Source organism: Cnephaeus nilssonii (genome assembly GCF_951640355.1).
Source record: "Cnephaeus nilssonii genome assembly, chromosome: 4".
Taxonomy (NCBI): domain Eukaryota; kingdom Metazoa; phylum Chordata; class Mammalia; order Chiroptera; family Vespertilionidae; genus Cnephaeus; species Cnephaeus nilssonii.
In genome coordinates this window covers 33,007,642-33,146,793 of record NC_137075.1, presented here as the reverse complement: position 1 = coordinate 33,146,793, position 139,152 = coordinate 33,007,642, and the positions used below count along the sequence as shown (strand labels likewise).

Genomic DNA, 139,152 nt, shown 5'->3' with positions numbered 1-139,152 from the left:
GACTTCCTCCATGGGCTTGACCTCAAGTTGGCTATGGACTTTGACCAAAGGTTATTGTTCTTCTTAAGTCCCCCCCCCACCCCCGCTCTTTGTCTTAAACCCCATCACTGTCTTCTTTTCAAAGTTGAGTGAAATCTGTTATAGGTAAATTATTTCAAAAATAATATTTTATACTAAGTAAATTGCACCAGGGTTATCAAATCTCTTGCATCAGAGGAGAAACTGGTAGTATGGCTGGTAGGGAAGGAATCGCAGGCTAAGTGTGCTGGGTGGTAGTTTAACCTTTTATTTTATTATTTTATTTTTTTAAGGCATTGTTTTATTTATTTTTAAATATATATATATTTTATTGATTTTTTTACAGAGAGGAAGGGAGAGGGATAGAGTTAGAAACATTGATGAGAGAGAAACATCGATCAGCTGCCTCCTGCACACCCCCTACTGGGGATGTGCCCGCAACCAAGGTACATGCCCTTGACCGGAATCGAACCTGGGACCTTTCAGTCTGCAGCCCGACGCTCTATCCACTGAGCCAAACCGGCTAGGGCTAACCTTTTCTTTTAGTACCAACTAGGGAATCATTCTAGCAATACATAGGAGAATAGTGTGATCCAGGGCAGAAATCTTAGATCCCTGGTCATCTTGTCAGCTGCCACCCTTCATGCTTAATATTAAAGTGCTGTTGTTTTCTAAAGCTTTTAAAAATTATTTATGCTTCCTCAGCTCTGTAGTGCAGCATCATTCAACATCAGGCATAATGCCCCTAACAAATGGCACTTGGAAAAAATAGCAGGCATGTTTTGGTGACTCAGAGCTGATCAGGAATCTACTGAAATTTCATGTCTTATATTTGTCAAGTTTTCTAATATGGTACCACAAAGCTTTGGCTAAGGAGCGCTAAGTATTTGGGGCATGAGATGGTGAGGGGTACAATGGCCGGTCTTCAGGTCGGAGGGCAGAGTGGAGAGCCCTGGGAAACCTTGAATAGGATCAAACCTTCATATGCAATCATCTGTTCCGTCTCTGTCTCTGACAAACTGGGTGACCTTGGGCTCCAGTTTCCTGATGTGTCAAGTGGAGGAAATAACATATTTTTTTAGCTTCTCCAATCTCCCAGTGTTGATGTAATGATCAAATGAGATAATGGCTGAGAAAGTACTTTGGAAAGACTATCAAAGTGAGATGATTTAAAACTGACATATATTCAGCACTTACTAAGTGCCTTGGGAGAGACACAAAGAATAATATATGACCCAGTCCCAGACCTGAAGACATTCAGAATGTAGTTGAGAAGATAAGACATGCACATGGAAAGCAAATAATATAAAGCAGCAAAGGTGTCAAAAGAGCTGTTGAGATTACACGTTCTAGAGAAGCTCAAATAAAGTACATTTTTCCCCTGCAGGAATGAATGGGAAAGGCTATGAAATAAATTTTTATTTTACCTGGGCCTGAAAGGAGAGAAAATGCGGATCGTTTACAATGGAGGCAACATCCCAGCAAGTGGAGGTAGAGCTAAGGAGTTCAAGCTGTATTCTGGGTCCAAGAGGAGACTGGACCAGTGAAGTGCTGGATTTCACAGGCCAGCTCCACATAAGACTAGAAAGTTGAGTGGATAGACTACCCTGGTAGTTAAAACTGAAGCAAAATACTGAAAAAGGATCTTATAATCAGACACCATCTGATGTCCATGAGCAAGAAAGTTGCAAGAGGCCATAGAATTCATTCTCTTTCTTCCTATTCCTACTGCCCTCCTTCGTGTGTGTGTGTGTGTGTGTGTGTTTAACACAGATTTATTGACATAGTTTGGCATGCAAGTGTACAGTTTATTATGTTCTGACATAACTATACATCTGTGAGACCATCACCACAATCCAGCCAGTGAACATACGCACCATCCCTTCAGTCCCTAAGTGTTTGCTCTGCCCCATTGCCATTCCTCTCTGGCACTTCCCAGCCACCAATCTGCTTTCTGTTACTATAGATTTGTTTCTATTTTCTGGAATTTTATATAAATGGAATAAAAAAGGTACTCTTGCCCTAGCCAATTTGGCTCAGTGGATAGAGCATCGTTCTGGACTGAAGGGTCCCAGTCAAGGGCACAGGCTTGATCCTGGCCATGGTCAGGGCACATGTGGGAGGCAGCCAATCGATGTGTCTCTCTTTCATATCGATGTTTCTCTCTGTCTCTCCCCCTCTCTTCCACTGTCTCTAAAAATCAATGGAAAAAATATCCTCGGGTGAGGATTAAAAAAAAAAAAACAAAACAAAAAAAGTACTCTTTTTTTTAAAAACAAAACAAAACATATTTTATTGATTTTTTACAGAGAGGAAGGGAGAGGGATAGAGAGTTAGAAACATCGATCAGCTGCCTCCTGCACACCCCCCACCGGGGACGTGCCCGCAACTAAGGTACCGAACCCGGGACCCTTCAGTCCGCAGGCTGTCACTCTATCCACTGAGCCAAACTGGTCAGGGCAAAGGTACTCTTTTTTGGCTTCTTTCACAGCATAATTAATTTTGAGCTCCATATATGTTATTACTAGTATCAATAATTCATTCTTTTTTTTTTTAGTTCATGTCTTTTTATTGCTGAGAAGTAGTATGAAATCCTCTTTAGAAACCTTAATTTGTTTGGGTTTGTATTTAAGGAGGTGCTTTCTCCAAGACCCCAGGTGCCTATCTCAGTGCTTGGCGTACGGAGACACTTATTTATTTGTTGAAACTCCCACAGAGCTAATATCTTATATAGTTTTATTTGTTCTGGGGAATGCTTGGCCTTTATAGGCCTATCTCTTCATCAGCGTTGTTCCTCTCACCTTCTGCTATGTCATATGCAAAATTACAATAATTCCCTTTTTTTTTTTTTTTTTGCTAATCCTCATGGGAGGATATTTTTTCCATTGATTTTTAGAGAGGCTGGAAAGAGGCAGGAGGGAGTGAGGGGAGAGAGAGATGTGAGAGAGACATACCGATTGGTTGCCTTCCACACGCACCCAGACCTGGGTTGGGGATCGAACCTGCAACCCAGGTACATGCCCTTGACTGGGAATCGACCCCTCATCCCTCTGGTATGCAGGCTGATGCTCTAACCACTGAGAGCAATGCTGGCCAGGGCCAATCACCTGATTCTTAAATGTTCTTTAAGGATAAAGCCAAGAACATGCTCAAGTATTCCTGAGCTAGACTCTGGTGGGGGACGGGGGCGTAGAGAGATAAATTAGGTACAATAGCTGCCCACAATCTAGCTCTACCTTCTTGAAGCGGTTGCTCTTGATCAAGCATTCAAAAACTATTCATGTGTATGTTTTTAACTTGAAAAATGTAAATGGGAATCTGAGAAAAAGTCTACTTAACCTTTCAGACTTGTTCATTCCTTCGCTGCGTTGTTTAGAATTACAGAGAAGACTGGAGGCTTGCTGTGACATTGCAGGGACTCTGCGTCCCACATTCTAGCCAAGAAACAAAATTATGCTCCAAAGATAAAGATTTCAGGTGAGTATTTAATATTTGATAAGTATTTTACTTATCAAACTAATGGAAACTTTTAAGTAGAATATGTCTCACACTGAAAATGTGGGCTTAAATACTTAAATAACCAGTTTCAAAGGTAGGATGACATTAAAATAGCCATTGGACTCTGGAACCACACTTAAAAATAATGCCATACCACTTTGAAACTATCTGAAGACAAGTAGCAGGAATATATTATGGTATTTTGGGCCCATAAACTAGTTTCAGGAATTAAAAATTTTACAGGCAGTCAAGAGATTTTAGAATTATTTTCAAGGATGTTCACTAGAAAATGAAGGTATTCAGAGCCACAACTATTGATGATTAAGCTTGAAAATTTCATGCCCATTGTAAGTACATGATTTAAGGAGAAAACAAGTGGGTAAGAAATATGTAATCAACCTATGACATCAAATGAAAATTTTAGAACAAATGTTCATAATGTGCTATTTTTGCAATTGCCTAACCCTTCTAAGGGATTTCAAACCCAGCCCCTGTGGCTGCAAGGGTTGCCTGTCTTGTTCATGGAAACTTGTTGTACAATCGGGAATCAGCCTGATTTTACTTTAAAACATTATTGTGAACTAGAATATAAACAAGGCTCCTTGGGGAATTTTAGATCTCAAAGAAAAAGCTGAGAAATTTGGCTCCAAAAATGGAACAGATTGAAACAATTTTTACCAAAGGAATATGAGACAGTAAAGGAAATTGATTCAGAAGAAGACAACTAGTATCATTTTGAAAAGCTGGCTATGAAGCACAAGGTGTGCGGTTCCTGTTATAACGATTGAGTGTGCTGCTGTCATGCTAAAACATGTACCAGGCTGATAAAAGTATTTCCCTGGCTTTTAAACTGTTGGTGACACCGTCTTATACTGAGTTACAGGTGAAAGAGATTTTCTCCTGTAAAAATTGTATCAGAACCAGTGAGAGAAACAGGCCGACCAAAGGGCATTTGGAGTTTCATGCTTGGGAAAAACACATACTGTAAATTTTGAAACCCCTCCTATGATTAAAGTGCTAGGACAAAAAAGCAAAAACCTTAAGGAAGGTAGCAATTTAGTATACTTCCTAGATTCCATTTACCAAAGAGAAATTTTGCTAAACTAATTTACAGTATGCAACCATGGTAGCTAAGTAGATGAAGTATTAAATCTGTGTTTCCCATGATTGGGTTGCTTTATTAAAAAAAAAAACAAAAAACAACCACACAGACCCAGCCCAGCCGGTAAGGCTCAGTGATTGAGTGTCGACCCATGAATCAAGATGTCTTGGTTCGATTCTTGGTCAGGGCATATGGCCGGGTTTCGGGCTCAATCCCCACTAGGGGGCATGCAGGAGGCTTTCTCTCTTATCGATGTTTCTATTTCTCCTCTCTCTCCCTACCTCTCTCTCTAAAAATTAATAAAAACATATTTAAAAACACACACACAGGCACAGGTAATTCTGAAATGGATGCTTTTCTTGGTCAGTTAATTTATTGGTACCTTCCAATGATTAATAATGAGAGGCTCTATGGATGGGAGGACATTAAGTTCATCCAAATCAAGGGTTACTGTCTCAGATGTCTGCGGGAATCAGGCAGGTAAGCAATTTGTGAAGCATACAGAAGAGGGAGTGGTAAGGAGTGTGACAAACTAGGAGAGAATAAAGGAGCAGCCATCACCTGGTTCCAACCGATTGTTGCCATGTGGGAATGGAAGACATATTTGATTATTGAAAAAAAAAAAACAGCAATCCAGCTCTTCATATACAATACCCAGATTTTTATGTGAAATTTCCTGAATGATCAATGCTGACAACCAGTTATTTTATGTGTAATAATTATTACAGATGCAATACACATGTATTGTATAAAACTAGGAAATGTAGACTAACAGCAATAAAACATTTTCACCAGAGATCACCTTAGTGCATATCCTTTCAGATCTTTTTTAATAAATATATAGACATATTATAAATAAAATATGGTTATTCTGTATATATGGCTTTGGAACTGGCATTTTGTTAATGATTTTGAACTTTTTATTTTAGTAAATTTGCACCTCATCTAATCCCATCCATACTAAAAATTTCCCAATTGACCCCAGTTACCTTTTATAGCAACTTGTTTACACCAACAGGGAATCCAGGACCATGCATTATGTTGTTATCATATACCTTAAGTATCTTTTTTTTTGTTTTGTTTTTAAATATATTTTATTGATTTTTTACAGAGAGGAAGGGAGAGGGATAGAGAGCTAGAAACATCGATGAGAGAGAAACATCAATCAGCTGCCTCCCGCACACGCCCCACTCGGGATGCGCCGCAACCAAGGTACATGCCCTTGACCGGAATCAAACCTGGGACCCTCCAGTCCGCAGGCCGACACTCTATCCACTGAGCCAAACCGGTTTTGGCATTAACTAGTAGTTTTGACTTTCATACAGCCCAGCCAGTGTGGCTCCGGGTTGAGCGTCGACCAGGAGGTCACAGTTCAATTCCCAGTCAGGGCACTTGCCTGGGCTGCGGGCTTGTTCCCCCATGTGGGGCATGCAGGAGGCAACCAATCAACGATGCTCTCATCATGGATGTTTCTATCTCTCTCTCTCTCTTCCTTCCTCTCTCTGAAATCAGTAAAAACATATTTTTTAAAAATTGTACCGACTTGCTGAAGAGAGCCAGCCAGGTGCCCTGCAGAAAGCCTCACCTTTTAGATCTGTCCAGTTGGTCCCTCCTAGTGTCCTTTAGTTTGTTTCTCTGTCCCCAGTATTTCCTGTAAACTGCAAGTTACATCTAATAATTAATTCTCTTTGGGAGCGGGGAATGGCTAGAATATGTACTAGGTTGGGTTATGCATTTGCCTCACACCAGAATCGGTCTACTGGCGAGTGTTACTAAGACCCATTCCAGAACACAAGTGATGACAGTCTGATCCCTCCAACATACATTTTTGGCCTCAAGACTGTAAACTGATAGTGTTACTTGGCACCATATGAATGTCCAGTTGTCCCCAACCATTTTACCTATGGTTTTAACATCAATTAATAATCTTTGCCAAATCAATACTTTTATTAAGTTCACCAAATGCTGTTTTTCAAATTCTATCACTCTTTCTATACTTATTAGCTGGCATTTTCCTCCCAACAAGGGTACAAATTAGTTTTATAAAAAAATAACTGCCAATAGGCCAAACTCAGTTAATTTGGGGGCAGGATCTGGTTTATGGGCCTCCACTTTCTGACCTACAGTTAAGCCAGATAAAATCTCACCCCTGTCATCTGTACCCTGGAGCATTAGGTCTTCTGTTTCTCACACTCAATCACTTTGCACTTGTCGAAATATTGCTTGTAATCCTCTCAAGGCATTTTATGTATTTTTCTCCCTGGCTAGACTGTGACCTCCTCAAAGGCAGGGACTCTCTTGCAATATATTTCCTTTGCTTCTCCTAATGTGTGTGTGTGTCTGTGTGTGTGTGTGTGTTTTAATGGTTTTTAGAGGGAGGGAGAGAGAGAGGGAGGGAGGGAGAGGAGAGGAGAGGAGAGGAGAGGAGAGGAGAGGAGAGGAGAGGAGAGGAGAGGAGAGGAGAGGAGAGGAGAGGAGAGGAGAGGAGAGGAGAGGAGAGGAGAGAGACATTGATTTGTTGTTCCACTTATTTATGCATTGATTCTTGTATGTTCCCAGACTGGGGATAGAAGATAGAACCCAGCTTGGCCTATTGGGACAACGCTCTAACTAACTGAGCTACCTAGCGAGATCCTTTCCTACTGTGCTTTAAAGTTACTTTGGCTACTGCTAATTCTAATTAACAACAAAAAAACACCAGTAAGAACCAATGCTTTCATTATTGTTCCCTGGCTTTCCCACTAAAACGTTCCCTAAATATCTATCATAATAAAGTCCTTATCACATTTACAGTTTACCTGTGCTGTGGAAATGAATACCTGTGATGGAGTGAGGGAAAGTAAGTCTTTGTTGGTCTTCAAAAGTTAGAAGTCATTTTCTAGATGTGACACTGGGTAAGCCCCATCATCGCTCAGAGTTTCTATTTTTCCATTCAGTAAAATGAGGTGACTGGGATATCTTTAAACTCACACCCAGATTGGCTCTAGGTCTCCAGGATACATGCATAAGCAGTGCCTTTTACTGTATTCCTCCTAACCCATTTCTCCCTGCTTGGAGAGCACCTTTGCTTCCTTCACAGTCAGCAGTACCCTATCCAAACTTAGGTGCGATAATACCCACAGCGGACAGAATTTTGCCTCTGATGACTCTCCTACCATCCGTCAGACTGGTCTAATCTACACATCCCAGGGAGTTTGCTTATATTTCCACGGTCAAACCTTAGTCTTTTACAACTAGAGCCAAGTGTTGATATTCCAAGGGCCCTATCCAAGCAACTGTCACAGCAGAGGCCGCGTCTTAGATCTTCTTGCTGCAAGGGAGGAGAGGATGGAGAGGGCTGAGATTGGCGGGACCCTCATCCTTGCAGTGGAACCTCACCATTAGGGTTCTGAATGACCCCAGGCCAGATCTGGGGTATGGGTCTTTCTAAAAAAAAAAATGGAATAAAGATGTTCCCCCCAATCCTTTTACTTCAGGTCTAATAGTGTCCTTATTCCCTCTGTATAGGTATAATATCAAGGACCAACCAATTGGCTTTATGTGCCTGGAATTAGCTCTTTCCCTAGAAATAAGTCAGACAGAGAAAGACAAATACCATATTTCACTTGTATGTGGAATCTTCAGAACAAAATAAACGAACAAACAAAATAGAAACAAAGTGTCCTCCTCGTTGGCTGAGGACTGTCTCCGGCCTGACTATAAATTTCCTAGTCTTGAGAGCTCCAGATGGTGAAAGGGGAAACATGTCTGAGGAGTAAGGCGGAGAGAGCAGCCCGTAACAAACAGGCCTAGCCAAAGCGAACACCCAGCGTCTCCTGCGAAAGCCTGCATGAACCCTGTCCTGTGACTCTAAAGAGACACAAAATGGATCCATAATCCTTCCATTTTCTCCCTTACCCCGCTTTAGGCTTAGTGGCTGTTGATGAAAATCAGGTGGTGAGTTGCCACAGTCTACCTGATGATGTATCCTTGGCAGCACCCTATGAACCTCACTTCCAACTGTAAATGTTAAACAGAACTATTAAGGATGAGCAGCCTCCCAGTACGTAGAAAGAAGGGAAACTCTTGCGATGCAGGGTACACTTTGGAGCCTGCCGGTAATGCAGGGTGGCTGGGCCTGCTGTTCCCTGGGCCTGTCCTCATCAAATGTTAGCACTGTTTTCCCTCAGGAAGGAGAGAGTAGCCACAGTGGCAAGAAGAGTCTTGGTGAGCAGAGACCTAGATACGAATCAGCCAGTCAGCAGCAGATGGAGCTCGAAATCAGAGTAAAGCACAAGGATCAGAATGACGGAGTAGACAAGACTCCTAAGAGTAAAGACAGAACCGAAGAGATGGATATAAAGCTGCACACACTTATCTGATTTCCCAGGCTTGGAGCACCCTGCTGAGAAAATTTCCCAGTCACAGTCTTTGTATTCACTTATCTATAATAATAAAAGCATAACGTACTAATTAGACCGGACGACCTTCTGGACAAAGCTGGGGGAAGCCCGGGTCCCGGGTGCCAGAGGGAAGCTGGTGCTGGCAGCGGGGGGGGGGGGGGGGGGGGGGGGGGGGGGAGGAAGGCCTACTCTTGCACGAATTTCGTGCACCAGGCCTCTAGTCCTCGCTAATAAAAGAGTAATATGCAAATTAACCATCACTCTGCTACATAAGCCACGCCCGCCAGCCAATCAGGGCAGGTATGCAAATTAACCCCAACCAAGATGGCTACCAGAAGGGAGGCTTGGGTTTCCCCAGCAACAGAGGAAGCCAAGCTTTCCACACACTCTGGCGGGCCCAGGCCTCCACTCAAGGATACAGAGTTTCAATTATAGAAGGTAAACAAATCCAAACAGAAATGGTGGCAGCCACGGATGGAGCAGGAGGCTTGGCTCCACTCCAGGCTACAAAGTTTCAATTGTAGAAGGTAAATAAATTCCAGATACCAGGGCCTCTGCTTGGGTCACCAGGGGCGTGGCTGGCCTGCAAACCACCACAGGCCCTTCACCCAGGCCTCTCCATGCCCCAAGGGAACCCCACCCTGATCCCGGACACCCTTCAGGGCAAACCAGCTGGTCCCCACCCGTGCACCAGGCCTCTATCCTATCTAATAAAAGAGTAATATGCAGATTAACCATCACTCCAACACACAAGATCAAGATAGCTGCTCCTATGTGGTCAAAGATCCTGCCCCCATGTGGACACAAGATGGCCACCACAAGATGGCCAGCAGGGGAGGGCATTTGGGAGGGACCAGGCCTGCAAGGGAAGGCAGTTGAGAGGGACCAGGCCTGCAAGGGAGGGCAGTTGGAGGCAATCAACCCTGCAGAGGAGGGCAGTTAGGGGTGACCAGGCCGGCAGAGGAGGGAAGTTGGGGGCAAACAGGCTGGCAGGGGAGCAGTTAGACATCAATCAGGCTGGCATGGGAGTGGTTAGGGGGTGATCAGGCTGGCAGGCAGAAGCGGTTAGGGGAAATCAGGAAGGCAGGCAGGCGAGCAGTTGGAAGCCAGCAGTCCTGGATTGTCAGAGGGATGTCCGGTGGGATCGGGCCTAAACGGGCAGTCGGACATCCCTCGAGGGGTCCCAGATTGGAGAGGGTGCAAGCTGGACTGAGGGACACCCCCCCACCCCCGTGCACGAATTTCATGCACCGGGCCTCTAGTTTAATAATAATAGTTCAGAATCCCAGTTGTAGAACAAGTAATCTAGTATCAGAACATTTATCCCTCCAAAAAAGTGCATTCCCCCACCCCTCCTCAGGCAGTCAGTGGTATGAATTTGAACTCTCTCACTCACATTCACATGGAGGTCTCTTTGCATTTCCCTGGATGGCTGGCACAGTCATCTTAGAATAACCCCTAAGTGTGAAATGTCTGTTCTCAGGAGTCATCATTTCCACTGTGAAATTCTAAGTGATAGAGAATGAAGACTAAAGATCCAAGATTAATTATCGGATTAATTTGCCTAAAACCAATTTACCTAGAGACAATTAGTCTAAAATAAATATTTATCAAATCTGCAGCATTTTCAAAAGGATCTAGCAGATTCACCCTTTCACTTTTTAATGATGCTATCTGTATAACCTTGAATTGTTAGTCAACTGAATAAGCCACATGCCTGTTCATTTGCTTCGGATATATTGGCATTTTAACAGCATGGATGTAGAAGTTAGACCAAAGCATAAAATCATATTGAGCTTCATTTTTTTTTTCAAGGCATCTAATTTGTAAAGGAATATTGGATTAAGAAACACACACAAAAAAAGATACACAAAATGTCTGTACCAATTATATTTATTGCTAGAAACTTTAAGCTTTTTTAAAAAAAGTGTTTGAACAGTAAATAACATAAAGGTAGGAGGAAGCAATCTTATCATTTACAAAGTGCTGCAAATTTGATAAATTTATGTTACTGATAATTCAGAAGTACTCTTGGATGAATAGATATAAATCCTTGAAATACCCAAAGCATGACAAAAAAGAATAGAATACCTAAATGGCTAATAAAAATAAAAATAAAAAAATACCCAAAAGGGATTTGAGCTTTTGGCAGTGGTAGTAACTTTAAACACACAGGTTTTCAGTGAAACGGTTTTAAGAGATCTAGCTTTAGGTAAACGAATTTCAGCAAAAGTGAACTAGAACCGAGTCAAAGTGTTTTGCCCCTCTGGCGCCCCAGAACCTCAGAGTTTGGGAGTTACAGTAGATGTAATCCTGGATCCCTCTGAAAGGCGGCAGCTCTGGAGAAGTGAGCTGCTGCAAGGGAACCAGGTGCAAGAGTGACCTGAGAGAAGGGAGTGAGTATGTGTGTGTGAGAATACGCCCGTGGGTGCATATACTGGGCAGGAGGGCTCGATGCACTTACACCTGGGGAGTGTGAATAGCTTGAAGCTTCAAAAATGTCTCCCCCAGCAATTCCATACCCCGAGACCCACTCATTACCACCTCCACCAGCTGAGGAGAAGTACAGGCACCCCGTTAGGTTTCCCGGGCTCACGTGAGTCCCTGAGAATCAGGCAATACCGGCAGCAGGCCCACCTAGAGCTGGTCTCTATTCCCAGCCTGGAGGTGAGCAGCTCTCTTAGTCCTTAGAGAGAAGGTGGCCAAGAAGTAACACATTTATAAGGTCCACCTCTTCATCTAGATACAGAAATAAGATACTGTGGTGTGGTAAGAACCTGGTTGCCCTCCTATCTGACCCCATGTATGGGGTACAAAATAGTCAGGAGCTTCCATGATGTCTTCCCTTCCTATAATCCAGGACAACGTTGCCTGATTTACGCACAGGCTTATCCTGGAGATACAGACTGGAATCAGGCCTTTACAGTGTATTGGAGCCGCCTGTGTGTGCTGAAGCACATGCTACAGCACAGGCTGCACATGTGGAAAGGAGGCCGGTCACCCCCACCATGGTAACTGGAAGGTCCCTCCTCCACCATCCATTTGGAATGTCATGATCTTTGGGTCTCTGGCCCTTGGGGCCCTCCCCAAAGGACTCTTCTGCCAGGCCTGCAAAGTACATCCTTTGCCTCAGCTGGCCTCAGGGGCCCACTGGCCAGAGGACTTTGTCAGTGGTGGTGATGCAGCGGCAGTGACTGCAGCTCAGAGATAGTTGGCAGGGGGCTGTCGAGCGCTGAGCCGCTGCATGTGACAGCTGTGGCAGAGCAAGTGCCCGTCCAGAGGGAAACAGCAGCAGCCTTCTTCATCACTCAGCTGCATCCGGCAGTCCTAGGGGAAAGGGACGCCTAGTTCACCTCGGCCCAGGCACCGTGGACATTTAGGAGTCTGCCCTTCTCAACCCCAGACTTCTAACGACCAGGAGAAAAAAGGGTGGGTCGGAAGGGATGGACTCCCAGAAGAGAAACCTGAGAAAATACCTCAGCTGGACACCAGGTGTCGCTGCTATAGCAAAAATAATAAGAAAGGCTCCCATCTCCAGTGGATACCAGGAGACCCTTTTCAGAAAGGACAAAACAACTGGGACCAGAGAGAGTGGCTGGAGGATGAGCTGGAGACTGGAGATAGGTCAGAGCACTTTCCTAGAGTTCATGGTCTGCACTTTCCTACAGTCAGGTCTAGGGCTTGACTCTTCCCGGGGCCCCATTCCAATTTCCCAGGAGTCCGGGCCCCCAACACTCACCTCACAGTGGTAGCACTCAAAGTGATAATCTCGGTCCATGGATATCACCCTCACAATGTCCTCACAGCCCTGAAATAATGCAGACCCCCATGGAGATGAGAGCAGTTTGACAGCCCCAACTTCACCCTCCCCTGTACAGGCCCCTCCCACCCAACGGGAAGATCATACAAAGGCCTCCAGAGCCTCTCTGCAATCATCTGTAGCTTTCCGATGGGCTTTGCAAATCCTGCTGGAACTTCCCCCTCCCTTTCCCTGTCTCCAGGGGCTTGGCTTTGCCTATCTCTACCAGCTGTAGGGGAAGCAGAGGGGAGGGAAAGGGGCAGGCGGCATAAATAAAGGAGGTTAAGCTGGGGACAAGGAGGTCCAATAGGGTCTGGTTCCTCCTTGTCTTTGGCTAAGCATAACCTCAGCACACACAGGATAAATCATTTCCAACCTTTTCCTACAGGCCCTGAGGATTTCCCCCTACCTTTTTCCAGCCCCTACTCTGGCCTCTGGTGACCTTGACCTCAAAGAAAGTCTGCCTCCCTGGACTGGGAGAGAAGAGACAGAGCCTGGGCCCAGTGAGGCTGTCAGACATGTCCAGGCCCGGATGTTAGGGTCAGGGTGGTAACCCTGAGAGCAGAGTCACACGGGAATCTTCACAGAGTACATTCCTCAGCACCACAGCATCCCAAGGGAGTCCGGGCCGCACGTTCCCATCCCTTCCCCAGAGGCAGCAGCACTGGCTGCCCTGCAGGAGAACCCAGACATACTGACCTCCGAGGGGAGGATGGGTTGGCAGCACGCCGCACATTTAGGAGCATAATTTCTGAAAGAGAGAGGGCAGAGGTGAGCTGAGATTCGGAAATCCTGAGCCCAGTTCCGCACCATACCGCGAGGGGTGGACTCACTTGTGGTAGTCGGTGACACAGTACACCTGGTTGGAGAAGTCTACTGTGAAGGGGATGCCATCCAGGCACTTGTTGCACACGATGCATCGGAAGCAGCCTGGGTGATAGGACTTGCCCATTGCCTGTAGGATCTGGCTCAGGGGGTGGGAGGAGAATCAGTCTCCCTCCAGTCCCACCTTCCCAGCTACTCATGTTCCCTGCTGCTCTCACAAAACTCACCCAACCCCCTGCTATCCTTCCAGAAAATGCTATGGAATCTGAGGGGACCAAAGAGCCTTAAAGGGGAGGCAGAGCCCTGGCCGGTGTGGCTCAGTTGGCTGGGCATTGTCCCATGCACTGAAAGGTTGCCTGTTTGACTCCCAGTTAGGGCACATGCCTGGGTTGTAGGCTTGATCCCTCGTGGAGGGAGTGCAGGAGGCAGTAGGTTGATGCTTTTCTCTCCTCCTCTCCCTTCCTCTCTCTCTAGAAATCAATGTTTTAAAAAGTGGAGGCAGAAACCCTGAAAAAGGTTTTAGAGAGCAAACAGGCTAGTGGTTCTCAGCCCTTGCTGCATAAGGATCATCCAGGGAGCTTTTAATATTTTTATCTTTAAAATCCTCACCTGAAGACATGCTTTTATTGATTTTAAAGTGAGAGGAAGGGAAAGAGAGAAAAACACCTACCAGTTGTCTCCTGCTCACACTTTGTCTGGCCGGGGATTGAACCTGAAACCTAGGTATGTGCCCTGACTGGGAATCGAACTAGTCACATATTGGTGTATGGGATGATGCTCCAACCAACTGAGCCACACCGGCCGGGACACCCAGGGAGCATTTATTTATTTATTTATTTATTTATTTATTTATTTATATTTATATATATATTTTTTTAACCCAGGGAGCTTTTAAAGACCAGCAAAGCCTGGGTGCCACCCCAGAATTTTATCCAGGCGGATTCATCACAGGGTCTGGTGAGGACCCAGGCTTTGGCATTTTTCTTTGCTTCTTCTCAGGTGATCTGCTAGGCTGCCAGGGCTGAAAACCACTGATCTAATCCAATCCCTCTTTCTTATAGAAAAGAAACCTGAGTTCCAGCTGACCCTAGCTAGTAGCAGAGGGGGATTCAAACCCAGAACCCCACACTCCCAGCTCAGGTGGAGGGCCAGGCCGTGCCTGCAGGATTAGGGAGGGGCCCGATCACACAGGTCTAGGGGTGGCAGGGTTAGGGGTCAGGACTTGATGTCAGAGGCAGAGAAGCCACTCTCAACAGCTCCTCTGGGAAGGAATGGATGAAAGTGATTCATCTGCTCAAAGTGTCCCCTTCCGCCCCCGCCCCCTCTCAGTATCCATTTAGGCCCTGATTCCACCCCTCAGTCTCACTCACAGTCTCTGCTAAAGCCATTTGCTTACCTTTTCCAAAATCAAATGACCACAAACACAGCATTTCTCAGCTGCCTCCTGAAACCCTGAAAACTAGAGACCAAGGGTGGATGTTATAAACTGAGAATGACCTGATGGATGGAACCCCAATGGGCCACCAAAAAGGGGGTCCTAGTGTGGGAGCCAATTCTAAGCCCAGGGGTCCCTCTCACTCACCAGATAATCTTCCTCACAGTACACAGAGCCGTTGACGCTGTAGAAAGCCTTGCAGCGCAGAGTTCGCCCTGGAAGCAGCAGAGAAGGGGCTGGAGCCTAAGCTGGTGCCCAGGAACAGGGCTCCCCGGCTTCATGCTCTCCACGGCGGTGTCGTGTATTTAAATCTGGGCTTGGGTGCTTATCCCCCTCCCTCCCCTCACAAAAATCCCCTCTGACACAATTCCAATTTGCTTTAGTCTCATTCCTGCCAATCTCCCCTCTTCTCTGCTCACTGCTCCTCCAGCTGCTGCCTCAACAGTTTTCTGTAACTCTGTCTCAAATGAGTGCCTTCCTCCCCAGTGCGTGGGGGTGGGTGGGGGGGGGAGCCACCTGGGGAAGCAAAGCCAACCATAGGCTGGAGTACCCGGTCAAAGGAACTCCGAAGCCCCAGCTGGTTAGAGAGTCAGCTCTCAGACTGAAGGGTCATGGGTGCAATTCCAGTCAAGGGCATGTACCTCAGCTGCAGGCTCAATCCCCAGCCCCGGTCTGGGTGTGCAGGAGGCAGCCAATTGATGTGCCTCTCCCACAGCCACGTTCCTCTCTCTTTGTCTCTCCCCCTCCCTCCCACTCTTTCTAAAAATCAATGGAAAAAAAATATCCTCAGGTGAGGATTAACAACAACAGCAAAAAAAGGAGCTCTGAAAAAGGTGGTGTACAATGTGCACAGAGATGCTCACACTGTCACAGGCTTTGCCCTCTGGGACCTTTCAACCTAGGAGCCTCCTTGCATGAGCATAGCTCTCCTGTTCGCCTAGCCCTGACGGTCTCCCTCCCGGACAGGCTCTGCGGAGGCCGGGACTTATTGGAGTTACTGCTGAGGACAAAGTGCTTTGTTTGGGGCAAAGTTGGTCCTCTTTTCTGCGGCACTAGGCTCTTCCCCAAGCTTAGAGGGACCCAGTCTCCAGGGTCAGAGGCAGCTCAGGATGTCCTATGAGCAGCCAAGGCAGGACCGTTCCCCACGTAACTAACACCTAGGAACTTCTCCAGGGCATCTAAATTGTCAGGAATGGGGGAGAAGTGAGACCATGGCGGAGAATGAGCAATTTTCCCACCTTTGCCCTCTTCTCACCAAAATCTCCACTTCTAGCTCTGCCCAGAGGTTTAGAAAAGCTGACTTAGAAACTCCTGAGACACAGGGGAGTACAGAGGAAAAGAGACATACCCGGAAGGGGTCCTATAAACAGAAGGACAGACAGATAGATGAACCTAAAGAGAACCAGGCAGAGGCTGAGGTGTGGAGGAGTGAGAAAAACTGAGTGCTGGAGTCAGACAGGCAGAGATAGGAGATTAAAGGGTTAGCAAAGGAATCAGAGTGGGTAAGCAGTGGGGAGGAGGTAATGAGGGACGTGAGGGCAGGGCTGGGGAGTTAAGGCCACGGGGAGCAGGTCCCCTCCCCCCTTGCCTTGGGCCTCCTGAGCTAACAGCGGGCATTCCTGGAGCATGATGTCATCAGCTTGGCATGGCCCGGTGGCCTGCACTCTGGCGAGGTGGCTGAACTCTGACCAGCCAGGAGAAAACCCCCCTCTCTGCCCCGCACAGTTCCCCACTCCCTCAGCCCACCCCCGCCGTTCCTACATTCCAGTCTTTCACTGTCGCCCTAGGCAACTTGGCTGCCCAAAACCAAACCCTAGGGAGGAGAGGCTGGAGGGTCAGGCAGGAGTCCAGGCTGGGCAAGCAGGGAGGCAGAAAAGGAAGGAAGAGAGGGGAGGAAAGAGGCTGAACAGAGGGAAGATGACTCCAGAAAGCAGACCCCGCATGGGAGCGAGAGAGCCAGGTAGGGCACAGAGAAGGGAAGCAAGAGAGAAGGTGGGGCAGCAATGGCGGTCCAGACACATGGTGGGGACAGCTGCTCCGTGAGCGGATGAAGAGGCACAAGTTCTGCTCCTGCTTCCCTAGGCGCTTGTGACTGTATGTGTGTGGGGAGTGCTGGAGGCCTTGGGCCCCGGTCCAGATCTGGGGGCAGCACTCACCACAGGAGCAGCAGACAAAGCACTGGGTGTGGTAGAGGCTGTCCAGGGCCTGGCAGGCGTTGCTTTGCCCATAGATGCCTTTGTTGCACTTGATACAGGTGCCTGAGGGGAGAGATGTTGTCAGCATCACATCCTACTCCCCCTGCTCAAAACCTGGGATTCCCGGTCTTTCCTGATTGTGCCAAGTACCACCCGTCAGAGCCTCCCTTTGCTGGGCTCCCTTCTGGGAAAAGAGGGTAATAAGAAATGGAATGAAGCAAGGTCTTGGCTGAGTGGATCCATTCTTATTTATTGATTAACCAACAGATATTTATTTTATGGACATCTATTTTGTGCCTAACAAAAATACTGTGCTCAATACTGTGGAAAACTGGAGGTATGTCAAAGATATGGTCCCTGGCCTTCAAATGCTTACTTTCTACTGGGGAGAAAAGACCAAGCAGGTGAAGTATGATCCTTGCTGCACTGTGTGGGGCAATAGAGATGCCAGTCCATCCGGGCCCGGTAGTAGGCTCAGCTCAAAAACACTCCCTAGGGGAAGGAGGCCAGGCCTAGAAAGCCTCTCTGGGACCTGTTTCTCCTTCTGTAAAACGAGCTGGTGTTCAGCCACAGAACGGCTTCTCACTGCTCCAGACCTCCAGGCTTCCAAGGGTGGAAAAGAAGGATCTGGCTCAGCAGTGGGAGCTGTGCAGGGGGGACCATGTGAGCATGACTCCTGTGGGGAGGTGGCTGCTGAGAATGCAGGGTGTGTTCCCAGGAGGGTGGCATAGGAAGTGGGGGATGGGTGATAGAACCCCTAAGGTCTCTCAGTCATCTCCCATCATGGGAGGGTCAGAGCTGAACTACTTCCCTCCACCCCCCACCCCCCTCCAGCCCCTCCCCCCCCTCGCCACCCCACCAATGCATACACCTGGCTCTGGCACCCGCCTTTCCTGGGTGTGTTCTTTCCTCCCTCCACTCCCCAATTCCAGGCCCATGAGTGAAGGTGAGGGCCTGTCTTTGGGGAGCAGATCCCAACGGGCCTGCCTCACCCCGCCCCACCTCTCCCCCTCGGCACTCTGCCACACTCCTTGCCTGTTGGGGCCCATCCCAGTTTTTGCCCAGAGGCTTGGGAGCCCGTGCAGCAGCTGCAGCAACTGATGGGCCCAGGCCTGTCCCGCTCCCACCCTCTGGCAGCTGGGCAAGGCTGTAGCCAAGGAAGAGGGCCCCTCCTGAGGACAGGAGCAGGAGGGTACAGTTAGGCTGGGGGTTCTTACAGAGGAGCCTACCTGACCCACAGGGAGAAGAGGCCCCTCCCTCTGGGGTCAACATGTGGCCCCCCCCATAGGAGTGAAGATCTGCCCCAAGATTGCCATGCCAGGAGGCCCGGGCAGAGCCATTTCTTTGGGACATTATGGGAAGATAAGAGCAAACTGCTCAGGCATGTCCGCCTCACCTCCTCTAACCCAGAAATCCAAGTCTAGGTTCTTCTTGTCATTTTATTGCACTTTATCTGAATTCATTTTTCCTTTTGGCTCTGATGGTTTAGCCAACGAGACCTCTTTCCATCCAACACCCCTTTCTCCTGGGCCTCAAAAGAAAATTTGCAAGAAGCATCCGGTTACTTAGTCTCCCTCGACCAAAGCTTCTGCTGTGGGCTTTCCTCTCTGAGGGCGGAGGGAAAAGGGTGGGGGCGATTGAATTGGGCCAGGCAGGCCCCTTCCAGTCTGCAGCCCTACGACCTCTGTTCCTCCTCTGCAACGCCCCCTCCCTGGCTGGGGTCCTCTCCTTACTCACATTTCTAGCCATAGAGCCTAGAGCAGGACATGGATGGTGAGAAAGGTGAGGAGATGCTTGGAAAACTGAAGAGGCCCATAGCCCTGGGGGTGAGCCCTCCACTTCTTCCTGTTCTTCCTATCATCACAGTCAGATCAGTATTTACACAGTGAAGGGGTGCCTGTAGGTCTTGGCTAAAAGATATTTCAAGACCCCAATATCCCCCCCATAGCTGAGACATAAAATCAATACTCTTAAAGAGAACTACGTGGGGGCAGGGGGAGACAACGATCAGGTTTCCTTTAACAGCAACAGAAAAAGAAGAGGCGACTTATAGCTGAATTCTGAGCAGGTTATGGCCAAGCGGAAGGCCAGGTTATTCCGGCAGTTACACTGGGTTAGCCATCGGGGTGATGGTGACCCGGCGGTCATGCCTTCTGCCCTGACTTCCGGATGGGGAAACAGAAGCTGCCACCGCCAGGTCTCGGTTTAAATGCCCACGCACGCACCGAGCCAGCGGGGCTGGGGCGGGCAGCAGTAGGGTCCCTGCTTTCCGCCCCAGAGCGCCCCCTCCTCCCTCCCAGGCTCCATGTCCTCCTCGGCGGCCCAGCTCCGCGCGTGTTCGGAAGCCGTCCCCCGCCCCCCGCCCTCCTCGCCCCACGCCTCCGCCCTGCGCGGCGCGGCCAGCCCCGCCCGCGGGCACCTGGAGCTCGGGGACAGGAGCCGGCACGCACGCGGCCCGCCCGCCCTGTCCTCCCCCCGCGAATTCCCCAAATTCCTGCGGGCGGAGCCTGGGCCCGCGTGGGGGCTCAGCGCGCAGAAGCCTGCAGGGGCAGCGCCACCGCGGGGGGAGCCGGAGGGGGATGCTCGCACTGTCCACCGGTCCACTCCCCAAGAGGCCTGCTACCGCGGAAAACACCGAGATCCCAGAGCTTGGGGGACTGGGGCTCACGAGAGAATCCGGGGGGGATTAGAATTCAGCAGGAGAGGTGTCCCCAGTCCATTCGAAACCCATTAGGAAGGGGAAGACCCTCTAGCCTCTTTTCTAGCCCCGCGTCTCCGCCTCCAACCACCCGGGGCCGGCGACTTGGGCCGTCGGGTGGGTGAGGAGCAGATGCGGTGCGGGGTCCCGTCCTTTCCCTAACCACTCAGCTCACTCACCGAAGTAGTCCTCTCTGGCCTCGGGCTCCCGCAGGCGGGGTCGGGCGGTCTCCGGGACGAACGGACCCGGTGGCTCCTCGAGACCAGACGGCTCCATCCCCGAGGGATCCCCACGGGCACCGACCTCACGGCCACCTGTGCCCGCCGTCAAGCGCAGCAACGCCGTGAGCTCCTCCTGGTATCGGGCGGCCGCAGCGCAGTCCCCGTAGCCGGTCACCGAATGTCGTCCGGGTTGCGCCCCTCGTCTCTCCAAGGGCCCCGCCGCTCCCACTCCGGACCCGGCGAGAGACCCAGGGCTGCCCAGGGCCGGGGGATACGAGTGGCGGCTTTCCTGGCAGCCGAACCCCGGGGGCCGGTGAGCGCAAAGTCGGTCTAGGGCAGCGTGGAGCTCCGGATAAGTGGACGGCACCCCTCCAGGGGAGTAGCCCGCCGGAGCCCCAGCCAGAGGGGGGCCGAACAGGCACGGCCCGACGGGCAGGGGGCTGCCGTGGCGCTGGTCGTAGCCCATGCTGATGCCGCTGGTGCGATTGCTGCAGGGTCGGCTCCCCCCGGCGCCGCCAGCCCCCGCCCCGTCCAGCAGCAGGCTGCCTCGGGGGCTGGACGGCTTGCTCGCGTCGCTGGCAGAGCTGCTGGCAAAGCTGGAGCGGGGGCTTAGGGCTGGGGCCGTGGTCTCCAACCGAAAGTCTGGGTTCAAGGACTGAGGTAGAGGCAAGGCCCGGGTGGGAGGCGGCCCCCCGGAAAAGGAGCCCTCGTAGCGCGGCGCCTCAAAGGAGCCGCGCGGGTTCCGCTCAGCGTCCAGGGGTCCTTGCTCCCGGGCTGGTTCCAGCGGCTCATCCCCAGGTCCCCCGGTAGCTCCACGGGGCCCTGATTTTCTAGGTCCCCCCGACCCACTCAGGCGCCCTTTGCCCGGCCCGGGGGTCCCATCAGACCGGCTAGATTCACCCTTTCTGCGGCCGAACTTAGCGCTGCCGGAGTCCGAGAGTCTTAACTTCTCCAGCAGGCGACTGGCTTTCTCTCCTAACCGCTCCATGCCCTCGGGCCTGGGGCCTCCAGCCCCCTCCCTGCCCCGCACCCTGCAGCGTCTCGGCCACCGCTTCTCTTTGCCTGCGGCCGGGCTCCGGTTCCCCAGGGGCACAGGGTAGGCACAAGGATTTAGCGGGCGGCCCAGATGCCCGGCGCCAGGAATCCCCCAGCATCCCCCAGCAAGAGGGGCTGCGAACCCCCGCGCATCAGGGGTGAAGCAGGGCTTGAAGGGCCTACGGCTGTCCCGTCCGCAGGTCTATCTGTCCACGCGTCGATTTGCCCAGCCGCCCCACTGCTCCCGGCCCCCGCCCCCCTCGCTCTCACACTCAGCACGGACGGAACTTCTCTCCCAAACTTTTGTCTGCCTGGCCGGATCTACTTTCCGGGAGGGGCGGAGCACCGAGTGAAGGAGAAACGGGGGTGTCTGCGCAGGGATCTCTGGTGCGCGGAATGGGGCGGTGGGAGCTGGTGCTCACTGTCCTGGAGGTGGAGATTCGCCGCCAGCAGAGGAGAGGAGGGCAAGTTTGGGCAGTTGCTACTACATCACTCGATAATTGGGGCAGGGAAAAGTTAGGGTGGGACTCTTTGTTTGCAGTTGGAATGCGCGGAGGGGCACGGTGGAATGTCGTGGTCTAGAACGGGGCGACGCGAGGCATGCTCTGTGCAAACACCACTTTGTTCCTAGTGTGGGGACTGGGAGAGATGGAGAGAGACTGATTGAGACGGGGAGGGGTCCATAAAGAGGAAGACAGGGAAAAAGAAGAAAGGTAGGTACATAAAGAGTTTCAGAGACGCCGACGTAGTGTCCAAAAAGGCGAGGAAGCCCCTGTAGAGAGGTGGTGGAAGACAGGTAGCGAAAGGAAAGGGAGCAAAGGAGGTTGAGGGTGGTGCAGAGACCGAAGGATGAATAGACTAGGAAAAAAGACAAATTTGTGCAAGTCCAGAAACAATGAGAGATAGAGATAAACTGTAATAAAAAGACACCCCTTCCTGAACCCAAAGCTCTGTTTAAGGAGGGAAGGAACTTTAGTGTCTGTGTAAAAGGAGGAAAAGGTTTGGAACTAATCTCTAACTTCAGATTAGGACAGATAGACAGACACCCCCTGGTGTTGGGAAATGAAACTTTTTAGCAAATATTTCAGGTGACTATGGAATAGAAGGTCTGGTGTTAGAGCTAGCGAATGCCTCCCCCCCCACCCCCCCACTTGGGTTGGCCCACAGGAGATTGACGATAAAGAGTAAGAATTAAGAAGAAGAAAAGTAATGTCATTTAAAGGAGTTAGCAAGTGAAAATGATCAGGGTGGAAAAGAAAAGGGCTGATATTGGCCATACTAGAAGGGTCAAGAACAAGGAAAAGAAGAAACCGTGGTTGAAGCTAAACATATCCAATTAAATACTCATCAACTGATTTTGCCCAGACTAACACATCAGGGGCAAGGGATGGAGGAAGTAGAATGGAGAAGGAAAATGACTCCTTTGTATTTAGATAGAAAATGAATAGGAAAGTCACATGCAAACAAATCATGCATATTATTTTTGTCTCAACATTTTGAACACCTTTTATAATCTTAGTGTAGCCTTAGGGAGTGGGAAAGGAAAGGGGGTTAATATCTTTGGGAAAATTAATTTGGTACAAACTATTTGGCTTCTTTGTCCTAGCTGCATTGTTTCCCTGACCTCATCTCTCCTGAGAATCAGCTTCTCTGTTTGCCTGGTCAGGCTTACAGCTTTTCTCTGATCCAGAAGAGAGTTTACTATCAGACTGGAAGCAAGGAGGACTGAAAGCATTAGTAATAGAGGGGAGCTATCAGATTGCATCCAGAACTTGCTGTGAGCAACATCTTCAGAATTAACCGTAGGGCTCTCCCTCCTTTCCTGTCTCCAAATGGGGAAGGAGAACCTGAATTCTTCCTCCCAATTATTTACATCCAAAATATCCGAACAGCCTCTAATATTTGGGAGCTTTGCTCCGTTGGGGTGAGGATGAGAGAGTAAATCTTATGGAAAGTTGAAAAGCCATTAAAGGAGGCCCACCCAGGAGTTGGTGGTGGCAGCAGTGAGCACAGTTGGAATCAACGACCTGCATTTTCAGGGGGTCACAGGAAGGGGGAGAGGGGTACACTGAGATGGCATGCTCCAATAGGGCTCACAACCTCAGGGTAACCAGTCATTAGTTTAAACTGGAGTCAGGAGCTCCACAGGCCCTGTTTTCCATCCCAAAGACTTTAATTAAGGTCTATATATACAAATGACTGCCAAATCCATATCTCTAGCCCAGACTTTCTTGGATTTAAAAAATTTGAGTACGAGTATCTACTTGGTTGTCTCAAAGGCATACAACACCCTAAACTGACCTCACCTTCCCTGCCTCCTGAAACTGGCTCCTCCAGCATTCCCTGAGTAAATGGCATCCTTAACCACGTAGCTGCTTAAGCCAGAAACCTAAACATCAATCTTATGTCCTCCTCCCTTAATCTCAAATCCATCTAAGTCCTATCACCAAGTTCGATCAATTCTGCTTCCTAAATATCTTTCACATCTGCCCTCCCTTAATCACCACTGTGTCTCTCGGGCCGCCATCTTTTCTCCCCAGAACCACGGCCAGAGTCTCACTGCCAAGGCTTTCCCCTTCCAAGCCACCTCATAACCTAAGGTCAAGTAATTCTTCTAAAACACAGAGCTGGGGGCGGTGGGGGAGGGGGGCTGGGCTAAAACACTGAACTGATCAATTCATTTCCCTCCTTAAAACCTTACAAGGATTTATCATTGCCCTTGAACTGAAGTCTAAACTCTTTAAGATATTTTACAAGGTCTTTCTACCTCTCCAGCCTCTTCTCCTCAGCATCATCCCCTCCCCAAAATGTTCTGTAGAATTGTATCTTGTCTGTGCTCTCTAGTACCCGTTATTCCTTATGTTGGGCACACTCTCCTGGCCTCCCTTCCCATCTGGTTAACTCCTCCCCATCTTTCAGGTATCAGGTTAAACACCGCTCTGAGAAGCCTTTCCAGACCATCAGCATAGGTTAGCTACCCCTCCTGTATACTGCAGGGCACCCTACAGTCCCTCATCACTCTTAGCACTATGTATTCCACTGCCTACCTACTGCCTGGTTTTCTGACTAGATAATAAAACCTTAGATCAGCATCTGCTTTGATCAACATTGTATCTATAGCACAGTATCTGACACCTAGTAAGCAATCAATGTTTGTTATATGGATGACTGACTAGAAAGCCATTTTTACTTCTCAGTCTATTCAAAATGCATACATTTTGTGTGCTGGTGTGTGCGTGCACATGCGCGCGCACACACACACACACACACACACACACACACACACACACCTGCCTCAAAATACTGCTAGGCTGACAAAACTAGGAAAGAGCTCCAGAGCCCTATATGTGCACACAGTGGTAGAGCGGGTGCCAGTGAGACATGGGAACTCTTTTAGCCTTAATTTCCTCATGTGTAAGATGAGAATAATAAAATCTGCTTTATATAATTCAATAAAGCTATTACATCTAAATCCTAATTCCCAAAAAGGGATGGAGCCCCAGTTCTGCTCAAAAGAATCAAAGACTGAAACTGCCCACCAGGTGGCAGTATTACCCTGGACTGGTTCTGTGCGGCTTCCACTGCAGCGCAAGACCCGCGGTCCTGGGGAAGCAGAAGGTGCAACCAGGACTGCTTCCCCAGAGCTTGGAGTGAAACCCAAAAAATAACAAGACAAAACAAAAAACTCAGAGACCCGGGCATATGTTGAGAAGGCCTCATGTTTCTTAGACCCATCCTCCTCCTCCTCTCATCCCAGGCTCTTCTGAGGCATTGTTTATGCTTGGGAATAAGCATTTTCCGGCTTGCCATTCACAATGGGGGGAATTTCCCCCTTTCAGATAAGTCTGTTATCCCCCAGAGCTGCCAGCTTTCGTTTCCAGTGGGGCCTGTGCTAAGAACAGAGGCAGACTTGCTTTCTCAGACTGCAGAGGACATCTCCTTCTTCTGGGAAGCCCCATAGCCCTGACTCTGGGACATGGGGAGTGGCAGAAGCCAGAGCTACTCTTGGTTATAGGTTTCACTCATCCTTTTCCACCTTGACTTCAATAAATGAATTCAAGTCCGGACAGCAGGTTTTATGGGACTGGTCAAAAGATAGGGAGACAGGTCCATTTTCATCACCTCCCTCATCTTCCTCTTCTTGGAAATTAGGATTATAAAGTTCTGGTGGAAGGAGCTGGGCCTCAGCAGAAGGTAATCGGTCTGAGGGAGGCCCATATATACGGTTGGCTTTAGTGCCATGCTTAGAGTTGGCATCCAGATGGTAGCAGAGCTCTGTGAGGCGCTGGGCCCGGAAACGGGGAGGCCTGGCTACCCAGACACCTGGCTCGTTAAGACTGTCCTCTTCATCTGACATCAGCTCTTCTGTCACATCCTTCCACAGGTGTTGTTCCTCAGGTCCAAAATGCCTCATGATACTGGATCGGTTGGCAAAAAGCTATAGTAGGAGCCCAGGACAGAGATTAGGGAGAGAGAAAAAACTATGGATTAGGTTTGGGGAGAGGGTTTGTGTAGGAGGAAGTCTGTGTAAAATGTGCCTGAGAGAACCCAGCCCCCAAGTCAAATCTTAGAACTGACTCACCCTCCTCCTCCTCTATCTGCCTACATTCTTGGCTCTCAACTCTATTCTTAGATGCCATGACCTCTGGCCCTTCCCACTGGTGCTTACTAGGGTTTAGAGTTTAGCATCTTGAAAGGAAGGCCTAGAAACCTACCCGGTATCTGCGACTTCGCAGTTTCTTCTCCTCTTTTTCCTTCAGTCCTTTAAAGGGGTTCAGGGAGTTGCGGTACTCACGCCTCTTAGTAAGGAAGTAGGCTACACAGGCTCCTGGCAGGGAGAGAGAAGGGAGGGAGCAAAGAGCAGTGGTTCTCAGCCCTTTGTTCTCCCCTAACACTACTGGGAGGGGGAGTATCACTATTTATTTATTTATTAAATATACTTTTATTGATTTTAGAGAGGGAGAGAGAGAGAGATAGAAACGTCAATGATGAGAGAGAATCACTGATCGGCCACCTCCTGCACGCCCCCCACTGGGGAACGAGCCCGCAACCCTGGGCATGTGCCCTTGACCGGAATCGAAACCGGGACCCTTTGGTCCACAGGCCGACGCTCTATCCACTGAGCCAAACCAGCCAGGGCAAGTATCACTATTTAGACGATGGGTTTTCTTGGAGTAATCACCCATCAGTAAACAAATTTTTTAAAAATCCATCATTTTTTATATTTTCTCTAGTATAATTGATGAAAATTGCTTAATTATTCATAATTTAGACTCGGTATTAATGAAAACTAAATCACCCACCTATAATTTTATACACTGTATATTTGGAATAATTTCCAGAGACTAGCTTCTGTCTCCATGCATTTCAAACCTTGCTTGTCCTCAACTACTCATGTATTTCCAGTGTTGTTCCCCATCGTACACATTCATATTGTGATACGAGCTTTGTTCCTGCACCGTTCTGGAGGCTGGGAAGTTCAAGGTCATGGTACTGGCAGATTTCATGTCTGGCAAGAGCCCACTTCCTGGTTCATATATTTTTTTTGTCTTCTCACTATGTCCTCACATGACAGAAGGGCACCACTATTCTCAAAACCTCCTCTTAGGGTTACTCTCCCTGCCCACATCGTTCTCTAACACTAACTCCTCTGGAGAGTTAAGTACTGGAAAAAGAAAACGCCAATGTTTTTGTAACTCCTTTCCCCCTTCCCCAATTAAACTAACCCCCATCCTACTCTGCTGATAGTGGATTACAAGTGCTTTCTTTTTTTTATCCTTGCCCAAGGATATTTTTTCCATTGATTTTTAGAGAGCATGGAAGAGAGAGGGAAAGACAGAGAGAAACATCGATGTGAGAGAAGAGCCCCAACCAGGCCGGGGAGGAACCTGCAACCAAGGTATGTGCCCCCGACCAAAATCGAACCCAGGATCTCTGGTCTGCAGGCCGACGCTCTATCCACTGAGCAAATTGGCTTGGGTTCAATGCTTTCTTTTTTTTTTTTTTTTTGTAAAAAGGTGGCTTTATTTGTCACTTGTTCACCTTATCTCAGTTATGCCATTTTGGCATATACAGTGACAGTCCCTGGAAGCTGGGGTCAGTCCCACCCACCATGGTCATTAACAGACCACAGGCCACGTGCCTGAGTGTCAGGGTCCCACTGATGGTTAGAGGCTGCAGGCCGGGGCTGGAGGGGGGTGAGGGGGTGCGGGGCTTGAGCCCAGGAGCCTGCCCACTGCTGCCCTGGTGTCAGAGGCCATAGCATTCCCATGGATGGGGCCAAGCAGACCAGAGGAGGTGTCAGGTCTGCTCAGGACTGGGTCTGACAAAGCCACATGTGATGTGGTATGCCCTGGACTGGAGCGGACAGAGCCACCAGGCCCATCCTGGTTCTGCGGCTGATTTGCGGGGTAGTTTTAAGCAAGTTGCTTCTCATCTCTTGGTCTGTCTGTATTCTGGTTAGCACTGCCCATTCTGGGGATCAAGCCCGCAAGTGAGAACTCTGAGGAGTCCTCCAGACTCAGACAGGTGTCAAGTTTCCAACTCTACTGAATTATGACATTGGCTTTCTTCAGCAGAAGTGTTCTTAATGCTTCAGGGTTAGCTACAGACAAATAACAAGAGCAAGGAAAATAGAAAGCCCAGGACATAGAACTCAGGGACAAAAGGGCTGGCCTGTATTCTGATCTCCTTTTCAGAACACTGTAGATTCAGGCCCCATATAAACATCATGCATAATGGTGTTCTAGCCCTTCCCTTCTCCCATTTTCGTTTTAGACTGAGTAGGGGAATAAAAAGGCTGTTAGAGGCAATCCTGTGAATATTGTAGATGAGAAGAAACCAAAAATAATCTTTTTTAAATCCACTCTTTTCAAATCACCTAAATCATCTCCACTATGCCTCTTCCCCTTTGCCCAGGAACAGGGAGAAAGGATGAAATGGGAGTTAACTTGGTTTTTCTCACCTTTCAGCTCCTTATCAGTGTAATTGTGGGGACTGGTCACCAGCTCCTGCTTGAGCTTTTCCAGAAGGAACTTCACTACTGAAATATTCCAAGAGGATTTGATGCTGCCACAAAGAGAAGAGAGTGAATAAAGCAATCAGCATTTTTGAAACTAGACAAATAGAGATTCCCAGCATTAATCAACTTTGTGATAAATTCCTCCATGGCAGAAGACAGGATATAAGAGGCAATTGTGTATCCAAAGCCTTAGCCTCATTGTTATATTAGAGCGGCCCCCTCAACTTCCCTTCCTCGGCAAAGTATGCTGTGACTCCTTTCCCTCAAGTGGATCATACCTTTCAGACCCATTGAATCTCTTGTCATTGGTGATGTGGTTATGCACATTGTGGACCAATTTCTAGGGGAAACAAACAAATAAACAAACACAGAATCAAACCAGGGGTGGATATGATGAAACCCTCCTCTGGTTCCTATGCATTGTCCCCATACAGTTCTCTACCTTTCGGAATCCTTTCTGTCAATGTCCTTTCTCAGCCAGAGAACCTAAACAAGTTATATATCTAATGCCCTCCCGTTCAATTAATTTGTGGGAAGACTCCAAAATCATCCCTGGCCTTGCTTCTGCTCCTAAGGAATATGATCACTAGAGCAGAGGGTCTCAGACATTTCCACAAACATACTCCCAGTAGCAAGGAGAGAACAGATATACATCAGGGCTATTATAAGTGGCAATTTCTTGAAGCCACCTACTCCTGCAATTTTTTAAAATTTCTTCACAACATATCTGTATTTTTTTTTTGCATTTTAATTTCTTTATTGATTAAGGTATTACATATTGGTCCTCATCCCCCCATTACCTTATCTGTATTTCTTTTAATATAAAAATATCTGTCTGGCTGGTGTAGCTCAGTGGTTGAGCATCAACCTATGAACCAGGAGGTCATGGTTTGATTCCCAGTCAAGGTACATGCCTGGTTGTGGACTCAATCCCCAGTAAGGGGGTGTGCAGGAAGCAGCCGATCAATGATTCTCTCGCCTCATTGATGTTTCTCTCTCCCTCTCAATAAAAATATGCTTTAAAAAATATCTTCCAAATTTTTCTAGTAAAATTGATGACCCAGGAAAATGTTCCAGGTATATCCCTTTGTACATCACCACAAATCTCAGGGGTACACACACCATGGTCTGAAAAACAGAAACCTAAAATAATAGAAATGTAAAGCGGAAAGGTCCTTGGAGACTCTGTCACCCAACTTTCCTTTCACATCATTAAACAGGCTGTCTTTCAGCTTTGCTTACACACCTTTAATGACAGGTCCCCACTAGTTTTTGAATCGGCTTATTCTACTGTTGAACATTTCTGTTAAAAAATTCTGCCTTAGATGCTCCAAAATCTGACCTGTTTTAACCATAATAGCACCTGAAATATTTGAAGACAGCTTTCATGCACTCACAAAGTCTTCTCTTACCCAGTCTAAACACTCCCACATCCTTTAGCCATTCCTCGTGACAGAGTTTCCCGACAGACATGTCATGAAACTATGAGGATCTTTGGTTTGCTAGTGTCTCTCTTACAACGTGGCACCTGGAATCAAATCTAACTCATCAGTTGAGGTCTGGCCAAAGGGAGCATTACTTCCCCAAGTGGAACTCTACACTTCTAGGAACGAAACCCAAGATGGTGTTACCTTTCTTAGCAACCCCATCCCTACGCACAGTGTCATAGGGTTCATTCATAGTGAACCTGTAGTCAAGCTCATTTTTCACATGGATTAACTATCTCTACCATTCTGCAGATTTTTAAAAAAATTTTTAATGTAGGATTTTAAATTTCTTCCTATTAAATTTAGTTCTGTTGTTTCTGATTATATTTTCATCCGAAGCTCCCACAGTTAATGGATGTGAGTGGTGAGCTCTACCCAGTTCTGAGTTGATGGACTCATATCCTGACCTCAAAACTTCAATTTCAGCCCTAGCTGGCTTGGCTCAGTGGATAGAGTGTCAGCCTGTGGACTGAAAGGTCCCGGGTTCGATTCCTGGTCAAGGGCACATGCCTGGGTTGCAGGCTTGATCCCCGGTGTGGGGCGTGCAGGAGGCAGCCAATCAATGATCCTCTCTCATTATTGATGTTCCTATCTCTCTCACCATCTCCCTTCCTCTTTGAAATCAATAAAAATTATATTTAAAAAAAACACTTCAATTTCATATTCAGAAATGCCCAATTTACCCTTCTACCTCTATGGCTGACTGACCATATCAAGTTAGGAAATTACTGTTCATTTTTTGTGGCTATGATCTCCACTCTATGAAAAAGACTATTATACTAGCTTCATATTTGATAGAGGTATTTTACCTCTTAGAAGTCCAAACTTAAGGAATCACAGGGAGATGTGAGAATGCTTCAGAAAGAATTTGAAAGAATTGCAAAAGAAGAAAGAAAGGGGGGAAAAAAAAGGAGTTACATAGTTTCCAATTCAAGTGGCTTGGAAGAGATGAGCTGATAAAAATCAAACCAGGCTTGAAGTGGAAAGAGACAATATTCTAGACAATAGAATTAAAACTTGTGTAAAGGCTGCTGGCTAAAAGTAAATGGATTTCCACAAGGGGTGGCTGGGATGCACAGCATTCCAAGAAACTAAGAGTTCTGGTTTGGTCCTTTTGGGTCCCTAGAAGCAATCCACAGACTAGTGAAGATCTGCAACTATCTCTCTCCCTCTAAACCCAGTCTGGCACAAGAACATTTTAAATTTTCTTCTGCGATGGGCAGCAAAGTTCCCTGACTGGCCCTCTAGATCAGTACTTTGCAAGTACTATAATGAGTGAACATACTGCACACTCCCCAGGTCTGCTGTTCCACCGGACTCTCCAAAGGGCAGGAAGAAACCAGGCCTCAACACTGAACCTCTTACTGGAGGCAGTAGGCAGGAGAGGAATGGAAGTGACAGGGGGAAAAAAAAATCCTCATTTTATGCAAATTAGAATTATCATACATTTACTCATAAATTATAAACACTATGAAGTTTGGGGAAATCCCTCAATTTCTATCACTGGCAGCAAAAGAGGACCTCTTGGGTCAGAAATCCATGACAAAGAAATTACACCCATTCCCTGTTCTTGATAAGTGAGGAGATATCCCGGAACATAACCAAAATTTGAAATGAAGGTTAGAAACCAGTTAAAACTGATTATGGTGTCTTCCTTCCTAAGGAAAATCCCTCAATGTAAAAACAAATCAAATGAAAGGGAGAATAAGGTAGGGTCCCTTAGGAAAAGGAAGAAAGAAGTAATGTAAATAAAGGAGGTATAAATGTTTTCAATCTTTGCTAAGACTGTAACAAGAAGAAATGGGCAATACTATATATTGTGATAAGATTTTGGTTGGATGTGAGTGGTGATCTCACTCCTAACCAGAACTCTGAAGTTACTCCATTAGCCATTATCCAGGGCATGGAAACCCATTGTAGTCAATCTGAACATTACAGTATATGGCTAAAGCACACCCCCAGAAAGATGTTTCGGGGCACAGATCCAAAGGACTATGGTCACCCTAGAACAGGTTTCTCAACCTTGGCCCTATTGACATTTAGGCCCAATAGCTGCAGGGGGCTGTCCTGTGCTCTGTAGGATGCTGGACAATGTTCCATACCACGGCTTTAGACAGAACTAGATCAGGTCAGTACCTTTTCTGCCAAGAGCCCTTGGACTCACTAAAATCCCCAAACTTTTACAACTGAGCTTAGTGTCTAATGGGCCTTGGCACCTTCGGGTTTTGGGACCACCTCAGGACACTCGGACTTGCTGCCCAAAGGGCCCCTTGCTGCTTCCCCTGAACACGGGTAATTTTCAGGCCGTTTCCAGTGCCTTCAGAGGTCAAACTGCTCAATCCCTTAAAGATCTTCCCATTAGGATTATTAGATCCCTGGGAGATGTGATATAATGCTCCCCTTTTTGTTTCTTTTATTTAAAATATATATATATTTTTATTGATTTCATAGAGGAAGGGAGAATGAAAGATAGAAACATCAATGATGAGAGAATCATTGATTGGCTGCCTCCTACATGCCCTACACTGGGGGTTGATCCCACAACCCGAGTATGTGCCCTGACCGGGAGTCAAACTGTGACCTATTTCATAGTCGAGGCTCAACCACTGAGCCACGCCGGCCAGGATGCCCCCACTTTTAAATGGAAGATATAAATTTATCTGGAAAAGCCTAAAAAAAGTTCCATTGAGCCCAGCTGGCATGGTTCAATGGTTGAGTGTCGACCTATGAACCACGGGTTACATGCAGGAGGCAGCCAATCAATGATCCTCTCTCATCATTGATGTTTCTCTCTCTCCCTCCCTCTCCTTCCTCTCTGAAATCAATAAAAATATATATATATATTTAAAGTTCCATTGATAGGTGGGGACTGCCTAACCCTAGAGCTCTGGAACAATCTCCTTCTTACCTCTCCCACTCCAGTAAGATTCAGGATACCATGCATTCAATATGGGAAGTTTAAAATCAACCCACACTTTACTCCTCATTTATCTTTCCAGACTGAAGAAAAATGCATAGAAATTGAGCTCACTCACAGAGAGTACCAGATCCCGCTTGCGCCTGGCGTTCTTCTGCCCACTCCCTCTGGTCCTGCACGGGGAAGCAGTAAACCCTAGAGAGTGTCTCAGCTCCCCAGCTCCCCCTGGGCCTGACTCTTCCAAGGCACCTTCCAGCGCAGCAGCAGCACTGAGCATGTCCTCGGGGCGAGGCAGTGGCAGCTTGATTCCATTTTCTGGCCCTGTCTCTGAAGTTGCCCGCTGGATAGCCAGTTGTGTGGCCGGTGAGAGCTGCTTGGCATAAGCAGAGACCAGCACCCGCTGTACTGCACCCTCAGAGGCCACATAATCATCCACCAGCTAAGAACATAAAAAAGAATAGCCTATTAGCCAGCCAGGCTTAGGGGAACCTTGTTAACCATCAATCTTTGGCCAAGGATAATGAACAGAGAGTGGAAAGCAGGGGGGAATCTAGCACAGTCTTTAATGGTCAATGGCTTGTTTCTGTGGGACTCCAATAAGAGTGTTGGGCAAATATTTCTGTGTGTACAGGGCTTCTCGTGTTGGATCATTACCATAGGACTGATTACGAGGATAAGGCATGTTGCTGATGCTCTATTTGTGAGGGGTCATTTATGATTTGCTCTTGGGTATAAGAACTGTAGCTAGGTAAGTGTTTTGTCTAAAAGGGATTGGGGGAGGAAGTGATGACAAGAAAGGAAAACCAAGAGAAGGAACAGAAAATAAAATGGTAATAATAATAGAGAGGAAAACGGGAGAAAAAATGGGAACAAAGGAAGAGATACAGAGTCAGAAATCTCTAGAGAAGCTGGCACCAACTCCCCCCCCACACACTCCCATTCCCTTTGTGGGGCCAGTCTGTGCCCTCACCTTGATCCTGCCTTGGTCACATCCAACTGGCACTGTCTTGACATCTACTTACCTGCCTGTGCCCTCACTCAAGGACATACCGGGCAGGGAAAGGAAGGAGGGAGGAAGGGAAAGAGGGAAGAAGGAGGGGGATTTCTGCAGCTAAGAAAACGAAACAGTGAAAGTGGGGGTGGGGGACACAGAAAGAAGTGGGGGAGAAGGCTGAGATTGATAGACCTGTGAGGTGCTTTTTGCGCTGGGAAATGTAATTCCATCCTGTCGGCTTGAAGGAAGCACAGCTCAGGGTACTGCCTGGCCTGGTACCCTCCTGCTTCCTACCACCTTCCCAATTCCTCCTCCTGCGCCCCCAACCACGGACAGTCCTGGCCAGGCACAGCCTGAGGACAGCAGTAGTAGCTGTCACCCACCCACATAGCTAGGCCTTTGGGGAGCGGTGACCAGCTGCAGTGTGCACTGGAGGGGCACAGGGGAGTTGATACATTCCTTTCTCAGACCCACAATGGACTGGGCATTGCATCCCTTCCATCCACCTGTGTGTTCTCCTCAACTCTTGACTGGGTGTCTGGCCTTGTCTTGGCAGGGAGAGGAAAAGGGAAAGGGGAGAGGAAGAACCTGGTGGGGGAGAGCTGACAGACCTCCCACGGTCTCTCAAGTGGCTGCACATCTGATATTTTCCCATCTCTGTGATCTCTATAGTTGCTCCATCTCCCTCTCATACTTCCATGTGTGACATTCTGCAGTTTTTACTCTCCTCAGCCAGGATTTGCCTGCTCATATGGCCTTGAGCAATAAAGAAACTGAAATAGCACAAAGTACTTCAATGTCTTTTCCTGCTCACAAATATGCGGGCTTGCCTCCCTCCTTCTCCTTACCTTATTCTCTTACTGTTAACTCTTAGTGGCCCACTTCTTTCCCTCATTTTATTTCCTTTCCTCTACATTCTTCCCACCTTACCTCATATTCTCTCTAGCATAAATTCTCTTTCCATTTAGACTCACCTTTCTTTCCTGTGCTCTTTTTTCACTTTTTCTCCTTCCTCAGCCCTTCATTTCCACCTTCCTCTTTCCCTCATCTTCTCTTCTATTATCTTTGTCCTTCCCCTCTCACTTTTTCCTTCTGTCTCTCTTACCACTTCTGCCTCTCTCCCCTCTCATTCCCATCTCTCTGTACTGAATTCCTCTTGGCAAGCAGAGGGCCCGTGATAAAATATAAATGAGCCGTCTGTGCATGGCAGGCATTCTCGCCAGGAGAGGCAGAGAGCATGGAGCAGCTGAGACGGCCGTGGAGAAGGTGCCGCACAGCTACTGAGAGGGAGGGAAGGGCACCCCACACCACACACACCAGAAATGACCGACTGCCAAAGAGACTATGGTTCAGGGAGAAACAGGAGTGCTGATTGCCCTGAAGACAAAGGAAACTTGGTACTGTCTCTATTTTATCACACGTACAAACAAAAGAAAGGTTTAAGGAGGGGGAAATACAGAAAGAGAGAAAAAAGGAAAAGGCCAGGAAAAGCACTAAGAAGCAACAACACTCGTGTTCTGCTCTGCAGCAATATACTCACGGGATTGAGCACTGGGGCCCCCTCACTGGCAGCCGGGGTGCATCCCGGGAGCCGCCCATCTCTCTGAGCGGCGGGGAAGCCCAAAGGGCCAGGCCCTACAGCCAAGGCTGCTCCCAGCTGCTGCTCGAGCACCACCTGCACACCGCTGCCCACGCCGTCACACTCCTCTTCCGTGGCAGACACAGTCCTGCAGGCTCCCCCGGGACTCTCCTTGAGAGACCCAGGCTCCTCAAGTGGTGAACCATGTGCCTGGCTGTCCCCATCTTCATCAGGGGTGGACACCTGGCCTTGCCTCAGCTCACCCACTTCCTCCTGGAGACGTTTTAGCAATTCATTGTTGGCCCTGGCAAGACCCAGAGCAGCCTCAGCCAGACCCACTGCCTTATCCACCCGCTGGTAGATAACATGCAGGAGCTGCTCCGAACTGTGAACCGCCAGGCCATGTCCGGTCACTGTGATAGGGGTGCTGGGAGGGGGATTCCCACTCTGAGCGCCTGTGGTGCCCCCACCAGTCTCGCTCTTACAGGCACAGCAGCAGCATCTGGCCTCGCTGCCACTGGGAGGGGAGAAGAGGATGGTGGCGCTGAAGGACATGCTGATGGAACAAGGGGCCACCACTCTCACACTGCGGGGCCGCTCCCAAAGCTGTCCCCGGGCGACTGGACTTCACGAGTTTGTAGGAAACACTGGCCTCTGGATTCACTTTTCTTTCTCGTGGAGGAAGATCAGAGGAGCCTGGGCACCAGGCTGTGTGTTCTGCGAAGGAGTAGGCAAGCCGCGAAGGAGCACACAGTTCATGGCTGCTTCTCCTCGTCCTTCAGAGAGAGGGGCCTTCTGTCCGCAGATCCTGTGCTCCCCTCGCACCACACACCGCGTGTCACCTGCATCCGTTACCGACAGGGTGGTGCCTACAGAGGCTTTCCTGATGAACACAGTTCAGAGGGCAGAAGGCATTTTTCCTGCACCCAAGCAGGGAACCCCTACCACTCCAGCCTAAGGAGCAGGGAGGGGACTGGAGAGAACCCACCAGGATCTGAAAAGATTAGAAGATTAAGGAAGAAAATGTAGATCTGTAATAACACTAATGCATTTCATTGCTTTGACATCATGCCTTACGGAGTTCAGAACATTTCACATAGGTTATCTCATCCATCGGGCAGCTCTAGCAAGCACGTTACGCCAGGCCCAGAGAAGAGACAATGTGAAGAAGTCACATATTCTTTTCAAGGTCAGAGGAAGACAGCAGAATCCAGTTATCTATTTTCAACCTAGTGTTTATTTTTCTGAACTGATACCACTTTTTGTTGACATAAAGAATCATAATTCTGTCCTCTCCGTAATTTTCATAAAGATGCATTCAGAGGAAGACTCCCACTAGTAAATAAGAAATATGCTGTCCTGGCTGGTTTTGCTCAGTGGTCAGAGCACCAGACCATGAACTGAAGGGTCTTGGGTTCGATTCCCAGTCAAGGACATGTACCTTGGTGGCAGGCTCGATCCCAGACCCTGGTTGGGGCACATGTGGGAGGTAATCAATCCATGTGTCTCCCTCACATTGATGTTTCTCTCCCCCCTCCCCCCCGCCTCCGCCCTCTCCTCCATGATCTCTAAAAACAAAAAGTCAATGGAAAAAAATCCTCGAGTGAGGATTAAAATGAAAAATAAATATGCTGATCACTGCAGCCCTCAATATGTCACTGACCTCACACTATCATATTATGAATGCTTTGGGGGCGGGGGGACGGGGAATAAAAGGAAACGCTGGATCAGAGAACTGAGCTGCGGTAAACCAGGGCGCAGCGCCCCTTGCTGTGTTGTATACCTGGGCCTCCACCTCTGCAATCCTTCAGCCTATAGCCCCGAGAGATCCCTCCTGGGATCCTTCATCCCCACTTCACATGCTCCTTAAGGGAGAGGCAAAGCTCAGCTGGAATGTCTAAGTAGCTAAGTGCTGCCACTGCCCACATGACCTGTCCCTATAAAAGGAGAAACCAGAATAACAATGATAAACCAAACTGCCTCTCTTCTGAATCACTGTAGTTAAGCAACTAAACTACTCCAGAAGAGAGAGGGGGAAAAAGGTGTGGGAGGGTTGGTTTGTACCACTGAGAACACTCAAAGGAATTTCATACTGTCATCTTCTAAATGATACTTGATTATAGAAAAAAAAAATCCTTCTGCCTGAAGCTCCCCAAGTGACAAAATCTTAAGTATGTTTACAATTTCCTCAAGACATACATTTCTATCTTACCCTGTAAATTATAACATCACAATTAAAAGGAGAGGAGGAGGTTAGGAAAAATTTCTGCATATTGAGATTTTTTGTTTAGTTTAGTTTGGGATTTTTTTTGAATCAGCAATCTCATTTCAGAAACAGGTAATATCAATGCCTCTGAGGTACTAAAGTGTAAACCTGACAATACATTTTCATTACATTTAGTTATTATTAAAGAACTAGAGGCCCAGTGCATGAAATTCGTGCACGGTGGAGGGGGGCGGTATCCCTCAGCCTGGCCCACACCCCCTCCAATTCGGGACCCCTTGGGGGATGTCCGACTGCCAGTTTAGGCCCAAGTCAGACATCCCTCTCGCAATCCAGGACCGCTGGCTCCTAACCACTCACCTGTCTGCCTGCCTAATACCCTCAACTGCCCTTCCCTGCTGGCCTGATCGCCCCTAACTGCCTCTGCCTCAGCCCCCACCATCATGGCTTTCTCCGGAAGGAAGTCAGACATCTGGAAGATGGCTGGTTGACCCGGTCTAATTAGCATATTACCCTTTTATTAGTATAGATAATAATTAAAAAATATTTTTTAATAGATTTCAGAGAGGAAGGGAGAGATAGAAATATCAATGATGAGAATCATTGATAGCTGCCTCCTGCATGCCCCCCACGGGGGATCGAGCCCACAACCCAGGCATGTGCTCTGATTGGGAATCGAATCATGACCTCCTTCATGGTTCATAGGTTGATGCTCAACCACTGAGTAACAGCAGCTAGGCAAGAATAGTCTTTAATTTGTTCTTTCCACCCTTTATATCAAGAAATGCTTTCCTGCCCTGGCCGGTGTGTCTCAGTAGGTTGGAGCATTGTCCACTAAAAGGTGGCAGGTTTGATTCCTGGTCAGGGCACATACCTGTGGGTTCGATACCCGGTTGGAGTGCGTACAGAAGGCAACTGATCAATGTTTCTCTCACACATCAATGTTTCTCTCCCTCCCTCCCTCTCTCCCTCCTCTTCCTCACTCTAAAATCAATAAAAATTGAAATAAAACTGTTATTCTCTGGAGCATTTGAAATATTAAAAAAGAAAGAAAGAAAGAAAGAAAGAAATGCTTTTCTGTGCCAGATATTCACTTGCAAGAGCTGAACTCAAATCCATTATAGCCTCTCTGTCATTAGTCACTGGAAGGCACAACTAAGCCTCAAATGAAAGGTTAAAGCCAAATTAAAACTAAAGGTTAAAGGAAAGCACTAAGTGATTCCTATGTCAATTCATGGATAAATCATTTCTATCTCCTTTTCCTTCTAAATAAGGGCAAACACTGCTCCTGTAGGGTTTTTCATTTTTTTAACCAACATCATGCAAGGAGTTTAGTCTGAAACATGGGCATTATAAGAAAAAGAAAGTTGTTATGTAGATGGCAACATACTAATGCTTGTCAGTTGGGTTCAGTATTTATAAAATCAGAAATTAAGATGCATCTGCCCTAGCCAATTTGGCTCCGTGGATAGAGCATCGGCCTGCGGACTAAAGGGTCCGGGTTGGATTCCGGTCAAGGGCACATGCCTAGGTTGTGGGCTATATTCCCAGTAGGGGGCATGCAGGAGGCAGCCAATCAATGATTCTCTCTCATCATTGATGTTTCTCTCCCGCCCCCTTCCTCTCTGAAATAAATTAAATATATATATATATATATATATATATATATATATATTTTTTTTTTTTTTTTTTTTTTTTTTTTTAAAAGATGCATCAAATTGGGACACTGGGTGGGGACAAACTGATGACTGCTATACTCTTGCACCAAACACTCTTTCTTGCAAGAGGCCTTTATCCCACCTGCATGAGGTCCTTACCTTGCCTACATGCTGTCTGCCTTGAGCCTTCCCTCCCCTTTAAACCATCTTTCCCAGGTCATCTTTCCCAAACAGCACTAAACTGGAAATTGAAAAAAAAAAAGGAGGGGAGCGGGGTCCTTATCCTGCTGCTTCACTTAAGAGCTGTGTGAATTTGGGCAAATTATCACTTTTTTTCTGAGCCCGGAGTTCTCATCCCTGCCTACTTTGAGTGCTTTTGTTAAGATTATCCACAGAGCCAAAACCGGTTTGGCTCAGTGGATAGAGCCTCGGCCTGCGGACTGAAGGGTCCCAGGTTCGATTCTGATCAAGGGCATGTACCTTGGTTGCGGGCACATCCCCGGTAGGGGGTGTGCAAGAGGCAGCTGGTCGATGTTTCTCTCTCATTGATGTTTCTAGCTCTCTATCCCTCTCCCTTCCTCTCTGTAAGAAATCAATAAAATATATTTTAAAAAAAAAAGATTATCCACAGAGTAAGGCATCCACAGAGTAAGGCATCCACAGAATAAGGCACTCACAGAGTAAGGCATCCACAGAGTAAGGCACCCACAGAGTAAGGCATCCACAGAGTAAGGCACCCACAGAGTAAGGCACCCACAGAGTAAGGCACCCACAGAGTAAGGCATCCACAGAGTAAGGCACCCACAGAGTAAGGCACCCACAGAGTAAGGCACCCACAGAGTAAGGCACCCACAGAGTAAGGCATCCACAGAGTAAGGCACCCACAGAGTGCTGGTACACGGTCAGTGCTCCACAACAGCAGCTGGATGATATTATGACTATTCCTGAAACATTTGTGTCCCACCCTGGACACCCATCCTGATTTCCTAATCTTAAAAACACACACAAAACAATGCAATGGCTTGAAATGGAATTTGAGTGATTTCCCTTAAATTTAGTCTCAAATTTCTAAGAATAAATTCAAGTCTACAAAGATGCATTTATAGGTACAAAACCTTCTATTGTGCAAATCAGAAAGATAATTAAGAAAACAGAGTACTTGCAATTTATTTACTATATCTGGCTTTCGACCTAGAATAATATTCAACTTTTCTTGCATATTATTAAACTGCGTTTTTAATAATAAATATATTTTCCTATTGTGAATTCTCTTTGTTCCTCAAATTTTTTCTGCTTTTCTATTTTGTGTATTAATATACTTTGTCCATTTTAGAATGTCAGATTCAGGACAACAAATGGGTGTTTTCTTGAATTAAGTATAGTGCACTGTAGCACAATGGGAATTCAAATAACTCTTTTTTGATTTCCATAAATATTATTGCTGACTTAATTTCCCTGCTTCCTGCAATAGTCTCCCACATAAACTCTAAGACATTGAAATGAAAGGACAAGGAAAGAAACTGGGTCAGCAGGGAATAAAGGAATATTTCACATTATAACATTTACTAGCTAGATAAATGCTGGATAGTGATTAAAAACAAACCACTAGCCCTAGCTGGTTTGGCTAGGTGGATAGAGCATCAGCTTGCAGACTGAGGGGTCCCGGGTTCAAGTTCGGTCAAGGGCACATGCCCAGGTTGCTGGCTGGATCCCCAGTAGGGAGCGTGCAGGAGGCAGCCCATCAATGATTCTCTCTCATCATTGATGTTTCTATCTCCCTCTCCCTCTCTGAAATCAATAAAAAATATATTTTAAAAAACACTAATTTCACTAGCTACATATGTTTCCATTACAGAAAATGAACATTATTTTAAAAAAGAGGTTTTTCTAAAAATCCTTTATATGAAGTAAAACGCTAAAGAATGAGTCACCAAAATGGATTACCACTTCTAAGAACTCAAAGGGAAGACAAAAATCCCTCTATGCAAGGAACTAACAGTGTATGTGAGAATGGGAATGTCTAAAGAACAAAGCAGCCCAGCCCGTGTGGCTCAGTGGTAGAGCATTGATCTATGGACCAGGAGGGGCAGTTCGATTCTAGTCAGGGCACATGTCCAGGTTGTGGGCTCAATCCCCAGTGTGGGAGGTGTAGGAGGCAGCCAATCAATGATTCTCTCTCATCTCTCTCTTCCTCTCTATCTGAAATCAATAAAAAATATATTTAAAAAAGAATGTACATTTCAATAATTTTGATATTTTCCTCACAAATATTTGGATAAAAACAAGAAAGAAAACTCATCTTCTTTAGACAGTTCAGGGTGAGACTATCCATAATCTTAACTATTCCTTTCTTCCCAAGTCACATGTATTTTTGTTAGAACTAAATATATCACACTCTTGGCAGCTCCCTTGCTTGCTTTCTACCCATTTTGAGTTTGAATTTTCTGCATGACTGAGTTCACCTCCAAACTATGAAAAATAAAAGTTTTTTCACTACTAGATGTGTATGATATGGTATCATTCAGATGATATATGTTTTATAATGGGCCCTTGACTCATTCAGGGTCATGCTAGCAAAGGACTTCCTTAAATGTGATTACTAAAAGCATAGCAATTCATGCCATAATTTTCATTTTAAGAAATAAAAAAGGAAAATGCCACTTAAAGCTGCTGCTGTGCTGGTCAGCCCAGCTCCTCCATTTGAAGGTGCAAAATGGCTCACTTGTTAAAAGGTCCTCTGGAAACCTCCTTCTATGAAATGAGCTCTTGCCCTAGCTGGTTTGGCTCAGTGGATAGAGCATAGGCTTGCAGACTGAGGGGTCCCAGGTTCAAGGCTGGTCAAGGGCACACTCCTGGGTTGCGGCTCAATCCCCAGTGGGGGGGGGGGGGGCGTGCAGGAGGCAGCCAATCAATGATTCTCTCTCATTAATGTTTCTATCTCTCTCCCTCTCCCTTCCTCTCTGAAATCAATAAAAAAAATTTTTTTAAAAAGAAATGATCTCTTATCACACAAGAGTAGGTAAGCAAATACCATAAAATACTACTGTCCTGCAAAAAAAATGTAAGACCTCATTTTTAGGGGTTAAAGAGAGATGTAGACCTAGAAGGCAGAATCAGGTAAAATGAAAAGGATTTCACCTAATCAAAAAAGTTCCAAGAATAATTGTAGAGTGGTATGAGTTTTTAACTCAGTATAGCAGTTTTTATTTACATTTGCTAATATGCAACTTGGTAAAATTAAATTTTCTGGCTTAAGCTTTTTATATAAATATGCCTGATAGTAAGGATTCAGCCTGCATTTCTGGAGAAACTGAAAAACAAAAAACTAAAGCTATATCATGTGCCCAGAAAGCCCTCAGCAAACGTTAGTTGATCAAATATTAGTCAAGGTGGGCACCAGGGACAGAACTATTTCCGAAGAGACAGTGTGATTCAGCTACAGGCAGGGTGGCCGCAGCGATGAAGGGGGAACAGAGCTCAGAGCTCAGGCGCTGCCTCCGAAGCCACAGGGAACAGGGCGACCCGCCCGGGGCCCAATCCTGGGAGTCCCGGAAAGGCGTGATTCCCGGGGAGGTGGCGGCCAGCAGAGCGGCCCGAGCCGCTCGGGATCTAGCTGGGATACCGGGGGTAGACAACGTGGCCACGAAAGCTCTGCGGACCCCAGTTGAGGGAGGCCCCGGAATTCCCGCTGTGGCCCCGCTAGGCAGCCCTGCGCGGTCCCACCACGTGCGCCCCGCACCACCGCGCCAGCTGACTCAGCGCCGCCAGACCCGCACGCCTGCGGCTGAGGGAGACCGCGGCGCCCGTGTACCCGGCCTGCGCGCGCACGCGGGGAGGCCCCGCCCCGCCTGCCCTCTGGCTCCCTATGATTGGCAGTTAAAAGTGTGAGGGGAGCAGAGCCAGGGACGCTACTGGCTCCAATCCACAGTCACTCAACGAGCAGGGAAGGGAGGGGCCTCCTCAGGGAGGGACACGACTGCAGGCTTTTTCAAGGCCGGTCAGGCGCCATCTTTAACTTTTTTTTTTTTTTTAATTTCCTCGCTTTTGTTTCTCTTACAAAGCTGCGTGTACAACATTACAAACACAGTGGCCACAAACCGGTCCCCCCCCTCCCCCTACACACAAATCAGTTTCACACCTTTGGTGGTGGAAGGCTTTTCGGTCCTGCCGGCCTTGGTCACAAACCTTCCCATCACTACAAAGTGGCAGTTCCCTGGAGTTTAAAGGCGTTTTCACCTCGAGGGGCCTCGCGGATTCCCCAACAAAATCAACTAAGTTCAGCTTTGCTTTGCTCTGGTAGGAAGAACAAGCCACGATATATTCGTGAGAGGAACTACCTTTCTGACAAAGAAAGAAACTCAAAGCAAGGCTACCGGCCGGGAGCCTCGGGCCCTGGTTAAACCACGTCGCCTCCAGGTCGGGGCTGGCTGCGCCCCGCGCCCGGCGGAGGCCGCCCTTTCCCGGGAATGAACCTGAGAAGTGATGGTGAGGACTGCAGAGCTGCGGAGAGGAATGGAAAAGGGCGAGACTCCATTCGAAATTCCCAGCGCTGCCATCACTACGAGAGTCACTAGAATGGACTAGATTTCCAAGTTCTGCAGGTCTCAACTTGTAGAATGATCCACGTTAGAGAAGAGCTATTAAGCACTGGTCTGGCTTGCACTGTGAGGGAATAAAAAGGCATTCAGTTCAGGTACGAAGTGCAGAGAGCCCACACAGGGCCACTTGCAGGATAATGGGATTTCAAGATCTGTACGAATAATTTCTTCGCCGTGGTTACCTGGGTGTCTCAATTATTGCGTGAAACTAGGGCAGCAGGGGCGGGATGGAAAGGTACTGCCGTCCTCACACTGTAGTGACGACACTTGACCTTTGCGGTAGATCCTAACCGTCTCTTGGTGCTGCCACACTTGGACCTTCCAGTTCCTCCCTCGCCACCCCGTCGACTGCAGTGCTTTCACTCCAATCTGCAAACCCGGGGCTGACTATAAATACAGTTCGTGTGACTCCTAGTAGGAGACAGTGGTTCTGTAACAGAATGGAATGAGAATGCAGCTCAAATAACTGGAGGTTCTGCTCTCTAAGCTTGTTGTCCTTCAATTCATCTACTTTTCTCCGTATCTGAGACTTGAGCAGACGTTTTATTCCAGAAATGTGACAGGATAAAAAAAAAGCATTTCTCATCCCTCCTATTTATTATTTGCCTCTGCCTCCTCTGACCCCTTCCCCTCCCCAACTACCACCAGGAACACTTTTTGAGAACTGGATTTGACTGGATTATTTTCCTGATACTTGGCCAGCTGTGGGGCTTTTCAAACAAATCCCAACCTATAAACGACAATTTTGTCAAAAAGCCAAGAGAGAACTTCCCTCCTTGAACACACCAACCAAACCACACATAGAGGCCAAAACATACACAGCTGTACACTTAAGAACAGAGACAATAAAAAGCAAAACCACTTGAGCAAAATAGTCACTAAAAAAGGCTTTGAACCACAGATTCAATAAATTGCCTACCCTCATTTGCCAAACGGACTGTATACTTCCTGGCAATTATTTAATTATTCACCAATCTGATCCTTTAGAAGAGGAGCAGGAAAATACAGTAAATGCACACAGAATGAGGTGTTTGAGTATATGCTACATAGTGTAGAAATTCTTCTAAACTCTAATTTGCACACAAAACCCTGTTTTGATCACATTTGGGAACACAACAGGAAAAAAAAATTCACAGTCTAGGGGCTACTTTGCACACACAAAACCAAAGGCAATCACTGTTGAAAACAAAACCTAATATGGCATGTATACACACTGTACACATACACAAAGCACAAGATAAACCTTTACGATATTATTCGCTTCATGAAATACACACGTACTCATGAACATGTAAGACACGCTGTAAAAGGGGCTTTGGCCCACTCCCCAGGGAAATGATAATATCCAGACATTTTTAACCTATTGGCCTTGGACAACTGCCACATTCGAGCCACTTGTTTTTGGTCCTGCGTGAGAGAGTGTGTAAAACGCACGCCAGCAGCTTTGTGGAGTCGTAAATCTCCGCTTCCTTCGGCATTGCCAGTGGCAGAAATTCACATTATCCCTTCAGCCCGCTTAAAAAAACGAAATCTATACTTCCCGAGCAGCTACATTTTTTTAAATCCCTCGACCATAAAAATTTACCAGTTCTTAAAATGTGATAGCAAAAAGAAAAAAAAAAACACTCTATAAATTTGACTGGAAACAGTTGTACACGATCATCCTGCTTCTCAACTTCTTGGTATATTTAAAACCTTGCCGAGGAAAAAGAAAGAGGAAGAGAGACAGAAAAAGAAACGGGGGAGAGCGCAAATTCCCCTTAGCAACAGTTTCCTCACCCCAGCACTGCCACAGATCTCTATTTTCAAAAAATTTGAACACACACACCGAGTAGAGAGGGGGAGGAAAATGGAAAAAGGATACCCGAAGGTCGTATGGCTCTTTGTATTCGTGTGTGTGCAAAAAGGAGGACTCGCGGAGCCCGAGCCGGCAAGCCCCGCCCTCCCCCGGACGCCCGCCCGGATTGGCCGCCGGCGGCCGCGGGGCGCCCCGCCCGCGAGCACACGCGCGCCGGAGGCGCGGGCCCAGTGGGGCCCCCTGAGGGCCGCCCGACCCCCGACCCCCGACCCCCGACCCCAACGCCCTCCCCCCGGGGCCCGGGGCCCGCTCTCACTACCCACTTCACCTCTTTTTACTTCCCAGCCCTCCTCTCCCCCGTCCCCATCCGGCTCCTCAGTGCCGGGCGGCCCTGGGGCAGGAGGAATGGCCCCGGGAGCGAGCTCCTTCCGGCAATTGGCTAAACTTGGCCAACCGGTCGGTGAAGTTCCGACGGGGGTTTAGCGACGGGGACTCGGTCCGCGGGGCCGAGCTCAAGGTTTCCAGGTGGAATGTCTCCGGCCACGTCTGCGGCTTAACGCTCCCGCCTTAAGTGAACATTCCTACAACATGCACCTTTCTTCAGGAGAAAGCAATCTCACTCTTTTGGGGGTGTTGTTGCTCATCCTGACTCCCCAGTTTTCTCTGTTGGACTGACTACTTTCTTAGGAACCTAAATAAAATGGCTTCTCTTGACCTCCTGCCTGAAGACCTGGTTGCTTGTACCTGGATTTTTTTTTTTTTTAGTCCTCACCTGAGAATATGTTTGTTTTGTAAATATGTTTTCATTGATTTTAGAAAGAGAGTAAGGGATAGAGAAACAGTGACCGGCTGCCTCCTGCTCGCCCCTCCTGGGGAGCCCGCAGCCCAGACTGGGAAGCAGCGGTGGCCTCTGGTTCCCGGGTGGAGGCCACACCCCTGAGCGCCCCGCGGGCGGGGGACGTGGTTTACGGATTTGAGGGGAGAGACGGGAGAGAGAGAATCTGCTGCCTCCCGTGTGCGCCCAGACCAGGGATCAAACCTACGACCTAGGTGTGTGCCCTGCCTGGGACGCGGACCCACCGCCTTTTGGTGCCCCGGGCAGTGCCCCCACCACCCGGCCAGGGCTGGGCCTGCGTTCGCGCCCCCATATTCTGATCCCATGCCCTGCTTGTTCTGAGTTCCCACGGCTCTCACCTTTCACCCCTGATTTTTATTCCTTTGCCCAGGTGGTCTCCTGCGCCTGGAATAATGGCTGCCTCTTCTCTGACCAGTCAGTTTGTATCCATTCTTCACCTGTTTCAGTCAACACGGACCGCTTCCTTCTCTGTCCTCGCCGCGTGAGCTTCATGCTTACTCAGGGAAGCTGCACTTCATTGTTTTACATACTTCAGTAATTTCACACTAGTGAGCGGCTGGAAATCAGGGATCATATCTTTTAAACTTCGTTTTCCATTCAGAATCTTTTTATTTTTTCATTCTTACTGCACCAGCTGGCATAATTGTAGACATTTAGTAAACACTGAAAAAAAAAGTAATTTATAATTAAATGAGTGATTTTTTTTTTCCTGGCTAAGACATGAATTTGGAAATTCAGATCCCATGACAAGAATTTACCGTCTATAGCAACTAACAGTTGATAAATACTTACTGCGCAGGGACTGTTGTGAACACTTTACATATATTTACTTATTTAATCTCCACAGTAGTGAGTAGGTACTGTTACCCTCATTTTATAGATGAGATGAAAGAACAGAGAGTCATAATTTTACTAAAGTTATACAGTTAATAAGAGAGACCTGGGATTTGAACTCAGAAAAATCTATCTCCATAGCCCAAGTTCTTAACCACTATTCCTCACTGGCTGAAGAGCACAGCTCTTAAAAATATTGTTACCTGATTGCATCCTCACAACACTCCACGAGATAGATGGCCTGAATACTTCCAAAATATCAATGTAAGGAAATCACACACCAAGGTGACTGTTCCAAATTAAAGGACAATAAAGAGACATTACTAAATTCAAAATATGATTCTTGATGGAATCTGGGTCAGAAAAAAAACCCTATAATGGACTTTACCAGGATAATTGGGCAAAATTGAATATGATAAATAAAATATATGAAATTAGATGATCGGACTGTATCAGTGTTAAACAGGCGGATTATTGGCATCTCCATTTACAAGAGACAGAATCAGAAAGAGTTTACTACAAGTTCTCATAGCTAACAGGTGGCAGACTTGAAACCCCAAGCCAGCTGTCTTTTCCAGCCCCCACATTTCAGCACTGGTGGTCAGTCAGTCCTCCTCCATACACTTGTTGGTTCTCAAAGTCTAGAATGTTCTGATAGGATCTGGTTCTCAGCAGAAAGACCTTTAGTGTTATTTTCACTCTAGCAGCACACTAACTTATATCTTAGGCAACCCAGGCAACAGATTTCCCTGTTACATGAAAAATGAGGTGGCAGTATTTATATCCTTTGTTAAAAAAAATGTTTTGTTGTTTTTTTTTTAATTGATTTCAGAGAGGAAGGGAGAGGAAGAGAGAGAGATAAGAAACATCAAGAATGAGAGAGAATCATTGATCGGCTGCCTTCTGCACACCCCCTACTGGGGATTGAGCCTGCAAACTGGGCATGTACCCTTGACCAGAATTGAACCTGAGGCCCTTCAGTCCGCAGGCCAATGCTCTATCCAGTGAGCCAAACCGGCTAGGGCTAGTATTTATATTCTTAAGGGTTATACATTCTGTGTTTCCCTTCCCATGACTCCCATTAATTTTTTTGTTATTGTTAATCCTTACCCAAGGATATTTTTCCCATTGATTTTTAGAGTGAGTGGAAGGGAATGGGGGGGGGGGGGGGCGGGGAGAAGAGAGAGAGAGAGAGAGAGAGAGAGAGAGAGAGAGAGAGAGAGAGAGAAACATCGATGAGAGAAACACATTGATTGGTTGCCTCCCACACAGCCCCAATTGGGGCCAGGGATCGAACCTACAACCCAGATGCCCTTGACCGGGAATTGAACCCGCAACCCTTCAGTGTGTGGACCAATACTAACCACTGAGCAATACAAGCCAGGGCTCCATTAATTTTTTTTAATACAAACAGGAAATCACTAGGAAAATAGTAACTTTTTTAAAATATATTTTATTGTTTTTTTACAGAGAGGAAGGAAGAGGGATAGAGAGTTAGAAACATCGATCAGCTGCCTCCTGCACACCTCCCACTGGGGATGTGCCCGCAACCAAGGCACATGCCCTTGACCGGAATCGAACCTGGGACCCTTGAGTCCGCAGGCCGACGCTCTATCCACTGAGCCACACCGTTCAGGGCGGAAAATAGTAACTTTTGATAGTAATATACTAGGACAGCTCATGTTCTCAAGTGTACAAGTGATTATTTTCATAAATTTTAGGGGATAAAGGATAAACAGAATTGTTAACAACAATTATTATAATCAACATTTATTGAGGGTTTATTTGATGTCAGGCACTATATTTAATCAATTCTATGAGATAAGTATTATTATACTGTCTCTTTTATTGATGAGAAAACTGAAACTCAGAGAGGGAAGGTGACTTACCTTAAAATAATCGAACTCATTAAATGGTGGAGTCAGAACTTGAATCTAGGTCCACTGACTCCAGAATAGTCTCTGCCTAAATTGAAATCTGCTCTGTCTTGCTGTCTTACCTTCTTTTGCTCTCTTGTTCTGAGTCCATGAAAGTCAAGCTGTTTTTCTCCTGATGATCAATAGAATGTTCATAACCCCCATACATCTCCTGCAATATATTTTTAATTATGAGTCCATTTCTACAAAGGTCAGAGTTAAGTTGGAAAAGCCATTTCTTTTAAAGTTTCTTTTATTTCCCAAATGATCACTGGGGAATCTTTGGTAGAAAGTTTGAGTAAAGCATTTTTGTGCTATTAGGTAATGAGAATAGGGAGAAGATGCACCTTAATCACCTAAAAAGTTACAATTTTGAACTCTAAAACATTTGAGTTTCAAATATTAAGTTTTACAGGTGACTTGATTAGGAAAAGCTGCTTATTTGGCTTTGAATAAAGCAGATCTCTTTATTTTAAGCTGTTTCTGTTCAGTGATATCCAAGGGACCTCCACAGAGTGAAATCTAACTTCCCCTGGAGTGAGGCCAGGAAGTTGTTTTGGACAATCATTCATTAACACATCAGTGAGCACTTTAGAACAGTAGTGGAGGGAAATCCCAGAGCCCAGAGCCAGTTGAGAATATGTTCTCAGAGACAAGGAGAAGAAAGAGTCTGAGAAAGCTGAGATTTGGAGTTGAAAAAGGTTACATGTTGTATACCTGAAACCAACACAAAATAATATTGAATGTAAACTATAATTGAAAAATTAAATAAATATTTAAAAACCCAAAGAAATTTTAAGAAGAAAGGTTACAGAAAGATGGAAGATCATACAAAGGAAAAGAGAAGGAAGACAGCAGGCAGCCCAGAAGAGTGCTTACAGAAGAGTAAAGAAGGCACTCATGTTGTAGCTGGAATGAGGGCAGATTAGATTTTAAAGAAAAAAAGTTCCAAATTTGGCTGATTATTAAGTGCAAAAGAAATTATATTAACAGCTGGGAAGTTTTTCTTTAAAAACCAGTAAAATACAATGAGTACAAAAACATTAAAATGCAATAAAATTTAAAAAATTAAAGAGATAAATGCAAAAAAAGTTGGAGGAGGAGGAAGACAAAAAAGAAGAGGAAGAAAGATAAATTGCCAGCCAATATATGTAGATGAAACGATAGAATTTGAAAAACCAACATTTGACAACAACTAATGTAAAAAGTTGATTCAGAAAGGAGCATCAATATAGATGCTAAAACCAATGGGTGAAAAATTGTGGGAGAACAGGATAGTCATATGATCTCAAATAATCGACTTATTATTAGTTTACTAATTAATTACAAAGGGCAAGCATACCTTTACAATTGAGAAACCTAGCAGGCAAACTTTGCATCACCAATAATGTAATGAACTGACACTACGTGCATCCTGATGTGGTGCATTTAAAAGGTTGAATATCACCTAGGTAATATTCTTTTTAAATTTTATTTATTTATTTTTAATATATTTTTATTTATTTTAGAGAGGAAGGGAGAGGGGGAGAGAGATAGATACATCAATGATGATAGAGAATCATTAATCGGCTGCCTCCTGCACACCCTGCACTGGGGATCGAGCCCGCAACCTGGGCATGTGCCCTGCCGACCTGGAATCAAACCGTGACCTCCTGGCTCATAGGTCGAGGCTGAACCACTGAGCCACGGTGGCCGGCTAGACTCACCTAGGTAATATTCTTGCTAAAAATCTCACCTGAATCTCATCATGAAGAAAGAATCAGACTAATCCAGATTGCACAAGATGAATGATGGCCTGAACTCTACAAAGCATAAATGTCATAAAAGACTCACACACAAATATGAGGGCCAGTTCTAAATTAAAGGAAACTAAAAAGACATGACAAGTTCTTGGTGTAATAATGGTATTGTGGTTTTGAAAGAGAATATCTTAGTTTTTAGGAGACACATTAAGAAGTAAAATGTCATGATCTCTGTAACTTATTTCCAAAAGATTCAGTAAAAATAAATATCTATCCTATCTAATAAAAGAGTAATATGCAAATTGACCATCACTCCAACACACAAGATGGCTGCCCCCATGTGGTCAAAGATGGCTGCCCCCATGTGGACACAAGATGGCTGCCACAAGATGACCAGCAGGGGAGGGCAGTTGGGAGGGATCAGGCCAGCAGGGGAGGGCAGTTGGGAGGGACCAGGCCTGCAAGGGAGGGCAGTTGGGAGCAATCAAGCCTGCAGGGAAGGGCAGTTGGGGGGGAGGGACCCAGGCCTGCAGGGGAGGGCAGTTAGGGGTGACCAGGCCTGCAACGGAGGGCAGTTAGAGGTGACCAGGCCTGCAGGGGAGGGCAGTTAGAGGTGACCAGGCCTGCAGGGGAGGGCAGTTAGGGGCAATCAGGCTGGCAAGGGAGCAGTTAGGCATCAATCAGGCTGGCAGGGGAGTGGTTAGGGGGTGATCAGGCTGGCAGGCAGAAGCGGTTAGGGGCAATCAGGAAGGCAGGCAGGTGAGCGGTTGGGAGCCAGCAGTTCTGGATTGTGAGAGGGATGTCCGACAGCCCGTTTGGGCCTGATCCTACTGGGATCAGGCCTAAACAGGCAGTCAGACATCCCTCGAGGGGTCCCAGTTTGGAGAGGGTGCAGGCTGGGCTGAGGGACAGCCCCCCACCCCCGTGCACGAATTTCGTGCACTGGGCCTCTAGTATAGTATATAAAAGGCCAAGCAACCGGCCAACCTGCCAGCCGGTAGCTATGATGCACACTGACCGCCAGGGGGCAGATGTTCAACACAGGAGCTGCCGAGCGACAGCAACTTTGCAGAGTGCCCTCTCGCACTCCGGGACCCCTTGGGGGATGTTGGACTGCCGGTTTTGGCCCAATTCCCTGCAGTCCAGGCCTGCTCACTCTGTAGACGCCCTTTGAGCCCTGGTGCTGCCCCAGGTGCGGCTGGCCATGGAGGGACCATGCAAGGTTGGCTCCAGGGCATGTCCAGCCCATCCTGCCCAGTCCCGCCCCGCCAGCCACCTTCTAATTAATTTACTTTCAATGTGCATGAATATGTGCACCGACCATCTAGTAAAAATAAATATCTATGTATAAAAGGCTAATATGCTAAGTGTCCAACCGTTTGACCTGTTGCTATGATGTGCACTGACCACCAAGGGGCAGACACTCAATGCAGGAGCTGCCGAGCTGCAGTGACTTGGCAGCAGTGGTTCTTGGGTGACGCACCCCAAAACCAGAGAGGAGGGAGCCCGATTCCTCACAGGGCCACATGATTCCACCTTCAGCTGTGGGTTATGTTGTTGCTGGGGCACTGTCAGCCCAGAATCTGGTTTACTGTACTCACCCTGTATGACAGCAACTTTGCAGAGTGCCCTCTTGTACTCCGGGACCTCTCGGGGGATGTGAGAGAGCTGGTTTCGGCCCCATCCCCGCAGGCCAGGCTGAGGGACCACACCTGTCAGAGGGACCCTGCAGACACTGGAGAGGGACCGTGGGAGGTTGGCTCCAGGGCGTGTCCATCCCATCTCACCCAGTCCCACCCCACCGGCCACCTTCTTTTTTTTTTTTAATTAAATTAAATTTTATTTATTTATTTTATTTTATTATTTTCAATTTTTTTTATTAAGGTATTATATGTGTACATATCTTACCATTGCCCCCCCTCCCCGGCCACCTTCTAATTAATTTCCTTTCAATGTGCACAAATCTGTGCACTGGGTCACTAGTTAATAAATAAATGGCTATATAGAGAGATAAAGCAAATGTAGCAAAATGACATGTTAGTGAACCTATATGAAGGGTATATGGGTATTTGTTATACTATTTTTAAACTTTTCTGAAGTTTGAAACATTTCAAAATTAAAATATAAATAAATAACATGTTTTGCTTTAGCTATTTAGATTCAGCCCATTTTTGAGACAAGGAAATGGTCTCGTGGACTCTGAGTTTCCTTAACTGATTTTAGGACTCCATTATAATGCTTCAGAAAATTCCCAAGTGCATGTTAATAAACACCACCTAGGATATCAAAGCATTTCCAGGGGCCAGACTTGGGTAGTGGCTAAGCCTCTGTCCAAGGATCTAAGACAAAACAAACAAAATATGCTAGGGGAGATAACCTACAGAGCTACACCTAGAGTCAGTTTTTCAGGGGCTGACCATATTTTGTATGGGACTAATCCTGCCATTTGAAGAGAAAGATACCAGGAATGGGTAGGACTTCTTAAAACCACTTTCTATGATACGTAATTGTCTTCACTTATAAGGAGGGATGGCATAACATTTAAAAAATTACTTCCTTAAAGCAAGTAATTTTAATTTGTCCTAATTTTAAAAATTAATGTTTCATAGTATGTTTAAGAACAGCAAATGGCATCTTGAACTTCAACGGTAATATGGAGTCAGCCCTAGCCGGTTTGGCTCAGTGGATAGAGCAGACTGAAGGGTCCTGGGTTTGATTCTGGTCAAGGGCATGTACCTTGGTTGCAGGCTCCTCCCTTGTCTGGGACCTGGTCAGGGCTCATGCAGGAGGCAACCAATCAATGTGTTTCACTCACATCAATGTTTCTCTCTCTGTCTTTCCTTCTCTCTCCCACTCTCCCTAAAAATCAATGGAAAAATATTCTCGGGTGAGGATTAACAAAAATAAAAAATAAATAAAAAATAAAGATACAACTCAGAAACAATCAAATAGAAGAAATGAGCGGGGCAAGGTATGGGAGAAAGAGGGGTCACCCCTGCCCTCTCTGGGGTCACCACCCTAGCACCCCAGAGTGTTCCCCATCCCCCCAAAATAATACGGAGTCACAATACTGAGAAAGGTAAGTAAGAATCACTGGCATAAGGACACCATAGTGAAATCATTCATTCATTCATTTGTTCTTTAAAGTACATCTATTATATTATTTCTACTGAGTAGCCTGGACCATGCCAGACATTGGGGAACAAAGTACAATATAGTAAGTGTTTAACTGAAAATAAGACAGACATATCATGAAACAACCAGAGACCCTACATTGATGCTCTTTAAATATACATGCTTAAGGCTGTTCAAATGAGATGTGGAACACTGCTACCCTAGTCAAGGACACTTGGGCTCTGTTGACTTAGGCTGACCCAACTTTATGCATATTGTTTCTCTTAGGGAGGTACTTAGAGATATGGGACTATGCTGAATCTGTTGTTCTAGTTTAAAATGCTCTATTACTCTCTTTTCTAAAGATTAAGCTCGAGTATTCCATTGTGTAAATGTACCACAGCTTTTTTATCCACTCATCTGCTCATGAACAAAATAGATCCAGATACATAGAACCATGGAACAGACTGATGAATTTCAGAGGGAAGGCAGGGGTGGGGGTGGGTGGGTGGGTAGAGATTCACCGGAATTTATATGCATACTAGAGGCCCAGTGCACGACATTCGTGCACTGGCGGGGGAGGGAGTCCCTCAGCCTGGCCTGCACCCTCTTGCGGGGAGTGGGCCTAAGCCAGCAGTTGGACATCCCCCGAGGGGTCCTTAGCACTGCTACAGAGGTGGGAGAGGCTCCCGCCACTGCTACTACGCTCGGCAGCCGTAAGCCCAGCTTCTGGCTGAGTGGTGCTCCCTGTGGGAGTGCACTGACCACCAGGGGGCAGCTCCTGCATTGAGCATCTGCCCCCTGGTGGTCAGTGCGAGTCATAGCGACCAGTCGTTCCACCGTTTGGTTGATTTGCATATTAGGGTTTTATTATATAGGAGGACTAGAGGCACGATGCATGAAGATTCATGCAAGAATAGGCCTTTCTTCCCCTGGCTGCCGGCACCGCCTTTGCTCTGGCCCAGAGCCGCCTTTCCGCCTTCCCACACTGCCCAGAGGCCCAGAGTGGCTGGGGCAGTGCGGAACGCCTGCGTTGTCACCATGGTGATGATGCAGCGTCCTGCCCTGGTGGCTCTGCGACTGTGTATGCAAATTAACCCACCAGCTTTGTTGTGTTAATTTGCATACTCACTCCTGATTGGCTGGTGGGCGTCACGAAGATACGGACAATTTGCATCTTTCTCTTTTATTATTGTAGATATGCATACCCATGGACACAAACAAGTGTGGTGAAGGCTTGGAAGGTGCAGGGTGAAGGGAGTCAAGGGGGGGGGGGGGAACGGGGTGATATCTGTAATATTTTCAACAATAAAGATAAATTTTTAAAAAGATTAAGCTGTGAGTGCAGCCAAGAGACATAGGGTGATTATGAACCTTCCACAGAACCCTGGTGCTTAGTGGATTCCCTCTAATCAGACAACACTGTATGTCAGCACTTGAGATGAGCTGCTATAGTAATACACAATGGCCTATGTGCTGCTCTGTGTGCATGGGGAAGCTTAGAATGTACAATGTCCTGGGATAGTGATGGTGTTGAGGCTAGGCTGGGAGAAGAGCTGCAATAGTTGCAAAAATATCCCCTTGACTTTGGTCCCTTGTGGTGTACCCACATTCCTACTTGGACCTACTTATTTCTTTCTTACCCGAAGCACCTGCTATTCTTGTCTTTTTGGGAGTTTGTGGCCCCCCTCTCTTTATTTGAACAGCCTTGGCCCTGAGCATGTATAGAAAAAAGGGGATGTGTTAGCGATGTGTGAGGTGCATAGCCAGGGAGTATGTGGGTGAGGGGAGAGAGGATCTCTTCACAAATTTAAAAATGAAATGTTAAAAGGTACTGAATCTATGATCCTGACTCAGTTAGCCTGCTCCTCTTCTGAGAGAGGTTTCTACTTATCTGGTTTTGGCCTGGCTGGATTGAGGTTATTCTGAGAGAGCTCAAATCTCTCCAACCTTGCACAAGCAGTGTAGACACGGAGAGATTCTTGCAGAATCTAAGTGACTGTGACAGTCCAGGGGCAACACACAGAGGCACGTGCTCATTATGTACAGCCAGAGAAATTATCTGTCTCCAGGGGGACATGTTTCATTGTGCATTAGCTTCCAGCCGCTCCTTCCTCCCTATTCCTCTGCCCACTCTCTCTATCACTGTCCTTCTGAGTCTTCTTTCTCACTCCCTGACCCCCCTTCACAGTCCACCTCTGCCCATCAGTGTCTCCATCCATCTTCTCTGCCATGTCCAACTCTCCCTCTCCACTTTGCTCAATCTTCTTTTTGCTGGCCATGAGTCGCTTTTCTGTTTGTCTCTCATTTGTCTCTTGTTCTCTCACTTTCTCGAAGTCTATCTGTGTTTCCCTCTGTAACACCAGCTTTTTTGGGTTCCCAGCAGCTAGTGATAACCTTTTCTTAATACATTAAAGTGTATAAGCAGCACTTGGTTTATTGATTGACTGGTTTTTATTTAAATTCTACGGAGGAAAGAAAAGGGGATTTTTATAAAGTGAGAGAATTTTTTTATAAAGAAATCAAACAAAGGGAGATTAGAAAGAAGAGTCAGCGTGAGAGGATGGTAGGGGTGAGTAGGGGGAGGCATCAGAAAAGATTGGATTCACGATGTCTGATGTCCTATCAAATAACCTAGTCAGATATTCATGGCTGATGACAGCTAAATATGGACTATAAAGTGTTAAGATCAGTGAGGCTTGGCACCTAACTCAGACAAAAGCTTCAGGGAGAAATGAGCTGGGTTAAATAAACCCAAGAAGCTGATATGGGTAGGATTTCTTCTGCCTGACCCACTAACAGCTGTGAATGGGACATTTTAGAAATGTTTTTTATTTAAATGCTTCAGTGGGGCATAGCCCCTGGAAGCAAGAACTTGGCTCTGAGGCCCAGCCTGGGGAGCACTGCAGGAATGCAGGCGGTCAGCTGCCACGTGGGAGCGGGACCGAGGGGGTGGCCTGGGTCAGGCGGGAGGTGGCAGCAGCTGCTGATCAGGGCAGTTCCCATTGCTGTGTTTGCTCTCCTCTTGCTCACTATAATTAAAACTTTCCCAATATGATTCTGGCTTCCTAAAGGGAAACTAGAATTAAAAAACAAACAAACCAGCAGAGATGCTTGGTTGCAATTTATGTATATTTTAAACCATAAAGCACTTGGTCATGTCTTGAGGTCACTGCTGTTGGTCAGTTTCAAGATAACTCATTTTCTGCTGTAGCCCTGGCAAACAAACAAAAATAACAGAAAATAAAAAACCTAACTGTATTCACCAAATGAGATAGGCTCATGTCTCATGTAAATTCTTCATTGACCCAATCACCCTCTTTACTTCTGAGACAAGGGACACGCTCCCCCGTTTCTCTCCACCTTTTTTCACCTTCCTCCCTTTTCATCCCACCTCCTTCCTGACAGACAGACCACATAGAATCCGTGGACCAGAATAAATCTGTTGTTTTATTCCCCCTTGAAGGATATAACCTTCCACTCCCCACAAAGCTTTGACAGTTTTCTCATTTGCTAGCTGAGGAGGATATCAAGAGACGTTGACCTTCTGGTTTTGCCTAAAGAGGGAACAATCAGCGACTATTATGCTTCAGTCCCTGATTTGCTTTCACTGTGCCCTTCCTCCCCACTCCCCACGTCCTCACCTACCTGTCACCTTCCCTCATGAGCATTCTACTCACCCCATAGTGCACTGCTGCTCCCCACAGCCCCCCTTCCCTGGTGTGGAGATGCTTCAACCCCACAGCATTCCCTGCTAGCAAGAGAAAGCACGGGGCCTCTAGGAGTGTTTGCTCCCTATTTAATTAGATTAGTGCCATCAGTAGAAAGAATTAGATTTTGGTGTTACTGTGCTATCTGTGGAAAGAGGAGATATTGTCAGACATCGCTTAAAGAACCCTGTCCCTTGGATGCCTGGGAACTGCCGAGAGAAATTAATCTTCCAGCTATTTAAGGCAATTTCTTTTCCATCATCCTTTGTCAAGAGGATTGCATTGGGAAATTGAATCTGATGGGAGTCCCTGAACTGGTACACTCCACTCAACAGCATCTCTCCAACCCTATGTGGCATCCATCATCCCACACAAGCGGAGACATACATTGCTGCAAAGCCAACTTTCCACCAGTCCCCAGCAACAAGAAACCACACTGCACACGGGAGATAGGATTGGGCCTAGAGTCTTGCAGTTTTCCTCTACCTCTTCTCTACTCTCTTTCCAAAAAACCTACCACAAATTGATCTCTTCCATTAAGTGAGTTTTCCTTTTATCTAAGATCCAGGAGAGGACAGAAGCAGGGATATATGGCAGAACAGAACATGGGACTGTTGCTTATGCTTTTTCTTAAAAGCATAAGACTCAGCTAGTGAAGGTGTTTAGATTAAACACCCAAACCACTGCCAAAGCCAAGGGAGAGACAGAAACAGGGCAAGGGCAACATTGCTTTAAGACCATCTTTCCAAAGACTGATTTTTCAATCATGGGCTAAGAGCCTAGGGCCGTGGTCGGCAAACTGCGGCTCTTTGGCCCCTTGAGTGTGGCTCTTCCACAAAATACCACGGCCTGGGCGAGTCTATTTTGAAGAAGTGGCGTTAGAAGAAGTTTAAGTTTAAAAAATTTGGCTCTCAAAAGAAATTTCAATCATTGTACTGTTGATACTTGGCTCTGTTGACTAATAAGTTTGCCGCCACTGGCCTAGGGAGTTTTATGCTCTCTGGGGTCATAAAGAATTACAATCTTCAACTTTCTTTCCACCCTTTAGATTATTTCCAGGGCAGGTATATTCAGACTGTGTTCCTTGGGCCCTGGTTGGTGTAACCCACTGGTTATAGCATAGTCCCGTGCACTGAAGGGTTGCAGGTTCGATTCCTGGGCAGGGCACATAACCAGGTTGTGGGTTTGATACCCTGGGGCACATGTGTAAGGCAACCAATCGATGTTTCTCTCTCTCTGGAATCAATGAAAAACTTATCCTCGGCTAAGTATTAAAAAAAATATTTGTGTTCCTTGGGGCTTTAAGAAGTGCCAGGGAGCCGAAACCGGTTTGGCTCAGTGGATAGAGAATCGGCCTGCGGACTGAGGGGTCCTGGGTTCGATTCTGGTCAGGGGCATGTACATTGGTTGCAGGCACATCCCCAGTGGGGAGAGTGCAGGAGGCAGCTAATCAATGTTTCTCTCACATCAATGTTTCTAACTCTCTATCCCTCTCCCTTCCTCTTTGTAAAAAATCAATAAAATATATTAAAAAAAAAAAAAAAAAAAAAGAAGTGCCAGGGAGTATGTGTAAGTATGGCGGGTGGAGGTGGAAAGGGAGTATTGTAGCTCCAGGGGCGGGGAAGTTCAATGGTTGAGGCTCTGGACCCCTCAGTTCTATTTCAACCTGATTTAATTTCTTTCAGATGTTGGGATTTCTCATAAGAATTTTTTTAAAGAAAGGTTCTAATTTTTTAAAAGATCTGCATCCCAGCCAGTGTGGCTCAGTGGTTGAGCACTGACCCATGTACTAAGAGGTCACCTGTTCAATTTTCGGTCAGGCACATGCCTGGTTTCAGGGTTGACCCCAGGTGGGAGGTGTACAAAAGGTAGCTGATCGATGATATTTCTCTCACAAATGTTTCTCTTTCTCCCTCTCCCTTCCTCTCTCTAAAACCAATAAAAACATATTTTAAAAATAAAAAGATCTGCAAAAACAGTGTCCTAAGTGAGAGGATGACTGTACCTCTGCCTCTCACACAGTTCACCATTGGCCAATGGCTCCTCCCTGCTTTGCCCGCAGAGCAGGTCCAGGTCCATGCTGGCAGCTCCCCGACTCCAGGGAATCCTGAGGCCCTCTTCAGCAAAATGAATCTCCTTAGGCACCAGAGTCATTTGTTTTCCAAACTCCCTTCTCCAATCTCACTAATTCCCAATTTCCATGCATTTGACAAATGGAATTAACAAGCCTCGATCAGTTCCTGGCGGACAGCCCTCATTAATCAATAAGTCGACTGCATAGGCTGAGGGGAAGGGAAGGCGCAGGAAGGAGAGGGAGCCACAGCACGGGGAGGAGGCTCTACCCCTCTATTTCTATGAATGACCCCTCCCAAAACATGACACCCAGTTGTCATCAACCACTTTCTTCACTTTTGCTAAATACAAAGCAGTATTGTTTATGCCTTCCTCTCCCGTCAACCTCCACCTTTCCTGTCTATGCCTTCTCTTTAACAGAAGGCCTTGCCATCTGCTGCCACCACTAGCCTGGGAACCCCCTCTCAGTGCTGGGTGTGATGAATCAGCCATCTCTCTGCTTCTTCTCCACCCACATGTTCCAGTGCCAGTTCTGTGCTGCTTCCTGCCCAGGAGTATATAAGCCACCATCATCCCTCTCTGTCCCAACACATACGCACTGTAGGGCTACCAAGCTTGTGGTCACTACTGCTTTCGCATTCACCTTTTTGTCTTCTCTTTTCCTGGGGTCTAAGCTTTCCCTTCTCAATTGGTTTAAAATTCAAGATTTACCTTCTTCGCCTTTCTGCTTTGCATGTAACACTAGTCTACCCTCTGCAGCTCTGCCTGGTACAGCCCTGTGCATCTTTCTACCTCATCAACTTTTCATCTTTGCAAACGGAATCAGGAAGTCTCTCCCTCCTCCCTGCCCCTCTCCTTCTCCTTTGCTATTAAGTGGGGACATTAATGCATTCACTAGACAATGTTTTCACACCACTGTTTCCGGTAATTACAGTCACTTCCCTCCCACTGTCCTGGCTTATTTGACTGTAAAGTGCTTAGAGGAGGGACAGGGTGGAAAAAAGACACAACACAGGCTGAGGTCCAGTAGTGTAATGTTAACATCCAAGAAAGGAAAACCAATCTTCACCTCCGCAACAGCTCATTAACAACTCTTAACAACAGAGGTCAAAAAACATTGATTGTTTTTTTAAGCACCAGAGCTTAAAAAAACAATCAATACAATTGGGGACCCCTCCACTATAGAATGGGGAGTTGCACCCATATTACCAACAACAGTCACCCCAAACACAAGTAGCTATATCCACCCTCCTTCAGGGGGTAGATGCAGTGTACTTGTCATGTAAATCAGCTACATTATCACTGGAGACTCGGATCCAGCCATCCTCACGGACATGGTAGAGGTTGACCGAACCTCCTGAGTAGGCATCTCTATAGGTGGCTTGGTAGATGGCTCGACGGGCCAGATCATAGGCCTCTTCCACCTCTAGGTCATAGGAGTAACCCCGATCCATGACCCCATATGCATACACAGAGCCAGAACCTACAGAGAAGGTGACCCCCGAGATCCGGTTTCCTTCACTGTCCACGTAGTAGAGGCCTGGAAAGAGAGATGAGGTTAGCAGGAAAACAAATGACCACCCCTTTTGACATCTAATTCACCCTCCAAGGCAACAGATCTCCATCACTCTTGAAACCCAAGGGAGACCAGCAGAAATACAAGAAAAAAGCACTACTATAAAATTGCTTTAAAAAAAAAGGCCGGAAGAATCAAATTAAATATTAAGACTCCGGGATTTTACAACATACCAACCCATCTCACCTCACATTGTAGTAACCACCTTCTGTCCTCTCTGTATAATCAAAAAGCAAGTATAATTCAAATGACTTAGGTTTCAAGCACAGAACTTCTGTGTGAGATAGTATTTAAAACAATCCTAGCCCTCAAAGTTTAGACTATCTGGGGCACAAGACCTACATCCTACAGTAGAGAATAAAGCCCAGAGTTCCAAATCACTTCCCACTGTGGTAGCCACTAGCCACATGTGACTACTGAGCATTTGAAATGAAGCTAGAACCACGTCATGCAATGATATTTTGGATCTATTGGGTTAAATAAAATATTCTATGAAAATTTGTTTATTTTTAACTTTTTAAATGTGGCTACTATAAAGTTTAAAATTACATATATGGCTCACATTTTATTTCTACTGGGCAGTGCTGGTATAGACCAGGGTTTGGCCAGGCCAACCGCCTGTTTTTATAAATAAAGTTTTATTGGAATACAGCCACAATCACTTGTCTATGACTGCTTTTGCTCTAAAGAAGGACAGTTAAGTAGTTGAGACAAAGACCATATTGACTGCAAACCTAAAATACTTATTACTTGGCCCTTATGGAAAAATTAGCTGACCTCTCGTATAGATAAAAACTTAAGACAAAGATTTAATAAAATTTTTTATCAATTCCAGCTGCTTTTGTCACCATGTTCAGATTCAAACATCTTGTCCTCAAATACTATCAACGTTCTCCATTATCTACCAAACTCATCTCTTATGTCCCACCAAGACACAATTTCTGTTGTATTTTCAAGTTCTGTAATAGTTTCATTAATCTTTTTCCTATTTCAATGGTTCTCAACTCTTACTATGCACTAGAATAATCTAAGGAAACTTTAAAAAAATGTCTAGTAGTTACTCAAGGTATTCTTTTCCAATTGGTCTGGGGATGAGGATAAGCACAGGGCTTGTTTTTTAAGTTCTTTGGGTGATCTAATGCAAGCCAGGTTGAGAATCACTGCTCTCATTGGTTTTCAGGTTCAGATGGTTCTAATGTCCACCCCAATTTATCTCCTCCTCAGTCCCACTGCCTCTACCTTGCTTAGCGGGCTCACCATTTGGTTCCAGTTTACCTTCCTGGCTTTATGGATCTCCTCTTCACATTCCTTTAGTTCCGATTAAATTGGATTTCCAAATACTTCCCCCCAGCCCTCATGCTTCTCCCTTCCTTTGTTCATTGTTTCCATCCTCTCATTTCCACATCTTAGAAAATTGCAATCTGTCCATGAAATCTCCCCCAATTCCTCCCATCAGAAGTAATCATCTCCTCCTCAAAACATCACCATTTAAAAAATGGTATTCAGCCACAGCCGGTGTGGCTCAGTGGATAGAGCGTCGAGCCGAAGACTGAAGGGTCCCAGGTTCGATTCTGTCAAGGGCATATACCTAATTTGCAGGCTCAATCCCTGGCCTTGGTCGGGTGTGTGTGGGAGGCAACCAATCAATGTGTCTCTCTCACATTGATGTTTCCTACTGTCTCTCCCTCTCCCTTCCACTCTCTAAAAATCAATGGAAAAAAAAAATCAATGGAAAAATATCCTCAGGTGAGGAAAACAAAAAAGAAAAAATGGTATTCATCTCATTCAGCCTTATATTAAGTAATCTATGATCCTTTCTCATTCTTGCTTCTTTTTAAATATATATATATATATATATATATATATATATATATATATATATATACTTTTATTGATTCCAGAGAAGAAGGGAGATGGAAAGATAGATAAAAACATGATGAGAAAGAATCCTCAGTTGGCTGCCTCCTGCACACCCCACACTGGGGATCGAGCCTGCAACTCATGCATGTGCCCGGACTGGGAATTGAACCTCCACCTTCTGGTTCATAGGTCAATGCTTAACCACTGAGCCATGCCAGCTGGGCTCAGTCTGCTTCTTGAAGCAAGGAGTTGACTTATCCTGAATGGGACAGGCTGTCAGGAGGGCTTTGAGAAGGTACAATTTAAGTTATGCTCTAGCTTCCTAGATTTTTCTTGCTAGTCAGCTTCTGTACACTGTTACACTATTTCCATCAGTTGTAACAAACCAAATAGTTAAGGGTTCAAAGCAGCATTTCCAAGGTGCTTCCCTAGATCATGCAAAATAAATTAACTGTTCTTGCACAACTTTCAAAGAGAAAAGTGTCTCAATTTCCAAAGTAACAAACTGAGCTTCTCTTTCACATCCACTTTTTAATCTCCTCATTCGTCTCCATTGATATTCTCGAAAGCAAGTGAAAAAGTGGTGGATATCCCATAGTTGTTGGACAAAGGAAAACTAGGCAGTTAGTAAGCAGGTGAACGAATGAAGCAAAAACAATAGGAGAAAAGAATAACTATTTTTTAAAAATATATTTTTATTGATTTCAGAGAGGAAGGGAGAGGGAGAGAGATTGAAACATCAATGATGAGAGAAAAATCATTGATTGGCTGCCTCCTGCACGGCCCCTAGTGGGGGTTGAGCCCACAACCTGGGCATGTGCTCTTGACCGGAATCAAACCCAGGACCCTTCAGTCCGCAGGCGGATGGCTCTATCCACTGAGCCAAACCAGCAAGGGCAAGAATAACTATTTTTAAGCATTGAGGAGGAAAATTACACAGAAGGTGACTAGCTGTATTCCAATTTGACTAAAGGAACATTCAAAACTGGCTGAGCGTGGCTGGTGTGGCTTAGTGGTTGAGCATCGATTTATGAACCAGGAGGTCACAGTTCGATTCCAAATCAGGACACATGCCTGGGTTGCGGTCTCTATCCCGTGTGTGGCATGCAGGAGGCAGCCGATCAATGATTCTTTCTCATCACTGATATGTTTCTCTTTCTCTCTCTCTCTCTCTCCCTTCCTCTCTGAAATCAATAAAAATATATATTTTTAAAAATTGGCTGAAAAGAAGTTGACATCAGATACAAGGTTGAACTTCCTGGCCAAGTTTTTATGTACTGGAAAGGAAACTAGGCCAAGGAATTTCTTTTCAGAGATGACAGAACAAGACCTAGGGTGAGTATATTAAGCAAGGAAAGAAGATAGATGTACATGAAGGCCCCTTCTAGGCCAAAGAGTCCTAAAGGAAAAAACGAAAGAGAAATGACTAACTTTTGAGCAGCTACTTCCTATATATTCGGGGTCCAATACAGTAACCCTAGCCACATATGTCTATTTAGCACGTGAAATGGGGCTAATCACTTGTGGAAATATGATAATTTAGGCATTTTTGGATTAAATAAATTGTTAATTTAAAATTAGGTGTGGCTCACATTATATTTCTATTAGATCACACTGACTAGACTTTTTATGTCTATTATTATGCACTTCAATTCTCAAATATACTCTTAGAAGGTCTTATTACTTTATGGGAGACAGAATAGAAGCAAAAATATTATGTGCCAGAAACTACATGCTTTATGTGTATTACTTCATGTAACAGATGATGAAACAGATACTGAGAAAATAAGCAACCTGCCTAAGGTCACATGGGTAGGCAAAGACACAGCTAGTCTAACGCCATGCCCTTTTCCACACCACAGTGCCTTCCTTTAACAAAGAGGATTGAGAAACTGATCGACAGATCCCAGCAATGACCCAAAGCCTTTTCTTTCACTCATCTGTTCATCCAGTCCCTCCCCTCTGTAGTGTCAGCCCAAGAATTATGAGATTGAAGCTTAACTCACCAGGGCCTCTCTTATCCCAGCCACAGATCATGGTGCCCATGGACAGCCCCATGCCTTTATACTGATAAACCATGTTGGCGAGCAGTTTGGAGGCAGCTGCTACTGAGATGCGTTCCTTGTTTCGAAGCTCATAGATCCGACATTGCCGAGCCAACAGCCGCTCCCAGAAGCTGCAATCGGCGGCACCCCCAGCCATGGTGCCCAGCAGGTAGGGGTTGATCTCTATCACCTTCTTCACTGTCTGGGAGGCAATGTAGGCACCCGCTGTGGCCCGGGAGTCCGCTGCCACAATGACTCCATGTTGGAACTGTTAAGATCAGAGGAGAACACGAAGCAGGCCACGTTAGACCATGAAAACATCTCCCTGACATTTCTTTTTGCATCCGTGCAAACCCAGCACATCTCTTCCTCGGTCATTTTACACTTCACAACTTACCAGCAATTTTCAACCGGTGTGCCGCAAGAAATTTTAAAACATGCAATACCTATTTAGTCAGGGGCACTGACATCTTTCCCCTTAGATTGTCAAAAAATGACAACAGCCAACGCAATAGTCGTCCGGTGTGAATGAATCAAAATTATACCTATTTTGGGGGGGTCAGATATATAAAAAACATATATTTTGGTATACCACAGAAGTTTAGTGATCAGTTTGTGTGTGCCATGAGATAAAAAAAGTTGAAAATCACCGCAATATACTTTTCCACATATTAATGTCACTTGAGCTTCACATCAGTACCGTGACATAGGTATAAACAGTATTTCTCTCATTGTATAGATGAGGAAAAAGGCTTAATGAGAGAGAATGACTAGTCCAAGACCGTAGAGCTAGTTATTGCAAAGCTGGGCCAGGAATCCCAATAGCCTGGCCCCTAGTACTGCAGCGCTCCCTCTCCAGAGTCCCCTCTTGTCACAGCGTTTTCGTTATCCTCGCCCAGAGGGGCCGATCCGTTTCCAACACCTTCGGTGAATGGTTACAACCGCCTTCCCTCTGCCAAAGTTCCTTGCTGGGGCTGCCTCCCCTTTTCAGGGAAGCAGCAGCCCGAAGTCGCCGAGGGATCAACCTACGCAGCCTCAGGGTCTTTCTCCCTCTTGCCCCAGGTCCAGCACCCAGCCCCCGGCCCCCAGCCCCCAGGCCCAGCCCTCAGGCCCAGCCCCCAGCCCCAGCCCTCAGGCCCAGCCCCCAGCCCCAGCCCCCAGCCCCCAGCCCCAGCCCCAGCCCCCAGCCCCCAGCCCCAGCCCTCAGGCCCAGCCCCCAGCCCCAGCCCCAGCCCTCAGCCCCAGCCCCCAGCCCCCAGGCCCAGCCCCAGCCCCAGCCCCCGGCCCCAGCCCCCAGCCCCCGGCCCCAGCCCCCAGCCCCCAGGCCCAGCCCCCAGCCCTCAGGCCCAGCCCCAGGCCCCAACCCCCAGCCCCCAGCCCCCAGCCCCAGCCCCAGCCCCCCGGCCCCAGCCCCAGCCCCCCGGCCCCAGCCCCAGCCCCCCGGCCCCAGCCCCCAACCCCCAGCCCCAGCCCCCCGGCCTCAGCCCCAGCCCCCCGGCCCCAGCCCCAGCCCCCCGGCCCCAGCCCCAGACCCCAGACCCCAGGCCTCAGGGCCCAGCCCCAGCCCACCCTCTCCCGGCCTGAGCGAGACCCGAGGCCTCCCGGGGCAATGAAACCGCCAGGGGCGAGACGAGCGACCCGAGCCTCCGCCTGGGCTTCGCGGCGCGGCCACGGCGGGCTCGGGTCCGGGAAGGGCGCGGACGCGCGGGCCTCAGTCCGGCTCAGCGGCGGGGTCCGCACCTTGAAGGCCAGGGTGGTGGTTCCATGAAGTATTTCGATTCTCGGCTCCTCTGGGCCACCCCAGCTGGGCGCGGCAAGGCTCAGCCCATCGCTGGGACTACCCGGACCCAGGTCCAACAGATCTGCACGACCCCCGAGCCCGAAAAACCCGTGCCGGTTCACCGGGACCGAGCTCTCCAACACACTGGCCAGCGCCATGTCTAGTAAGGGCAACAGGGACCGCCTCCGAGGACGCCTAGTAGACGCCGGCCGGGCAACGTCTTGCCGTCACAGCTTCACTTCCTATTAAATCTCAGGGAGGAGCCATTTTAACTCCTGGCAACCACGCCTCCAAAGACCAGAGCCAGATGCAGGGGACCATTTTCGCCGAGCGGGGAGAAAAAAAAAAAGTGGCTTCACTACCCTTAAATTCTAAAGGGATATGCCTGCCATTTTAGGTGTTGTCATGCGAGCGGTACTGGATTAGATTAACCTCAAATTCCTCGGAAGCGATCGGAAACGTCCACGTCGCGGGCGGGACGCGAGGCCGGCCATCTTTGAGAAGGGCGTGACGGGAGGAAAAGGTTCGGACACCTCAGCGGAGGGCTGTCCCCGCCCAGCCAGGGGTCCGAGCATCACTTCGCGTCTCCGCTGCTTCGGCACCCTAGTAACGCCACTGAAATGGAAAATGCCATTTTGTTTTACTGGATAAAATAATGATCTACTCTGAGGTCATTTCCCTACGAAGTTAGTTAAACCACATTTGTTTGTGGTAAAAGCGCAACAAAAAGGAGAAAAAATAAAAAGAGAGATAAAGGCGCAACAAAATAAAAGTGCTGTACTTCTTGTTTGATAGCGTTAAGCACCGCATACCCACGTTCTCTAGCAGTAACCAATTTTTATTTATTTATTTATTTATTTATTTATTTATTTATTTTAGTAACCAATTTTTAAGATTTCATATTCTCTTTACTCCCACCCTCTGGTGGAAATTCTAATGAGTAATGAAGTGCCCAAAAGGCAGATGGAAGAGTAAAGAAGGGAAAGCAAAGGGCTTAGTTAATCTACAAACTAGATTTTTCATTTCATCTCCTGAATAACGGAGTCGTTTACAATCTCAGAGGCTGGAGAGAGTTTTGGCTCCATAAGGAGGAGGAGGAGGAGGAGGAGGAGGAGGAGGAGGGGGAGGAGGGGGAGGAGGGGGAGGAGGGGGAGGAGGGGGAGGAGGGGGGAGGAGGGGGAGGAGGGGGAGGAGGGGGAGGAGGGGGAGGAGGGGGACGACCCAGAGGTTCTCTTAAGGTTGTTAGACGAGCTCTTTATTCAGGAATGTGGTAGTTAACTGTCTCTCCCTCTCCACCCACCTTCAGTTTCCAAGCCTTTTGGGAACCATAACAAGGAAGTGGGCAAAGGTATGAAAGTTGCCTCCAGCTTTATGGCTTTATGAAGTCAGCGTCTGGCCTTCCTTGTTGGGTTCCAGCAGTAACACCCATCAATATCTAAATTCCACTTTTCCTCTGATGCCCAGCTCAGCCCCTTCTCTTCCCCAGCAAATTCTGCATGTGTTGTATTTTTAGTGCGGGAATTTGGCAACCCTCCCCGACCTCCACCATCAGAATGTAAGAAGCAGAAGGTCCTTACCCGTGTCTCACACTTGGATGGCATTGAGCAGGTATTATTTTGCAGTCACCTCTGCATTGCAACTAGTCCTCCTCCTGACTTCTCTCAATGGTTCTTTTACTCTGCCAGTAATAGCATTTGCACCTCTTTTAAAGCACTTTCACATTTTACCTACTTTTAAGTTTACATTTATCTCCTACTGGATTGTGAGCTTTTAAAGACAGGCATTTCTCTGCTATTCATCACCACTGTGTGCTTAATACATGTTTGCCAAATGAGTACCTGAAAGCATGACAATAATGTTCTTCCAGTCACAGGCTTGACGTCCTGGCTCAGCTTTGACAACTCCCTTTCCTTTCCTCCACATACAGAAAGTTGCCAAGTCTTGATGATTCTTCCTCTACAGTGTATCCCACCTTCTTTTCATGGTAGCTGATACTTCCTCTGACTTGTCTCCTCACTCTTCAATCACTGAAATGTTCTCCTAACTGATTTTCTGGGCCCAAAAATGTACTCTCTAATTCATTCTGCAAAACACCAGATAGATTTTCATAAAACAGCATCTTGATCTTATCACTTTGCCTGCTTAAAAATGTACTATGGCCTGGCTGGTGTGTCTCAGTGGTTGAACCAGGAGGTCACAGTTTGATTCCAGGTCAGGGCACATGCCTGCATTGCGGGCTGGATCCCCAGTGTGGGGTGTGTAGGAGGCAGCCAATCAGTGATTCTCTCTCATCATTGATGTTTCTATCTCTCTTGCTCTCTCCTTTTCTCTCTGAAATCAATAAAAATATTTTTTTAAATTAAAAAAAATGTACTATGAAGTTTAATTCTTCAGCATGGGATGCAAGGACTTCCCTGATCAATTCCCAATTTACTTTATATTAGTTCTCTGTTCCACAGTCCCTACTCATGGGGACCAGAAAAGGGAAGTACAAATGATAAGAGCTGCTGTTGGGCCTGGCTGATGTAACTCAGTGGTTGAGTGTTAATCCATGAACCAGGAGGTCATGGTTCAATTCCCGGTCAGGACACATGCCTGGGTTGCGTGCTCAATCACCAGTGTGGGGCGTGCAGGAGGCAGCCAATCAATGATTCCCTCTCATCATTGATGTTTCTATCTCTCTCTCCCTTCCTTCTGAAATTAATAAAAATATATATATTTTTAAAAGAGCTGCTGATGGTAGGAATGTAAATAGAAACAGCCACTATGGAAAACAGTGTGAAGGTATAAAAAAAATTAAAAATACAACATATGATCCAGCTATAAAAAAGAAGGAAACTGCCATTATGACAACATGAATGAACCTTGAGAGCATTATACTAAACTAGAGGCCCGATGCACGAAATCCATGCAAGAGTAGGCCTTTCTTCCCCCAGCTGCTGGCACCAGCTTCCCTCTGGCACCTGGAACCCGAGCTTCCCTTGCAGCCCCAGCTTTGTCCAGAAGGTCATCCGGAAGGATGTCCGGTCTAATTAGCATATTACGCTTTTATTATTATAGATGGAATGTCAGAGAAAGACAAAACTCTATGCTCTTACATATAAGTGAAATCTAACAAAGTTGAATGCATAGAAACAGAATAAAGTGGTGGTTGCCAGGGACAAGGGTTAGGGAAATGGGGAGAAATGGTCAAGGGGTACAAACTTCCAGTTATGAGAAGAATATGTTCTGGGGATCTAAAATACAGCATGATGACTATAGCTAATGACACTATATTGTATACTTGAAAGTTACAAAGAGAGTAGATCTTAAAATATTCTTATCATAACAACAATAACAAAAATGTGCAGTGAAGTGTGTGTAAACTAAACTTATTGTGGTTAACATTTTGCAATCTTTATATATATAAAAGGCTAAGTGTCCATCCGACCGGTAGCTATGACCACTGGAGGGCAGATGCTCAATGCAGGAGCTGCCATGACGTGCACTGGCCATTTAAAAATAAATGGCACCACGGACCTGGCACTGACAAACCAACACTCGGGCTTCCCCCAAGTGGGACACAGGCCCCGCCACCTCCCCAGAGTGACACCCCACCAAATCACAGCCAACACTTCCAAGATCCCATGGTGCAAAATGTGGCCCACACCCCAGCCCAGCCTGGAAACAGTCACTGTGAGTGCTGGGTAATGACGTCACGTAGCAATGCCCGGCTTCCTCTCTCTAGCGACTAGCCTCCTTGGAGTTTCTTCAGGGCAGGAACCTGACTTGCTTTATAGCCAGGTGCAAACATTTTACACTTTAACCAAATGTTTGTGAAGTGTTTTCCCGTGCCTCATCTCATTTGATCCTCACAGATGTCCTGGAGTAGGTAGATAGGAGACTCAGTAGAATCCTAGTTTCTTTTCATTAGCTGGAAAATGGAGATTTAGAAAGTTTAGAAACTTGACCCGACTGAAAAGAAGTAAGAAATGGTGGACCTTGAAAATGACTTCAGGTTTTCTCACTGTGCAGAATATAGTCAAACACTGCTGCAGTTAAATATTTTACCCTTTGTTCTCCCTGCGTGATCTACAATAATCATCTGCTTCGTGTAGATATTTATTGCTATGTTGCTAACAATTACCTGAAAGAGAAGTTGGGGTGCTTCACTGGGCTGGAAAAAGTTTAGCTAAATCAGAAAGCAGGTCTAATTAAGCAAATTTATCTACATATATATATGACTTGCACATGTACAATACATATAAAGCTCTTGCTCGTGCCAATCGCCTGCATGTGCTTTGATCTGTCATTGTCAATTGTGAATTTGGTTGACACTTCTATTATAGAGAAAGGGTGAATAGAAATATTAAAATATTTCTTCTAATTAATTTCCTTTCAATGTGCACAAATCCATGCACCGGGACACTAATGTGTGTGTGTATGTGTGTGTGTGTGTGTGTGTGTGTGTGTGTGTGTATTGAATCATCATATTGTACACCTTAAACTTACACAATGTTATATGTCAGTTTTATCTCAATATGGTGATGGGGGGAGGAAAATGATAAATTCTGTAAGTTCATAGGTGGGAGAGGAGGTCAGAATAGACTGGGGTGAGGTTGGGGGTCCAGGAAGGCTCTGCCAAGGAGGTCTGGATTTATTCCCCTAATGGGGTCCCACTGCTCCTCAAACCCACAAACTCTCCTCTCTCAATCCATACCTGAGAAGAATTTTCAGAATAGGTGGTACTTACGCCAGACTTTGAAGGATAGGATTCAAATAGATGAAGAGAAGGTGGGAGATAGTGTGAAAAGAGGTTGTGGTGGATGGATTAGGATTGGACCATAATGGGCCTTAAATGCCAGCCTAGGGTGGAGAAGTGTTTGGATTTGATCTTGTACCCTTCAAGGTTTCTTAGTAGAAAAAACACAGGATTTGAGTAATAACTTAGGAAAATATATCAGTGTGGAGGATAAGATTAGATGGGGAGATTGGAAGGTGGCTAATTATAAGGCCATTCAACTGTCCAGATATGACTTGATATTGGCCTGACCTAGGGAGGTGACCATCCATCCATATATAAAGAGTTTTAAGACTTAGTCTTTAGAAAGAGTAGACATTCTTATCTCTGTAGTAAGATTTCCATGTGGTCCTACACAAAGGAAGGGAGAAGTACTGGTTGGACCTTAGCCTGACCTCCTGGTTTCTCCAGTCTTTGAATGACATGTTTACACTTGCCTTTGTACTGAGACCCCAGGTAACTGATGCCACAGCCCCACCATCATTATGGCTGGAGGGTCCAGGCCCTTTTCTTTGTGTATGGGTCTGTTTCTTTGAATAAAGCCATTCCCATGGCACCCGTTTAAGCTGCAATGTTTAGTAAAATATACTCCACTAGAGGCCTGGTGCATGAAATTCGTGTATGGGGTGGTGTGTGTGTCCCTCAGCCCAGCCTGCACCCCCTCCAACCTGGGACCCCTCTCACAATTCAGGACTGCTGACTCCCAACCGCTTGCCTGCCTGCCTGCCTGCCTGATTGCCCCTAACCGCTTCTGCCTGCCAGCCTGATCACCCCCTAACCACTCCCCTGCCAGCCTGATTGATGCCTAACTATTCCCCTGCCAGCCTGATTGCCCCTAACTGCCCTCCCCTGCTGGCCTGGTCACCCCTAACTGCCCTCCTCTGCCAGCCTGGTCACCCCTAACTGCCCTCCCCTGCCAGCCTGGTCACCCCTAACTGCCCTCCCCTGCCAGCCATCTTGTGTCCACATGGGGGCAGCCATCTTGTGTGTTGGAGTGATGGTCAATTTGCATATTACCTCTTTATTATATAGGATGTGGTGCTAGAAGTAGTTGTAGCTTGTCACTCTGCTCTAGCCTACTTTGTCTTTCTGTACGTCCAGCTGTCAGGGTCCACCAACTTCATTGCTCAACCACCCCTGGTTGGCCTAAGACTTAGACTCAGCATAAGGGGGTCAAGGTCAGTTGTTTCTCCTGCCTTAGAACCACAAGCCAATCACTTGCCATTGTGAACTATTGGGCAGAAGGGGAACCATTAGATGTTTTTCAGCTACATGCTCAGAATTATAACACAAGTCAGAGAAGCTATGCTGCTGGACAACTGCCAGGGTGCCATCTTTGTAGGCAGATGGAGGTTCATATACACCCCCAAAGCAGAGGAGAAAGAGAGCTCCCCGACCCCTGGCCCCTCAGTACCTTACTTTTTCAAAAGGTATTTGAGTCTCCCCCACCCCCAGACTCTTTTGCTCTTTTCTCTTTTGTCCTTGTCTCAGCCCTTTTCTCTTTCCCCACCTTGACCATGAGGTGAAAATGTGAGCTGACAGAGCATCATGGTTCTCTGGCCCCATACCTCTGAGGCGAAACCCCATATTCAGAACCCCCGTCTCGGTGGGGCCACAGCACCCTATTCCGACTACTTCAGAGGACTGATTTGTCTTTATTCATCCTCCGAGGCTGGGCGATCTTTTAGGGCAGGGACAGGAAAGACAAGAGGAAGCCAGCTCTGTCCCTTTGGCTCGCACCTCCTTCCCTTGGCAGTTACCCCAGCCCCACCTTGCTCCAGGTGCTTGGGGGGTGACGGACAGGAGACTCCTTGGGTGAAGCTCAGGTGTGTCAGGGGCAGCGTCTCCCCAGCACTGGAAACTCCGCTGGCCTCGTCCTGTCTCCCCTCAGCGCTCCTCCTCTGAGGAGGGGGCTGCTCCCGCAGCCAGTCCCAAAGCCGAATTTGGGACGAGGGAGAAGTGAAGCCATAAATCACACGCCTTCCTTGCCCGTTCTGGCTGCAGCACAGCTTTCCTTTAGCGTCCCTTCTCCCCCCCCTGACGCACACACAAAGCCCCGTCTGGCTCCTTCCAGCCCTCACTCGGCTCCAGGGATGGCTCTGCAGGAGGTGTGCAAGTGGCAGGCTCCGGACGCGCAGGGACTGACCCCTCACCTGTCTCCGGCTGGCGGCTGGGCCGTGCCCCGGGGCTGTGACCCTCAAACCTTCCTGCAGACCCACGGCCCCCCGCTGGCCCACGGCACCACCACGCTGGCCTTCCGCTTCCGCCACGGAGTCATTGCTGCGGCCGACACCCGTTCCTCCTGCGGCAGCTACGTGGCGTGCCCAGCCTCCCGCAAGGTCATCCCCGTCCACCAGCACCTCCTGGGCACCACCTCGGGCACCTCCGCTGACTGCGGCACGTGGTACCGGGTGCTGCAGCGGGAGCTGCGGCTGCGGGCCCTGCGGGAGGGCCAGCTGCCCAGTGTGGCCGGCGCCGCCAAACTCTTGTCAACCATGATGTCCCGCTACCGGGGGCTGGATCTGTGTGTGGCCACCGCTCTCTGTGGCTGGGACCGCTCCGGCCCTGCCCTCTTCTACGTCTACAGTGATGGCACCCGCCTGCAGGGGGACATCTTCTCGGTGGGGTCGGGGTCTCCCTATGCCTACGGCGTGCTAGACCGCGGCTACCGCTACGACATGACCACTCAGGAGGCCTACGCCCTGGCTCGCCGCGCCGTGGCCCACGCCACCCGCCGTGACGCCTATTCTGGGGGTTCTGTAGACCTTTTTCATGTGCGGGAGAGTGGGTGGGAGTATGTGTCACGCGACGATGCCTGGGTGCTGTACGCGGAGCTGCGGAAGCTCCCGGAGCCGGAGAAGCAAGAGGAGGAGGAGGCCGGCCAGGCCCATCCTGAACCTGCCACCCCCCACGGAGCTGGTGACGGTGGGGGACTTTCGGGGGGACTCGTACCAGGAGACTCGGGGCCCCCTGCAGAGCCTGAGACTCTGTAAGAAGTGGCAGGACTTGGGGTGAAGGACGGGTGTGAGCAGCCTCCGTTTCATTTGTCCCAAGTCTCCCTCTCTTCCTGCACCCTGAGCGACGGATGGCTCTGCCCAGCGTGTTCCTGTTGGCACCCAGTAGATTGGTCCAGCCTCCTCCTCAGCGCCAAGTCCTTTCAGAAATCCGTACTGCGTGCCTGCTGTGTGCCAGACGCTGTGCGAGGTGCTAGACCCTCATCTCTTGCCATCCTCTTTTCTGCTTTCTCCCCCCTCCCCCCGGTCTTTCTTCCTCCTCCCATTTTAGTCCTCATCTCAGCTTCAGAGCCTGTCATTTTCGCAGCTTGCTAAGGTGGGGAAGCCAGGAGGGGGTGAGGTGGGGAGTAGCCCGAAGGACCCGGGCTGGAGAGGCAGGGCCGAGCACTGCGGGGGCCCCTGGTGCGTGGCGATGGGCTTCTCATCTGCTCCCCTCTGCTGCCCCCCGCCGCCCCCATTTCATTCTAACTGAGTGAGTACAGCTCTCGAGGTAACTCTGAGGTAAAAATTATCCTCATTTTACGGGAGAGGAAACCTTGCCCGAGGTCACACAGTGAGCAGCACGGGTGAGACTTGGACCCAGACCTTCGGCTCCAGCGCAATGCTCCTTTAGCACAACTTCTCCTCCCAGGTCCTCTGCCTCACTTTCCTCCCTGCCACCAGGACAGAGCCCTGCAGGCATCTGGGGAGGGAGGTGGGGAGAGTAGCGGGCCAAGCCCATGCCAGTGGCCAGGGGTGACTGAACCCCAAGGATCCCGAGGGCCTGGAGGGAGGGGTGAGCCCAGGGAGGCTGCTCGCCCTGAGCCTCACGTGCCCTACCTTCCAGGGCCTGGAACGGCGCCACAGCTCACCTGTGCGCTGCTCTTTCGGGTCTGTCATCCCCCTCCTTTCTGGCCCACCGCCTTCCCTTTGCCTTCTTTCCAGCCTCTCCTTCCTGTAGCTGCCTCTGGGGCACGCAGGAAAGAGGGAGATGGCTGTGCCCGTGGGAACGATCCGGTTAGCAGGGCTTCTGCCCCTCCTGGCCCCCTCCTGCTCCCTCATAGGCCCTGACTTGGAGCTGCAGGAGGGACACCCCAGCCCCTCCGGTTCCCAGAGAAAGCACGGTCAGCCAGGAGATGGGACCTGAAGGAAGGCTGCTGAACCGTCTTCCTCTTATCCCACTCCTACAGCGTCCATCCCACGGATAACAGCCACTTCCCCCTCCTGACACTCCTCCCAGCCCCTAGCCCTTCCTTGAGTTCAACCCTGCACCTCGGGCTAAGGGGTCATCCAGGCGGGAGCTGGACAGACAGAGGAGACCTCCAGGCGCGGGCCTTCGGGGGAATGACTGGAGATGAGGGAGGAAAGGTCAGGGAGCCCTAGGAAGGAAAGCAGTGGGGACGAAGGGGCTGAAATTGTGATAGGGAAAAGCGGCTGTAGAAAGGTGCCCAGGCCTGGCCAGTGTGGCTCATGGTTGAGCATCGATCTATGAACCAGGAGGTCACGGTTCGATTCCCAGTCAGGGCACATGCTCAGGTTGCAGGCTCGATCCGCAGTGGGGGGCGTATAGGAAGCAGCCAATACATTATTCTCTCTCATCATTGATGTTTCTATCTTTCCCTCTCCCTTCCTCTCTGAAATAAATAAAAATATATTTAAAAGAAAAAAGGTGTCCAGGCCCTAGCTGGTTTTTCTCAGTAGTTAGAGTGGCAGCCCATGGACCAAAGGGTCATGGATTCAATTCCCAGTCAAGGCCATGTACCTTGATCCCTGGCCCTGGTCTGGGTGTGCAGGAAGCAGCCCATCAATGTGTCTCTTTCACATCGATGTTTCTCTCTCTCTCCTCCTCCCTCCCTTCCACTCTCTCTGAAAATCAATGGAAAAAATATATTGGAGTAAGGATTAAAAAAAAAAAAAAGTTGCCTAGTACAGGAGGACCAGCCCTTCGAGCCAGGGTCCAGAATATGGCCAGTGGCCTGTTCAGCAGCCCTTCTTCACCCCCCGCCTGCTCCTCAGCCTCAGGGAAGGAAAGGCGGGACCCTGGAAAGAATAATGGGGGGTCAGGGACCCTGGCTCGCCTAGTCCTGGAGGAGCATAGGAGGAAGGGCGGCTTTGGCTAGGATTCAAGTGTTTAATGGAATCAGGCATAAGAGAGGGCCTCTCCACGTGCAGAGATGTGTGTGGGTCTTGTGTCCTGGTATGAGTGATCCAGGATGGGTGTGTGCACATGAGTGTGACGGGTGATGTATGTGTGGTTCCTGAGTGCAGAGACAGGAAACAGACTGGAAAAGAAGGAGCAACACTTGGATAAGGAGAGCAAGACCTTACTGGGGAGAAAGCCAGGCCTTGTCACTTCTTTTGGGAAAATGCTCCAGAGCAGCGGTCGCCAACCTTTTGGACCTCACGGACCACCAGTCGTCCAAGGACCATGGGTTGGTGACCCACTGCTCCGGAGTAAAGAGGAGGTGGGGTCAGGGCTCATCCCACCCCTTCTACACCCTCCTACCCTTATCCTGAGGCCCTGGGAGTGAGAAGTAGAGGAAGGGAGCGGTGGTCTGGAGCCTGGGATTGCCAGCTGAGCCCAGCAAAAGGCTTTCTGGGAACTGCAGGTAGCTCAGTCTCCTGGGACGTTCTGTGCCCCTCCACTTCCCGTGGACTGGGAGGGAGGATGGAACCCAAAGAGAGCAGCACAGGAGGGGAGTCCTCCTTCCTGTGTCTCCTTTACCCATGGCCTCTCCCCTTTTCTTTTTCTTTCATGGTCCTGCCCTTCTTCACTCCTTTGACAGGTTCTGTCCTTCCAGAAGATAAGGTATTTGAGACCAGAGATAAGCCCAAGGGTCTTGCTGACAAGCCTGTTTCCCCATGCCCTGTTCCCCCGCTAAGTTTAATGAGTTGGGGAGGACTGGCCCAGAAGAGGGTGTGGGGAGGGTTGGAAGAGCAGGCAAAGGTATGCATTCACGTCAACATACCCCTTACTACCTAGGAGTGGCCCACGGTCAGTTCTGCTTTTCTCCACTTATTCCTGAAGCTTGATGCAGATATCAGAGAGAGACCCAAGGGGTAGAGATCTTGCCTGTCCTGCCCTGAACTGGAAGGCCTTGTTCCTCTGACCCTGCTGGGTGTGCTTCCTCACCGGCACCTGAGGCCTTTAGGGGACAGACAGCTGCTCTTGCACAGGCCGTTGGGCAGTCAGGGGTCCAGTTCCAGCCTTCAGCAGAGGAAATGACAACTCCGGCACTGGGGCCAGGGTGGGAGGTGTGAGAGAGGGCAGTAACCCTTGAAGCAGCTTTCCTGATTGCCAGCACCCCACACTTGGAGTGGAGGGACACCAGGACCTGTCCTGACCCACCTACTCGAGTCTACAAGAGCCCCGCCTGGAGTTAGGAGGGAGGCCTGGGTGCTCACACTGATCCCTTCTCTGCTCAGGGAGTGGACATTGAGAGATGCTGGCTGCTCCTGCTCAGCTCCCACCCCAGTTGGCTTTGATTCTGCCTCTCTGGTCCTCACCCTCCTCCTTTGTGCTCCATGAAGAGTAAGACAATGGCTCAGCCAGCTGGCTCAGTGGTTGAGTGTTGGTCTATGAACCAGGAGGTCATGGTTTGATTTCTGGTCAGGGCACATGCCCAGGTTGCAGGCTCAATCCCCAGTGGGGGGTGTGCAGGAGGCAGCCAATCGATGATTCTCTCTCATCATTGATGTTCCTATCTCTCTCTCCCTCTCCCTGCCTCTCTGAAATCAATTAAAACGTATCTATAATAATAAAAGCATAATATGCTAATTAGAACAGACATCCTTCCAGATGACCTTTCAGATGAAGTGGGGGCTGCAAGCGAAGCCTGGGTCCCGGGTGCCAGAGAGAAGCCAGTGCCGGCAGCCAGAGGAAGGCAGGCCTACTCTTGCATGAATTTCGTGCACCGGGCCTCTAGTCTATTATAATAAAAGAGTAATATGCTAATTAGACCAGGAGACCTTCCGGACATCCTTCTGGACAAAGTCAGGGGCTTGGCCAGCCTGCAAACCACCCCCAGGCTCTCGCTCAGGCCGCCCTGCCCCCCGGCCCAGGCCGCCCCACCCCCAGCAGGGACCCCAACCCCATCAGGGGGCTGGCGGCCTGCAAACCGCCCCAGGCCCCTCGCCCAGGCCAGACCCACCCCCCAAAGGGACCCCCACCCTGATCCAGGACCCCCTTCAAGGCAGACCAGCCAGCCCCCACCCGTGCACCAGGCCTCTATCTATACTAATAAAAGGGTAATATGCTAAGTAGACCGGATGTCTTTCAGGACAAAGCCATGGTGGCGGGGCCCAGGCAGAGGCAGTTAGGGGTGATGAGGCTGGCAGGGGAGAGCAGTTAGGGGGATCAGACCGGCAGGCAGGCAAGAGGTTAGGAGCCAGCGGTCCCAGATTACGAGAGGGATGTCTGACTGCCAGTTTAGGATGACATCCCCTGAGGGGTCCCAGATTGGAGAGGGTGCAGGCTGGGCTGAGGGACACCCCCCTCCATGCATGAATTTCGTGCACTGGGCCTCTAGTATATATATATAAAAGAGAATAAGACAACGGACTGGGCAGGATTAAAGGTTGGGGCAGCAGGCCCAGGTTCAGTGTGACTGTGCCATCTCACACTGGCCCACTCTTTCCCCAATGGGCACCACAGGCCCCAAGATAGATTGGCTTGTCCCCCCACACAAACATTTTTTCTTAGTCTGAAGTCCCTCTTCTTTTCCTCTTAGCCTTCCTTTTTTTTAATCCTCACCCAAGGATATTTTTCTATTGAATTTTTTTTTTTAGAGAGAGTGGAAGAGAGAGGGAAAGACAGAGAGAAATATCAATGTGAGAAAAACACATCGACTGGCTGCCTCCTATAGGAGCCCCAACCAGGGCCCAGGGAGGAGCCTGCAACCAAGGCCGAGGTACATGCCCTTGGCCAGAATTGAACCCTGGACCCTTTGATCTGCAGGCCAACACACTATCCAAACCGGCTAGGGCTCTTCTTGGTCTTTCATCTCTCCTCCTCTCTTCTCTGTAGCCCTCACCATCTACTTCTTTCCATCCTTCCCTCTGGCCAATCTTAATTTCCTAGGACAGTTTGAGAACAACAGGAAACCCAAAGAGTTGGTGGTAGGAGTGGGGCACAGGTCATTATTTCCTTACTTCCTCAATGGAAGCAACGCCAACCCTCCTCTGTCTAGAGCAGCGGTCGCCAACTGGTGGTCCGTGAGGCCCGAAAGGTTGGGGACCACTGATCCAGAGGGACTTGACGTGGACTGCCCCCCAAAGGAGAGAGAAATGAGCCGGAGGGAATAAGCTTAGGCCTCTGCTCCCGCCCGTTGGCACAATGAAGCTCCATACAGAAGCCTGAGTGCAGAAACAGAACAGGGCTGCAGCTTTACAAAATAAAGTGTTTGTTTATTATGAAATTAGAGATGGAGGCTCCTCCCCATCCTCCCTCTTTCCCCTTCCCCAGCTGCCTCCCCCCTTCCTTCCCCTCCCCTCCCGCTGGGGCCGGGGAAGCACACCAGACAATGCCCAGGGCTGGGCTGCCAACAGCCAGGCAGAGCTCCAGGGAGGCAGCCAAGTGTGTGTGTGTGTGTGTGGGGGGGGGGGGTGGTGGTGCTGGAGCTCTCCCCTGGGGGTGGGCTGGCTCCCTTTCTCTGCCGGAGGCCAGGAGAGCCAGGATGGGCCATGAGTGATGGATGGAACCATGCGGGAAGGTCTGTAAAGACAGGAGAGCCTAGTTAGAGGTAGTGAGTGGGGGAGGGCTTCGGGCCACCTGCGCCCCACACAGTCTCGGGGCACTGACCTGGGGCAGAACATCCCCTGCAGGAAGATGGGCAGCAGTGGCTGGAAGTTTCTCTTGCTTTTGGGATGGACAAAAAACAGAAACCCAGTCACAGGGACCCAGGGAGAAACGGGGCAGATGTGGCAGGAGACAGACACAGAGCACGTGTGTGGGGGCAAGGGAGACAGAGAGCACGTGTGAGATTGAGAATCCGGAGACAAAAACAGAGCCAGGGAGAAGGTGGAATCACAGTGACGGAACAGAAGACTCAGTCAGAGCCACACAACCCAGACCCAGACAGAGGTCCCTGGAGAGAGACAGAAGACGCAGGAGGAGGGAGGTAGGAGAGGGTGGCCTTGGGGGGGGGGGGGGGGAGGTCAGGGACAAGGGACACAGGGATGGGGAAAAGGCTTGGGGCCCCTGGGCTGCTGCCGCCTGCTTGGACACGGGGGTTCACTCAGAGGGCCGGTGCGGGCTGCCCCACCAGGGCCGGCAGGGCAGCCCGACTCAGGGCGCCGGGGGCTCCTTGGCCCCGTACAGCTCGGCCAGGGTGCGGAAGAGCGGCCCCCAGTCATCCAGCGGCTCCGCGGGGCCGGGGGCGCCGCCGGCCTCGGAGCCAAGGGAGCTGAGGGAGCCACAGGACGAACCGCGGCCCTCGTAGCCGTACACCTGCACCGAGTCGTAGGGCGGCACGCCGGGGTCCTCGTCCGCCTCCCGGAGCCGCAGCGCCAGGAGCTGCGCCACGTCGGCGGGGCCGGGGCCGGGGCCGGGGGGCCGGGGCTGGCGCGGCGCCCGAGCCCGGGGTAGCACGTCCCGGCGCGCGGGAGGCCCGGGCCCCGGCAGGGCCCCGTCGGGGTTCTGAAGGGCGCTGATGTCAAAGGCCTCCGTGTCCTCCTCTCCGCCGCCCTCATCGTCGTAGGTGATGATGTTTTCCCTGACGTCCTCCTCCTCCAGCACCATCAGTGCTTCCTGCTTTTGGCGCCGCAGGGCCGCGAAGAGCACCACCAGGGCTGCGGGCAGGCGGAGGGGCAGTGAGCCAGCGGGCAGGCAGAGGGCTGGACCGAGAAGGCAGCGCGGCCCCTGGGCGGCAAGCCCTAGGTGTGGCATCTAGTGAACGCTGTGTGAATCCAGACTCCAGCCCTTACTTGTTGTGTGAGCATGGGAAGTCGCCTAACTTGTCCCAACCTCTTGGACCCTTAGATCGATCACTTGTATGGAAAACAGGGAAAGCATTTATCTCGCAGGGTTGTCAAAAGGATGAAGTGAAATGCCATGAAGGGATGTGCCCAGTGCCACATGTGGCCCAGAGCTGGGGCTCAACACAGTTTTTATGGCTTGTTACTGCCACTGCAGACCAGCAGGGCAGGCATACGAGGCCAGAGCTTTTCTCTGGGATGCATCAGGCAGGGCGACAACCCGGGCACCAGGGTCCCTGTAAGCCCTCGGATGGGTTTCCCTAAGTCCAGGGTCCTGATGCCTCTCCACCTCCCCGAGGACCTGGACCCCACGTCTATGTCCCACTGTGGCCCGACTCACCAAGCAGGGTGCCCACACAGGTGACGATGGCGAGCAGGGCCCCGGTGCTGAGCCCAGTGGGTGAGAGCTGAGCCTCGGGCCGGCAGGATGCCACGGAGCCATCAGGCCGGCAGCGGCACATGCTGACGGTCACGGTAGCAGTGCTGCTCAGTGCTGGGGTCCCCCAGTCCCACAGTTCTATGGGAACTAGGTAGGGGGCCTGGCGGGGCGGAGCAGGACGAGAGGGCAGCAGCAGGCTGGCGGAGCCGTCTGTGGGCGAGAGGAGGTGTTCCGACATCTCCTGGGATACCTTCCCAGGAGGGTCAGGCTGGCCCATGGAGACAGCGTCCCCTGGGGAAGGTTTACAATCAGACAACATGAGCAAATCCACATCTCCTTTCTGTTGGGAGGAGGGACCAGATAGGCGGGCAGGGGTCAAGCAGGCTGGAGATCGAGAGGAGCAGGGAGGCAAGCACGGGCAGGCCACCCACCTCGGTTGTCCCGGACAGTGAAGTTGGCATCGGGGCCCAGAGGACCTTGAAGGGAGACACGGCTACTGTTGCCAGCTTCATCTCTGTCCAAAGCCCGGATGACCTGAACCAGCTGGGAGGAAGAACACAGGCCTTTATGGCGTGGGCAGCCAGAGGTCTTGAGGTCCCAACCCCTCTGTCTCAGCAGCTCACCTGGCCAGGGGCTGCAGAATCACACACGAAGGTGTCGTAGGGCTCAGCCAGCTGGGGAGCATTGTCATTCTCATCCAAGGTCTGGATGGCGACTTGTACACGGGAGGCCTGTGCGGAGCTATCTGAAGCCAGAACATGAACACATACACCCCACACACGCATACACAACATACATGGTGCATGGGCATGGATGTCACATGCAGCACACGGCATGCACATGCAACACATATGCAGGCAATTTGCAAGTAGCAAACATTTTGCAATGAATGGAACAAGACCAAGTGCATACAACAGTCATGTAGTGCCCAAGATATGTGCAATACACAATATACATTTGACAGGAAGGTAGCACCCATGATTTACATAAACAATAACCCACATGTAGGGCACATACACCATAAATGAAGGGTAGACAGAAGGTGCATACAGGTTGCATTTAGACAATAGCCATGAAATACACAAGCACAGGCATATCATATATTAGGACACTCAGCATTTAAAATAAATGCAACATACAGGAAGTGGATGTTCAGTGTACACAGTGGGTACAGTATCCCCCACCCCCCAGGGTCCAGATAATGCATTTTCATGCCCAGCATCGGTGGGAGGACACACACACACACACACACACACACACACACACACACACACACACCACGCCCCATCAGAGGAAGGCTGTGGTGCAGCAATGAGTATCACTTAGAATTGACCTTGGGGAGGGAGGAGCTGCATGCTGCACAGGGTACAGAGCCTGGCCACCACAGGCAGACGCAGGCCCCTCTTCTCCCATCCCTTCATCAGGTGGCTCCCACCACTACCTGCCTTGCTCCTCACTGCCAGTGGCCCCAAGAGAGAATGGGGATACGTGCATCCCTGCTCACTGTAGTGCTCACCGCTCCTAGGCTGATCCCTTTTAAAAAATCCCCCCCCTCTCCCCCCAGGCTGATCCCTTTAATATAGCCCTCCCCGCCCCCTCCCCACGGAGAGAGCTGAAGGTCGCAGCCTGGCAAAGGAGGCTGAGTGGGCTGCCTGGCTAAAGGTTGGGGATACACCAGAGACGGGATGGGGCTGGGATCCATTCCCTCACTGCACTAAGGGCCCAGGATCTGCTAGTTGATACTGGGGTTCCAGCGGGGAGCAGGACTTGCCAGAAGGGTGAAAAGACAGTGAGGGGACACACACACACACACACACACACACACACGGCTGGTTATGTGTACACAGGCAGCCATAACACACACTATATATACACTCAGGAACACTCAGGGACAGACAGGCATGCACTGCCACGTGACACACAGCTGCATGGACATAAACACAACCCTGTACAAGTACGATTTAACACGGACGACGGCAGTGTGGTGGAAGGACATAGCTCAGACTCTCCAGCCTGACTGGGTCTCCCTGCTCCATCACTTCATCTCTGGGTGACCTTGGGAAGGTCTTTAACTCGCCTTTGCTTGAGTTTTCCCATTGTACAACGGGGAAATAATCCCCCCCCCCACACACACACACAGATCTGTGGTGATGATTAAATGAATACATCTACATTTGGTACTAAGACCAGTGCCTGATATACAGTAAGCAATAAGTTATTATTGTCTGTCCATAAACACTCACATATATAAAACAACAGATACAACCGGCTACGTGTACCTATCATGATACACATTCAATTACACATGTGCATAAATCATGTAAATGTAATTCTACACACTCAACTACATGTACATATATATATATAGACATGTACTCGTAAATATATATGTGAGCATATGTACTTTTCATACACATGGAATTATACTCACACGTAAGTGCACAACACACAGACACATACATTAGCTCTTGACTGACATGCAAACATGTACACACCACAGTGACAACTCCCATAGACGGGACACAGCAAATGTAGTACACCCTGGGCGTGAGCAGGGGTGATAAGGGGAGACTGACAGAGGGGAGGGGGTCTTCCTGCCTCCAGGGGCCAGAGCTGCCCGGAGAGAGGCCGCGGAACCATGCTGTGGTGACTGGTGACTGACAGGGGCGGGAGAGGGGCCAGTCTTCTCCCCTACCTTGAGGATTCCCCCAGGGCTTCCCTGGGAGTGGCCCCCAGGGCCCCCAATCAGCCCCCACAGGAGGTCCTAGCCCTTCCCTGGCCCTTGGCTTCAGCCTGAAGCAGAGTACGCAGGGCAGGTCTGCCAGGGCGCAGGCTGGGATTCTTAGGGGTTGGGAGCTATTTGAGGTTACACTTACTTTGGAGATGAGAAAAGTCAGGTACAGGAGTGAATTTAAGGTCAGGAGAATGCCCTAGCAGACCCACCAGCCTAGGAGAGCAGGCCTGCCTGATGGTGGTGATCCAGACCGGGGACCCTGTACACGGGGGAGGGTCGGATGGCAGTCCCCTCCCCTCCCCGCCCCCACGCTCAGGGACAGTCCCTCTGCCAGGAGGCTGCTGCCTTCTCCAGGGCCTCCTGGGGGCCCAGGACTCCTCACCAAGCTCCGTGGCCAGCACTGTGAGGTTGTGCCAGACTCGAGCCTCGCGGTCCAGGGGCACAGCTGTGCGGATGGTGCCGTCCTCAGGCTCGATGGAGAAGCAGCGCTCCACATCCGAGTGGGGGAGGATGGAGTATCTGGTGAAGACAGAGCAGAATCGGGGCTGATCTGGGGGCAGGGCCACAGCTTGCTGCTCTCCCTCGCTCCCTCCCTCCCTCCCTTCTGTTCCCCTTACTGGGCCTCCTGCCCCATGCACCCATAACCATAACTCACATAGGGTCCCCTTAAAGACCATGTCCCTGGGAAGTCATCAACATTAAACACCTGTCATGAAACTCAGGGGGCCTGGGTTTCCTTGGGGTCGGGGAGAGAGACAGAAAGAGGTAGAAGTGGGGAGACACTGCCTGTCTTTCAGACTCCGGGCTCTGTCCTGGGGACCCCGGGATCTGTGTTCTAGCTCTGCTCTGCCCCAGACCCACTGTGGGACCTTGGGCAAATGGTTTAACCTCTGTTTCCTCAACTTCAGAATGGGAATGATCCCAGCTCCTCCCTCAGTGCTGTGGCCGTGGCTGGCTGGGAGGGGGAAAGAGGGGTTCTTCTCTAGGCACAGTCCAGGTTTGACTCCCAGCTCTGCCACTTACCGACTGCGTGACCTTGGGCACGTTACTAAACCTCACGGGGCCTAGCCTCCGAAAAGGCTGGTGATGAGAACGCTACTTCACAGGGCAGTTGTGAGAATTAAACGTCAGTGCGACATGCTGCGGGAGTGACCCCAGGGAGAGCGACCAAGACCGGTCACACTCGGCCGCTGACATCCCACCCGCTTGCACTGCCACTAGGAGGCACCTCTCCCATCCACCCAGGGGGATGGGTGGAGGGTCGGGAGTGTTGAGCCAGGTCCTCCAGCCCTCCCCTGGCCCCAGGCCCCCAGGGAGGGAGACCTCTGCCAGGAGGCAAGTGTGACTTTTGGTAAAGGAGACACATCCTCCAAGGGACTAGACCGCCACTGGGCCCCTTCCCCCAGGCCTGGCCCTGCCCTGACTCCCTCCACTCACCTGATGAGGCTGGCGGGGGAGTCCAGGTCAGTGGCTGAGACCTGGCCCACCAGGGTCCCAGGAGCCTTGTTCTCGGGCACCACCAGATGGTAGGCTGCCTGGGTGAAGGCGGGAGGCTCCGGGGCATCCTGCACAGCTATGCGCACTGAGGCCACATCCTTGAAGGGCCCTCGCCGCAGGTAGGCTGGGTCAATGAGCGTGTTGGTGGCCTCCACACGGAAGGAGTAGGAGTGACGGGTCTCAAAGTCTAGGGACTGTGGCAGGGGAGGTGGAGTGACTGAGACACGCAGAAACCAGGGCAGGCCCAGGCTCCCGGAGGGTGAGGCGTCCTTTCCCCACAAGCACCCAGTGCTCAGCCCGCCTCAGAGAGGGCCCGTGGCCTCGGTGGTCAAGGGTGGGGGCAGACGACTTAGTGAGTAACTCTGGGTCTGCCCCCGGCTCTATCACAGACTCTGATATATGAAGTCTTGAGCCCCAGGCCCTCATCTGAAGGATGAGGGGATGACCATGATTTCTGAGCTCTAACATAGCTTCCTGAGTCTGTTCTAGGCCAGTGAGAAGCGTGTCCCGGGGCAGGAGGTGGGTATGAGTGAGTCTGCAAGTGTTGGCTGACGAGAGGCTAACCTTTCGGACAGTGAGGAGCCCGTCTCGACCTTGGGCGTCTGTGCTGATGCTGAAGGCCTCGGACCCCTCCCCATCTAGGATGCTGTATGCCATGAGGGCGTTGTCCCCCAGGTCTGGGTCCTGGGCCCGAAGCCGGCCCACCAGGGTGCCCGGCCCAGCTGTCTCCACCACCGAGAACTGGTACAGGCCTTGGGGGTGGATGGAGGGGAGACATTCTCAGAGAGGTCCCCAGCCCTCCTCCCTCCCCCAGCACTTCCTTCTTCCGGAGCCTGGCTGGGGGAGGAGTGGGGTGGGTGGTCAAAGGATGGCTCAGGTGGCAGCACTGGCCCCTTACTCTGAGGGAACTTGGGGGGGTTGTCGTTGACATCGCTGAGGGTGACTGTCACTGTAGTACTGCCCGACAGCCCCCCCATGTGGCCGCCCATGTCCTTGGCCTGAATCACCACCAAGAACTCCTCCTGTGTCTCTCGGTCCATGTTGGGGATGGCGGTACGCACGACTCCTAGGGAGAGACACTGGGTCAAGGGGTGCCTCTCCCATGGCTCCCCCACCACTCCTGACCCGTCCTCACCAGTCTGGGGGTCCACGGAGAAGAAAGGCAGTCCATCCAGCACCGTGTACACCAGCTTGGCGCTGTTCCCATAACTGGGGTCATCGGCGTCGTGAGCAGTCACCTGGATGACTGATGTCCCTGTGGGGGATCCCGGCACCCCACTCAGCAGGGGCAGGGCCAGGAGGGGAAGAATAGTAGATGAGGGGAACCCAGACACGAGCAGGCCTGAATCGAAGGATTAGGTTTTGGGGCAGAAAGCAAGGGGAAGGAGAGAAGAGGAGGTGGGGTCTGCGTGTGTAGACTTGGGGTACTCACCGACGTTAGACATCTCAGGAACTGTGGCGTGGTAGGGCCCGAGGGGGAAAATGGGGGGATTGTCGTTGATGTCTTGCACTTTGATGATGAACTCTGATGGGGGCTCCAGGGGACGGTTGGAGGCTCGGTCCACGGCTTGGGCCAGTAGCACATACTGGGCCTTCTCCTCCCGGTCCAAGCTCTTGGTGACATGGATATTGCCTGTGGCCTCGTCAATCACAAACACGGTGCCTGCCCCCTCCCCGGTCAGCAGGTACTTGGTGCGGCCCTCACCCCGATCCACATCCGAGTGCAGCTGTAAGGGTCAGAGGCAAATGGCAGCAGGTTCCACACACAGGAACAGCAGGTTAAAGAGTCTAAGTCGAGGACTGAGTGGAGTGTTAGGAGTCCTGAGGGACCAAGGTCATTGCAGAAATGATGAAGTTACAGGGCAGGGCTTGAGAGTCAAGGTGGCCATAGGAGGGCTTGATCCTTACCTTGCCAATGAGGACGGGCTCTGGACCGGCATATTCCTCGATGACAAAGAACTGGTTCCACACCCAGCTCCTTCGGGTCCGCAGCAGTGCTGGTCCTGGGCCCCTCCGGGCCCCTTCCCAGGCCCGGGCTGGGGCTGCCAGGCGCCCCATGCAGCCCCAGCCACCCAGCCAGGCCAGCAGGAGCCTCACCAGGCCCCACATGTTTGGGCTCTAGCCAGGCAGGGCTCTGTTCACTGTCCCCAGGTGCTGAGGCATGAGCTGACTGGGGCAGAGGGGCACATGCGCTGGGGCTATCCCATGGATCCACACCTGCAGGACAGGTAGCTGTTCAGGGTCAAGGCAACACTTAACCCTCCCTAAACCAGAGGTCGATGCTCTACGGAACCAGACTCCCACGGCCCAGAACCCAGACGAAGACAGAGAGCAGACAGTCTGGTCCTTCCCTCCACCCGGCTCTGCCTGTATTCACCTCCAGCCCTCCAAGCTGATAAATCTCCAGCCAGTCAATTCCGAATAGAGAAGCTGGGGAAGAAAAACAGGCGAGGGGGTGCTGGGAGGGCTTGAAACCCCATGTTGGACATGCAGCAGGGGGCTGGAGGAGATGGGTACCACCCGGAAAAGGCTTACCACCCAGGGGTTGGGATTCGCGGAGTTGCCTAGGGTCAGGCTGAAATCACAAGGAGTGCAGCCTGAAACAGGCTTGAGAGCCCTTGGAAGTCCCTCCCCCCCGCAGGAACCTGCCCCTGGCCCACACTGCCGGCTGAAGTCCTTGAAAGGGACCTGGGCTTATGAGGCAGAGTGGGGGGCCAGAGCTGAAGGAAGAGGGGGTAGAGTTGGGGGCAGAGCCAGTAGACTAGGGAGGAGGAAGAGACACCGCGTGATTGGGGGTGAAACCAAGACTGGACTGTCCAGCAGAGACAGAGACAGAATGGCAGTGAGACTGAAGGAGAGATCAAAGGAGGCTGCCTGGTGTCTGAAAGGCAGACAGGAGCCGTAGGTACTGGTCTGGGGAATGGAAGGGAAGGGGCCGAGGGGCTTCGTGTGTGTGTGTGTGTGTGTGTGTGTGTGTGTGTGTGTGTGTGTGTGATGGGCAGGCAGGTCAGCCTCAGCTGCAGGGGTCAGACCAGGCCGCCTGAACTTCATTCTGGGAGGGGGTGGCTAGGAGGGGCTTCGGGGTGGGAGCTAGAGTGAGGACCCTCCCACGGCCATCTCCTCCCTCTGTCCTGGAGGGGGGTTCCCCGCAGGTAGCTGTGGCTGCCTCCATCCTCCCTGGGAGCAGACACACACCTGATAATCCTTCCCCTCCCGAGGGAAGAGGAAAGCCGGAGGGAAGCCGGGGACCAGAGAGGGAGGCGGGACGAGGAGGAAAGGAATAGAGTGGAAAACAGGATGGTGGGAAGGGGAGAGGAGCGGGAAAGAATAAGGGAAGGGAAGGGAAGGAGAGCGGGAAAAGAGAGGAGAGAGACAGGAAAGGAGAGACTAAGGTAGAGGAAGAAAAAGGCAAAGAGGAAGTGGAAATGGGGAAAGACAGGTCAAGAGGGAGAGAGAAGGGTTGGGGAGACAGGGAAGGGACAGAGATGGCAAACTGGCAGAGAGAAGAGACATCAAGGGAGAGGAGAATGGGGAAAAGAGGGCGGGAGGTGCGAGGGAAGAAGAGAAAGAGGCAGAGCGCGGGAGAAGGGAGCCGGCAGCAGGCTCTCAGCCGCGGAGCGCACTGCTCTGAAGACACCGCAGACTGCGGGCCCCCTGCTGCCGCTCCGCGGATCCCCGACCCCGGGCTCCAGGACAGGCCCTTACCTGGCGGTGTCGAAGGGCCCCGCCCGGTGGGGAGCACCCCCGCACGCCCCCGTTGCCGGGTCCCGGGGGCGCAGCCTGAGCCGATCCGAGCGGGCGCCGCGGCTCCGCTGCAGGTCTGAGCGGCCCCGGCGAGAACAAGGGAGCGAGACGGAGGGGGCGGGGGAAGGAGGCTCCGCCTGCGGAGGAGCGAGGCAGCTCCGCGCCGCGCGGGAGCGGAGAGCCCAGCCTCCGACCCTCCCCGGCCAGCCCGGCCCGCGCGGCGGGGGCGGGGGCGGGGGCGGCGCCGCCAGGCCGCTGGGCGCATACAGATGCACCACCCCTCCCGGGCCGGGTCCGCAGCGAGGCTCTTGGGTGGACGTCCTGGCCAGGTCCCCAGAGCTGGCGGGAGGGTGCACCCGAGAGTGCCAAGGGGGCCGCATGCCCCCCACAGCGGGGCCGTAGGGCGAGCTGGAGGCTAGGAGGGGAGTTAGGGGCCACTGCGGAGAGGCCCGCTCGCGCTTGCGGGGACCGGCCTCGGGGGCGGGTATGGACCCTGACCGTAAGGCGGCGTCATTTGGGGAGCCTGCTGGGGTGCGCTTCAGGATGGCCTTAAGGTCGAGGGAGTCCACGGGCTGGGCCCAGGAAGCAAGGCACCAGACTGGCGGGAACGGAGGTGGGGAGTGGAGCCTTTTTGGGAAGCTCATTAACAGGCGCCTACCGAGCGAGCGGCTGCCGCCCCCTGGCGGCAGTTGTGGGAGGCTCCTTGAAGGTGAAAAGCAGGTGACCAAAATGCCTCCAGCGGGACTAGGGGCCTTCCCCTCGACCCCGCAGTGAGGTAGCCCCGATCTGTGGTGTGGTTAGAGCCAAGGCAGGGAGGGAGGCGGTTAGTTCGGTTCTGGGAAGCAGCAGTCTGCAAAAGCTCCGCTGGCTCCAGCCAAAATCCACAATTTGGCTGTCACCCAGGGCCCTACCCAAGGAAAGCCACTCACACACTAGTTAAAACTAAGTCAGATTTTTATTATTTTCCATAGACCACATCATTTAATAATAAAAAAAATAAAAATAAAAATTGAACAAAAGGAAAAGGTGGATATAAAGTGAAACTGGTGGGCAGAAGGCAAGGGCTGCAGGACAGAAAAGACTGGGAACTGCAGGGGCCCTGGGACTCAGGAGATGCTGATTCAGCTCATAGGTGACCCAGTCCTGGCCCCAGCTGTTCCCAAGAGGGGGTGAGAGTACCCAAAGGAGGTGGTGAACAGGATGGAGAAAAAATGAAAAAAGTTGGGGCTCCTGGCTGTGCCCCAACTCTGGGCCACCACCTCCTTCTCTAACCTAGCTCTTCCCTCTCACAGACTTCATGGGAAATGAGAGGAGGGCTAAATCCCGATAGGTTATGGGGCACAGGGGAGGAAGATGGCCACTGCTCCATTTGGTACGTGGGGACAGGTGGCAGCCATACTTCAGCACTGGGCAAATGGCATGGAAGAGACTGTACCTATCCCTCCGTGGCCTTGAGCCCCCACCCCGGGGCAGGGTGGCTGATGCCTGCAGCTCTCCCTACTGTTTTCCCAGCTAGCGGCGCCCACCCCGGTCCCGCACAGGTGTGCTCCGACTCCGGCTCCTGCTGTGGCGCTTGGTGTCTCTGCGGTCCCTCTCCCTGCCTCGTTCCCGGTCCCGGTCCCTTTCCCTATCCCTGTCACGCTCCCCCCTGTCACGCTCCCGGTCCCTCTCTCTCTCCCGGTCCCGCTCTCGGCTGTGCTCTCGCCGCTTCTCTCGCTCCAGCTGTCGGTTCCGCTCCCGCTCTGCTTCCTTCTCCCGCTCCTTTTGTTCTTCTTCTTCTTGCTCCTTCCGCCGCTTCTCCCGCTCCTTGGCCCGTTCAGCCCTCTCTGCCTCCTTCTGAACAATCTGCAGCCGGCAGGAAAGGCAACAGGCATTTCAGTCCAGCTCACATCAGTCCTGCTTTAGTCTATTTGCACCCAGACCAGGCACTCCTCGCTCAGGGTCACTGTTGGCTTTGCTGTTAAGCAGGAAGAATGTGTGTGTGTATGTGTGTGTGGGGTGTGGGGGGGGGGGGGGGGGGGGGAAGGGGAGGGGGGGAGGAGGTACAGCAATGACATTTGTCCTTGTCTCAGAGCCCCAGTTCCTCCAAGTGTTTATCTTTTACATTCACAGCAGGTAGTGGGCACCATCCATACCTGGCCTCCGGTATTTCCCTAGCTGCCTATATGTGAACAAATCTCTCTTCTCTTTAGTTGAGTGGCATAAACCTAAAATTCCCAAAAGGCCTGTTACAAAGAAACAAATTTAAAAAGCAAAACCCTACATATTAAAACAGAGAAATGGGTGAGTTTATACAACAGATTTCTCTGCCACCTGAAATTAATTTTTAAGAAGCACAACTGGCACAGCCAGCTTCCTAGGATATGTGCACACAGTTCCTGTCTTTGTGTCTCCCTCCACACTCAGGTTTGGCTTCTCTACAGGGCAGTCTCATCAACGGTTTCTTAAAACTGCCTCTTTCCGTGATGCTCAGTTTCCCCCCTTATTACCCTAAGCCAGTGAGGGCGAACCTATGACACGCGTGTCAGCACGCGTGGCCATTTTTGAAGACACGCGGCCGCTGAGGCGGCCGCATGCCGAGGATGAAACATTTGCGAAATGTTTTTTTCCTCAAAGTGACACACTACCCGAGTTATGCTGTGTTTTGGCGAAGTCTGACACACCCAGCTCCAAAGGTCGCCCCTCACTGCCCTAGGCGGTTCCTTGGGCCCCAGCCTTGCTGCAGCTGAGCAGGGCAGGAAGGCCAGCACCCACCTGGCTGTCAGTGAGGGGGAGCCAGTAGATGCAGGGAGCTGCCTTGGTCTTGCGGAAAAGGTCGTCCAGAAGCTTGGCCGGTGGTTCCTCCTGAGCTTTTTCTGAGGTGCAAGAAAATGAGTCAGACTTGATGCATAGCGCCCCCGGGTCCCATCCCACTTGGGTCCCTTTGCCATGTACCAGCGGATATGTGTGCCCCACAGCTAAGTACCTTTCTTCTCACTCTTCTTTTCTTTGGATTTCGCACGTTCCTTGCGGCGGCGGTCACGGGACCGTGATCGGGAACGGGGCCCTTCTCGAACTTTGTCCCGATCCCATTCACGCTCCGATCGAGTTCGCTCCCGGCGCTCCATTTCCCGTTCCCGCTCTGCCCACTGTTCCCGCACTGCCCGCTCCTGCTCCCTCTGCTCTGCTCGGGGATGCTGTGGTGGCTGGGCGGGGGGCGGGGGTGGAGGGTGCAGGGGCCGTGGTACCCCCTGCTCCTCTGTCTTAGTTTCAGAGGGACGGTCCACTAAGAGGCCCCGGTGATAATCCAGCTGTGAGTAGAGGAGGGACAAGGACAGTCAGGATGGAGGTGACATCACTCCCACAGAAGGAGCCTAGGTACCAGAGGACAGAGGCGTCGGAGCCCATGGTTCAACTAAAGGGACCAAATAGGAGGAGGAGAGACAGGAATCTCAGGAGGGGATGGCCTCCCTGCCTTTACCTCAGTGTCTTACCTCATCTTGCTCAGCATAGTCGGCACAAAGGAATTTGGGATTGGACTGGGGCCATTTGACCCCGTGCAGAGCCGTGCGAGTAGCAACTGCTTCTTCTACTGTTGAATACTGGTGGGGGAAGGGAGAAGGCAGAGCGGTCATAAAAGGCCTTTAACCTCGCCCACTTGCTACAATGCCCTCAAACCTGTCACGCTGGTCACAAAAAGAAACATGCCATAACCTAGAGCTTCATCTGCTCCTCACCGTTACAAAGCAATGAGACTTGATCTTGTCAATCCAGAAGGCCTCTTCCACCAGAGTTCCTGTACGTCCCAACAATTCTTTCAGTTGGCCTAAAGTGAAGGGACGAACCTGCCAACCAAAGCGGAAGAACAATACTCAGAAAACTAATATCAGGATTTCCCAAGCCCCTGTCACCGGAGTACAGCTTCAAAGTTTGCTGAGGGCACAGAAGTGAGGAATCCTCTGGTAGTAATGTGAGAAGAATGGTAACACTCCCTAAGGCGTTATATGCCAGCCCTTCTGCAAATTCTAAGAAAACTCTACAAGGTGATATTTTTTCTCCCCATTTTTCAGATGAAAAGACAGATTGTGGGGTTAAGTAACTTGTTCAATCTGTCTCTTTAGGAGTTGACCCTAAGAAGTATGAGTCCAAAGCTCAAACTCAACACGTCTGCACTGTGGGAAAAATAACTTACCAAATTGGAGATGTGCACAATGTTACTGATCTTTCCCCGGGGTGGGGAGGGCACTTGAGCAGTTCGGACTGGATCATCAATTGTAATGGAAACTCCAGACTTCTGCTGGCTAATGGAACGTCGTGTTAAAGTATCTCCTAAAGTCACTATCAAATAGAGCACACAAATGGTTTTCAGTAGGGAACAACATGGCTTTTTTTTTTTTGAGAGAGAGAGAGAGAGAGAGAGAGAGAGAGAGAGGGAGGGGAAGGGAGAGGGAGAGAGAAACATAGATGTGAGAAGTATCAACTGGCTACCTCCTGCATGCCCCCTACTGGGGATCAAGCCTGCAAACCGGGCATGTGCCCACCTTTTGGTACATGGGACGGCACTCAACCACCTGAGCCACAAGGACCAGGACAACATGACTTTTCTGGACTCAGGAGTTACTCTTCCATCTAAATGTGTTGAGCACCTATAATGTGCAAGGTATTGTCTAGGCTAATCTCATTAAGGGGATTCAAAGATTATACAGAGTCAAAACTAGCCCTCAAGTAGCTTAATAACTTAGGAGGGATAGAGAAAGACAGATAAATAAAATACTATATAAAGCTGGAAAACATTAAAAGAAGTCCAGACAAAGTGCTCTGGGAATTGGGGGAGCTGCACTGTTTCACTCATGAGTGGTTCACCCACCTTTCTTTACTTCATGCTCCACAGGTGGGGGCAAGGCCACCTCTACTGAAACCTGGGGAGGTATAGGGGGTTCTGCTTCAGGCTCTTTTTCTTCTTCTTCTTCTTCCCTCTGCCCATTCTCCTGGCCCTCTGCAGGCACTACCTACAAAGAATCAGATGTGGAGGGATTCTTAAACACTAGCATATTCTTTTCAGCCTCCGGTTTCCTGTGAGAGAGGGTCGTACTGTTGACCCAGCATGTGTCTTCCACTAGGGGAAGATTTCATCATTAAGTTCACCTCCACCACATCTTGGGATTGTTAATGCCTCAACTCTGTCATGAGGAAAACTAAGCCAGGAGTTCCATAGATTTTCTTCTGCATAGGGTTAAGATAGTAAATATTTTTAGGCTTTGTGACCCATACAGTTTCTGCTGCAACTATTCAACTGACTTTATAACACAGAGCAGCCACAGACAAGAGTACATGAACTGGTGTGACTGTGTTCTAATAAAACTTTATTACAGGCAACAGATTGGATTTAGTAGTCCACTGATTCCTAAAAGGACCAATTAACCCAACTCTCTGCAGACTCCATCATAGCTCCTTGGTTACCTGCTCTGCCTCCACTAATCCCTCCCTCAGCACTGGGGTGAAGGAGCCTTACCTGAGTAACAGTCCGGCATATTTTCAGCCCTTTGTCATGGGTCCCATCGTCACCATTGCGATCGGTTTCATCCTCAGAGATTCGGGAGTCATCAGCATGAAGATCCACAACAGCCTCCTGCCCCGCCAGGGGTTTGATGTCGGGGATGAGGCTCTGGGACACAGACACCCCCCACCCCGTTACACTGGGCCCATGTCTACTCCCACCTCAACGTGTCTCATCCTCCCTCCCCTGGCCCCTCCCACCTCACCTTGAGTGACTCGGTGGTGATACTGATGGAGGGTTTCTTCTGTGTGGTGGCTGTGCTGGCTCCCCAACGCCGCTTCCGACAAGGCTGGCCCCCCTCTGTGTCACTGTTTCCACCTGGCACCCCCTTGGCAGCTGCTGTTCCCAAGAAATAGGACCCAAAAGTTAGATGGTCTCAGGCCCTCTACTGGTTCGTACAACACCCAGATAGCCTTCAATTAGAATTTTAGTAAAACGTTAACTTAAGGAACTTATATTTGGGGACTGGGGAAACCATGCTTCAAAATAAAAGGACTGGAGCCACTTCCTGACAAATGAAAGCTACTCATCTCTGAAGGCAACAAGGAAGAGTAACCAGTTTACATTTTTAGTGGTAGAAATATCTAAAGTTCTGGGGAAGAAAGATTGAGGATATGGTAATGCAGAAAAACAAAACCATAATACTAAAATCTAAGTTAAGATCATGATGTGATCTGATTATGCTTTAGGTTAATTTTCACGCTACAGATTGATATTTAAGTTATAAAGATCTATTACACTTTTGTCAATTTAGAGTTCCTCATTGGAAAAACATTAAACATGTTACTGTTTGAAGTGTGGGGCACTCTCTTTGCCTCGGATACTCTCTTAGAATAAGGCATAAACTGGTAAGCACTATATAGGATTCCCTCAAACCAACTCCTGGTTTTGAGAGTTCAGACACCTGAAAGACTAAATACATGTAGGACTAAATAAGAAATGGTGAAACATCTCACAATCTACCTCACTAGAGTTAAGAAATGTGACTGGGGAAAAATGACAAGGATTGTCTGTTTTGAGTTTCAAAATGGAACCCTACATATGACAAAAAGATGTAGATTTGCTGTGTGGAGGTCATGAGGCAGGAGTGGGTGACCCAAGAATGCCATTGAGAGAGAATGGGAATTTATTTCTCCGTGAACTCTGGTTTTTATGCTATTCTTGGCCTTTATCAGGGATTTGGGGCTAGACTTACAGACAACGGAGATCTTCCTCTTGAATGATTTAGGCAGCGAACTCTGTATAGAGAAGAAAAGGGGAAAAAAGAGAAAGAGACACACCCCACAGAGAGGGGGGAAAGAGGTTAGATGGGGCAGTCTTAGCTTTAGCTTCAAAGACACAGAGAGAGAGACACAGAGACAGACAGAGACCAAAACAGAAGCAGCAAACGGCAAAAACGAAGCAGAATCAATGCAAGTTAGAGAAATAGAGAAAAAAATAAAACCAAACATCACAGCAGGGAAAAATCCTCTAGCTCATACCACACTATGTATTAGCTTAACCAGAAATAAGCTGGAAGAGGAATTCAGAAGCCTCCCAGCCCTTCCAAGTTGTTAGTCATGTCCTTTCCCACTGTCTATGGGGGAAGGGGACACCCAGCCCAGGCTGTGCCCAGAACCGGGTCATCTGGCCTCCTAGGTCCTCCTTGCTAACTTGGGGAAAACATGAGGAAACCAACTTTAACAAGGTAACCATCCTCCTTTCTCAATGTCCAGGCTGACATCCACTCACAGTGGTTCTGAGTCGTTAAGACAGCTGTCAAGGTTGTCCAGACCCCCACCCCCACCACGCTGGAAAAGGGCAGCACTGGACCCACTGGAGATGAGGCCCCTGAGAAAAGTGCCCGGAAGAGTTTTAAGGTGTCTTTGGTAGAGGAAGGTTTCTACGAAGGGCAGATTGTCCCCAGGAGCCTCACACAAACTGTGCAACTCTAGTAAAGCCTTCCTGTTTCCTCTGAATAGGCTTAAGCCGTAGGGGCTCTGCCAAGGACCAGAAACCTCCAAAGTTGATTTCAAGTAATTTTCTGTCCCAAACACTCAGTGGGAGAAAGACTATGGACAGAACAAAAAGAGGAAGAGAGAGAGAAAAGGGGAATAGAGCATTTTTAGACTTAATGCTTATTTCTGGAAAAACTAAGAACTACCACCCTTCTTAAGGGCAGGGAAGTACCCTCTTGATAAAATCCCCTTTCGCCATCCACCCCCCACAACCCCATCTGTGTAGTCTAACCAAGCCTCCCTGGTCTCCATTAAGGGCCAGCCTGACCCCTAGCCAGTCTGCTCTTGATGGGTAAGTTAGTGAGAAGGAGAAAAAAGTCTTAATTAAAACAGGAAAAACATGAACCAAATAAATAAATAAATCCAATAAAGAAATCAGAAAAAGAAAAAGAAAAAATTAAAATAAAACATAAAATAAAAAGAAGAAGAAAATAAAGAGGAAAATAAACTAGGAATATGACAAATGTTCCAGGTACCATCTCACACCTGGGATCTTCAGTTCAGCCAATCGCACCTCACTGTGTACTGTATCTAGTCAACCGCCGGTCCAATCAGAATGAGCCCTCCCTGCTAGGCGCTGTGCAATTGGTGGGGGGTTGGGTTGGCAAAAAAGGTGGGCGCACGGCGTGGTGGTCAGCTCGGCAATGCCAGAGTCCTCCCAGGGGCGCAGGGGGGGCGGGAGGGAAACGTGTGGGGGGACGCTGCCCAGTTTCCATGATGTCAATATAGTTCACTGGTGGTAGCCGGCTCAGCGAGGGGTACAGGGGGAAAAAGGGGCAGAGACATCAGTCCCAGCTCTGTAGGGGCATCATCTTGCAGTCCCTGATGAGATGGCCTGTGAGAAGCAGGAATGGTCCTGGCCTTTTATCGTGAGAGGCAGGCAGGACCCTATGTCCACCAGTGGCAAGCTGCAGCAATACCACCACCCAATACTTGGATCCAGGTGATGACTCCAGAGTCCCTTTCTCCTCTGCCTGTAACTGGGGAGGGGGGTCCTCTCACCGAGTGGGATCATGGAACCTCTGATGAAGGCAGCCTGGGGTAGAAGGTGATAGCCCCAGGACCTGGCACACATTCAGCATCAAGGTCAGAATGCTTTTCTTCTGAGAGTTGTGTGTGGCATCTTCTCAGGGACTCCAGCTGAGACAGTGGTTCCAGTCAGGTGGATGGATGAGCTCCTGCCTCCAGGGATGGAGAAGTTGGAGCAACCAACATGCTGCCCTTCATCATGGACAACAGGGACCAGAGGAAAGTCCATCTGATGAGCAAGTGATGATACATGGCTGGGCTGTCATCAGCATTAAATCCCTGGGCTCAGACCCTAGACTTCTCAGCAGGGTTCCTAGTCGTCACAGCTTAAGCCGAGAGCCCCACTCGGTATTTCACAGCATGGCACTGTGCTCACAAACATTGACTCTGTAGGAGGTCTTGGTGCCCTAGACGGGGATCCCAACAGTCTGCAGCAAAGGAGGTAACCCACAGTCCTCAAAAGAGTAAGGGCATGTGGGCAGGCGCCCCAGCACTGACACAAGTTCTTCTTGGGGTGTCCCAAATAGGGAGATGGTGCAAGTCCACCCCTTTCCAAATGCTTTTTGCTTTCTCAATACAAGTCTCTCCAGAACAGTGCTCTTCTTGGCCCCCTGATGTAAGCAAGGCAGGGAGGCAAAAGGGGGCCCATCACAGGATCCCATATACATGCCCCCCTCTGGCCAAGACACCTGGACAGCAGACTCGGCTCTGATTGGGCAGCTCAGTAGCAGCGGGTGGGTCCAGAGGAAGAGGCGGCATCAGCGATTGGCCAGTTGGGCAGGGTTATATTTTACGGGCGGATTATCGTACATGAGGTACTTGGACAAAGTTTTAAGAAGGACCTTGTAATAAATAATATTCTGCACATCAAATCACTTTCACCGGCCCCACCCCCCGCAACACACACCAAAGAAAGGCTACACACACAACAGTCCCTCCCACCCTGTTACCCCATTCCCAAACCCAGCTAATTCTTTCTGTTACTTAAGAGCCAGGTGGACTTCGCTGGCTCTGATGGGAGGAGGCCCCTGAATTGGATGCAGGATAATATATATGACAAAAAAGGAGGTAGAGGGGTCACAGAAGTGGAGAAGGGGCCTTTGGGATCAACCCAGGTGTGGGTTCTAAGTAGCTACATCTCTGCAAGGAGACCACTGGGGGGCAGATGACAAACAAAAATTCCTCAGCATGGCTGGTCAGCTGAGAACCACCAAAGCCCACTAGATGGCGTTTAGCTGTAACAGACTTTTTAAAAGGAGGGAAAGCTAAAGGAGTTCCCACAGGGAAGAGCTGGAGAAGGTGGCAGGGAAAGCTGAGCCCAGGTCTTAGATAAAGGGCCATTAACTGACTTTCCCATTAGTTACAAGCTTCCAGGGTCTGGGCTGCATTACTTCCCCATCAAGGAAAGGGGAAATAATGAGCCCTGTCCCCATCACAAGGGGTCTCCCTTGCTAAACCAGCGAACTCTCCCTTGGCCCTACTCTGATGGGAGTCTCTGCTAATCCCCTTCTTTAGCTATCCAACTGTGGACGAGGGATCACCAGGGTGGTCCACTCCTTCCCCTAGGTCCACTCCTTTCCTCCCACCCAATGGGCAGCTTGAAGATTTACCTCTTTCTTCTCCTCATCCTCAGCACTGCCCTCCGGGCGGTCATCATTGCTGACTTGGTCTGCAACAGGGATGGGGGGCTCTGGCACCTCATTTTCAGGTCTGTTTTCATTTGTATCCATGGTCACTTCCTCCTTCTCCTCACTGCCAGTATGGGGAGAGGTTGGGAGAGAAGAGCAGGAAAGAACCAAGGGGAAGAGAGAACAAAATGTTAGGTTTTGGATCAGGAAACCTCCATGCCTCATCTCTTGGATGGGCTGGGAGAGCTGCTTTTCACACCAGACGAGAGATTCCCTCCTCCCCCCCGCCCTCAGGAAAAGTGGGAAAGTTTTCCTTGGGGAAGTGCATAGATCAGAGCAACCCCAGATGGGATAAAGCTGTTATTTGTTGGGCCAGGACTCCAACTGTTCTTAGGTAATTAATCAAAGTACTCTTACATGAAGACAAACAGCCCCCAGTCCCTCAAAAGTGACTGTGATTTGTCTACAACCTTGTGGCCTCTCTGTCCCCTAGTCACAGGCACCTGTATTTTACAAAATTGCATACAAACTAAGGGAAGCCAGATTCTTGGGAGAAAGAATGACCACGGCTGTGGCAAATGATCCCAATCTTGTGTTTAATCAACTGCTTAATAAGTAAAGACCTACTAACCCACAGGATCTGGAGACACCAGGAATGGAGAGATGGTAGGGGTGGGGGCTGTAGGGAAGTTAGGGTGGTGAGGGTTCAAGCTTCAACAAGAACCCTCTCTCATCTAAACGGAAAAGCTAAAACTGCTGGAGAGAGTATGAAAGCTCAGAGAAGAAATCAGGCCACTTTTACCTGCTCAGAGGTGTAGGAATTGTTCTTACTTTCTGCTTTCGCCCAGTTTCTCCCATTCCCTCATTCCAACTTCCAAGAGATAAAGAGAGCAGCCTCCCAGTCAGGACACACCCTCCCCCACTTCATGCATCTTGCCCCCACAAATGCAGAACCCACTTCCACTCTCCCCCAATCACACACGTTATCTCTCATTTAAGGCAATGAATACCAGAGACTTACTTCAGATAAACTATTTTCCTCTCCTTTTTCTGTCTTCACCCCTAACTTCTATCTCTAATCTCATCCCCACTATCACCCATACACTGGGATAAAAAAAAATCAAATTGAGATGATCAGGGGCCTAAGTCTCAGAAGGGAAACCAAACCTCCCCAGGCTGCTAATCACCACCAGGAAATTCAGCATTCCCGACAGGCTGACTGACACTCAGAGGTCAGAACAGCTTCCCAGAGCAAGCAGGGAGGGATGCACAGGAAGGGGGGAGGGGAAATTCGGAACTGTGCCCCCAGCTAACAGGCCCCCGCAAAAACACAAGATTCAACTCCCTAAATCTAAAGAAAAGCCTTATCCAAAAAATACCTATTTCCTACAGAGAGAGGACAAGTGGGGCCAATTAGAAATCAGGCAGGAAGGACAAAGGGGGAAAGCAGAATGACTGAAAACAAACCAAAACGAAAGACGGAATGAAAGCCATGGGGCAGAGAAGGAAGACGAAGTGGGCTAGGTCAGTGGGGAAAGAGGATACATGGAAATGTGAAGCTCTCACCCTTCTTTGCTTTCTGATAACATGATTTTTTTTTCTCCCCCTGGAAGTGCTGTTTATCCCTTTCTGGAATGGAAGAAATAACAAAAACCAAACAAAAAATCCTAAAAAATTAAAACAAAACACCTTCCTTGTCCCAAGATCCCACCACCTCCTCCCCAGCCACCCGATCCAGAGAGAGAAAATCGAGATGGAGCAACTGGGGATCCAAAAAAATGGTAAATGGAAGGGGAGGTGGTGGTGGTGGTGAGGGGAGGTTAAAATAGATCTGGATTTTAAGAGATAAGCGTTAAGTCCTCACGGCAAACCCCGAGTTCGGCTGGATTGGTCTCTCTGGAGGAGGAGGAGGAAGAGGGCCAGGCTGCTGGTAGTGGCTGGCTCTATTGTATTAGCGGAGCAGCGGCGATCAGCCGGAGACATGCAGGGCAGCCATCTTGCCACTTACCCAGCAGCCCGTGTGCGGAGGGGAGGGCCCGCTGCCGCAGGGGAGGGGAGGGGAGGGGAAGGAGGGGAGGGGAAGGAGGGGAAGGAGGGGAGGGGAAGGAGGGCGGCGCTGAGTGAGCACGGCTCTGATCCTCTGGCCGGCCACCGGGCGCTCACTGCTGGCTCAATAGGTCTGGCCCTTTTCCTTCTTTTCTCAGGTTACAACAGCTACCCAGGCCTAACCCCGCAGGGAAAGGGTGCTCTCTCTCTCCTAGTCTTCCCAGGGGGCGGGGAGGGGGCTGGGTAGAGAGGACATACAAAGTTACAGCTGCTTGCCTGGAAGATTCCAGAGAACAGAAGCAAGGAAAACGGCAGAGCTGGGAGTGAAAAAAACGATTAGAGGGCAGATAACAATGTCAAAGTTGAAAGAGACACAGAATGGAGGTTCACAAGCAATTTTTTTATGTGCCCACCTCCCGCTCTTCAAGAAACCAGACATGAAACCTCGAAACCAGATCAGCCAGCTAGCTGGTCACGGTGGGGAGGTAGGATAAGAATTAGTACCATCCAATCACTACAGTAACTGGCTGCTCACCCCAAACATTGACGTGTTTCACTCCAACCTGTCCTTTTCCCGCGGATGTTGGAAGAAGTGGATAAACAGTTCTTTTTCCAATTACCAGTGTGGGGGTAGGTGGTGTGGGGGTGGGTGAGGGAAAGGTGTCTCTGAAGATATGACAGACAACTTTGTTTCATAGAGTCTTTAATAAGGTCACCCTGCCCCAGAGTCCACTGGAGACAGAAAAGAAAAGGATAAACAGGGCAAGGGGACCTTGGATAGCTGAAGCATGAAGGCAATTCTTGGAGCAAGGGCTCCAAGGTGAGGGCTCTGAAGTGGGTAAGAAACTGAAAGGAGAGCGCGGTTACACCAGGTGGGGGTGATCTGATGGGCAGAGAGTGATTGGGAACTAAGTGGAAATTATTATGGGCATCTTCACCAGCCTAAATGTGAAATGGGAAGCTGACTCTCATCATTCATAGAGCATTCAGTAGATGCTCAATATAATCATTTGTGGACTACAAAGGGGCTCCTTTTGTATCCTAGTAGCAGTAGAGGTTTAACACTTCTGAGTACTTAACCAAAAGCTTAGTGTTTATCTCATTTGCAATACCAGAGCTTTTAGGCAAGAATAAAATTTCCTCCCTGCTGCTTAAAATCTTAATCTTACATGCCAAATGAATGCTAAAGAGGTCATGCAGTTTATTTTATCCGTTATTATAAAAGTTCCCTGTCTCCTCAGTAAGATTCGGAGCTTTGGAGTCAAACTGGCTAGGGCCCATACAAGTTGTGTGATACGGGCACGTTTCTAACCCTTTCTGTGCATTTCCTTCTTAAACTGTAAAGTGGGAATAACAATACGTATCTCATGGAACAGAGTAACGGTTCACACTTAAGGGTCTGGCTTGAACAACACCCCAAGTCAGTAAGAATGTGCATAAATACAAGTCTGATTAATAGGCCATTATCTCATTTGATGTCACCTATAGAGCTTTTTAAAAATTTTTATTTCCTCAAAGAGTAGACTTCTCTGTCGCTGATACAAAGGCTTTCAGTAATTGGCGTGACAGATTTTCAGCAATGTCCTTATCACTTTGTATGACTACTGGTTTACTTGCCCCTCACCTCCATCCTGCAGGGTTCCTCAGGGTCAGAGACTATAGGCTTTGGTCCCTAGCCCAAGGCCTAACACAAAGAAATGCTCAGTAAATACTTCTGAATTAGGTTGTCATTGTGGGTATCAAGTGGACACTCTAATAAGTGCTTGCTCAACTCTAAGTTTTCCTGTTAAAACATTTCTTTGGCTAGAATTCCCACAAATAATGTTACCTTTAAAAATCCTCAAATAAATACTCCCTGTCCATCAACTGTCCTAAAATACTTTCAGCTGCCAATTTGCGTCTCCAGAAGTAGTTTCCTTGGGGAAAAACAAATTTTCTTTACTGGAAATTTCACCTTTTTAAAAAAATAAGAATTTTACCATGTTATCCTTGGGCTTCTTAAGGCACAGCAAGTTTGTAATACTGCCCCATAATCAATTTTGTAGGATCCAAAACTTCCCAAGGCTTTAAAAGAAGAATTCTTGAAATTACCCCAAAAGGGAACTCAATTTACTTGCAGGACCAATCCAAAAGCCTTGTTAGCTATGTGTCAGAGCCCCACACAGCTTTTCCTTGTAGTCTCTGACTTCCCACTTATTTTAGTTCTTACACAAATGTTTCTGATATCTTTGAAATATATGTGAAATTGCATGGGGGTTAGGGTTGGGGGTTAACTACCCAAATTAAACAGCATTTGTAACCCAGAAGAAAAGGATATTACTACTTGGAGGCTAACAACATCACACTACAGTTAACAAATAAATATGAGTAAAATTCAGAGAGGCTAATGGAAAAGAAAATTTTGTAAGCGTATGTTTGAAGTTTAGTTTTTGTAGAAAATTCATGAGGTGATGTGAAAGTTAATTAAAAAAAAAGTGGACTTGACTACTACCAGGCACTGAGATATTAATACAGAACACTCTCAGGAGCATACTAGTTCCAAGATAACAAGGACAGTATGATTTTGGGGGAATATGTCCTTAGATACCAATTTCTCAGTGAGCAAATTCTACTGATGACAATAAATTCTGCTTTTTTATTATGCATCATTTGGCATAATGGCACTGTAGGTCCCCCATGGGGAGTACCAATTACGGTGTCATATTGGCTTAAAGGACCATTTCCTTCCTCCTATTCAGGCAAAAAGCCCTAAATTTCTCTTGCAAGGTTTGTATACACAGTAAGGCTGTCTTCAGAAAATTTCAGGTTTGAATCTACAACTGCTCCCATAAAGTTTTTTTTTTCTCTTTCTCCCCCCCCCCATTTTTTTTAATGTAAAAAAGAGAATATCCTTATTTTCTGTTTTATGAGGACATTTTTGTTATATCCATAGCAGGCAGAAGACTGTATTTTGGAATAGGGCTCAACTGAAATCGAACTGAGGCTCACAGATTCCTGCTCCAAGCAATGAAAAAGATACCTTACCCCATAAATCTAAAATTCCTCAGGGCACAATCAGAATCAGAATGTATTTAGCCAAGCACAGCAAAAAAGTTAGGCAATCTCTTCCAAGTGGTGAGAGGTCCTTGAAGTACAGTCTAATTTTTTTTTTTTTAACACTTTACTGAATCAATAGGCCCTATGCTGTTTTTATTAAAGTCATGTGATTTCTTAAGATGGAGCAAAACCAAGGTTAAGCCACAAAAGGTCTTTCCCATTTAATACTGTAGATCCCACTTTTAAAAGTGGCCAGGGTTCCTAAGGTCACTGGCTAAACACTAGAACTGGGGTGGGGGAGGAGGGATGTGAAAGCCCAGGAGTGTTGTGAATTAGTTGTACCAGGACCTCTCAGAATAGCCTATGGGTTTAGGCCTTTGGGCGTGTCTTTTCGTTAGGTTGCTGACTAGACCATTTCAAGATAAGTTGACGGAAAGCAGGTAAGAGGAATGTGTGTGAGTTCCTCCTAAACTCACATGCATTTCTAATCTACAGGCTGTTCCACTGAACCTTGTCTAGGCAACAATGGACAATCATAGTATTTGCCCAAAGTGCCACTTGTCTATCACCTTGCCAGAATCATGTAGATTAGATTACCTTAGTCATAAAATGAAGATCAAAGCCACCTTTCACTGGGGAGAAAAACTGTATATGACTCCAAGCCTCATTTGTCCTGGACTCCAAAATCCAGAAATAAAGGTGCTTCAAAACAGCGTAAAGCACTGTTCTGTTGCCAGAAAGAACCTCACAGACCCACAGAATTTTAGGGCAAGCAAAGAGCTTTTTAGAAAATTACTTGCTTCTCAAAGTGCATCGGAGGCAGTTTCTCATGCCCACTCAGTAGCAAGTTGTCAACACCTACTTCCAAACTGCCATTATGCAAAGGCCACGCTGTACCCCCATGGGATGGGGATGGGGAGGCAAGTATTATCACTGGTTGATGGACATGAAAGGGAAGGTGTCACCCCATTTCCTCATCGATGGTGTAGCTGGGGAAATCCTGAACACTTTCCAGAATCCGCTGAGTTTTCACTTTATGATCCTAGAAGAAAAACCCTTTTCCAAAGAGAATGTACTCATCCCAAAAAGGAAAAACAAAAACTTTTCAAAGGAAGTAGAATGAACTTTCGGCTTTCAAAAAAATAAATAAATGTAATGCCCACAAGATGGCAGCAGAGGCAAGAATGTTGTAATGGACAGTAACAAAGGTAGTGCCAAGGTAAAAGCTATAAAGAGTATAAAACTATTATTAAAGTCATTAGAAAATGAGATAATAAAATTATGTCACCTGCCCACCACCCTCCAAAATCAGAAGTAAAAAAATAGTCTAAAATTCTCAGAAAAGTGTAAATGATTAGACTTTTACGTAAAGGAAAAAATCATACTGATAGTATAGTGTTAAAATTACATAGAAACAATCATGGAAAAACTTTAGGCCAACTGTCTATATAGGACATTCACCAAAGCAGTACCAGATTCCTGATGTCTAAAAGTTAAGCATCTTATTTTCACAATGCTTTTCTTTTTCATTTCCCATGAGAATTTGAAGCCAGGAATTCTGGTTCAATGGCTTTTTAATTTATAATACTTGGCTCAGAATAATGAATGTTCAATTACAAATTTAATTTGACGAGTATTTTTCTAGAACTAAATACAAGGAAATAAAAAACTCACATTAATTATCTAAATGATAAAATCAATTCAAGAGTCTTAGGGACCCAAGAATTAACTTTGGACTTGATATGGATGGACTTCACATTTTGTTGTATACTGTAAGAGCTAACTTAACTGTGTCTAATAAAATGATAGCAAATAAACAAGAAAAATACTGAAACTAAAACACAGCAACACCCTTCTGTGTCTTTCTTTGTAGACCCTCAATATCCTTTATTAACCTGTATTCCGGGCTTAGATGTAGCTGGTAAATGAGTTAAAAATTGAGTAAGATGTTTTGGGTCAAGTCCCTCACACTGTCTTGAGTTTGGAGACAGAAGCCTCTGCTGCCTGCTCCTTAAAGGAATCAACTATTTTGGCCAGGTGATCCCAGATATGTTTCTTTACGCTCTCACCACCACTTTTCAGACTCTCTTAAGATTTTTGGTGGTAGCTCCCAACATAGTAACTGAAGTCTAGCCGTTGTCCAGACAAAGCTCTGCCTTCACGCTTTAAAAGGAAACTAGGACTGCTTAAAGAACTCTTGCGAGCCAAGAACTACCACACACTCCAAGTTTCTGTTATACCCGAGTTGAAATATATCACTTACACAGTGTGATGAATCCTTTCTGATTCTGGTAGGTGAGAGGTTGGAGTCTCTGAGGTTTGGGGCTGTGTGGCAGCTGGTGGCTCTGCCTCTTCAGCTTCACACTTCTTTGGGCTCTCCTGTCAGGACAAACATAGCAAAACAAACATAGCAACATACTTAAATCGGCTGGGTTTCTTGTCTTTAATCTGGAGCTGGTAAAAGGCATAGCAGAATATACACCGTACCAACTCTACACATAGCTCTATATATCTTTGTTATTTCATTTTATACAGTGGAATGGAATATTGCTTAAAGAATTTCCATGCCAGCAATCATTTTATTAGAATTCTTTTTCGAGAGAACCAGGAAAAGGCTTCCTTTTGAGCAGAAAAAAGGAGTTTTGTGGAAGAATTGACCCCGAGAGTCCTGGAACTGAGAATTTAGCCTTAGGAACCAGGGAATTGGAAATAAGTGGAATCTAACAGGTATCCCCAACCTTCTACATTTCTAATGAGCCTTGTCCAGATTGACCTTTCAGTTTTATAGTTAAGACAAAAGGGAAAATCATGCCTAATCCTCTCTCTCCCTCTAGGGAGAGGGCATAATAGCCTACCCGTTCAGGCTGTACCCTCTGAGTCACATGCTTTTCGGCTGGCTCAGGTTGGCTCATAGGCCTCACTTGAATAGAGGATGATATGGAAGTCCTCTCCTTTGGCTCAAGGACCTGCGGTTGTAGCACTGGTGGAGTTGCAACCTCCTGACCAGAAGAGGGATCTTTGGTTTCAGTGTAGCTGGTGTTGCTGTCCCTGGAGACTCCAGGGCTCAGAGACTGAAGAAATGAAACACATAAAGCAAATTATTTTATATGATGTGTGTCCAGTAGGTCACTGGTTTTCCAACTTCTGCTGACCCAATTGAATATTTTCAACCTTTTTGTCCCTGTGTTTATTCCTGTTTGAGTTAGTGACCTCCCTGGCTTCTTAGATTATTCAACAAATTACTTATTAAGCCCCACTAGGTGCTGGGTACTGGAATACACATGTTAAAAGGCATGTTCCTAGCCTCAAGAAGTTTATAGTTTAGTAGAGGAGATGGATAAATGAACTAAAAAAAAAGTTCAAAATTCAAATTCTTTTCTTTGGAATCAAAGGGACTCAAAATGAAAAAGGACCCATTTAGGGATCAATGAATTGAAAATTAGATTCTGAAATGAGGGGAAAGTAATCACTGAACTGGGGACTAAAGGAAGCTTTTCCTATTTCTGCCAGAAAATATGATAGGTTCTCCTGTGATTGAAAAACACTGGCATACAGACAGAACATCAATGCTCTCTGGGTACTCCCATACTTACTTTTCTGCTGTTGCTTGATGCTGAACGAGAACGGGAACGTGACCTAGACTCTGATGTTGATCTGGAACCCATCTTGGATCTACCACGAGGGTTGGCATGAGATGCATCTCTCTGCTTAGATCTTGGAGGTGAGTGAGACTGAGAGCCTGAACTATCAGGAGAGCGAGATCTTGATCTAGAGCTGGAAGATGAAGATGAGGAGGACCGGCTAGAGGAGGAGTCTAACCGTTTCGATCTCTGGCTTGGGAGAAGGGTATGAGAAGCCCCTCTGCCTTCCTTCTGTTCCAAAGACGGCTGTTTAAGAGATTCCTCAGTGATCCCTTTGGCCAGTGCTAATTCCTCGATTTTTAGAGGGAGTGGTTGACCAGATTTGTCTAACTCAGTTTCAAGATCCTTCTGGGTTGAGGATTCAGCTGGTGTGCTTTTCTGAACCAGAGGCAGGACACTCTCCTCTGGCACTTTCTCTGCTGGAGATTCTGCTTTGGTGTCTGCAGGACTTGACAAGAGAGACAAGCCTCCCGCCAACTGGACAGGATGCTGAGATATTAATAGCTCCCTGGCCTCAGCTTCCGTATTAGGAGGAGATAACTGAATGAGAACAGGGGGGGCTGGGCCTTCCATGGGCTCTATTTCTTCTTCACTCTGAAGTTGGGTATTAGGTGGTGGTGAAGATGCTTCCTTGGTAAGTAAAGGTGGGGGAGTCTCCTCCTCGCTGGCAGTTTGCTCTGGTTGTAGCATAACAGGGGCCTTCTCTAGATCTTCAGTCAATCGAGGAGGGGAAGGGGACTTTGATTTTTCCTCTAAGCCTTTTGAAGGCTTTAATTCTCTTTCTTCTTCAAGGGGAGAAGCTGTTTTCATCTCTTTCTCCTGCTGATGTCTGGCCAAATGACTTTTTCTACTAGCCTCTTCCTGGGACCTTGTAATTCTCCCTCCTCTCTCTAGCCCCTCCTGTTCCTGGGATTTTATGGTTTGGGATCTCTCATCCATCAGCTCTTCTGGTTTTGCTCTGGGCATCTCTTCCCTCTCTTTTTCTTCCTCTAACTGTTTCAGAACTGGTGCATCCCTCGATTTTAACCCCTCATCATCATCTTCCTCTTCCTCCTCTTCTTCCTCCTCCTCCTCCTCCTCTTCTTCCTCCTCTGTTTTCAAATTTCGATCTGCTCTGACCCTTAGATTTCTGGAAGGTGTTTCTTGATCCTCTTCTTCCTCAGCAGCCTGGCTGCACTCAGACAGTTTAGCTGCTCTTGCCTAAAAAAAAGAGACAGATATACAACGATTCCAGGTATATTAGCTCACTATCAACAGAAGAGAAAAAGTATCTGAGACACACACAGGAAAGAGAAACTCAATGACGTGCTTTCAGCAACATAGAAGTAAGTGTGACAGTAGATAAGCATGACTAATGTGGACTCTAATGAGAAGCAAAATAGTGACCAAAAGGAATACAATAATGAACCTTCTGGTTCATTTTTTAGCTTCAAGCTTGAAAAATAAATATAAATTGAACATCAATAAAGTGGGGGGGGGGGGGGACTGATCTATTATCATTTAATGTGATTATTTTTGTCATTTTGGTATATTTTATTTTCCCCCATTATTTCTTTTCCATAGTCATAATTACACTATATATACAGGGTGTGTTTTTTTGGCTTAACAACAGATTTTTATTGTCTCATAGTTTGGGAGGCTATTACAAGTTTGAGATCTAGGTGATAGCCAAAACTCTGAAGGCAGTAGGAAGGATCTGTTCCAGGCCTCTCTCCTACCTTCTAGAAGTTCCTTGAACACTTCGAATGGTGTTCTCTCTGTGGATGTGTCTGTCTCTGAGTGCAAATTTCCCCTTTGCGTAAGAATACAGTCATATTGGATAAGGGCCCACCCTGATAACCTCATTTTAACCTGACCCTGTTTACAAATAAAGTCACATTCACATATACTTGGAATTAGGACTTCAACATCTTTTGGGGGATGCAATTCAACCCATAACAGCAAAGTAGATGTCTATATATTCTCAATTTGCAGCTACATCTTCTTCCCTTTCTCTGCTCTTCACATTCCTTATTCCTCAACAGCCATCATTAAGATCAGTCTTTGAGGATAAGTTCAAAATATATTTCTTTGAAAAACATGAAGTTATTAGTGGAACACCTAGAAAAATTTAAATAAGATGACTAAATATATACTTCTGTATTCTGCTCACTTAACATCATATCATAAAGCTTTAAGGTTTTAACTGAATAATTACTTAGAAATCTAAGGCCAGAGCAGATCTAAATTAAAAAAAAAAAAAGATGAAAGGGAGGAGAAAGAAGATGAGTATATAGAAATAGAAATGTAGAGAAACCAACTCTGAAATAGTCTGAGAAGGAAGAGCAGGAGATATCCAAAGCATTATCAAAGAGGAGATAGAGGCTTTAAGAGGTATTTGACTTACCTGCCTGACCCTGGATGACCGTCTTTCTCCCTTCCTTGGTTTCTCATCATCAGAGTCACCTTTCTCTTCAGAAACAGAGGAACCTTTTCCTATCAAATGAAAGAAAATCAAGTCACATTCATGACATGAACACTCATTCAAGGCTGTTTTCTAAAACATAATCAATCATAGCATATGAACTGGTCAATACATATTTCTATCAATTTCTTTTACTTCTATGCAGAAGACTATATAAAGCCCTAAGGGTCAAGATCTTAATAATTTCTGCTATGTATGTCTGAAATATTTTTAATATCTCAAAGCCAATTCACTTAGTACAAATAACTCAAATGTAAAATAACTACCCAGGGCTTCAAACTGTCTAACAAAGATGTACAAATACTAAGTGCAGTTCTTTCTTTTTTAAAATATATATATTTTTCATTTCAGAGAGGAAGGGAGAGGTAGAGAGATAGAAACATCAATGATGAGAGAGAATCACTGATTGGCTGCCTCCTGCACACCGCACACTGGGGATTGAGCCTGCAACCCGGGCATGTGCCCTTGATCGGAATTGAATCCAGAACCCTTCAATCCGCAGACTGACGCTCTATCCACTGAGCCAAGCCGGCTAGGGCCAAAGTGCACTTATTTTTATAAAATGTTTTCTCATTCTGAATTAAAACTCAAGATCCCACTAGGTTCAATGTCTAATTTTTTTTTTAATTTCCTATTACTACCACTGGTTTTGACTAAAATATTATGATTAATATGCCAGTTTGTAAAATAACAATCTCATGAAGTACTTGTAAGCATGGTTTTCAGAACCTTAAAGTTCTTAGAAATTACTAGAAACAAACAGGACAAGGTTTCAGAAATGAGCCCTTCTTAATTATGTGTTACATATGGAGCTCAAAGTGAGATTTTTTTAAAGGAAAAATAAGTTATATTAAAAGAATGCTTGGGCCGAAACCGGTTTGGCTCAGTGGATGGAGCGTCGGCCTGTGGACTGAAGGGTCCCAGGTTCGATTCCGGTCAAGGGCACGTACCTTGGTTGCGGGCACATCCCCAGTAGGGGGTGTGCAGGAGGCAGCTGATCGATGTTTCTCTCTCATCGATGTTTCTAACTCTCTATCTCTCTCCCTTCCTCTCTGTAAAAAAATCAATAAAATATATTAAAAAAAAAAAAAAAAGAATGCTTGGAAACTACCAATCTAGATCATTCCAAATAATAACTCCATGTAAAACTGAAAAAACTTTCTCTCACATTTCATGAAGGATGGTAACTGTGGGTAAATAGTATTTAAACTGGCGGCAAATAAAGCAGATAGTATGATCTCTAACTCAAGGGCAGGATTTATTTCTATATTTCAACAATCTAAAATGAACTAGAAGACTGCACATATTTTATAAAACTTTACTCCATGATCACCTGACTAACAAGATCTCTGCATATACACCATTTTTTATCTGGGTTAGTGAATAAAGATTTGCATTATGGGTGTGTGTATAGGATCTATGGTTAAGATATACAGTGACAGGCCAGATTCTTTAGTAAACATGTGAAGAATAATCTAAAAAATCAATAAATAATGTAGTGGCTATAATAATCAATAATTTCATAATTAAATGACCTGGAATAGGTTAAATTATAAAATTAACAAAAAGGTATTTCCCCAAAGCACAGCTCCTTTGCAAGTATAAAGGAGAGGAACAGATTTATTGATAGTTTTATAAAAAGGAAAAAAAAAGGCAGGTGTGGGACAGATGCATAGGCAGAGCATAGAGGATTTTTAGGGCAGCAAAAATATTCTATATGATACTGTAATGATGAATACATGTCATTAACATTTGTCCAAACCCAAAGAATGTACATCAATAGTGAACCTGAAGGTAAACTATGGACTTTGGGTGATTATGATGTGTCAATGTAGGTGCATCAATTTTAAGAAGCGTACCACTCTGGTGAGGGATGTTGATAGTGGGGGAGGCTATACATATGTGGGGCAAAGGACATATGGGAACTCTCTGTACCTTCCTCTCGATTTTGCTGTGAACCTAAAACCACTCTAAAAAACAAAAACCATTATCCAGGTGCTCAAGAGTTAAAAAAAAAATAGTTAATCAGGTTGGAGGGAAGGTTAAAAGTTTTAAATTGCAGGTATTTTAAGCTTATACATAGATAATTTCCTGACCGGGAATCAAATCGTTGACCTCCTGGTTAATAGGTCTATGTTCAACTACTGAGCCACACCAGCGGGCAAGAAAACAAACATTTTTAAAAGAATAAAATCCTGCCCTGGTCAGTTTGGCTCAGTGGATAGAGTGTCGGCCTGTGGACTGAAGGGTCCCGGGTTTGACTCTGGTCAGGGGCACATGCCCAGTTTGCAAACTCGGTCCCTGGTTGGGGGCGTGCAGGAGGCAGCCAATCAATGATTCTCATCATTTATGTATCTCCCCCCCCCCCCCTGAAATCAATTAAAAAATAAATTTAAAAAAATATCCTAAACTCTGGAGGGAAAACCTACAGAGATTCTCAGATACTCCTCAAATACAATAAAGTGCTAAATTCATAGACCTATCCATCCCAAGTACTTTTATCACTGCAAGTTCTATATAAGAAACATTTTTGATTTATTTTCAATATAAAAACAAGAGTTATAAGCACATATCTAAAGTCATATGAGAGATGTTTTGTGTTTAATAACAGGCTTTCAGTAAATATATATATGCTCTGATTAAATAAACATAATTTTCGGGGGGCGGGGGAGAAGAACATGTACAAAGTTGTCCAGACATAAATGTATGAAGTTAGGTATATATAAGCAAATAGCTTCTTTTTCCATCTATTGTAAGCTGCATGCTATTTTATTGGATCATATTATTTTGATACTGTAAAATGGCAGTAACAGGATTCTAGATGATTACCCCTTGGGAAGCACTTGAATAGTAGTAAGTCATCAAAAAGATGAGGGTAGCCCTGACCGGTTTGGCTCAGTGGATAGAGCGTCGGCCTGCGGACTCAAGGGTCCCAGGTTCGATTCTGGTCAAGGGCATGTACCTTGGTTGCGGGCACATCCCCAGTGGGGGGTGTGCAGGAGGCAGCTGATCGATGTTTCTCTCTCATCGATGTTTCTGACTCTCTATCCCTCTCCCTTCCTCTCTGTAAAAAATCAATAAAATATATTAAAAAAAAAAAAAAGATGAGGGTAGCCCGGCCAGCCTGGCTCAGTGGTTGAGTGTTGACCTATGAACCAGGAAGTCATGGTTCAATTCCCAGTTAGAATCGAACATGCCTGGGTTTCGGGCTCAATCCCCAGTGTAGGCATGCAGGAGGTTGCCGATCAGTGATTCTCTCTCATCACTGATGTTTCTCTCTCTCTCTTCCTCTCTGAAATTAATATAAATATAGAAGAAAAAAAGAGATGAGGATAAAATGGGAAGGGCTGTTCAGAAAGTTTTGGTCATCATTGAGTTGTAAAAAACGTGACAACATGCAACAAGAGGTTAGTAAGCAATACAAAATATAAGGAAGAGACGAGGAATCTCTTTGTAGCTCTTTGTACAAAGCTGATAAGATGAAGACAAGCTTCTGGGAAAGCTGCCATCTTCTATTGTAAGTAGATGGCCACATAGTGTCCTAAACCAGATGTGAGTAACGTGTAGAAACTGAGCACCTTTAGCAAAAGGTGGGGCTAACAGTGGTAACAGGTTAATAAATGTATTTCAGGAACTGAAAAGCAAGTCAGGGTCAATTATAAGATCTCCAAGACTCCAAAGCCAGAAGCTTTCAGGAGAAAGGAAAAGATGGCTGCTAGCTGCTAGTCAATGTAGAATGTATTAAGGTGAAGAATGTAAGAGTCATATTGGAAAGTAGTTTCTTCATCCTAGAAAACAAAGCCCTGGGCAGGATTTGCAGGACCCAAGTAAGGTAGCTAAAGATCACAGCAAAGCCTGTGGCCAAAGGGTATCCTTCAGTTGGAATAAAATGTAGGAATTAAGAGAATGGAGACCAGGCAATGACTCCAAACCTAAATCTGAGTGATGGTAGCTGTATAAGTAACATTATCTAGCATTTCCCTAGAACCACAGCATCCAGATTTAATATGAGAAAAAAGAGTAAGTACCACATGCTTTGTAAGCCAAAGGCTGGCTACCATCCCCTGGGGCTATCCCTTTGTTAAAGAACCTGTATTCTAAATATTCAAATTTTTTAAAAAAATATATTTTATTGATTTTTTACAGAGAGGAAGAGAGAGGGATAGAGAGTTAGAAACATCGATGAGAGAGAAACATCCATCAGCTGCCTCTTGCACACCCCCCACTGGGGATGTGCCCGCAACCAAGGTACATGCCCCTGACCGGAATCGAACCTGGGACCCTTGAGTCCGCAGGCCGACGCTCTATCCACTGAGCCAAACCGGTTTTGGCTAAATATTCAATTTTAAATATTTTGTAATTTTTCTTCCTACTTTTCCTACATCAAGCTCTTTTTGAAGAAATTAAGGATTTTTGAATACCCAGTCGTGATGATTAAGGAAATCCAGACAAATTCTGACTATTGGAGGGTGGACACTGACTCCCCACATCTTAGAAAATCGGATCAAAGTGATGGAGACTTAAGAAGTCAAGAAGGGACGCCCGGACCTGACCAGTTTGGCTCAGTGGATAGAGCGTCGGCCTGCGGACTCAAGGGTCCCAGGTTGATTCCGATCAAGGGCATGTACCTTGGTTGTGGGCACATACCCAGTGGGGAGTGTGCAGGAGGCAGCTGATCCATGTTTCTCTCTTATCGATGTTTCTAACTCTCTATCCCTCTCCCTTCCTCTCTGTAAAAAAAAAAAAATTCAATAAAACATATTAAAAAAAAAAAAAAAAAAAGAAGGACGCCCAGCTGGCATGCCTCAGTGGTTGAGCATCAGCCTATGAACCAGGAGGTCACAGTTCGATTCCCCATCAAGGCACATGCCTGGTTGTGGGTTTGATCTCCAGTGTGGGATGTGCAGGAGGCAGCCAATGAAGGATTCTCTCTCATCATTGATGTTTCTATCTCTCCTTCCCTCTCCCTTCCTCTCTAAAATCAATTAAAAAATAAAAGAAAAAAATATATATATATACACACACATATATATATAAATAAATGTCAAGGAGGAAAGCCATGGAGGATTTTATAAACAAACTAGAGCAGCGGTTGCCAACTGGTGGTCCGTGAGGTCTGAAAGGTTGACAATCGCTGGTTTAAGGAAACCTTTGGATCAGTAGTCGCCAACCGGTGGTCCGTGGACCACTGGTGGTCCATGAGGTCCAAAAGGTTGGCGACCACTGAACTAGAGGCCTAGTGCATGAATTCGTGCACTGGTGGGGTCCCGCGGCGTGGCCTGTGGGGACTAGGCTGAAACCCGCAGTCCAACGCCACCTGCTGCTCCCGCTCATCCCGGCCCTGCTGCGCCTGTGGTGGGCTCGCACTGTCAGTCCAGATCAGGAGAGGCTCACGCTGCCACAACGGCACTTGCCAGCTGTGAGCCCTGTGTCTGGCACCCATGAGCCGTGTCTGGTGCCCATCCGTCAGCTGAGCAGCGCTCCCGCTATGGGAGTGCACTGATCACCAGGGGTCAGCTCCTGTGTTGCGTGTCTGCCCTCTGGTGATCAGTGCACATCATAGCGACCGGTTGCTTAGGCTTTTATATATATAGACTAGAAGCCCAGCGCATGAAATTGCATGGTCCCGCCCACTCGCGCAGCCTGGCTGTGCTCACAGCCCCACCCACCCACGCCCTGCCCACCTGCCCACCGCCCCACCCACCCGCACAGCCCTGCCCACCCCTGTGTACCTCGCCACGCTCACAGCCCCACCCACCCGTGCCGGTCTTTGGTTACGCCGTTAGGGCCACTGGGTTTTTATAATATAGATTCTTCCTTCCTATTTGGAATTTTGTCTACAGCACATAAACAGGAGGCTGCCAGAATAAAGTCAAGGATCCTGATGAAATATAATACTGAAAAACTATTCTTTAAGTCATTCATAAATTGATCAATAGAACTATAAGAGGACTTTAAAACCAGAAGTCACATTCCCTGAGATTCTCAGGGTAGGGCCCAGGAATCCATAGTCTTAAAAAATAGTAAACTAGCCCTGGCCAGTGTGGTTCAGTTAGTTGGAGTGTCATTGTGAGCACCAAAGGTGGCATGTTCAGTCAGGGTGCATATGGGAAGCAACTGATCGATGTTTCGCTCTCTCTGAAACCAATTAAAACAAAACAAAACAGCCTGGCTGGTGTAGCTTAGCAGTTGAGCCTGGATCCAGGAACCAAGAGGTTATGAGTTTGCTCCCCGGTCAGGGCACATCCCTAGTAGGGGGTACATATGGGAGGCAGCTGATTGATGATGTTCCTCTCTAATTGGTGTTTCTCTCTCTCTATCCCTCTCCCTTACTCTATTATAATTACTACTTTCATCTCTTTTATTTTTCAGCTCTCTCTTGCCTTTTCTTTTACCTGTTCCCCCTCCTCCCTCCATTAATGACAGCCACAGGCAGGGTCCTGCTGACATTAAGTACTGAGAGACTAACTACCCTCACTCTACATCTTTGCTTTTGAAACCTTATTTCTATGTCAGGATACATTCATTTCAAATTCCAGTTGTTTGTTTTTGTTAATCCTCACCCGAGGATATTTTTTCCATTGGTTAAAAAAACATTTTTTAATTGATTTTAGAGAGGAAGGGAGAGGGAGAGAGAGAGAAATATCAATGATGAGAGAGAATCATTGATTGGCTGCCTCCTGCACACCCCACAGTGGGGATTGAGCCTGCAATCTAAGTATGTGCCCTGACAGGGAATTGAACCATGACCTCCTGGTTCATAGGCTGACGCTCACCAATGAGCCACGCCAGCTGGGCCACTGAATTTTTTTTTTTAAGAGACAGTGGAAGGGAGTGGGAGAGATAGAGAGAAACATCGATGTGAGAGACACACATCAGACACATCGATTGGTTGCCTCCCCGCATGTACCCCAAGGGGAGACAGAAATGGAGTTTGCAACCGAGGTATGTGCCCCGACCAGAATAGAATCCGAGACCCTTCAGTTCACAGGCTGATGCTCTAACCACTTAGCAAAACCAGCTAGGGCTCAAATTACATTCTAACTGAGACAGGTTTTTTTCTTAAAATGAGTTCCTTATCAAATCATGTTCCTATCAAGAATTTTCAATGGTTCCCCCATTACCTTTAGAATAAAAAAGCTCATACACATTGGCTTGGTATTTCAAAGCCTTCTGCAATATTATCCCAATCTACCTTTTAAATTGTTTCTCTATTTTTGAATATGAAAGAATACTTTACATTGGCTAGATTCCTTTGATACCTCTCTTTTAAAGATATCACAATCATTCCTATCTCTATACCTTTGTTTCCTCCTAAAAATACCCTAATCTGTGCCAATTCAAATCTTACCCATTTTTAAGGCTTAGTTCAAATCCTACACCTTCATGAGGCTCACTCTAATCACACTAGTCCTCAGAATGCTCTTACTCTTGAATTCATATGGTACATGTGTCTGTACTACTTATATGTCACTTAAAAACGTGACATACCACATTATAGTGTTAATTTTATGTGCAATTATCTTCTCTCCCTAAATAGATTTTACAAATGTGCTAACTCCCCATATACATATGGAGATATGTATGTAGCAGAAATTCAATACATATTTTGAGTGACTTTTGTTTAAGAAACACTGACAACTAATTTATAAGTTTTACTCTTCCTCTTGGCTTTACAATCAAGGAAAAAAGAGTGCTGAGAGCAAAACGGATCAATTGAGGGTCTGCTACTTTTATATATGAGGAGAAAAGAAGTTTCTTAAAAAATGTATTTTTCTCCAATCATTAAATACCTCCTAAAAATCTATTTTCAGGAAGAATTCTATATTAATCAGAAGAGCCAGCAACTTTCAAACATTCCAAAAATGTTAAATATGAAATTATCACCTTCCCAAGACCACTGATAAGATCAATAATGATTCAAAACAATAACACTGATTCAAAATACTTGTTAATTTACACATTGGTTTAATATAGCTATCTACTGTACACACATCTTATATACATATTCTCCTAAAAGGATATTGTCTTAGCCCGACCAGTGTGGTTCAGAGGTTGAGTGTCGACCTATGAACCAGGTCATGGTTCGATTCCTGGTCAGGACACATGCCCAAGTTGTGGGCTCGATCACCAGTAGGAGGTGTGTAGGAGGCAGTGATCAATGATTCTTTCTCATTATTGATGTTTCTCTCTCTCTCCCTCTCCCTTCCTCTCTGAAATCAATAAGAAATACATTTAAATAAATAGAAACAAAATAAAAAAATAAAAGGATACTGTTTTAGATAGATAGTTCCTAGCAAACAAAGGCTCAATTTACAGACTTTTGCTTGAGATATTATGCAAAACTAAGTGCTTAATAATGTGAAAAATTTAATCTTGCCTGAACCTAGTCCACACACTGGGTTAGAGCTCACATAATACTCTGCATTGACTTTCATAGCACAAAGCACAATTGTAATTAATTATGTAATAATTTGGTTTTGTCCATCTTCTCACTATAGATTTCATTAGGGCAGAGACTTATTTTTCTCTACTATATTTCTGGTGCCTCGCACATGCCTGGAGTAACAGGTGCTCAATAACAATTATGAATTAATAAACTGCAGCAGATGCCCTCTGAGGGATGACTGGATGTGCAACTCAAAATATATATAATTGATGAAGAGGTAAAAGAAAGTCATGACGTTTGCTAAATTCAGAGGTAGAAGAGGTTAAAGAGGTACAGATGAGAAGAAAAATCATACCACCTTACAAAACATTCTGAGAGGTTAACACAACAGAGGTGAAAGCAGACTTCAAAAAGGACATAATTTCCATGAAAAAACATGTCAAATATCAAGTCACAGAGTTTTCCTGGGACTTTAATGGAGGCTTAGTATGAAAGGAGGTGTAACTACCTCCCCCCACCAACTACGCAGGATTGACAAAATTGCGCAGTGGGGAGGGAGATACGTACTGGGCGAATGTCTGCTGAGCTCCAGCTGTGGTCTCTCCAGGCTGCTCTGAAAGTCAGGAGGCAGCAGGGAAGCCACTCCCTCAGGATGGATCATCTCGTCCTCCGACTCAGCTGAAGCTTCTGCAAAGTACAGATTGGGTCGGGGCAGGGAGGGAGTGAAGGGCTCAGCATGTGGGAATATGTAGAGGAGTGAAGGAGGTCAGGCAAAGTCATGGATACAGAGTATATACTAAAAAGAGTGCTGTACATAGAGAAAAATTCCCTAGGATTAAGCTCTACCTCATCTAAAAGGGTGGCTTAATTTACTTATTACTCTTCCTGTTGGCAGGAATCCTTTTATAATAAGATAGTCAAATTGTCTTCTTCCCTGACAAAGGTAAATAGTAACTCACTTGGCATAAACTATCAAAGCAAATAAAATAGTCTTAGGCTGACTTATTCTCGAAATTGCCTAAACAGGCCCATCTACTCAGTTACAGGAACAAGAATGAAGAACTCCTTGTAAGAAGTGACAGTCTGGGCTTACCTTCAAGTTCTGCAGCTTCTCGAGCTTCACGTTCCAGACGCTGCCTAAGTAGCTCCTGCTGCTTTTCCAGATACTGCTTTATGAAACTGTTCTGGCTCATTTCCTCGCCAATCTGTGTTGAGGACATGAAAAAAAAAAGTCTAGGAAAGCAAACTAGGAAAATGCAAGGAAGAAAATTCCATGGAGCAAAGGTCTACCCCTTATATCTGGACTCAAGAAAGATGATTAAAATGTTGGATGGCTTCTTTTTAAGCGACTTTTATGTTGAAGATAAAAATAAATGGTCCTATGGTTCACAAAAAATGGCAAAAAGAGGAACTGCACATAATTTCTTATTTTAAATATTCAGTTCCCATCCAAAAAGTAATGCACAACTTAAAATACAAATTCCTGTAAAAGTATGTCTTTTAATCTAAATTTTTAGATAATAGAAAATATTATCTAAAAATAATCTAAATTTTTTAGTAATATCAAGAAATAAAAGGGGAAAATACTAGGTCATACTATTTCATCTTCTATTGTTAACAAAAGACCAATCTCTACCTATCCAGGGAACAGTTTAACATCTCCAAAATTCAAGTACAGGACTTAAAATATATGAAAGCAAGAGACTAAATAAAGGGATATCCATTCAGCTTTAGACAGAGTTCTAAGTCCATTTTCTTTGGGTGATAAGAAATACTTGGTAACAATATTTAAAATGCAGTTGCTTAATTCTTCCCATCCTTTTTTTTGCAACACAGACTCCCACATCAATCTTCTGCCCTTCAGCTTTCTCTCCACAAGTCCCCCACCCGAGAGAGCCTTCTTGCTTGGCAACTGTTATTAGAACTCCAGAAAAAGGAAAAAATCTAAATACTTTCTATGTTACTAGTCATCTTTCCTAAGCATAGTAAATGTTTGCCTTCACCTAAAATATAGATGAGTTTCTTGGTACTCAATGGACATTGATGAAGTGCAGGTTGCACATATTAGAGAATATATGTATTAATTGCAAAAGTTATAATAAAAGCAAAGCTTCAAAGACTAAAATGCAAAAGGAATATAATCATAAACTGATTAATTTATGCAGTGTCTTATGCTTAACTAAACCTCTGTAAACGGGCTATATTATAATACAGCTTAATGAGGCGATAACAAGGGAATAAGAATTTTTCCACAGTATCTTGGGACTTCATCTAGTACTGGAGCTGCACATCACTGCAATAACAAAGATCTGGATTTTTCCTTTAAGTGCATGACACACTACAATGATGAGATTTTAAAACGGAAAAGAATCTTAAGAGATCATACAGTCTAAGATAGAGCTAAAATGTTAGCTTTTAAGGTGGTTTTTTTTTTTTTAAACTGTGGAATGATTTCTTCTAAAAAAATCTTATGCAAAAACTCAATATACAAACCAGACAAAAATAGATCTAATTTAGTTTAAGAGAGGAGTGTGAATCTCTGCTTACTTGGGACTAATGTATCTTCCCCAGAAGCCCCCAAAAAGCAACTCCACAAAACCCCAGCAGAGTAGTTATAGTACTATGGATCTAGTTCAACCTCTTTATCTTATACACAGGGAAGTTGAGGAAACCAAGGCTTCCAAAGGTTAAGTATGCCCTAAGTAACAGAATAATTAATAATGTTTAGGAGTAACTTCATGGTTAGTATTAACACTTTTAATGGTGGATGATTTCCAAAAGATTGAATTCTTAGAAAATCTATGTCAACACAGTATTTCCTTAGCCAAGCATTTTCCTTACATTTTATATCTATATTCAAAGACCACTATTTTCCCCAAATCAATGGCAAATAAATGACTTCAGATCCCAGTACAACACTTAATCAGTTGGAGCCACATTTTTTCCGCACACACCATTTCAAGTATCAGAAATCAACTAACATCTCCTCTGATTCTGTTCTTGAATTCTTTATTAGAATTCAACTGTCCTGGTATGAGGACATTTCTGACCAAGGGAACTTAGGAAATATTGGTAAGGAATTAAGCATCAAACATACATCGTGTCCTTCCAGGTATCTGTGCATCTAAAGAGTCTACCCCATCTAATAACCTGCTTTCTTACCTGGGAATTGGGCTGAAATGCAGCATGGGGCGTTGAGTGTTTCTGTAAATTTTCTAGCATTAGAGCCTGATATAGAAAAGGGCAAAAAGTCAGAAAATAGGAAAAGAAAACAAACACCCACCCCTCCCTCAATCTCTTCGTTAAGTGCAATAACTAACCATACACATTTAAACTGTACTCCTTTTCCAGGGACCTAAAAAGCCCTTCACTAATACTGTTCTCATTTATCTTCAGAAGACCCTTAAAGGTAGCCATGGTTACTGCTCCCAAATGTACAGAGGTAGAATGTAGGCACACAAGAGACAATCAGGGACTTGGCTATGTAACAAAATCAGTGACAGAACCAGTGCTATGATCCCTATTATCTTCTGCACTTCTGACTAGTGCTCCTTCTAAATCTGACCCTGCAGGTAAAATTACTTCAAATACTCAAATCAGCTTCAAATACATGAAACCAACATGGGGCTGCTGGCTGTGGGCTGATTGAATTACTAGGTCAAACAGTTACCCAGGAGTAGATCTACTCGAGATTCTTTCCAAAAAAGTGACACGTAGATTTAGCAAATTTAAAAATTTTCAAAAAGGAGACTACAGAACAGAACGAGCTCAGACTCTGTAAACTATGCTCCAACACACACACACACACACACACACACACACACACACACACACGAGCGCGCGCGCCCGCACAAGAAATGTCAGCTTATGTATAAGCAACGGTCTGCCAACTTAACCCTTGAGCCAACCCAGCCCTAATGCTACCCACCACATGTCCTAATTAACCCTTATTAAAACCAAGACATCCTCATCTTCCCTCCATTCACACAAACCTGTACACACCAATCCCCCCATCCACCTCATGGTTATCCCACCCTAACTTACTCAAACCTATTCAAAATCCCCAACATATACCAACCTGCCTCACCTCTCACCAATATTCACCAAACTCCAATCTACTCAAATTGCTTTTGAATGCCCTGTAAATTATACACCCCTCTCTAACCATGTCCCTTCAAATTAAGGATTCTCTTCACCTCACCCCCTAAATAATCAGACACCTTGACTCTACTCCAATCCTATTATTTGGGATACCGATACCAAGCCCATCAACCCCTCCGCCTAACTATACCCCTAACTCCGACCCAGCCCAACCCGCCCCCCCCTTAAGCCAGCAACGCCGGTGGTTGTAGTGGGATTTAACTCCTTCTGCAGCGCATGCGCCGAAACCACAGACACAAACAAGGAGCGGGTGGGGGCAGGAGGAAGGAGCTTAAGACACTCCGGGAGAGTAGCGCGCACCCTCCCATTTTGGGCTCGCGCCGCTGCCGTTAAGGCGGGAACCGGCGCTATCTCAATTCCAATGCGAGCCTCGCCAACCACCGTGCGCGCGGCTCCGGAGGTTCGCGCTGGCGGCCTGAGCGAGCTCGCGCCGAGCCCGGACACTGCGCCTGCGCCGCGGCAGAGACTCGTCTCTACCGGGTCCGCTCCCCTCCGACACCCCGGCAAGGCCGTCTCCTCACCCCTTTGAGCCGCTTGACCAGGGCACTCTTCTGCCCACTCTTGGCTAGGCCTCGTTGCTCCAGTGCGGCCTTCAGGTCGGTCACCCGCAGCGCCTGAAGAGGCTTCCCGTCCAGAGTCACCTCCTCCAGCTCCGCCATCTTGCGTGAGGTACTCGGGTCCGTCCCGACGGCTTCGGGCATCTTCGGTAATTTCCGCCAACGCCCTTCGAACGTACCGATCTGACCCCGCCCACTGCTGTAGTCAACCCCTCGATTACCACTCAGAACTCTCCGGGTTCCTCCGGAACTGCTCGGGTGTTTCCGTCTCCACATCGGCACCAATCGGTTCTCTCCATCCTAGATGCTCCCCCCTCCCTCGCCCTGCTTTTAGAATTCGGTTATCTCCGTTTCACCGAGGCTTTGAATCGAATCTATTCGGAAGCCCTCGACTTTGGCATAACCATGATCGGAGTTACTCGGCTCTCTTCGGACCTAAAGCTGAGGCGCTGAGGTGCTTGGGTGTTTGGAGCTGGTCCGGGACCGGAAGTGCGTGGGCCGTCTGGCTGGCCTTGCTTAGGGTTTTCAGGAAACATGGAAGCGGTGGCGATAGTTGGAGCCTAAGTACTCTGATGGTCTCTCGGTGCCCTGTGAGAGGAAAGGGGAGGTAAGCGGGGTAGAAGCCCCTCCCTGGGCTGGGTGAGACTCGGTGTTTGCGGGTCACCCTCGTAGGGCAAGTCTCCCGCTCTTCTACGGAAACAGTTGCCGCCTCCCATCCTATTAAATCCCCACCACTCCCATCTAAGGCTACGTTGTTCTTTCATACTTTGAAATGCCAGGCTTGGTGGCCTCCAAAGTGGGCAAGTGGCAGCACCGTGTCTTCGGACTCAGATTGAACTAATTCATGATCACTGAACTTGAGTTTGCCATGGAAGCCATGTCTCAAGACTTGGGAAAGTTCTCTCTTTCCTCGAAAAGGAGATTCAAGTTCCTTTCTGAGGAATTGCTTCCTGTTAAGGCCACTGAAAAAAAGACAACCTCTCCCAGGACTGTTTTGGTACTGAACTGATGTTACTGCTTGGGGGTTCCTTTCTTTCTTACTGCAAATAATCCAATTTGCAGTAGAAGAAACACAAACAGTAAAATAGCTCATATACAATAGTAGTTTAAGGTTTTCATTGTTGGAGATTCAATTATGGGCCTTGAAAACTATTCAAGTTGGCTGACCTTCTAGTTGCATTAGTGATGCAAATCAGTGTCAGGGTATCAACAGGTATTATATTAACTTTTTAAAATTTGATTTTAGAGAAAGGGAGAGAAACAGAGAAACATCCATTGGTTGCTTCCCAAACGTGTTGTGAGCAGGAATTGAACCTGCAACCTGGATGTGTGCCGTGACCAGGAATCGAATCTGCCATGGGAGGACACTACAACCAACTGAGCCACCTCCCCAGGGTTCAATAGGTAGTATATTAAACATTAAGGAAAATTTTTCAAAGACATGAATTGTCATCTACAGCAGTGTAGTAACACTGTTAGATCCCTAAGCCACTAAACCAACTAGACTTTTTTCAGTCTTATATAAACAGATTATTTTCTTGTTTTTCTTACTCTGTTATCTTATTTTGGGCCAGGCGCCCATCACTTATTCTGCTCTTTTAATTTTTTCCTGGTGCTTTACAGGAAGTATAAGGAAGTAATGGATGTTATGAAATTCTTGGCATATTTTAGAAGTAATATGCACATATATATATATATATGCACAGTAGTGCCCCTGTGCAAGGATTTGTGCAATTAGAAGGTGCCTGGCGGGGTGGGATGGGCTGGACGAGCCCTGGAGCCAACCTCCCTCGGTCCCTCCCCAGACGGCTGCACCTGGGGCAGCACATCGGCTCGAAGGGCATCAGTGGAGAGAGTGGGGTCCCTCCAGCAGGTGGAGTCCCTTGGCCCAAGGGGTCCCGGATTGCAAGAGGGCAGTTCTCGGGTGACACACCCAGAATCAGGCTCCCTCCTCTCTGGTTCCAGGGTGCATAACCCGAGAACCGCTGCTGCCAAGTGACCACAGCTTGGCAGCTCCTGAGTTGAGCATCTGCCCCCTGGTGGTCAGTGCGCATCATACCTACTGGCCAGTCGGATGGTCGCTTAGCCATATATATATATATATATGTAAATATTATATAATGGTTTTATTTCCCCTTCACTGTTGATATTGCTGGAATGATTAGTATCTAGGTCCTCCCTGACCAGCTGCATGTACTTGATTAAAAAATGGGTTCCTTTTTTTTCACTTAGGGAAGATGTGATAGACCAACATTAATAATTGTTTTTTTTCCTTTACTCAACATGAAACATAGGAATAGGCAGGAGAAAATTAGCAAGAAATGTATTGGAGAAGCTGGAATTATTGAGGGTCAAGGAACAGCAGGGAAAGAGGAAGAGAAGAAAAAAGAAAAGAGAGGTGGAAGGGGTCAAACAAAACAGAAGACTGGCACAAAAGGTTACCATAGCCACAATTCCCAGAGCAAAGATGTATGTAACAAGAGTATTTGGCCTTGCAGATTGGAAATTGATCTTAAAGAAGCACAAATATCTTTTTCCCTGAAAAATTCTCCTGTGGTGCCAAAGTAACAAGAGGATGAAATCATCATTCAAGGAGACTTTACAGATGACATAATTGATGTCATTTAGGGAAAATAGCCAGATGTTGATCATGATAGCATCAAACATCTTGGAGAAGTGAAGAAGTGATTTTTAATTATCTAAACTGAGAGTTGATGGGCAAAGGGAAAGAGATTTTTTGAGAAAATATATATTTATCCTACAGTGTAAACTACCCTTACCCTTGGCATTTTCACAGTTCTGTACAAGGCTGCTTTTTTTCTTTTTTTTTCATTGCTATAGTCTAATAAACAAGGGAGAATCATGCTTATGCATGAAATAGAATTTAGTCCAAAAATTTTGGTCACTTGCCCAACCAGTGTGGCTCAGTGGTTGAGCATTGAACTATGAATCAGGAGGTCATGGTTTGATTCCCGGTCAGGGCATATGCCCAGGTTGTGAGTTCAATCTCCCTTCCTCTCTGAAATCAATAAAAATATATTAAAAAAAAATTTTTTGGTCACTTGAAAAAGTGTTGGTTATTTTTAGATTATAAGAATGATGGAGGGAAACAGTGGTTAGGGAGAGTAATAGGTTTGAAAAAGAGAGGAAGGTTGGCAAATATAAAATGAAGTTATTCTTGAATGATTTCTCTAAAGTAGTTGGATAACAACTGAAATAAAGGACCCTGTTTTCCGGTAAATTTGTTTACCGGAATTAATTAATTAATTAATTGAATTGGTAATTTTCTTTCTTTAAAATATATTTTTACTGATTTCAGAGAGGAAAGGAGAGGGAGAGAGAGAGAGAAACATCAATGGTGAGAGAGAATCACTGATTGGCTGCCTCCTGCACGCCCCATGCTGGGGTTTGAGCCCACAACCTGGGCCAGGCAAAGTAATTTTCTTTTTAGATGCTGATTGAATGTGATAAGGTTCCTTGTTGTTGGGAAGTTATATTTTAGTTGATCTATCTAAAGAGTATATAACTGCTTTTATGTTTCAGGATGCCACTGGAATCATCTTCATCTTCGGTGCAGCTGTCCTTCCCATCTCTCTTACCCTCAGTGCCAGGCAATTCTATTAACTCTCCCCTTCCCCCAATGTCTTACATCACTTCCCAGGAAATGAAGTGTATTCTTCACTGGTTTGCCAGTTGGTCAGGTCCCCAGCGTGAACGTTTCCTACAAGACCTGGTAACTAAAGCAGTGCCAGGAAAGTTACAGCCATTGCTAGAAGGTCTGGAGCAACTTAGTGTGTCTGGAGCCAACCGACCACCTTGTATCTTTGAGTGCCAGCTGCGTCTTTGGGATCAGTGGTTTCGAGGTTGGGCTGAGGAGGAGCGCAATGAGTTTGTCAGGCAGCTGGAGGTCAGTGAGCCAGACTTCGTGGCCAAGTTTTACCAAGCAGTGGCTGCTACAGCTGGTAAAGACTGATGGGCATTAAAATCAGAGAAGAGAACTATAGTTGATGGAGCCGAAACTACAACTCTACAGTGAGAACTTCAGATGTGCCACTTAAAGGTCTGGGGATGGTATCCTGATTCACTGACTGAGCTTGCTGACTAGTACAGGCCTGGTTATTGCAATGTTTACAGCACATCCGCTGGACTACTAGTGTAAATGTGTTCCAGCTAAGCAAATCCAGAGTAGCAGTCTGCCTCTAGCTTACTTCTTTCCAGGAGATGTCAAACCCTCAAGAATTTAATGGCTTTTGCAACTATAACCAAACGGCACCTACACATAATTCAAGCCTACTGCTGGCCCATGGGGATATAAAGTAGAACTTTCCTACTCCAGAAGCCGGAGAGAAGGACAATAAAAGGTCCCGTTTTTGTATTTAGCTGGATTCAGATGTCTGGTTTCACCTCCCTTAGCAGATTCAGGCACAATTATGTGACATCCTAACTACTAGCTTTCCTGTGATGATTTAGAAAAAATTATGGAAAAATCAGAAGAGGGAGATAATTAGTTATTCCTTCCTCCACACTGATGTGTGTTTGAATCCAAATAGTGATGACTTTTTCCAAAAGCATATGTGATATGCTTGGAGCTGTTAGAAGATATTCTGTAAGTTTGCTCTATAACAATATGAAAAAAAGTGACATTCTTTAGAGGTTGAAATGTTTATTTTTTTTTAATCAAAATAAAGAATGAATCTTTGGAATCATAAGTCTCTACCTTTTTTTCATTGCAAACCCAGTATGAAAAGAGGCATTCTGAGAAAAGTAGAATTAAGTGTAGATAGTAGATTGACTCCCATCCAGTTGTCTTCCAAGAAATAATCTATCCTGCCCCCACCATGCTCTGGGTAACATCACACCTCCCTTATTCCTCCAAATGAGCCCCTTGTGCTTTGGAGCTCTGATGAATGGTAAGGGGCAGATGGTCCCACCTGAAGAGTAGCTCGTTTCTGATAGGCCACGGTTCCCAGTGCACCCACCAGGATAAGCAGCATTAGGCAGAGCACTATTGACAGACCTAGATGGGTCATGGAGGAATTATGACCCGAAGTAACCAGGAACCTAGGAACATAGAAGTAATATTTGGCTTGGAATAATGCCTAGGCTTAGGAGGTGAAGGGCTTTACCTTTATTATCATACATAGAGCTATAAAACCCTGCTTTATCTAAACAGAAAAGAGTGACTAGAACCTGAAAATAGGAATATGACCAATATCCGTCTTGAGCATCTTAGATTGTTGGAAGGAGACTTGACAGTGAGGGAAGTGGCCTAAGGGGAAGGCTGGCTAAACTGGTGTTTAGATAGTTAGACATGGTGCCTGGATAGTGCTTAAAAAAGGGAGGGGGGCCGAAACCGGTTTGGCTCAGTGGATAGAGCGTTGGCCTGCATCTGGAGGGTCCCAGGTTCGGTTCCGGTCAGGGGCGTGTGCATTGGTTGCGGGCGCATCCCCGGTGCGGGGTGTGCGGGAGGCAGCTGGTCGGTGTTTCTCTCTCATTGATGTTTCTGGCTCTCTATCCCTCTCCCTTCTTCTCTGTGAAAAATCAATAAAATATATTTTTTTAAAAAAAAGGGAGGGATCCCTATGTCCTAGAGATGGGGGAACTCCACTATCATGATGAGAGGGGTGTCCTATAATGATAGGCCTGAGATAATCATGTCAGGGATCCTTATTTCCTGAAATAACCCTGTCTAAACTCCTGTATACACATGAGTAGGTGCTTAATAAATACAATTTCAAACATCTGGACTAGGAATTGGGAAAAACATCTACTTGCAATGTTGTCTTACTTGCTATATTCTGTGGTAAAGTTGGCTCCTCCATAATATACTTCTAGAGGCTTCTTCTGGAGAGTCAGGGTCAGGGCCCTGTGCAGCATACCAACCGAAGGGCCTTGGCAACCAGGGGACTTCCACAGATGCACAGTGAACACCAGATGAGTGGTAATTGAAGGGCTGTGGAAATAGCACCTAAATAGACATTTGGCTCTATTAATGGAGCGCTAGTCCCTGGAAGGCTATATCTCATGAAATCTCATGAAACATGCAGGTTTAGGAGTGGGATGAACAGAAAATCTCCAGAAGACAGTTGTGAAGTAAAGGACTTAAGCATTCTCTATGGCCCATCATAAAAATCCTCAGCCTGAATTGCCCCTTTTTACCTTCCAGTGCCTCCTCTGCTCACCAGAGCCTGTAGGATTGCTTCAGTCAACTCTTCTCCTTCTTCCTTCCCTAGGGAATGGCCTGGGGGCCCAGCTAATCCGAAAGACAGCCTGAATAACAGGTCTTGGGTTGAAAGACTCTTAGGTGGGGAAGTAACAGCATCTGTATCTTCATTAGTCTGACACAGCCGACCCCGGGGACAGAAGAGAAGACCATAGTACCCAGGTATCTGAAAGGAAACATGTAGCAGGTTATAGTCAGTTACTTGCTCAAGTCCTCCTAAGAAAAATGTACAGTCTAGATCAGAATCTTGGGCTCAGTGGCTACTTAGTAAAAAATGAACAGAAAACAGTTTGGTTATACCACTGTACAAACATTTCCAAGTTTCTTTTTGCCAGTGTGTTACAGCTTTTTCACCTATGACACCCACCTGAATAGCCTTTCCTGGAGGGCATGAAACCCAGGGGGATCCCTCCAACTGCACCTTGTAGGCTCCCCTCTCTGTGCATTGATGTAAGTAGCAGTGGCCAGTGAGCTCCTCTTCCTTCAGGTGTGGCATCTGAGAGGGATGTCTGACCTTGTCCCCAGGGAGCAGTTGTGATGTGAGGTTGGAAAGGAAGCAACGACTCTGGGAATGGTAGATCTCCCCATGGGGATTCTCTGCCCCAGGTGGGAATCCATTTTCCTTTTTCCAGCATTCACTCTGAAGAGCAGGGCAGAAGGTAGAGTAGTGTTTGTCCCGATGTCTTTGAAGTTGACTCCTCTCTAGGTCCACTCAGTTTCACTCTGTTTTCTAATCTACTCACCCGGTTGGCCAAGGGCTTGTACATGCGGCAGCCTTCCAGCACAGGGTCTGAAGAGCAGCTTCCCTTGTCCAAGTGCAGGTAGTGGCAGCCCAGTCCACTGTATGGGAGAGATGGGAGAGTGACACTTGGATCACTGACAGCTGCCCAGCCCCTCAGCCACTCAGCACACACACACCTGCCAGTACAGAAGAAGTCTGAGGAGCCAGTCCCACATGTGGTCACCAGGCCAAATTCCAGGCCAGATCCTGTTTGAGAGAGAGGGAGAAAGAGCATTCAAAACAAATGAAGCCCCAAACATCCTCCAGTGCTAGCTATGCTTACAGCCTCCATTACATCTTAGCAGCAGATATTCTTTCCAGCCTCTCTCACTTCCCCCAAGCTGACTTCGGTCATGTGTGCCCTCTGTGATGCTCCCTTATTTCTCTCTCTTTTTTAAAAAAATATATTTTATTGATTTTTTACAGAGAGGAAGGGAGAGGGATAGAGAGTTAGAAACATCGATGAGAGAGAAACATCGATCAGCTGCCTCCTGCACACTCCCCACTGGGGACGTGCCCGCAACCAAGGTACATGCCCTTGACCGGAATCGAACCTGGGACCCTTCAGTCCGCAGGCTGACGCTCTATCCACTGAGCCAAGCCAGCTAGGGCTCCCTTATTTCTCACCATGGCCCCACAACAGCTCCTCTGCAGCACTGTGGTTGACTTGATACCAGCCTGAATCTTTGAAAGCAGCAAGAGTGATTGGGTCTAGTCGAGTGCGCTGGGCACCGTCGAAGATAGCGGTCATTATAGAGCCTTGGAGTAGTCGGGCCTCCCAGTGTGAAGACAAAGGGCCCTACTGGAAGAGGTAGCTGGTTGCTACCTGGCTGCTCCCTCTTCCTTCCATCACCCCAAGGTGTTCTTATTCTTACCTCTTCTTCCAAGGGGGCACCCAGTGAAACCCCTGGCACTCCCAAGTGTTTAGCCAGGCTGTGGCTAACAGCTGGGGTGGTGAGAAGCAGCTGTCCCCACTCATCTCGCCTTGTCACCTGTTGCCTTGTAGAGCAGTTCTCTCCAACTGAGCACAGAAAGGGGAGAAGGCAATATGAGGAAAGGTGAGGTAGAATTGGAAGGAAGAAGTTCGTGAGATAGTAGTAATTCCTTGTAGTTGACATTGTGGGAAGGCCTCTTCCTCATTCCTCTCCTTTACCGCTGGGTCCTGAGGGGCAATCCCGCCACTTCTTGAAGAGTTGTCCAGAGAAACCCAGGGCATGGAGCAATTCGTGTAGTGTGGCCTAAGGACAAATGACAGCAGAGTGAGGGAACTGGGTTTGCAACAAGATTAGCCAGCCACTCTATAGCCCCTCTGCCCCATCACTTCTTAGAAATTGAGACACCTTCTATTCCATCCCCCCCCCTTTTTTTTTTCTGTAAGAGAACATTTGTTTGGTAAATCACAGAGTTAGAAGTAATTCCTAGAAAGAAATGGGTTTAGGAAACAAGTTATTGAGATAATGAAAGGATCCTTGGAGCTTGGGAATGAGAAAGCTAATGGTAACTTGCCTTGGGTGGGGAGGTGGAGGAGGAAGGGAAGGGAAGGGAAAGAAAAGGCAAGAAAAAGGAAGGGAAGAGAAAACTAGGGAAAGGCATGGGCGGTGTGCTCTGGGGAGGGAGAGAGCCTATTCCATCCTTAATAGGTTCTTCAACTTCATGGGAAGCTGAGTGACCTGCCCCACCTCACCCAACCTGTCACTATACAACAGTCACCATGACGATGTCACTATGGTTGAGGCTGGGGCTGGTGAGATGTTGGGCACAGTAGACAATGGTACCAGCAAGGGGCCTGTCTTCTGAGTCCAGTTGGCAGCAGGCAGCATAGGCAATGACAGAGGGCTGTGGATGGATGAGTCAGGACAATGTATGGGAAGAAAGGAGAGAAGTGGGGTAACACAGAAGAAATCTTCCTGAAAATGGAGGTTCAGTGTTACCAAGGGATGGTATAAACTTTAGAGGGTTTTTAACCCTCACCCAAACTTCATCAGCATGTCCAAAGTTACGCCAAATAAGCACAATTTAATAAAAACTGCTTTTATGCGCCTTGCCCCTCATTTAAAATTAAGAGAGGCAGAGTAGGGAAAAGGGATTTGATTTGAACCTCACCTCTCGGTGGCACTTGGAAGTGTGGGCAACCCGCACATACAGGAGAAAATCAGTATTTTGGACGCCAGGCCCATCTGGCTGGACCAGTTGCGGGGGACCCTGCTCTGGCCACAAAGCATAACCATGGAGATGGGCATCAGGGATCTGGCCGGGAGTGAAATGTGACATCTAGATTAGCAGGTGTGCTGGAAGACATGGCAATAGGAAACTGGGTACTAGGAGTGAGGGGAAAAGAGTTTCTATGTCTAGTGTGTCTTAGTGTCACCTAGGCAGCTGGTCAGAATAAGGAATTCTACCGTCACCCACCCTACCCCAAATCTCTGATTTAATAAATTGCCAAGGGACACAGGGCTCAGGAACCTGTACTGCAAGGGAGCACATTAAGTAATTCTGATGCTGTTGGTCTTGGAGAGATCTAAGCAGGCTCTAGATCTGCAGATCTCCAACGCTGAGAATTTAATCTCACCTTTGCACCCAGGCAACTTTCTCCTTTGTACCCTGGGTTCAAGAGGCTGCATCTGCAAAGAATGAATATCTGTAGGTAAGCTGGAGACATTTCTGGGTGCCCTGAAGAGGTATTGTACACATTCACAACGACATGAACTCACCTGTGGTAGTTTGGAGTATCTGGGTCTCCCCAGACAGCATGGCAGTACTGTGCAGGGTCTCGGCTCAAAAGCAGGGGTCCTTGCACTGGAGGCACTAAACGAGATGAAAGGTCCATTTCACCGCAGTATCTTGGAGTTCCAGTTCCTCTTCTGTGGTGGTCTTCTGCCTCAGTTCCCTCTGTTCCTCAGCCCTCCCTGACTCCTGTTCTTCCACGCACCTGCCAGGACACCCTGGAGTCGCTGAGCAGCCTCTCTCACCGCGGCCAGGGCTCGGGATTCCCCACTCATCCCATCTCCCTCAGGATCCCAAGCTCCACCGGACACAGGGTCTCTTATATGGCAGGGTTGGATTCGGAGGGGCTGAGGATCACGAGAGCCAGGGAAGGTGAGGGGGGAAGAGCGGAAGTTCGAGGGGAGTTGGGAGGAAGGTGGCCTGAGAAGGCTCACAGACTTCTGTGTCTCGTCATGGAGACACCTGCGTGCGGCAGCCCCCAGCAGCAGCAGCAGCAGCAGCATCTCCTTCGGTGTCCTCCACAGCCTGCCCTGAGGCTCTCTCCTGGCCCCTCTTCCCTGCCTCACTTGCTTCTGGCTTTCCTTTCTTTACCCTCTCTCTGCATATCTCCTCCCTCCACTTTTGCTTATTTTTTTCAAGATGTGAGTGTTGTTGACTAAATCTACAATTCCTGCCAGGAGGTCGGATGTGAACCACAAGAGCCAAAGTTGTCTCTTCCCAGAGGCGCCAGGGTGGAGAGCTGGGTGAGGGGCAGTGTTATTCCCCAGGCCTGGCCCACCTATGAAGGAACTCACCTAATCAGCTTCCTTCTCTCATCCTAACTCCCCTGCCCTTCTTCTTCTTCTTTTTGAAAAATATATTTTTATTGATTTCAGAGAGGAAGGGAGAGGGAAAGAGAGATACATCAGTGATGAGAGAGAATCATTAATCGGCTATCTTCTGCACGCCCCCTACTGGGGATCAAGCCCACAATCCAGGCATGTGCCCTTGATCAGAGTCGAAGCCCGGACCCTTCAGTCCCCAGGCCAACGCTCTATTCACTGAGCCAAACCTGCCAGGGCTCCCCTGCCATTCTGAGTGGACAACCTCAGAACCTTCCCAGAACTAAAATGTGGATTTTAACATAATGGTGTGTGTGTGTGTGTGTGTGTGTGTGTGTGTGTGTGTGTGTAGTGGGACATTCTTTGCTTCATAGGTATCTGCCTAATTCAGTGATGGGCAACCTTTTGAGCTTGGTGTGTCAAACTTCGCCAAAAAACTGAGCATAACTCGGGTAGTGTGTCACTTTGAGGAAAAAACTAACTCCAAGACTCTAGTCGCAAATGTTTCATCCTCAGGAGCAGCAAATGTTCCATCCTCGGCATGCGGCCGCGTGTCATCAGAAATGGCTACGCGTGTCAGTGCTGACACGCGTGTCATAGGTTCGCCATCACTGGCTAGTTCATGGAGATGTGCAAATAGGGCACCTGCACTTCACTAGCCCCATATCAGAGCCGGGTGGACTCTAAACTGCCAGAGGTTGATGCATCTCCTCCATCTGTGTAGGAGACTTAGTAGGTGCTTAACAAATACATGTTAGGCCCTGGCTGGTTTGACTAAGTCAGTGGTCGGCAAACCGCGGCTTGCAAGCCACATGCGGCTCTTTGGCCCCTTGAGTGTGGCTCTTCCACAAAATACCACGTGCGGCGCACATGTACAGTGCGATTGAAACTCCGTGGCCCATGCACAGAAGTCGGTTTTCGGCTCTCAAAAGAAATTTCAATTGTTGTACTGTTGGTATTTGGCTCTGTTGACTAATGAGTTTGCCGACCACTGGACTAAGTGATTAGCGCATTGGCCTGGGCACTTAAGGGTCACAGGTTGGATTGCTGGTCAAGGGCACTTACCTTGGTTGCAATTTGATCCCAGGCCCAGGTGGAGGTGCATGTGGGAGGCAGCCAATTGATGTGTGTCTCTCTCCACACTGATATCTCTCTTTCTCTTCCCCCCTCCTTCATCCCTTCCGCTATCTCTAAAAATCAATGGAAAAATATCCTCAGGTGAGGATTAAAAAAACCCCAAAAAACAAAAACAACAAATATGCCCCAGCCGGTTTGGCTCAGTGGATAGAGCGTTGGCCTGCGGACTGAAGGGTCCCAGGTTCGATTCCAGTCAAGCCTGCACGAGTTGCAGGCTTGATCCCCAGTAGGGGGTGTGTAGGAGGCAGCCGATCAATGATTCTCTCTCATCATTCATGCTTCTCTCTCTCTCTCCCTCTCTGAAATAAATAAAATATATTTAAAAACAAATACCTGTTGGTTGACTGACAGCTCCAAGGAGAGGCTGTTGTATTCACAGAAGCCACTTACAGGCATGCGGGGAGGGAAAGGCGACTCTTAAAATGGACAGTGATGGAAAACATTCAAAGATGTCCTCACCGGACTCTTGGAACTCCCTTTGTTTTCTTTGCTCATTCTGTGCTTTCACATCCTGTTGACTCTGCCTGGATGCCCCTCCTTCCCTGCCTGCCTGGCTAATTCCTCCTACCTTCCCTGTAATTACTCTGGGAAGCCTTTCTTAACACCTCCAGCCAGAATTCCACACCTGCCAGAGGGGGAGGCCACCTCTCCTTCCTGCTCCCAACAGGACACTTGTCATCTTTTATAGTTGTGGCTCAGCGGCTCTCCCTCCACGTCCTGCACGCTTTCAAGGTGGGTGTGCTTCCGGGCTGGCTTTGTATCCACAGCACTCGGCATAGCTCAGAGGGCTTAGTCTTCAGTGTGCGGACAAGGAGCAGAACCTAACCCTATTATTTAACTTCTGAAGAGGCAGGTCCAGGGTGCAGTGACGTAAGGCAACAAAGCTAATTCAGGACAGAGAAGGCTGGGGAGGCCGACTTTTATACTCTTACATTCCAGAGCTGTGGCTGGCACTATCCATTACAAGGGAGGTACCCAAACTCTGGAGCCAAACCCACTCTGGCCCACTCTATCTATGTAACTTTAGCCAAATGCCCCAGTTTTTCCATTTCAAAAATGGGGATGATTGAACTTGCCTGATAGTGTTTTTATGAGGAGTAAGATTTGTAAAGTGCTGAGAACAATGTCTTGTTTATGGTAACGAAGTCAAGTAAAGTGTGCATATTCTATAGACATTTTAACTCAGTGGAGAAATATTCCATTCTTATCGACATGTGTAAAAATCTTCAGAGGACTCTTAGTTTTTGTCTGTTTTTTAAAAACTGATTCTTGTTTTATCTCTAAGACAAACCTAGTCTTTTTCTCCAAGTGTTGGAAGAAGCCCTTTTCTCTCCTGACTGGGACAGGGCAACTGTAAACAAAACCTTGGGGTGATGGACTCAAGGTGTGCGTGGCTCTCTTCAGGTTGTCTGGCTCCCACCTGGAGCCCCTCCTATGCTTTGCTGCCCCCTTGTGGTCATACTGAGGAGGGTGCGCCCTGCCAGGGTAGGCATCCTAACTTCACACACACTCACAGAACTTCATACCTTCTCACAGAGGAAGCCCAAGAAACACCTCGAGTTTCTTCTGCTGGAATACCTCTCTGATGAGTGTGCCTGGCAAACTCTTCCTCGTCTTTACAGATCCAGCAGAGAGGTTAGCTGCCTGTTGAGACTTTATTCCCCAGGCTGAGTTAGTTTGCATATCCTCTGGTCACTAATAGCATTTCTTGGGTCCCGGGTCCGGGTGAGGCCGCGGGCCCCTGGATCCGGGTGAGCCTGGCCCCGGGTCCGGGTGAGGCCGCGGGCCCCAGGATCCGGGTGAGCCTGGGTCCCGGGTCCGGGTGAGGCCGCGGGCCCCAGGATCCGGGTGAGCCTGGGTCCCGGGTCCGGGTGAGGCCGCGGGCCCCTGGATCCGGGTGAGCCTGGGTCCCGGGTCCGGGTGAGGCCGCGGGCCCCTGGATCCGGGTGAGCCTGGCCCCGGGTCCGGGTGAGGCCGTGGGCCCCTGGATCCGGGTGAGGCCGTGCCCCTGGGTCCGGCCGAGACCAAACCAGAGGGAGTCGGACCTGCATTGCCACCATTTGTCCACCATCCAGAGCTGGGGGGTCAGTGCCGACATGTACTCATAAGGAACTGGTGGACATTGATATTGGGTCTCAAAAGAACTGTTGGTCCAGAGGGAAACTCACTACAGACTGATTCATTTGCCTGTCAGCGTAACTGTTGTTGCTCGTCGCACATTCAATTCTCATAAGTATATCTCTAGTGACACATGATTTCGCTCATCTAGGGGAAATGGTGAACAACATGGACTGATGAACAGGAACGGAACCAGAAACAGGGAGGCACCGATCGGACTGTCGGGCCTCAGAGGGAGGATGGGGGAGGGTGGGGGGAGAAGGGAGAGATCAACCAAAGGTCTTGTGTGCATGCATAGGAGCCTGGCCAGTGGTTGGGTTCAGCGGGGGGTTGGGGCATCCGTGGGGAGGGGCGTGGGATGGAAGTGGGGGGATGGGGACGAATGTGTGACACCTTAATCAATGAAGAAATTTAAAAAAAAATAAAAAAAAATAGCATTTCTTTCACATCTTTGAAGTAGCTCTTATTATACTCTCCTGACATGTATTTTTGTGCTTGTTTCCTTGCTAGACTCTGGAGGGTGGGGGTGTGCTGAATCTGATTCATCTCTGCCTCTTTGAAGAGGTATGAAGTAGGTGCAGAGAGGTAGTGGGGGTGAGAGATGAAAGTGAGGCCAGAGCAAGGAGGTAAGGAGAGAGTGTGAGGATAATAATTTTATTGAGCACTTCCTTTGTGCCCATTGTTCCAAGCACTTTAGACTCATGTAAACCTTTCAGCAACCATACAATGTAGGTATCATTATAGTTCCAATTTTTCAACTGAGGCACAGTGA

At 47.8% G+C, this 139,152-nt stretch overlaps 8 protein-coding genes and 1 long non-coding RNA gene across 21 annotated transcripts; 3 read left to right on the top strand and 6 right to left on the bottom strand.

The window, feature by feature from the left end:
* Positions 1-10,682: 10,682 nt before the first annotated feature.
* Positions 10,683-21,428, bottom strand: AJUBA (ajuba LIM protein). The gene is made up of 8 exons (XM_079769634.1): positions 20,132-21,428; positions 17,216-17,317; positions 15,207-15,274; positions 15,021-15,083; positions 13,633-13,763; positions 13,499-13,550; positions 12,740-12,808; positions 10,683-12,327 (listed from the first exon to the last, which is right to left on the bottom strand). The coding sequence occupies exons 1-8, from the start codon at positions 21,159-21,161 to the stop codon at positions 12,202-12,204; spliced, it is 1,641 nt and encodes a 546-aa protein (XP_079625760.1). The 5' UTR covers positions 21,162-21,428; the 3' UTR covers positions 10,683-12,201.
* A 123-nt stretch (positions 21,429-21,551) lies between these two features.
* On the top strand, positions 21,552-28,498 carry LOC307098655. Its single transcript, XR_013813453.1, has 3 exons — positions 21,552-21,672; positions 27,020-27,107; positions 28,180-28,498. It is a non-coding gene; the product is annotated as an uncharacterized lncRNA (long non-coding RNA).
* LOC307098653 (uncharacterized protein C14orf93) lies at positions 23,863-46,832 on the bottom strand. Of its 5 annotated transcripts, none has more exons than XM_079769637.1 (7): positions 46,679-46,832; positions 35,168-36,200; positions 32,752-33,072; positions 28,508-28,569; positions 28,173-28,276; positions 25,924-26,036; positions 23,863-25,646 (listed from the first exon to the last, which is right to left on the bottom strand). In XM_079769637.1, exons 2-7 carry the CDS (start codon positions 35,759-35,761, stop codon positions 25,227-25,229), a joined length of 1,614 nt encoding a protein of 537 aa, XP_079625763.1. In that variant the 5' UTR covers positions 35,762-36,200; positions 46,679-46,832; the 3' UTR covers positions 23,863-25,226. The 5 variants fall into 5 exon arrangements, with proteins under 5 accessions (XP_079625763.1, XP_079625761.1, XP_079625764.1 ...); XM_079769635.1 differs by lacking the exon at positions 46,679-46,832 and adding an exon at positions 45,551-45,643; XM_079769638.1 differs by lacking the exon at positions 46,679-46,832 and adding an exon at positions 45,466-45,529.
* Positions 46,833-60,746: 13,914 nt separating this feature from the next.
* On the bottom strand, positions 60,747-67,186 carry PSMB5 (proteasome 20S subunit beta 5). The gene is made up of 3 exons (XM_079768248.1): positions 66,951-67,186; positions 65,172-65,478; positions 60,747-61,269 (listed from the first exon to the last, which is right to left on the bottom strand). The coding sequence occupies exons 1-3, from the start codon at positions 67,146-67,148 to the stop codon at positions 60,983-60,985; spliced, it is 792 nt and encodes a 263-aa protein (XP_079624374.1). The 5' UTR covers positions 67,149-67,186; the 3' UTR covers positions 60,747-60,982.
* Positions 67,187-73,863: 6,677 nt separating this feature from the next.
* Positions 73,864-74,763, top strand: PSMB11 (proteasome subunit beta 11; the record flags this gene model as incomplete). The annotated part of the gene is made up of 1 exon (XM_079767724.1): positions 73,864-74,763. One exon carries the CDS (start codon positions 73,864-73,866, stop codon positions 74,761-74,763), a length of 900 nt encoding a protein of 299 aa, XP_079623850.1.
* Positions 74,764-80,240: 5,477 nt separating this feature from the next.
* On the bottom strand, positions 80,241-90,661 carry CDH24 (cadherin 24). 2 transcript variants are annotated; one of them, XM_079769417.1, is made up of 14 exons: positions 90,054-90,661; positions 88,726-88,778; positions 88,257-88,565; positions 87,781-88,075; positions 87,484-87,603; positions 87,247-87,414; positions 86,913-87,100; positions 86,289-86,542; positions 85,234-85,370; positions 82,741-82,862; positions 82,549-82,660; positions 82,079-82,327; positions 80,564-81,552; positions 80,241-80,476 (listed from the first exon to the last, which is right to left on the bottom strand). In XM_079769417.1, the coding sequence occupies exons 3-13, from the start codon at positions 88,455-88,457 to the stop codon at positions 81,050-81,052; spliced, it is 2,349 nt and encodes a 782-aa protein (XP_079625543.1). In that variant the 5' UTR covers positions 88,458-88,565; positions 88,726-88,778; positions 90,054-90,661; the 3' UTR covers positions 80,241-80,476; positions 80,564-81,049. The 2 variants fall into 2 exon arrangements, with proteins under 2 accessions (XP_079625543.1, XP_079625542.1); XM_079769416.1 differs by lacking the exon at positions 88,726-88,778.
* A 367-nt stretch (positions 90,662-91,028) lies between these two features.
* On the bottom strand, positions 91,029-124,982 carry ACIN1 (apoptotic chromatin condensation inducer 1). Of its 8 annotated transcripts, none has more exons than XM_079769410.1 (19): positions 124,541-124,982; positions 123,021-123,086; positions 120,952-121,063; positions 120,426-120,545; positions 111,392-111,480; positions 108,958-110,205; positions 108,220-108,435; positions 107,628-107,743; positions 100,265-100,406; positions 96,824-96,866; positions 95,834-95,967; positions 95,584-95,700; positions 94,939-95,080; positions 94,264-94,409; positions 93,809-93,916; positions 93,566-93,673; positions 93,058-93,382; positions 92,847-92,947; positions 91,029-91,937 (listed from the first exon to the last, which is right to left on the bottom strand). In XM_079769410.1, exons 1-19 carry the CDS (start codon positions 124,850-124,852, stop codon positions 91,605-91,607), a joined length of 3,978 nt encoding a protein of 1,325 aa, XP_079625536.1. In that variant the 5' UTR covers positions 124,853-124,982; the 3' UTR covers positions 91,029-91,604. The 8 variants fall into 8 exon arrangements, with proteins under 8 accessions (XP_079625536.1, XP_079625537.1, XP_079625535.1 ...); XM_079769411.1 differs by having other exon boundaries at positions 95,834-95,964; XM_079769409.1 differs by having other exon boundaries at positions 95,584-95,736; positions 95,834-95,964; positions 124,541-124,901.
* A 34-nt stretch (positions 124,983-125,016) lies between these two features.
* On the top strand, positions 125,017-129,279 carry LOC307098536 (uncharacterized protein C14orf119 homolog). The gene is made up of 2 exons (XM_079769419.1): positions 125,017-125,183; positions 128,120-129,279. Exons 1-2 carry the CDS (start codon positions 125,149-125,151, stop codon positions 128,547-128,549), a joined length of 465 nt encoding a protein of 154 aa, XP_079625545.1. The 5' UTR covers positions 125,017-125,148; the 3' UTR covers positions 128,550-129,279.
* A 121-nt stretch (positions 129,280-129,400) lies between these two features.
* CIROP (ciliated left-right organizer metallopeptidase) lies at positions 129,401-134,807 on the bottom strand (the record flags this gene model as incomplete). The annotated part of the gene is made up of 14 exons (XM_079769418.1): positions 129,401-129,637; positions 130,365-130,544; positions 130,736-130,965; positions 131,167-131,439; positions 131,543-131,639; positions 131,718-131,787; positions 132,208-132,379; positions 132,456-132,601; positions 132,734-132,818; positions 133,291-133,416; positions 133,684-133,827; positions 134,150-134,201; positions 134,292-134,376; positions 134,510-134,807. 14 exons carry the CDS (start codon positions 134,805-134,807, stop codon positions 129,430-129,432), a joined length of 2,166 nt encoding a protein of 721 aa, XP_079625544.1. The 3' UTR covers positions 129,401-129,429.
* Positions 134,808-139,152: the final 4,345 nt, after the last annotated feature.

Excerpts from the sequence above, each read along its gene's own strand:
- AJUBA (XM_079769634.1), bottom strand. The coding sequence starts at position 21,161 with ATGGAGCGGTTAGGAGAGAAAGCCAGTCGCCTGCTGGAGAAGTTAAGA. Across the intron at positions 17,318-20,131 it reads GGCCAGAGAGGACTACTTCG|GCACCTGTATCAAGTGCAAC; the intron begins GTGAGTGAGCTG and ends CTCTCCCCTCAG. Across the intron at positions 15,275-17,215 it reads CTTTGTCTGCTGCTCCTGTG|GGCGAACTCTGCGCTGCAAG; the intron begins GTGAGTGCTGCC and ends TGCTGCTTCCAG.
- LOC307098653 (XM_079769637.1), bottom strand. The coding sequence starts at position 35,761 with ATGTCCTTCAGCGCCACCATCCTCTTCTCCCCTCCCAGTGGCAGCGAG. Across the intron at positions 33,073-35,167 it reads GGGCCCCAGTGCTCAATCCC|CTGGTGGATGATTATGTGGC; the intron begins GTGAGTATATTG and ends TTATGTTCTTAG. Across the intron at positions 28,570-32,751 it reads AGCGGGATCTGGTACTCTCT|AAATTGGTCCACAATGTGCA; the intron begins GTGAGTGAGCTC and ends TGTTTCCCCTAG.
- PSMB5 (XM_079768248.1), bottom strand. The coding sequence starts at position 67,148 with ATGGCGCTGGCCAGTGTGTTGGAGAGCTCGGTCCCGGTGAACCGGCAC. Across the intron at positions 65,479-66,950 it reads CCACCACCCTGGCCTTCAAG|TTCCAACATGGAGTCATTGT; the intron begins GTGCGGACCCCG and ends TGATCTTAACAG. Across the intron at positions 61,270-65,171 it reads CTGGGATAAGAGAGGCCCTG|GCCTCTACTACGTGGACAGT; the intron begins GTGAGTTAAGCT and ends CTCTCTTTCCAG.
- CDH24 (XM_079769417.1), bottom strand. The coding sequence starts at position 88,457 with ATGTGGGGCCTGGTGAGGCTCCTGCTGGCCTGGCTGGGTGGCTGGGGC. Across the intron at positions 82,661-82,740 it reads ATTCTGCAGCCCCTGGCCAG|CTGGTTCAGGTCATCCGGGC; the intron begins GTGAGCTGCTGA and ends TCTTCCTCCCAG. Across the intron at positions 82,328-82,548 it reads CACTGTCCGGGACAACCGAG|ACGGCTCCGCCAGCCTGCTG; the intron begins GTGGGTGGCCTG and ends TCTCGCCCACAG.
- ACIN1 (XM_079769408.1), bottom strand. The coding sequence starts at position 124,852 with ATGTGGAGACGGAAACACCCGAGCAGTTCCGGAGGAACCCGGAGAGTT. Across the intron at positions 111,481-120,425 it reads GCTCAGCAGACATTCGCCCA|GAAAAGGTTCCTCTGTTTCT; the intron begins GTACGTATCTCC and ends TTCATTTGATAG. Across the intron at positions 95,968-96,823 it reads GAGGAAGATCTCCGTTGTCT|CAGCTGCCAAGGGGGTGCCA; the intron begins GTAAGTCTAGCC and ends TCTTGGGAACAG.
- LOC307098536 (XM_079769419.1), top strand. The coding sequence starts at position 125,149 with ATGGTCTCTCGGTGCCCTGTGAGAGGAAAGGGGAG. Across the intron at positions 125,184-128,119 it reads CCTGTGAGAGGAAAGGGGAG|GATGCCACTGGAATCATCTT; the intron begins GTAAGCGGGGTA and ends TTTATGTTTCAG.